Source organism: Arvicola amphibius, chromosome 3 (genome assembly GCF_903992535.2).
Source record: "Arvicola amphibius chromosome 3, mArvAmp1.2, whole genome shotgun sequence".
Taxonomy (NCBI): domain Eukaryota; kingdom Metazoa; phylum Chordata; class Mammalia; order Rodentia; family Cricetidae; genus Arvicola; species Arvicola amphibius.
In genome coordinates this window covers 7,112,624-7,250,542 of record NC_052049.1, presented here as the reverse complement: position 1 = coordinate 7,250,542, position 137,919 = coordinate 7,112,624, and the positions used below count along the sequence as shown (strand labels likewise).

At 44.6% G+C, this 137,919-nt stretch overlaps 2 protein-coding genes across 4 annotated transcripts; both read right to left on the bottom strand.

The window, feature by feature from the left end:
* Positions 1 to 34,061: 34,061 nt before the first annotated feature.
* Ropn1l (rhophilin associated tail protein 1 like) lies at positions 34,062 to 43,784 on the bottom strand. Its single transcript, XM_038323917.1, has 5 exons — positions 43,533 to 43,784; positions 41,417 to 41,540; positions 40,226 to 40,387; positions 34,692 to 34,867; positions 34,062 to 34,234 (listed from the first exon to the last, which is right to left on the bottom strand). Exons 1-5 carry the CDS (start codon positions 43,661 to 43,663, stop codon positions 34,171 to 34,173), a joined length of 657 nt encoding a protein of 218 aa, XP_038179845.1. The 5' UTR covers positions 43,664 to 43,784; the 3' UTR covers positions 34,062 to 34,170.
* Positions 43,785 to 48,647: 4,863 nt separating this feature from the next.
* Marchf6 (membrane associated ring-CH-type finger 6) lies at positions 48,648 to 112,530 on the bottom strand. 3 transcript variants are annotated; one of them, XM_038324241.1, is made up of 26 exons: positions 112,306 to 112,530; positions 95,698 to 95,794; positions 94,851 to 94,924; positions 91,732 to 91,875; positions 89,117 to 89,189; positions 86,755 to 86,923; positions 83,213 to 83,402; positions 81,319 to 81,380; positions 80,558 to 80,590; positions 78,787 to 78,838; positions 77,347 to 77,405; positions 75,253 to 75,333; positions 74,960 to 75,028; positions 74,803 to 74,877; positions 73,684 to 73,818; positions 72,591 to 72,710; positions 72,305 to 72,405; positions 70,376 to 70,513; positions 68,202 to 68,403; positions 65,238 to 65,307; positions 60,232 to 60,428; positions 57,865 to 57,999; positions 56,557 to 56,646; positions 53,838 to 53,970; positions 51,840 to 51,975; positions 48,648 to 49,054 (listed from the first exon to the last, which is right to left on the bottom strand). In XM_038324241.1, the coding sequence occupies exons 1-26, from the start codon at positions 112,322 to 112,324 to the stop codon at positions 48,964 to 48,966; spliced, it is 2,745 nt and encodes a 914-aa protein (XP_038180169.1). In that variant the 5' UTR covers positions 112,325 to 112,530; the 3' UTR covers positions 48,648 to 48,963. The 3 variants fall into 3 exon arrangements, with proteins under 3 accessions (XP_038180169.1, XP_038180170.1, XP_038180171.1); XM_038324242.1 differs by having other exon boundaries at positions 60,232 to 60,413; XM_038324243.1 differs by lacking the exon at positions 112,306 to 112,530 and adding an exon at positions 111,336 to 111,546.
* Positions 112,531 to 137,919: the final 25,389 nt, after the last annotated feature.

The window sequence follows — 137,919 nt, the reverse complement described above, 5'->3', positions numbered from 1 at the left end:
AATGCTAAGGAGGAGGAGGGGTGAGAGTAAAGGCGTCTGCTGCTAAGCCCCACAGCCCAGGTTCAACCCCCAGGACCCACACTATGGAAAGGAACAAACCCCTACAAATCATCCTCTGATTCTCACCCTGATTCTGTGGCGTGCTATCCACACACATGAACACCGAAGGAAACTGTAACACATAAGGAAACTGGGGTCCTCCTCAGCAGCATAAAGAAAATGGTGCGGGTTCTCTTAGCTGGGGCCTGAGTTCCTTTGCGGTGAGCGGCAGGCGCTGTGTGAAGACACAGCTGGTTGTGCACACAGCAGTCTCACAAGGTCAAGAGTCAAGAACCAAGGGCGGTCCTCCAAGGACAGCTGGCAGGCAGCTGGTCCCCAGAGGGGAAGGAAGGAGTCTCCCTGCTCCAAGGCTCCCTTCTCCTCACAGTGCTCAAGCAGTGTGGGAAAGGTTCACATCTCTAGTGCTGCTTCCTTCGTCCTCAGGAGTGTGTGTCCTCCTGAAGGCTGTGCATCCTCCCAAATTTTAGTCTGGTGGCCGCCTTCCCACAGAAATGCACGAACTTGAACAAGTAGTGTTTTACAGACTAATTTATTTCGTTGTAAAATATTTATTTATTTATTTGTTTATTTATTTATTATGTATATAACATTCAGTCTGTGTGTATGCCTGAAGGCCAGAAGAGGGCACAAGACCTCATTACAGATGGTTGTGAGCCACCATATGGTTGCTGGGAATTGAACTCAGGACCTTTGGAGGAGCAGGCAATGCTCTTAACCACTGAGCCATCTAATCTATTTCTATTTAATGTGTATGAGTGATTTATCTGCATGTATGTCCGTAAATCACTTAGGTGCCTGAAGCCCACAAATACCAGAAGAGGACATAGGATCCCCAGGAGCCAGAGCTACGGAGGCTCATGAGCCACAATACGGGTGCAAAGAATCAACTGACTGGGCCATATTCTTTCTTTAAATATGGAAGAAAACTCACAAATAAGTTTTTTAAAAAGTTTACATGAGTCCTTTGCCCACATTTCCTGATTTCCCTTCCTTTTTCTTTTCTCTTTTATTCTCTCCTCCTCTTTCTCTTCTTCTCTGATTCCCCTTCTTGAGACAGAGTGTGGCCCATTGAGTCTTACGGCATCTATGTACAAGTGCTGAGATTTTAGGCACAATACCCGCCCACACTCCAGTTTTTTCCCTTTGCCCATTTCTTTCTTTTTCTTGATATTCGTTTATTGATTTTATTGAGCTCTACGTTTTTCTTTGTTCCCCTCCCTGCCTCTCCCCTCCCTTTCAACCCTCTCCCATGGTCCCCATGGTCCCAATTTACTCAGATCTTGTCTTTTTCTATTTTCCATGTAGATTAGGTCTATGTATGTCTCTCTTAGGGTCCTCATTGTTGTCTAGGTTCTCTGGGATTGTGATTTGTAGGCTGGTTTTCTTTGCTTTATGTTTACAAACCACTTATGAGTGAGTACATATGATAATTGTCTTTCTGGGTCTGTGTTACCTCACTCAATAAGATGTTTTCTAGCTCCATTCATTTGCCTGCAAATTTCAAGATGTCTTTACTTTTTTTCTGCTGTGTAGTACTCCCTTGTGTAAATGTACCACATTTTCCTTATCCATTCTTCAGTCAAGGGGCATTTAGGTTGTTTCCAGGTTCTGGCTATGACAAACAATTCTGCTATGAACATAACTGAGCACATGTGCTTGTGGCATGATTGAGCATTCTTTGGATATATACCCAAAAGTGGTATTGCTGGGTCTTGAGGAAGTTTTTTTTTCCTGATTTTTCTGAGAAATTGCCACACTGACATCCAAAGGGGCTGTACCAGCTTGCATTCCCACCAGCAATGCAGAAGTGCTTCCTTTTCCCCACCACCTCTCCAGCATAAGTTGTCAGTAGTGTTTTTGATCTTGGCCATTCTTACAGGTATAAGATGGAATCTCAGAGTTGTTTTGATTTGCATTTCTCTGATGACGCCCTTTGCCCATTTCTACATTGAGTTCTGATTATTGCTGAGTTGAGCAAGTCCAGCATATATATTTTTTTTCCAGGCATCAGACTCTTCCGTGATAAATGATTTACGAATCTTCCCTCCCATTCTGTGGGTTGCTGAAGATTAAGTTTTAATTGTAGTTTTATCAAGGCTTCCTGTCTTGTATTTGGAATTTTGGTGTCTTATCTTAGAAGCCAAATGTAGCATCATGAATTTTGCATTTAGATCTTGATCCAGTTCAGTGGAACAGAAACTCCCGTATTTGTTGAAAAGCTGTTCTTTCCCCATGACTGCTCCTGGTACTGTAGCTAACTCACCGGACCGCAGGCCTGCAAGCCCTCTTGGAGGCCCTCAGCTCTGGTCCCTGGACTGCACGGCTACCTGATGCCCATCCCACACTGCTTTGATTCCATCGCCATGGAATGTGGTCAGAATCCAGACGCGAGGACTGCCCTACCCTGTCTGTCTTCTGGATCATTTTAGCCTACCAGATAATCCATTTGTTTTCTGAGGGGAGGAGTGGCATTTGTACGTGTTGTATGCCATGTGTGACTGTGCGCATGTGGAGTGTGTGTGCAAACTCCTGTGTGAACACATGTGGAGGCCAGATGAAGACCTTCTGGGTGTCCTGCTCTACTGTCTTATGCCCTCGGGAGAGGGTTTCACTGAGCCTAAAGCTTTCAGTTTTCATGCTAGGCCAGGGAGTCCCAGCAATGCTCTCATCTCTGCTCTCCCTCCTGTGTTCGAGCCAGTGCTTCCCAACACTCGGATTACAGCTGTGCTCTGCCACACTCAGCTGTTTACATGGGTGCTGGGGATTTGAACTCAGGAACTCAAGCTTACATACAAACACGCCTACACACTGAGCCATCTTCCTGGCTCCCACCAGCTTTCTATGTGATGTAGGTGCTGGTGGTCTGAGCTGCAATGTGTTAAATTCACTAGTGAGTCCATCTATTGAAACAGATACCTTTTTTAATTATTTTGTTTTATTTTATTTGGTTTTAGAGACAGGATTTCTCTGTAGCTTTGGAGCCTGGAACCCGTCCTGGAGCTAGCTGTAGACCAGGCTGGCCTTGAACTCTGAGGGACCCACCTGCCTCTCTTGAGAGCTGGGATTAAAGGTTTACACCACCACCGCCTGGTTAACCTTTTTTTTAAAAAAAATTGCTTTTGTAAATTTCCAGCAAGTTGGGATTTCTTCAGACCTACTTCGTGACCATTTTATTGACATTTCTGCCCATGATTATACTCATCCACTTATACATATAAAAATACTAACGCTAGTGCAAAAGAGGTATTTATTATGCGCCTTTGTGACTGTGGAACAAACTCTGGTCACCTATGAGAGACTGCGGGGCTGCAGGGACTCTGGGCCAGGCAGCTGGTTGGCCAACCATCCACTTTGTAACAGAAGCCCAGGGGGGGCCTGGGGTCTTGACTCCTCACATAAGCAGTTTGAGTGCACTCATCCCGGACATTCCTGAGAGCGGTCAGCCCTGAGATCTGCTCTCCTCCATCTCCATTGCCTTAGGCGCCATGCTTTCTGCCACATTCTCCAGGAGAGCTAGCCTGGAATCAGTGATAAGGTGTTTAAGAGCAGAGAGGGCTGGGTCTTGGGGCGTGCGTGCATGCGTGCGTGCGTGCGTGCGTGCGTGTGGTGTCCAGGAGCAGCAAGCATCTCCACGCGCTTCTACAGACTGTGTGTTGGAGTCCTAGGCTTGGTGAGTCTCTGGGAGGACTGAGAGGACAGACTTTGGGTTACGCGCCCGGCTAAGACTTGTTCCGAGAAAAAGATGTGCAGTGACTATTGAGCGAAGCAGAGTCTTTGTTCCAAAGGAAACAAGAAATGTCTTATTATGAAGCTGAGTATGAGTGACCACAGGAACATGGATCCAAATACCCCCAGAATGGCACACCCCCTCTGGGAGCCGTTGCAGGAGCCTTTTTACTTACAGGACCAAAGAAAGCTACACCTGAGCAGATTTACCTGGTACATCAGTGGCAGCGCCAGGTAGGCAAGGAGAGCAGAGAGAGCAGAGTCCCTGCTGCAAGGCTCTCATGGCGTCCTAGGCTTCATTGATAGTCACAGGAACGGCAGCTCAGACACAGAAGTGGCCGCTAAGAGACTGAGGGCTAAAGACCAAGGTAACTTGGCTCTGGCCTTGCAATATTCCAACTCTACGATCCTAGAGTTCTCGGTAATCCATCTGCCTGTCAGCTCTTCAGCGCCAATGTGACAACGTTCCCGGGAAGCTTCCATTCACATCTGGGGAATGGCGCATCTGCAGGAGCCCGGGACAGGCTCCTTAGAGTCTCTCATTGTGGAGAGCTTGCTTTCTGCCAGATAATTCCAGAGGCATATGCAGAGGACCTCTGCCCAGGGAAACCCAGGTGGCCACCAAGGCTTCCATGAGGGTTAGCCAGGTGAATACATCCTGCTGTTAGCCATGGCTCCTGTAACTCGGGGCTCGGCAATGAGACCATGAGTACATGACGGACCCAGACACTTGTGCAGACTCTCTGAGGCAAGCAGGACACGCTGCAGGCACTCTGCTTGATGACTTGGCTCAGTATACTAGCGCGAAACTTCTGTCACGCCTTGAACCAAGCTGCGAGTCCAATCTGTCCTATGTATTGGTAACACTGATAATATTAGCAGCAATTGTTCACCTCTGATGAGGGCCATTCACTCAGCAAACACCTGTTGGCTGTATATCCTCAACGAGGCACTAAATCTGAACAAGCAAACAGGAGCCAAAGCAGATTAGGCAGACACAGCTCTTGTCCACCTGTCCTCCATGCGAGGGCTTCACTACAGAAACTAGTCTTGGGTGAACTAAACAAGTTGGTTGCCCTTTTCTGGAACCTTCGGAGAACAAGCCCCTGCAAAAGCCTAAGCTTTGAACTCCTGGCCTCCAAAATGGAAAGAATTTGTTTCTGCTACCTCAAGCCACTCTTGGTCTCAGTCTTTTGTCACAATAGCCCCAGGAAAGGTTTACATCTCTAAGAAACTAGTCCACAGGTCCAGATCTGACAGGCTGTGGAGGACCCAGATCCAGGTCCATTCCACAGAGCCTAGCTGCTAGCCCGTGTCTCACACGGACCCGATGGGTGTTAGCACTGACTGGCCCATGGCTTCCACACAGGCGTTTGCTCTCTGCTGCAACAGCTCTCCTTACTCTGAGATGTTTCCATGGAAGGCTGTGTGGGTTTTCAGATTGGAAGAAAAGGTTTAAATGAGCAGAGTATCTTTTAGGAAAATACACACCTGCTGCCTAGTTCTCTCCCAGCATACGACAGACACAGAGCACACGGCCTCATACTGTTGCCCGGCAACTCATTCCGTCTCGTTTAGATGCTGGCAAGTAAACCTTGTCTTTTCCTCCCTTCCCCTTCTCTTCCCCCTTCCTCTTACCGTCCCCCTTCTCTTTCTCTTCCCTCTTCCCCCTTCCTCTCCTCTTCCCCTTCCTCTTCTCCCCCTTCCTTCTGTCTTCCCCCTTCCTCTCCTCTTCCCCTTCCTCTTCTCCCCCCTCCCTTTCTTCCTTCCTCTTCCCTCTTCCATCTCACCTTTCCTCCCTTCTCTTCCTGCCCTCCTTTCCTTCCTCCTCCATCCCTCCATCCTCCCTCTCCCTTCCCCCTCACTCCTGTCCTCTTCTCTGCCTCTTCTCCTTCCCTCCCTTCCTTCCTGTAACTTGGACTGTGTCCTCCAATTCCTCCCAACTGCAGAGAGTTCGGCTGAGCCCAGGGCTCCACTCCCCAATGGCCTCCACAAGCTCTGCTAACCTGTGTCCTGCTGACCCAGATTCCCCGCACCCCTCCCCCGCCCAGCGCCATAATCTCAGAGTCGAGGATATAGTCTGGCTGTTCTGATGCCATGAAGCTGATTTCATCAGACAGATGGCTTTTGCTAAGCACATCAAGTCTCTTAAGATGTCCATTAGAATAAATGTCACTCAACTGATTTGAAATGGCCAGCAAACACTGTCCAGGTCCAGCTGTAGAGACAGGAAGTCAGGGGCAGCCCAGGGGAAAGTGCTGATGCTCAGCAAGTACGACATGGCGTAGAGGTTTCTTATTTCGCTTACTCCATAATCCCACGCCCATGGTGAGCACCTAGCCGGCTGTCAGTCATCAGGCACACCAAGGAATGGAATGCCGTTGCTTTAGTTTGCCTTCTACTGCTGTGATTGACACTAGGACCCGAAGCAGCGGCACGGGGAGGAAGGGTTTATCTGCCTTACAGGCCACAGTCTATCATGATGCAGGCAGGAACCTAAACAAAGGCCACGGAAGAACATTGCTCACCAGCCTGTTCCTTCTGGCTTGCTCAGCCTTTCTTACACACCTCACCCCTGCCCACAGTGGAACGGGTCCTCCCATAGGCTTGCCTACAGGCCAATTCAATGGAGGCAATTTCTCAACCGATGGACGTTCCTTCTTCTCAGGTGATCCTGGCTGTGTCCCTTTGACAAAACCCTGCCCAGCATCTTGGTCTTTATAGCAGTGAGCAGTTTGGGATGAAGTAACTGATGAAGTAGATGAAACTCCATGGAAGACTACAAAAGTATTTAACGTTAGACAACTATGGATTTGGGGGGGGGGGGGTAGGAAATCATGGAGTTCACTTGACAGCCTTGAGAACAGGAGCTTCCCAGATCCTGAGAGACCCATGCATCCCCTCAGGCAGTGACGCGTTCAGGTCACTTTGTATTTCTCTGTGTATTCTCTTGATAGTCAAGGAAGCACGAAGGTTTGACAGGACAATGGGTCTCCGACATTAAAATGGTGGCCCTGGATAGCTTGCAAGCAGCATTGTTTCCTGGGGCTACCACTGTTTGATCCTGGAGATGGCCATTATGTTCTGTTTCTGATAAAAAAAAAAATCTGATAGTTCTCAATAAAATCGTCACAGTCTCCTTTGTGCTGTGGCCCCTCCAACCTGGGCTGACTTCATTCCTCACAGCCCTATCAGGTGACCTTGGCCTGCTAATTGAGAGTGGGTGCTTACAATGTTTAAAATTTGTTTTTATTGGAGGGTATGTATGTGCCCATGTGTGTGTGCGCGCATGTGTATGTGTGTGTGTTGTGAGGTCCAGTCTGCCAACGCAGATGCCTGTAATCAGCCTAGGCCCTCGCGACAGTAGGCTGGCCGCCACCAGCCAGCTTTCCACCGACCTCGGAGTCATCTGTTAACCTTCTCTGGAAGCGTTTAGAAATATGACAAATGGTGCAGGACATAGGAGATGGCTCCGGAAGGAGATCCAAAAGGAAAACCTCCCAAAAACACAATATCTAACCGGGCTCCCCCAGGCCTGTTGGGGGTCTAGTCAGCAGACATCTATCTTTCTGCAGGAATTGCCACCCTGAGCCCTGCTCACGGGGCTGCCCTCACTGAGCCCCAGGGGTCTGCTCCAGGCCTCTCTGCTGGCTGCAGGTGGCTTGGAGGGGATGTTTGGCATTTCTTCGCTTGTAGAGGAACGGCATGAGTTCCACTTTGTGTAGCTGTCTGCCCCTTCCTTCAGGGAGGGGTACCTTCTCCAGTCTGGCCTTTTCCCAACTTAAAGAACTGGTACCCCCGTTCAGTAACCCTATTTCCAAATAAAGTAGCTCTAAGGTCTCTGAGCCTGGGGTGTCAACACATAAGCTTGGAGGAGACACAACTCAACCCATAAACTCTGTGGTGGCACAAATATCAGCACTTAGAGGTAAAGGCAGGGGGATCACGAGTTCAAGGCGAGCCTGGATTACATCATTTTAAAACATCACCACCAACAAAACAACACCAACCAAAAAAATCCTTTAAAAAAGCAACAAAAGTTGCATCTTAATGTATTCATGCGGCCTTCAGTGGGTTTTATATGTGTAACAATAAGGGCTGTGGAAATCTTTGGTAGATATAATTACCTTGAAACTCTGCAAGTTTTCCAAAAGCTATGCACACCCACACTGCACACCGCCTCATATCCACCTCAGGACTGCCAGTGAGAAGTGTGTGTGTGTGTGAGAGAGAGAGAGAGAGAGAGAGAGAGAGAGAGAGAGAGAGAGAGAGAGAGAGAGAGTGTAAATGAGGTCAAGGGGTGGTTTCTGGCATACATCGGATAAGAGTACCAGCTGATTGGATAAAGAAGAGGTCAAAGGGCCAAGGGCACCCTCACTACATGTAGTACACAAGGAAGTGAAGCCATGCTCAGATCAGAAACAAGACGCTAGCTAGTCTTGGTGAGATTCTCAGATTTAGAGCTGGGAAGGAACGAGGTTAAACTCACTCATCTTGTGTGCTGAGTCTTAAGCATGTTTGCTGCTGTTTTAACATCCTTATTAAAGTGTCTCTGTGTGAAGAGTCTTGATTGCCCCAAAGCAGGCGATTATCACAGAGCATTCGTTGGGCCAATACTCTCGACTCTCAGCTGGCAAAAGGGTTTGATGAGAGTCTCATGTGCCCTTAATTTTCCCTGATTCCATCCTTGCTTCGCCCTTTCCTGGTCTAGATCCTGCTGCCCAGGTATAGGGGCATCCTTAGGAAGACCATCTCTGCTGCGCCTGCCCTACCCCTTCCTCACTGGCCACGCCGCTCGCCTTGCGGCCTGCACTTTGCTGCCAGTGGCATCCCCTCCCAGGCCCTCCAGGGAGGATGCCTCCTGAAGGAGAGTGTGCAGACGTGTGGGGGAGGCCCGTGGGGGAGGCAAGAGTTTGGGTCTCGGTCCAGCGATTATTAACTGCTGGCGGGGTCTCTTCTCTCCCACCTGGGCAGGTACAGACAGGAAAAGGAAGTGAGGACTGTGCTTCCTAACACTGCCCTGTATCTGCTACCAACCAGGTCCAGCTTGAGGGTTCTGGCATAATTCAAGAGCCACTTCCCAGCTGTCCTGGTGTCTTTCCCGATGGTGGTGGCCTTCTGAATGAGATTGGCTCCCACAGGCCCATGTGTTTGAATGTGTGGTCCCCATTTAGTGGACCGTTGAAGAGAGAAATGTGGTCTTATTGGAAGAGATGTGTCACCAGGGCAGGCTTTGAGGTTTCAAAGGCCCACATCCTGCCCAGTTAGCTCTCTTTCCCCCTTTCCTCCCTCCCTCTGCCTCCTGTGTATGGATCAGATGTGAGCTCTCAGCTACTGCTCTAGCACCGTGCCTGCCAGCTGCCGTGCTCCTGGCCATGATGCTCATGGACTCACCCTCTGAAACTGGGAGCCCCAATAAACTCTTTCTTCTTGAAGTTGCCTTGATTGTGGTATTTTATCATGGCAATAAAAAAGTAACTAAGACTCTAGCCTAAAGTGGCTGTGAGAATCACCCCCAAGAAAGTCCATTGTGCCAGGTTAGGACCTGGGGCTCTAGGAGTCCAGTCTTGCTGTCATTGGAACAGCCTGGGGCACTGAGACAATTTCCAGAGTCTAGGTCGCTCTTCACTCAGTCAGGATCTCGAGCATGTCTCAGGCTCTGGTCATTGAGGTAACATAGGGGGTGTCTGGATGCAGCTGGACCCCGCTGAGGTCCCCACATAGATAAGTCTCCCACATTCCAGTACACTATAATGACCCAAAAGGTCCTTGAAAATACAGGTTCTGGGCTGCTCTGAGGTTCTTGAGACTGGGCAAAGCAGGACCCTTGGGTGCTTGTCACCTGGGAACTTGTGAGATCCCCAGAATCTCACTTCCCACCCAGGATCTGTGGGATGGACACACAGGCAAGCTTGAGCAACTTGCTCCAGCCCAAAGCCTCTGCGGTGACTTAATTCAAATGCTCTGGGAAATGTGCTCGCCACCCACGCAAAAGCTGTCTTGCTCCTGCTCGCTCATGCTCCTGAAAGACTCCTATTTCTCTGAAAATTGATGACCTCAGGCTGTGTACAAAGGTTCCTCACCCTGGCACATGTAAACCAGGCACAAAGTTCAGAACAACAGGGAGAGGAAAGAGCAGACACAGGGATTAAAAAAAAAAATTACAAAATACAACCAAATGATGCTCTCTTTTTACCTCTTAGGTTAAAAAATACCTAGATGGGGGAGGGGAATGCTGGCTTAGTTTGCAAAGTTCCTGGGTTTAATCCTAACATGAGAGAAAGAAAGAGAGAGAAAGAGAGAGAGAGAGAGAGAGAGAGAGAGAGAGAGAGAGAGAGAGAACAAAGGGCAGCAGGAACAGCGGCTGAAGAAGCCCAGAGACCTGGGTGTAGCTAAGTGATCACTGGCCAACCATATGCAAGGCTCTGTGTTCAACCCCCAGCGCTTGGGAGCTGGTGTAGAGAAGTATGGAAAAAAGAACAGGGTACTCTCTGGGAAGATGTGGACGGCTTGCCCTCAGAAGCATCAACCACATTCCGCCCAGCGTGGGGAGAAAGATGGACATCCTTCGGCTCTCAGTGCAGGCATATAGTGAGACGACAAAAATCGGAGGGAAAGGCCAGGGCCCAAAGCCGCGCCTCTTCCTGTTTCAGAGCCTGCGGGAATGGAATGATTTGGGTTAGCCGGAAGCTGGTGGCCCTGAGGGCACAACAGGGAGCCTTTACTTCCCTAGTCTGGATCCCAGTTTTTGGAAATGGCCAGAAATTGTTTAGAATCACATCAGCAGATTGAGGTGATTAAGCTCCGCGCTCAGAGATAAGTTTGAAATGTGTCAATAATGTGGCATCTCCGTGCCTTCCTGCAGGTTGTCACCTTGAGTGAGGAGTGGGTCCCTAACTGTCGCATCCCCGCTGTCTCCCATCTCCATCTCGGTTCCTACCCAGTGGTCTGCTGTTGTCTATGACACCGCTTTGCCTTGTGATAAAGCCCTGTCCAGTTGCTATGCTGCAGTCCGGGGATCTCATCTGAATTCCCTCCGTGGAGATCATAAAGACCACAAAGCTCTAGGGAGTCCAGAGCAAAAGCTCAGTGACGATGTCTGTGGAGTCTTGGTCATCTAAGGACCAGCTACAGTACCCAGGAAGTAAAGCCTGCGTATCAGGAGAGCCTTGTGTGGCTTAGGGAAGAGGGGGTAGGGACCAGTGTCCATCATTGCCAGATCAAGCTGGCATGTGGCCCCAGAAGGAAACCTGTACCCCTTCACCTTCTCAGGCTCCCCAAGGAGGACCCCCGCGGAGATCATTGGGCGCTGATCCCAGAACCAATTGAGAGAAGATCTGCCCTCATTTCCTTTGAATGTTAATACAAGCTCTCTTGTGTGTCCAGGGGGTTGGAAGCAGATTCAAAGGCTGCTCCAGACGTGCAGAAGCAGTCTCCATTTCCCTCTAAGACCCCCGGGCCCACCCCAGGGAGAGGAGCTTACAGAAACAGCTGCAGGGTCTGCCCCTCCCCTCCTCCACACACTCTGCTCTTTTCTCTCCCAACAGGCGAGCGCAGGCTGCCTAGGAACCAGCATGTCGTTTGGAAGCCAAGCGGTGTTCATTTGGTTTATTTATCTTCTTGGAGCTTCGTCTATTTTGGGTCTCAGCCATTCTGAAAAGGCTTGGGCTGTTGTACTTGCTCAGGATGGGGTAAGAGTGCCGGAGTTAAAGTTGAGGAACATTTCTGTGCCTACTCATGGAGCTTGTGGGCTTGCCCAGCATCGGGCGGGCCCAGCATGTCCACCTGGCTGCCTGCCCAGTAATCGACGCAGACCATCAGGGTCAGGCCCTTCCCACACCCATATCTGTTGTTCTCAAAAAAGAAAGAGAGCTCTGCCCTTTCCTCTAGAAACGTTCTCTTCTGGGTGGGGCAGGGCCTCTTCCTCACCGCACGCCACGCCTCCCTCCATCGCTCACACGGCGGTCACGTGATTCAGGCATGCCTCTGTAGTGGAATTTGTGTGGTGATTGACCCAGTGCTGCTAGGTGGCTGAAGCTAGCCCATTCACGGTGTGTGGAGCTGCTCACACTGAGCTTGAATGGGTCTGTTTGAGGGACTTGTATACTGTAATGACGTCGATAAGCACGCCCCGTCTCAAGGTGGGCCACCCCGGTTTTCTCCTGTTCAGCAGTTTCCTGTACACCCCCAGGAGCTGTGCCCATCTCAGACAAGCCACATATCAAAGTCGGTGCCTGAGGAAGTCTTCACTTCCTCCCCGATGAGTGTTCCAGTCCTGAAGGCCCCGGAGCTTGCCAGAATCCGAAAGCATTGCCCTTTCAGTCTGAACCGCTTTGAACCTGATTTGTCATTTGCCCACTAAAAAAGTTCCAGCGCCTTCCCATCGTGGAAGTCTTTCAGTGACTGCCGTGGTGGAGACAGGACCTTAAGCTCCCAACGTGGCTCATGCCCTGTGTTTCCTCCCGTGGAAACACAGCACCAATCCTTGATCTTCGAAGGCGAGAGTGCCTACAGCGTGCCCCTGGTCCTGGGTTCCCTCTGGATGCCACAGCATCTGCACCTGGAGAGCTGCACTGCGCTGTCGCACAGCAATCAACTACATCTGTGTTTCCTCTGCTTCTCTGTGCACCTGAGAGCCTGTAGCCACAGCAGTTTTGGAATCCCATAATGTCTCTAACACAATACACACGGAGCATCCAAACTCTCCTTGAGGCTTTCGAACCCAGTGTCTGTGAACAAACTGTGTTGTAGTAGATGCTTGCAGACGCGCACTTCAAGAAAAGCCATGCTCTACTACATGATTTATCTTTTTTATATACTTTCATAAAGTGGTGGCTGGAGATTGCTCAGTGGTTAAGAACACCTGCTCCTCTTGCAGACGACCAGAGTTTAGTGCCTGCACCCACAGTAGGCAGCTCACAACCGCCTGTTAACTCCAGCTCCAAGGTTATGACGCCCTCTTCTGGACTCCACGGGCAACTGCACACATGCAAGCCCACACGTGCACACACACAGTTAAAAAGTAAGATCTGAAAGAGACAGTTTCATAAACGGAAGGATAGCGGGCTGCTTCATCTGTAAAGGAGGCAGCCCTGAATTTCAAGGTCCCCACGGCTGCTCACTTGCTTCTTTACATCAAGCATATGCTAGTATTACTAAGACTTTAGTATAATCTGGCAATAAAATAAAATAAAATAAACAACTTTTAAGTCACATTTTCAAAATTTTCTTCAGTATATTTACTACTTAAAAGCTTAATTTTCATAAAATGTAAGTGAGCTACTGTGAAGTAGGTTATACCAGTTTGGGAGAACAAAATAAAATTATTCATTCCACTGCTTGTTTTAAAGAAAACCCCGAATAGTCAAAGCAATCCTAAAGAGAAAGCTCACCGCTGGAGGTGGCACAATGCCTGACTTCACATTATAGTGCAGTGCTCTGGGGACAATGCTAGCCTGGCACTGACATTAAAAACAGGTTGACCAATGGAATGGAAGAGTGGGGATGAGAAGGCCAGGGCCATCTAACTTTTCACAAGTGGTAACAAAAACATATAGTGGGAAAAGATACAAGTCAAGCTGGCAAAAGTGGAAATCCCCATGTAAGAAGAATGAAATCAGATCCTCATCTTTTATCTTATACAAAAATCAACTCAGAAGCCACCTGTGGTGTGGCATGTGCCATTAGTAACAGAACTCGGGAGATGGAAGCAGGCTGATCACTGGGTTCAAGGGCTAGCCTGGTCTACATAGCAAGGTCTAGACCACTTAGAGATACATAGTGAGACCTGGTCTCAAAAACGGAGAAAGAAAAGGGGGGGGGTTGTGCTAAATCTGAACTGGAACAAGGACCTCAATTTAAAGTCTGAGGATACTAGAAGAAAACAAGGGTAAGCTTCAGTGTCAGCCAGAACCTGACAGGACCCCCCCCACACACACACACACATACACACACACAGCTTGGGGACTGCCGCCAAGAAGCGGTAGATGAGTGTCCTGACCTTTGAAGGTTTCTGTAGAGCAGGAGAAACAGCCCACAGAGCCTGCAGCCCGCAGGACAGCAGAGTCCTGAGCAGCTATGCTTCAGACAGAGGGTTAACATGCAGAACTTACAACCCTAGCCTGAACACCAAGGAAACAAAACTGCCAATAACAAATGGGCTAATTCAAGAAATGAAGAAGTGCAAATAGCCCAGAAGTATTTTCAAAAGTGATCAACCTTCTTAGTTGTCAGGGCAGTGTAAATTAAAGCTATTTTGAGAGACCACTTAACCTAAGCCCAGCCCAAAGTGGTTATCATTAAGACATCTAACAGCAAACAACAGCAAAGCTATGGAGAGGGGAAGAACCTCTTTTCACTCTTGGTGGGAGTGCATATTAATACAGCCAACACGGAAGCCAGTTTGGAGATTGCTCAAAAGATTAAAAATAGAACTACCATATGACCCAGCCGTTCCACTCCTGGGCGCGTACCCAGAGATTTCCATCCCCTACTGTGGAGATATTTGTACATCCATGATTATTGCTACTCTAGTCATGAGAGCAAGGAAATGGAACCAACCAAGCTGTCCATCAACAGAAAAATAGATAATGAAAATGTGGTCTATATACGCATGGGATATCATTCAACTATACAATTTGGCTGTAAAGAACAATGAAATCATAAAACTTCTAGGAAAGATGAACGCACCTAGAAGGTGATGAGGCTGGAGAGATGACTCATTGATTAAGAGCAGAAGATCCTCCAGAAGATCTGGGTTCAGTTCCCAGAACCCATTAAAAAAAAAAAAAAAAAAAAAAAACAAAGCACGGTGACCTAAACTCAGAAAGACAAGAATCCCGTGTTTCCCCCATATACAGGTCCTAGCCTATAATATGTGTCTGTGGCTGTGAAAACAGGAATGAGTGGAGATAAAGTTTAAGCACTTAGAAAGGAGGTCAAGAGTGGCATGGTTAGATCATGAGTGGGGTTGCACTGTAGGATACACAGCTCCCGAATGAGGATAGAAAGTTAATGCTTTCTGGTTCTACTCCGTCACACTTTGTGTCCCCTCCATAGTGAACACGTGAGGTCCCACCACTTGAACTGCTAGCGAGATCAGAACAAACTGGGAAAGACACAAATCTCTGAAGCTGCAAAGTCTGCCCCCAGGGATATGTTTCCTCCAGCAAGCCCACACCTCCTACACCTGTCCAAATAGTGCTATCCACCCAGGACCCAGCATTCAAAAGTCCAAGACTACAGGGGACATCTTCTCTGCCAGTCGCCTGGGCGTTCATAGGTCCTGTTACTGCCCCCTGAGCTTCCGAGACAGGCTACTGAGAAGAAACCATTCAGCCATACAAGGGACTTCTGATGAACCCCCCACTGTGATTTAAACAATTTTTGAATGTTCTATTTATTTATTCACGGTACGTACGTGTGCTCCATACCACAGTATGTGTGTGGAGGTCAGGAGTTTGTGCTCTCCATCTACCATGTGGGGGCCAGGGCTCAAACGCAGACTGTCAGGCTTGGTGGCAGGTGGGTTGACCCACTGAGCCAGCTCCTGGGTGACAGAGCTATCCACAGACACAGAGAAAAGACTACGTCACTGGGCATACACTTCTTCCTTCTGACTGTCCTTTACCCTGTGACAGCACCTAGTTTTCCCTGAAGATCCCATAGTCCCCACAGAATCAAAAAAAAAAAAAAATAGTGATCAGAATCCAAGAGGGACCTGTCATACTGCAAAGGCCACTAATGATGGGAGCTGAGTCCTCCAGCCCAGTGCTATGGTTCTGACATGATTCGTGGCCCCAAAGGCACTGGTGTAGACAGTCGGAGAAAGTAGGTCCTTGGGGGCCTACTCTGTAGAATATTTGGGGACTCTGGATCTTTCTGTACCCCACCCCAAGCCCCCACCCACTACCTTTCACCCCCATTTCTCCTCTGCTCTCTGCAAGTCTTTCCTGTCCACTATGACCCCCTGTCATGGAGGTGTGAATGACCCCTGAAGTCATAAATCTCGGTCCTAGTGTGTTAACTACTTTGTTTCAGTAGCCAAAGAGTAGAAGGAGACTGTCCTCTGGCTTCAGTGCATACATGACTCATGTAGGTATCCTCAGACAGGCAAAGGCTACCTTTCTAATGAGTTGGGGTCAGGGGTGGTGGTTTGAAATCAAGACAACCGCCCCCCTCCACAGAAAATCCCACAGACTAACCTGATTTAGAGAATCCTTCCTCAGAACTCTTTCAAGGTGATTCTGGATTGTGTCAAGTCAGTGAAAACTAGCCATCACCAGCTGTGCCCTCTGCAGAGTCTAGGGATTTTTCTAGAGCAGAAAGGTTTGCCCTGGGTGATTTTATCAGAAGCTACCTCCAGCCTCTATAATGGTCCCATATCGATTACTTCACACACAGTTGGGGGTCGAGAAACTGATTTTTTTTAATTAATGAAAGAGTCTACCAGGATACATGTTTGTGTACACTGTAGCTCTGGGGACAGTCTCAGCAGAAGTGGCTCTATTTGTTTACAGTCAATTACATTTATTCATTTATTTCCTCTTGGAGGTATTTGGGAAGCTCTATTTTTAGCATCTCCCCTACTCGGGCTAGGATGTCTTTCTCTAGATGATAATTCCTAGCCTCTCCTGCAGGACGAGTCATACAGCCACCAGGAGGAATTAGTGAGGCAGGAGCTTCCTCTCCCCAAGTCAAGAGAGGCAGACACGGTGGCCGTGGAGTCAGTAGGGCTGTCCCCTCTTTCCACCTTGGACACCTCCGTTCTGCTCTCCATGAGGTTCCCCAGAGGCAGCTATGCCACCTTGGACACCTCCGTTCTACTCTCCATGAGGTTCCCCGGAGGCAGCTATGCCTCCCTGAATATTCTTCTGCTGGCAAAGAGAAGCCTGTGGGTATCGACACCACAGTCCCTTCCTCCACCTCCATTTATAGCTCTGCCAAGGCATCTTGTGCAAGCAGCAGTTGATAAGGCTCCCTGGAAACTGCGGGACTATCCAAATGGAGCACAAACCCCATCTTAATCCTGGAGACATATTTGACGAAGGAGAGTCACGACAGATATGACCAGGGCCCAGCACTAGGGTTTTCCGACTCCGAGAAGATGGCTAGACTCTGAAGTGTCTACATGGCAGGGTCTTCACTTCTACAAGCCGGCCCCACCTTGGCTTGTATTCCCAGAAGCGGAAGGGGCTATTATTACACACTCCGAAACGACTGGTTCACGCCTCAGACATTCATAAAGCCCATCTAGTTGTTCAGTTAGTTGTTTTAGTTTTGTTTTGAATTTGCCGTTTGGTAGGTTTTTTTTTTAATACTTATTTTAAAAACTTTTGACTAATTAAATTTTTTTACTGATTTTTAAAAAAGTTTTGGTGTTTAATAATTGAGACAACTGACCAAGATGTGAAGATGCCAAGTTTGAGAAACTGGGGGATGAGGGGGTACTCTATAGACTACACAGGCTGTAGAAGAATACAGGTTTCATACACCTATCAACACATAGTAGTTCGTTGCAGAAAGCCCACATGGTAGCAGGAAAGAACCATCTCCCAAAACATGGCCTCTCACCTTTGTAATATATTAATTAACATTAATTAAAAATTGTTAATTAGCCGGGCAGTGGTGGCGCACGCCTTTAATCCCAGCACTCGGGAGGCAGAGGCAGGCGGATCTCTGAGTTCGAGGCCAGCCTGGTCTACAAGAGCTAGTTCCAGGACAGGCTCTAGAAACTACAGGGAAACCCTGTCTTGAAAAAAAAATTTGTTAATTAAAAAATTAAAAGAAAATCAACAACCTAATGGGGCATGGTGGTGCATGCCTTTAATCCCAGTTCTCGAGAGGTTGAGGCATGTGGAGTTCAGGAGCTCTGTGAGTTCATGGCCATCCTGGTCTACATGGTGAGTTCCAGGCCAGCCAAGGCTATACAGTGAGACTCTGTGAAAAATGGGGGCGGGGAGAGCAGTCCAACATATATGCAGAGGTGAGCACTGGATTACACCGCGTCCCTTTGGCTGCTGCAGCCTTAAACCCTGCCAGGATCTCTGCACAAGGCCCCGCTTGCAAACAGAGTCTTTGCTGGTGCGGCTCAGATGGTGCTCTATGGTAAGGTGAGCATCTTATGAGAGCTGCAGGATGAAGATGAAGAGGGAGGCGGGGATGTCAGTGATGCATCCATAAGCCCAGGACTACTAAGGATTGCCAGAGGCCAGCAGAACCTAGAAGAAGCAGGGAAGGACTCATCCTTGGGACCCTGGGAGAAAGACGACCCAGCCAGCACCTACTCTGGCTTTCTATCACCAGCCCAAGGTAGTCAGGTGCTGTAGCCCCTGGAGTCTGGTACGGGACGGGGGCTGAGGTCAAAGTGCTCAGAGGCAGCTCCGGAGGCTGTGACCGAGCGGTCGCACTGTCTTCCTGTCCATCTTCCCAGCGCTGGCAGCTGCTTTCCCTCTGCAGGAGCAGATGCAGTCACGGCAACGTCCGCAAGACCCGAAAATACTCACGTACGGTACAGAGAATGCAGCCTGCTGGAAGCAGCCAGGTCCCCTCCCTCGCTACCACCTGTCCCATCCCAGGAAATACGGATGCCAGGGCCCAGCACGGCACCGTCATGACGCCAGCAAAACCCAGGCCTCATGTTCATCCCCGTCCCGGATGGCCAGGCAGCCACACACTGCTCTGGAAGGTGGATCACCTGAGCAGGATAACGGAAGGCCTCAGCAAGGCAACACCATGAGCAGCTCCTGTCTGACCAGGGCTCCCTCTGCAGTGGGCTCTATGCTCTCAGGCTGGGTACCAAGAGTACCAGGATAAACACCCTCTTGCCAAGGCAGAGTGGTGGATGCCCTCTGTCCTTCACTTCTAGGAGACCAATCATTTGAGCATTATCCCACATCGTCAGGCCCTGTGAGTGCCCAGCTAAGCCCAAACCTACCTTCCCTTCCTGATGACCGCATGACATTGTCCCATGTTATGCTGTGCACAGTCGTGTTATTTAGCAGGAATGACAGGAGCAGAACCTACCTCCCAGGGGAAGGTGCAGAGTCCCAGCATGGCGCCTGGGACCGTCAGTGCTCAGATGTTATTATGTCGGGAGATGACTCTAAAAAAATTAAAGAGCATCCGGGTCAGTTGCCTAAAGTTCACAGGGTGGGAGTTAAGTATAAACAGTGAGTTAAGATACTAGATATATTTAAATAGCTGAAAGGGTGGGGCATAACGCTTAATGCTGCAAACTTATATGAACTTGTAACTGGTGTTGGACAATAAAGGGTTTCTTAGGTTTATTTTTATAGTATGTGTCTAAGTGTTTTGCTTGCATTGTGTAAGTGCACCACTTGGGTACCGGGTGACCCTGGAGGCCAGAAGACCTTCGGTCGTCTGGAACTGAAGTTATAGATGGTGGTGGGTCACCATGTAGGTAGTGGGGACTGAATCCTGGTCCTCTGCAAGAGCAGCGTCTACTTCTAGCCACTCATCTCTCCAGCCCCAGCAATAAAGTTCCATTGGACACAGGTGTGCTCTTCATTGCCACAGAGTTGATGGGGACAAGCGACCTGCAAATCCTAAACTATTTTCTGATTATTGTTCTACTGAGAACACTTGCTGGACTCCAGCAACCAAATTGTCTGACTTGGAGCTTTAAATCCACTCTGACTGGCTTTGTAGCATTAGGTCAGTTATCCCTCACATTCTGCCTCCAGTTCTCCAGCTCTGGTGGCCATGACAGTCTCATGTCAAGACATTTTTATGAAGTTTAGGGAGATCAGTATTTTCAAAGTCTTTCCGTGGTGCCTGAAACACTGACTTGCTGTAGATAGTGTATCTGTCGGCTCCCTGTGACTATGAAGAAACCGATGTGGGACGTCCTTCTGTACGCTGCAAATGCATGTTTTATTGGCTGTTTCAGCCAATGGACAGGGAAAAATATAGCTAGGTGGGAAGTCCAAACAAAGATTCAGGGAGAGAAAGGGCAGAGTCAGAGAGATGCCATGTAGCTGGCCGGGAAGCAAGATGTGAGGCAACAAACCACAAGCCTCACAGTAAATATAAACTAATAGAAATGGGTTAATTTATAGTTAGAGCTAGCCAATAATAGCCTAATCCACTGGCCCAACAATTGTAACTGATAATAAGCCTCAGTGTGGTTATTCGGAAACAGGCAGGCAGAGAGAAACCAATCCAGGGGGACCAGCAGGACGGAAAATATTTCTAGCTACACAAAACACCTGAAATCACAAACTTACAAAGTGAGGTTTGTTTCAGCTCATGATTTGGGGGGTTCTACTCAATGACTGAGCAAACCTTTAGCTTTGAAACTTCTGCTGGGGGCAGAGGACATTATCCAAGAGCGTGAAGTTAAAGCTGCTTAATTCATAGCTAGCCAGTAAACGCTATCAAGGATGGGGCTTCAACCCGGTGACCTAAGGACCGCCCTCCCCACAGGCCCCACCTCCTCCAGGTTTCACCTTTTCCCAGCGGCACGGGTGGATAGACATTAACACAGATCCAGAGTATAGCCGATGTACTGTGTGACTCCCTAGGCATTATTTGGGTCGTTATTCTCCTGAAATTCTTACACCCCCCGTTGGTCTTTCACATAAGCACTGAAAACCTCCAGCCGCCTCCCCACTTCGTGCCCAAAAGTTCTTCAAAACTGACTCATCGTTTTCTGAACTTTCTACCATTGCTCCATATGCAAACAGACTCAGGAAACCTGAGCTCGGATTTCTCAAGTCTCAGATGGTTTCTAATTTGTTACGTGGGAGGAAAACTCTGTATTCCCTAGCAGATGTACAAGGACTGTTTTCTTCATCTCTTCACCACTTCCGACTTTGCAGCACGGAAAGTTGGTTTGTTTTTCTCAAGCTCTATTGGTCTTAATTCTAAAAATGTTAAAACCAGATGATGGGGTATGGGTTTCCCACCAAGCCAAGGCTGTTACCGGACTGTCTGTGGGCTGTGCACCTGGACCCTTGCTCTGTGATTCAGGGAGGAAGAGATGGAATGGGGTGGAGGATGTTGACAGCTGTCAGCCATGTGATACAGCCAGGCGGGCACGGGGCTGCTCTGCTGGAGATCCCAGCAGGCTGGGCATGTCAGCATGGGCACATGACTCAGTCTGCCTAGCCCCTCCCAGAAGGCCAATGGAAGAGACAAACAGCACCTCTGAATCTGGGTCTTAAGACATGACCGTGTGCTCTGATTCTTTGAGCTGCCCCCTCTTCCTGTGTCTTCCTCTTCAAACAACTTCCTCCTCCTGTGGACTGTAACCGCGTAGAGAGGAGACAGTCTCAGGATGGCAAAGCAAGAGTGTTGTGGAATATTAGTTTAAGGTGTGTTGCATTTGTTTATGCTGTGGAAAATTTGTTTAATGAAGCAAAGATGTGTTGCATTCTTTGATGTTGCATTTGTTTAACTCCGTGAAGCTGTGTTACTTTGCCTGTCTAAAACACCTGATTGGTCTAATAAAGAGCTGAATGGCCAATACCTGGGCCAGAGAGAGAAATAGTCAGGGCTGGCAGGCAGAGAATACACAGGAGAAATCTAGGCTTGGAAGAAGAGAAGAGGGAGGAGCAAGAAAAGGAGAAGGAGAGGAGGATGCCAGGGGCCAGCCACCCAATCACACAACCAGCCGTGGAGCAAGAAAGAGAGGAAGACATTTAGAATGAAGAATGGTAAAAAGCTCAGAGACAAAACATAAAGAGAAACGGGATAATTTAAGTTAGAGAAGCTGGCTAGAAACAAGCCAAGCTAAGGCTGGTCATCATAAGTAAGAGTAAGTCTCCATGTATTAATTTGGGAGCTTGGTGGCAGGCCACCAAAGAGTAAAAGAAAAACAAGCTACGGAGGAGGATGAAGGCACCCACTTCCCTGAAGGACCCATGGCACACAGCAGCTTCACCATCAAGAAGCCCTCGTCCTAGGGTCCCTAGAGAGAGAGAGCCAGCTATGTGCTTTAAGGCACAACGTGATTATGTGACTTTGATACAGCCTAGACGTCTACATGGAGACCATGTGTTCCATTATCTTCTGCAGACTACAAATGATGGCAAACATTGAGTGGCTCCCCTTCCTAAGCCCCAAACTTAGTTGTGAAGCCAGTATCCCACCTTCAATATTGTCTGCCGGTTAGAGATGGAGGGTGTCTCTGAAGCTGCCTGTGGTGTGCTGGTGGGCATCAGGAGAGGAGAAAGAGGCCACGCCAGCATGCTGTTTCTGCAGGCATCTCAAACCAACAATCCACTTTTGTTCCTCTGCCTGAATTTTCTTTAGCTGCTTTCAAACTCTTTTTTAGACTGATGTGTGATTCTATTTGAAGCACAAACCCGTACATAACATGGATCATGAGAACAAGACAAGAAAAAGGCAGGGTCAAGGGCTGAGCTCAGTGGCTGCTGGGGAAGCTGGTGGGCATCGTGCGGGTTGTTTGAGGCTCTTTGCTAGACGAAGCTCTTGTGCAGCCTTGGGACCCTGGGAGGTCTCCCTCAGTAAGGCAGGCACCACCTTGGATCCCAGAACCATGAGAGGTAGAAATCTACATGCTTTGTAAGCAATCTGGTCTGTGGAATTGTTATAGCAATGAAAATGAACCAAGACAACTCCCCCACACTTGGTGAATAATTTTCCATGAAACCTTCCTCTCAAATTCTATTCAAGGGTTCCTCACAAGCAGCCTGTTCTACACACGATTCTGACTAGAAATCAAGAAATAACTCCTACCCCACCCTGCCATCGCCCCCTTCCTAGGAGTCACCTTTCTCTTCTTTGATTTCAAAAGCAGGCTGCCCAGGTTTATAGTCTTACCACCCCATCCCCATTTTAACTAACCTCGGACAAGGAGCTGGGAATTTATCCATAAAATGTGGGTGGCAGGAGCCTCTTTCTGAGCGTGAGAACTCAGTGGGATGCAAGGCTCTTACTTGACACAGGATCCAGCCCATAACAGGTGCTAGGGAAATGTATTTTCGCCCAAGCCCAGGTGCTATCCCAGCACAAGTGTCTTTCCGGTCTCCAGGCTTCCCTTGGGAACATCTGCCAGGCCCCTCCCTGCCACTTCTGTGTTGCTCTGAACGTGAGGTTAGCGCTGGGGTGGTGGCTGACTGGGACAGCAGCCCAGAAGAAGCTCTTCTCCCTCTGAGGTCAGCTGGCTCCAAGTTGACTCCCTCCTGGTGGGCTGGGCACAGCCACCCTCTTGAGATCCCTAGGAAGACTGGCATCAACGTGTCACATTGCTCAATGTATTTTACCTGTTGGGTCTTCTGATTTCACGGCAGGTCAGAGAGAGGGCAGATGCCAGAAATGCTGGCTCGTGTAGAAACTAGAGTAGGACGGACGTGTGGGCTAGGAGGGTGCGTCTGAATCTGGGGCAGGAAGCCCGAGTGTCCCTCTTCTTCCCTGGAAAGACGGTAAGCTCTTTGGTGGCTTGCCCCTGGGAGATCTATGGGGAATCCCTTCCCGACTGAGGAGAGCCCGCTGTGCAGAGCAGGTGAGAAAGTTCGGGTTCTGCTTCAAGGGCTCTGAGCCCAGCTCAGTTCCCAGATGCTGGGGCAGAGATTCAGACCTGCAAGTGTCTCAAGGGCCTGTGGAAATGATGAGACTCTGGAAAAGAATGACTGGCTGCAAATTACTGAAGAAGCAGACTCATTCTGCTTGAATGATTAATTTATATATTCATCCCCATTAATTGCTAAATTGAGATAAAAAAAAAATCTGAGTACATTTGAAAACCATTTGTAAGCAAGATTTTCCCACTTTACCAGAAATCCCAAGTATGCTACCAAGTGACAGGAAATAACAGCTGATCAGGAACTAAATGAGGGGTTGCAGTAGCAGATGCTTGGGCCTGCCCCTCCTCAGCACCCCTCACACCAGGTTATATTCACACCACCACGCCTTCACACCGGGTGATCGCATATTTCCAGTCATCCCTTCTTCATCCCTTCTGCTTTTTTTTACATGCCATAAACACCTATAGGAAAGAAAAAAATGATGCTCAATATTTCCTCAGAGAGCAGATAGATTGATAGATATCAATAGATGTTCACAGAGAGACAGACAGGCAGACTGAGAGGCTTCAGAGGCATAAGGCTGAAACCTTAAGAAATTTTGCATCCGATGTATAGTGTGCATGCCTGCAGTCCAGCACCCACGCACTCAGGAGGACGACTGAACTTAAAGTGCGGCTTGAGCTAAAACCCTGTCTCAAAACCACAAAAAGTGGGCTTGGCGAGAGCTCACGTTTACTGTGCAAACATGAGAACCTCAATTTGGATCCTCAGCACCTACATGAAAACAGCTGAGCATGCCCAAGCTCATGCGCATGCCTGTAGCCTTGACATTAGAGGAAAAGGGCGTGGAGACAGAGATCCCAGGAGCTAGGTTCCCAGACTAGCCAAAATAGTGAGCTTTGGGTGTTTGGAAGAAACCCTGGAAAATAAGGTGGAGATGAAATTTAGGAAGACACCTGATATCAACTTCTGTCCTCTACACGTGTTTGAAGGGGCAAGAATATACATACGTGCACAGGCATACCAACCCCCACAATCCCCCACATGTAACTTCTGGTTTTCCAATTCCTCATCCCCATCTCCATCCCAGAGATATTAGCCAGATATTTTTTCAAAGCCATGTGTATTTGCTCATTTTTGTCGTTGTTGTTGCTACAGTAAACTATCTGAAGTGGGGTAACTTTTATAAAGGAAGGGGGCTTCTTTAGCTCACAAGCTTGGAAGTTCAAGGGCATGGTGACCCTGGCAGAGGTCTGACTCTGGCAAGGATGTAGAGGTAGGAGCACATGGGAGACAGAGAGATCACATCACCAGATGAGCCAGAGCATAGGAGATGCAGAGGTCCTCGTGATCACGGATAAGCACTAGGGGAACCAGGGATGTCAAACACAAAGGCTGTCTCTTCAAAGAAAGAGATGTATAGCCCTTATTTTCTACATCAGACTAGGGACTGACCTAGTTGATAGCCTGGTGACCTTTGCACTATCTATGTGACTGAGAGCACACCAGATTTCCTCCTAAGCCCTTATCATGATCTTGTCAATCTATAGAACCCATTTTTATGGAAGATGTCATGTGTACTTTATGAAGAGTTTCTATGTAGTCATGTCTAAGCTTTATCTAACTTGGGATTGAGTTAATTGTCACCAGGAAAGGTTTTTTTCCACAGTGCACTGTGCTTAAACATGTCTAAAATAAACTACCCAATGTCAGACTCTCAAAGTTTGAACATCCACAGTGAGCCATGTTGAATCAGACTTCCTTCTTGCCTCTCATGGATCAACACTCTGTTGGCTATGGTGTTGCCCCCCCTTTAGGCAAACTTTTCTGTCCCAGCAGCCATTTCCCTAATAACCACACTGAGATTTATTATTAACTATAAATAATGCTTAGCCAATAGTTTAGGCTTATTACCAACTAGCTCTTACATTTTAAATTAACCCATTTTTATTTGATTTCTATTCTTTTACTTGCCTCCATGTGGCTCATGGCTTGTTACCTCAGTTTTGTACACGTCCTACTTCCTCTATATCTGGCTTGTGACTCCCAAGACTCCACCCTTTTTCTTCCCAACATCCTCCTAATCTGGCTTTCCCACCCAGTCTCTTCCTGCCCAACTATAGACCAGTCAGCTCTTTAGTAACCAATGAGAGTAATACATCTTTATGGTGTACAAAAACTGATCCACAGCACCCCCCAATACACGAACACACACAAGAGACTCTGGGGATCAGGCCTGTTCTTACTGCTCACTCTTGTGAAAACTAACACAGGGCCTCCAAATCTCTACCATAATCCCTTCTGAGAGGGGAAGCCCCAGTTAGGCTCTGACTTGTTTTAGAAAATTAAAATTATAGTTAATTATGTGTATATATGAGGGAGGGAGGTACATGCATGCATCAGCACAGGTGCCCTCAGAGTCCAGAAGAGGACGTCTCGTCCCCTGGAGCTGGAATGACAGGAAGCTGGCAGCTTCTTGGTACAGGTACTGGGACCTGAATTTGGGTTTCTGCAAAAGCTCCAAGTGTCCTTAACCCCCAAGCCATCTCCCCAACACCCCGTTGGCACCACCTCTTAAACACTAACCTCTCCTGACACTAGGACTCTGAGGACCCAGCTTCCAACACGCGACCCTCAGGGAGCAAACACAAGCAATGAATAAGCCTTGGCTCCATGTCTTTCAGACACCAGGGCTGGATTATCCTGGTGGAGAGGTTCATCATCATCATCATCATCAGGTTTTAACTGAAAAAAAATCTTCTTTGCCTCCTGAGTTGCTAAACCCCAAGGGGCGGCTGCCTCCTTTCCCATGTGTGGAGACCCGGACTCCTCTCCTCAGAGCAGAACATCTATGGAACCGTCAGGGTCCTCACAGATCCCAGTCTCCTGCAGCAAAGGTGTGACTCTGGCTTTTTCCAAACACACCAGTCGCTTGGCCAGTTCTGTCTGACTGTTGAGCACACTGTGACGGTTACAGCACAGCGGCCGGCCATCAAACCCCTTTGCACAGGCACACACTTCCCCGGGGGTGGGGGGTGGGGGTTACTAATCTGACTGAAGGCCCAGCTTCTTCGGTTGTTTAACAAGAAGTCACTGCAGGGGGTACAGATGCCTCTGCTTGTCCTGGGTGAGGTGAAGCTGCGTTCGAAGGGAAAGCGGTCTCTGTAATGAGGGGAAGCTGTGCATTATGGAACTGGGAGCCAGGTACACTGTGAGGAAGCCATCTGGTTTTGCCTTAGACAAGCATGGGGCCTGAATTGGGTTCTAGAAGAAGGTACTTGAAGATCCTGGACAAAAATGGGTTAGAAAATGATTTGCTTTATGTGTTACTAAACACTACTGCTTACTTTGCACCTTTGGGGGAGCTTAGCCTCTCTGGCAGGACACGGTGGGGGTGGGGGGTGGAGTGGCTGGATCTGAGCTGAGCAGCCAGGGCCAGAGGGGGATAACAGACTCCTGAGGGAGAGATGGAGACAGAATATGGAGGTGACCCTGGTGTGTGATGACCCAAAGGGGAGTCGCCACTGTATCCCTTGCTTGGTTAGCCAGTGACCCCCATTAGGAGGACAGGAATGCAGTAGACAGACACCCCCAAATCCTCTTTAGACCTAGAGTCCACTGCAAAGTACATTCTTGAAACCTAACTAAGAACTGGCTGATGAGATTTACTCTCAGAAATAGAGCTTGAGGGTTGGTCACCATTCTGAGACGATGCATGTGTTCAGGTGGTGTGAACTAGACAAAGGCCAGTTGTGGTGGTTTGGACATAATTGGCCCCATAAGCTCATAGGGAGTGACACTAATAGGAGGTGTGGCTTTGTTGGAGTAGGTGTGGCCTTCTTAGAGTTAGTGTGTTACTGTAGGGGTGGGCTTTGAGGTCTCATTCAATGCTCAAGTCATAGTCAGTGTCTCAGACCACTTCCTCTCAGCTCCTTCTCCAGCACCATCTCTGCCTGCACGACACCATGTGTAAAGCCAGCCCACACTGTGCTGCTGTTACAGAACGTGAGCCTCAGGCAGGAGCCTGGAGATTTAAAAACACACAGACAGATGGGGACATGGGTCATCCTTGATACAAGAATGCCAACTTTATTGTGCTCCAGGGAAGCTTATATAGAGATCCTTAACTGATAGCCACGCCCCAGCTCTCAAGATCTTTCAGCTGCAGGCCTCACCAGAAGCCACTCCCCTGCCATCAGGGTCTCTCAGAGCAGCTGCAGGCACAGGTAAACATTCACTCCATCAGGCAAAGGGTCTGAGGCAGGCAAAGAAAGTCAAGGGGCCAGGAGTCTGCAGCCCCTAACAACCATTCCCCACCATGATCACAATGGGCTAAACCTCTGAAACTGGAAGCCACTCCAGTTAAATCTTTTCCTTTATAAGAGCTGCCAACGTCATGGTGTCTCTTCACAGCAACAGAAACCCTAAGACACCAGGATTATGTCTTTCTTTTTGTTAGCAGTTCATGACCTAACTTTTTAGGTCAAAACAATTTGGGAGAGTTAAACACAAAGGAATGTGATATTGGTTCATTTGTGTTCCTTTCCAAATTCATGTGCTGAAAGTCCCAACCCCCATTTCCTTAGAAAGTGACCATATGTGCACAGAAGGGCTTTAAAGGTTGTGACATTCAAAAGAAGTCATCGGGACAGATCCTTGATCCAGCATGACTCTTGCTAAGAGGAAAGCAGGGCAGAGTGTGCAGAGGAAACACAGAGAAGCCAAGATGGCAGAGTCAAAACATGAGAGAGACTCCTGAGACTCCTAGGAAGTAAGAGAGACTTACAAGGCACAGAGTTCCTGAAACTTATAGGACTCAGGAGGCTCCTTCTCAGGGTTATATAAAGTAATAGTAATTGCTGGGGATAGGAGACTCCAATTGGCCAAGCTGCCTGGAAGTCAGGCAGGGAGCTCATGGGATACAGCTTCTGCTTCCCACGCTCCTGAAAGTAATCCAGCAAACTCACTGGTACTCCAAGCTGAGCTCGGGGGGGGGGGGGACTCGGGTGGAATCACACTTCAGTCTGCTGACAGTTCACATCCCAGCTGGGCGTCGGGAGGCGAATTTTTGTTCCAATATCCCCAGAAAAAGTTTCAGCGTCATGAAAACTAGTCCTTCTCAACTTTAGGGGCTTCCTGGCCTCTAGAAATGAGGAACCGGTTTCTGTTGTCTGTACCACCCAGGCTGTAGTACTTTTCTATAACTGCCCAAGCAAATGGTCCCAGAATGTGACTTCCAGCTCTAAGGATACCATTGCTATAATCCATCCTCGCAGGCAAAAGCCTTTAGGACGCACAACTACCAGGTGCTGACTTAACCATACCACAACAAGTCCCAACAAGTCCTAGTATGGATGGATATGTCTTATTACTCAATACCTCTCTCTCTCTCTCTCTCTCTCTCTCTCTCTCTCTCTCTCTCTCTCTCTCTCTCTCTCTTTTACTCCTTTATTTTTGAGACAGGGTCTTAATATATAGATCAGGCTAGCCTCAAAATTTACTGAGATCTGCTGGGATTAAATGCATGTACCACTGTGCCCTGTCATAGTTTTTGGGTTTTTTGTTTGTTTTATTTTTCTTTAAATAGATGAAAGTCTCTCCTTGTCCAGACTTTCATCCTGGAGGCTATTGGCTGGTTTGCACTCAGATCTACAAAGCTGATATCCAAATCTGCCTCCCCAGCCCAGAGATACTGTGCTACAAGTGGACCTGAGCCTGGCAGGCTAGCAGTTCTGGGACCCATGGGCAGCCTCAGTGAGGAGAGGAAGTGGGTTTCTGTTGCCCACACTGTCAGCTCTGGACAAGACAGACAGAATTAAGTATCATCCCAAACTCCGCCAATCAGACTGTATTTACAAGCAGGTCCTGTGGGCACTATGCAACCCGTGCCCCTGGTTCAGGAAGTGTCTATTTGGTCCTCAGGCCCCTGACAGCCAATGAATGAGGTCACCTCTGCTGACTTCTCATGACCAGAATAGCAGCCCTCTCATGGGCCAGGTTACAGAATCTCACAGGCCTGGTCAGAGGCCCGCAAGAAGGAAACCCAGGCTCATAGGAATCCATTACACAGGAAGACTATCTCCTTCTTGCACGGACTCTGCTTTCTCATATTTTGATACCTCCTTCTCCCCACCCGAGTCTCAGTATATAGGCCAGCAGGCCTGGAACTCACAGTCCGCCAGCCTCCGACTCCAAGTGCTGTGATCACAGGTATGTACCGCACTCCATCTCTCTTCTTTGCCGATCAGGCCTTTGGAGACCAGCCCATGTTCTCTGCCTTCCACCACCTCAGCTCCATGGGCCATGCTTGAATCCTAGTGCCCACTGAAATCACTCAAACACCCCACCGCTAAGCTGCCTTAGTGTCCCTATCTTGCCCCTCTCCTTCCTTGAAGACTGGACGTGGCTCACCCTGTTGAGGGCTAGGGCAGTCTGGGGCTTTTCCTGAAGCCATGATGCATGGAGAAGGAATTTAGCTCCTTGTCTACATCCAGGAATATGGTAAGGCCTGTAATGGCCTGGGGCCAGGGTCCTGGGGGAGCTATAGCTCTGGACCCTGAGCACCCAACATTTCCCACCCTAAAGTCCTATGGCTACCAGTTCCAAGGCTGCTGTGTGCTTGGTCTCTACACCCTTAAGGGATCCTGTGTTCTCTTTGTGCAGCACTGTTTGATTAGCTTCTTGCTGACTGTGTCCCATTGAATAATAGCTTTTGCTGACACTGTCCCGTTTCTTCCAGGAAAACTGTATGTAAGATGCTGCATTTCTTAATAAATTTGCTTGCATGGGCCATCAACTTATGCAAGACCTCCCAACCCCAAACTTGCTAGTCTTCTCCATCCTTCTCTTCCCCTGGCCCTCCCCTCTGCTCTCAGGAACCTGTCACTAAGGAATGATCTACTACTGGTCCAGATCACAGCTCTTTCCTCTCTTCCTCTTCCTCCAGATCCATGTGGACCCGTGTGGGTGATGTATTCCCCCATATCTAGAAACATGTCTCTTCAGACAATTATTTCTTTTGCTATCTTACCATACATGACTCTGCCTGGCTGTATTTTTAGCACATTCCCTGAAGCAGAGTCCTTCAGAAAGGGGCCCATTTTAGAAGGGAAGGGAGAAGATGGAATGGGCTGATGCACCCAGACACCATGTCTATTGGCATGCTGTCCAAGGGATCTCCAATAGGCAGTCCGCTGCTTCAGGGCTGGAGGAAAAGAGGAAGTCAGTTATTCTAAAGGTTAAAGTACAGTTAAGGAGGAGAGTAGTGTATTGAAGAGTATTCCCCCAAAGGGATGTGCATATATCCTGACCCCCAGATCCCATGACTGTTGTCTTTAGAAAAGGGGTAATCAAGAGATGAGGTTCAGAGAGATGGATCAGTGGGTCATGGCGCCTGCCACCAAACCTGATGACTTGAGTTCCATCTCCAGGACCTACATGGCAGAAGAAGAGAACTGACTTATGCTGTTTATCCTGTGATGTCCACAGATGCATGCACACATGCACGTGTGCACACACACATGTAATAAAAATGTCTTTAAAATAGTGACAGGACCATTCTGTCATTCAGAGAGGTCCTAACCGCTGTGGCAAGAGAAATAGAAGAAATGGAGGCTGAGGTGGGAAGCCCCAGGACACCTGGAGCTGCCGGCAGCTGAGGACGCAAACATCCTCGCCTCCTTCACAGGAAACAGTGGCCCACAGCTTGACCTTGAACATGGGGCTCAAATTGTGTGAGGATAAATCCCTCTATTTCCAACTGAAGTGTTGAAGCGCTCCCTTGTCACAGCAGCCACAGGAAACCACAAAAGAGGAGCCCTGAAGGAAGAGATAGCCAGGCGCGCAGCCTTTCCGTCGTGCCCCCACCAGTAGACGCTTTCCTGTAACTCCGGGCTGAGGTGCAGCTTCTGCTCAATTGCTAACTCCAGGTTTACCACCTGATGCTGTAACAAATGCCCCAAGCTAGTCCTTTACTAGAGAAAAGGTTTGTTCGGTTTCCGGCTCTGGGCCAAGGGTCTCCTGGCTGCCACCCAGCATGGAGGAGGAGCAGGAGAGAAGCATATATTGTAGCTTCATTTTATGACAAATCTCTCAGCGCACCTGCTGTCCCAGTGCCTGGGGAGCCAACCGAAAAGGAGGAAGAGCTTGTGAGCAGTCTATGCTGTGATGTACCTAGACCCTCTGACCAAAACAATACAGGAAATGACAGTTACAGTTGCCCCAGTATTCTGAGGACTAACTCTGTGAAGTCATCTGTGATGGTTAGCTCATTCTCTCAACTTGACATAACCAAGCATCACCTGGAAAGTCTCCACAAGGGATGATCTAGTTCAAGCTTGTCTTTAGGAATGTCTGTGGGGGGATGTCTTAATTATATTAGCTGATGTGAGAAAATCCAATATCCTGTGGAGAAGCCCAGGTGTCCTGTGAGGGAGTTCAGGTGTCCTGTGGGGGAGCCCAGGTGTCCTGTGTCCTGTGGGGGAGCCCAGGTGTCCTGTGTCCTGTGGGGGAGCCTAGATGTCTTGTGTTCCATGGGGGAGCCCAGGTGTCCTGTGTCCCATGGGGGAGCCCAGGTGTCCTGTGGGGGAGCCCAGGTGTCCTGTGTCCTGTGGGGGAGCCCAGCTGTCTTGTGTCCTCTGGGGGAGCCTAGATGTCTTGTGTTCCATGGGGGAGCCCAGGTGTCCTGTGTCCCATGGGGGAGCCCAGGTGTTCCTGTGTTCCGTGGGGGAGCCCCAGGTGTCCTGTGGGGGAGCCCAGGTGTCCTGTGGTGGAGCCCAGGTGTCCTGTGGCGGAGCCCAGGTGTCTTGTGTCCCGTGGGGGAGCCCAAGTGTCCCATGGGGGAGCCCAGGTGTCCTGTGGGGGAGCCCAGGTGTCCTGTGAGGTGCGGCACAGTCTCTGGGTTTGAGTCCTGGAGAGGTATCCGAGTAAGCATGCGTACATCCATCCCATCTGTGTTTGCTGTGGACATGACCAGCTGCTTCAGATTCCTGTCACCCTAATGTTCTCCCTCTTACATGTGCCACCAACTCACCACCACCACCACCACAAGGAACCCAGCTCCAGCACCTGAGCCTTCCAGAAACCACACTCTAGAACCTTCTAGAGAGCCAAACAAAGCCCAGTTCTGGAAAAACAAACTTTTTAACTGAACTCGCCAGGTATGGTGTGATGTGCATGGGAGGCAAAGGCAGGAGAATAAAAGTAAGTTCAAGGCTAGCCTGGTCTACATATAAGTTAGTTCAAGGCTAGCCTGGTCTCCAGTTCCACACCATTCAAAGATACAGATCCTGTGTCAAAACGGGGGGGGGGGCGGGGCAATAGCTCTCAGGGCCCCACTTTCTCAGCTTAAAAACAGATACGCATTGCCTTATGCTGGCTTCCATTAAGGTCATCCTGTTTCCGCCTCATGTGGGCACTGCCAAGGCTTAGCTTTCCTGCAGTTATGGCTCACTATACAGTATGAATAAAAGCAGGCCTGGACGTTGTGCTCTGAGGGACCCGCCCAGACCCCGTGGATTTCTCTCTGGTTTTCTCTCGGAGTTGTCCAGTCTCGGGTCTCTCAGCCTGAGAGGGGCACAGCATGGGTCAGGGAAGTGGCATCTGGGAAAGAGGCCGAAGGGACTATAGTACAGACACTGAAAATAACCCACTGCTTGCATCCTGTCCCACCTCTGAAGAGGGGTGTCTCAATAGAAAGGGGGCAGACAGGAGGGCATTTGTGAGGGAGGGGCTCAGCCACCATGGCAGGGTCAGAACAACAACTGACAGGGCCCGCATTACTCAGGGAGAGGCTCATCTGTCCCATCAAGGATTTCACCTCACATTTAGTGTTACGTTGTTATTTATAAAGTGGGGATAGGAGGATCCAAAGTTCAAGGTCATCCTTGGTTACGTAGTGAGTTTGAGGATTTGACTCTGACTCAAACAAACAAATTCTGTTGATTGCACAGAACGAGCAGGGAAGGGTGACTATCACGGAGAGCTCCATAAAAACCATATCAGGCTGGGGACGTGGCTCAGAGGTGAAAGGCAACCACCGCTCTTGCAGAGACCCGGAGGATGATTCCCAGCACCCACAGCGGGCAGCTCACAGTCACCTGTAACTCCAGTGCCGAGGGTCTGATGCCCTCTTCTGGCCCCAGAGAACACGCTCACACATGCACAGACACACAGGTGTGCATTTTTGAGACAATCTTATATCAGCTGAGGAGACTTGCTTTTAGACTGTTGGCTAGTGTTCTCTGTGTGACGTTCAACAGCAGAGGAGACACTTCCAGTGTTTGCCTTCTCAGCAAGGGTGGGGCGGGGTGGGGCGGGGTGGGGCGGGGCGGGGGACCTGGGCCTTTGTGCTTTAGCATGCTACCATAGAGTTACTTCCCCCAAACAGAACTATTGTCTCTCTTTTCTTCTACCCCAACCCTGCTCCAACTCTGTTATTTCTTGAGCCAGCTCTTCAGGGTTATAGCTTTTAAAATGTACACATCTCATCCAGATTAGAAAACGTTTCCCAGCTATGAATGCACTTGTCACAGAAGGCCCAACTTCCAGGGGAGTCTCGGCATCGGGGAGCAAGTGTCTGTGCATTCCAGAAGGGCTGGACACTTAAAAGTTCCCACTCCACTTCCTTCCCTGCACTCCTGTGCCACTCTGAGGCTGTCACCTGTATGGCCTTCCCAAGACACAGTGAGAAGCAGTCACTAGCGGTCCCATGAGCACCTGCCACACTACAGCTCCACTGAGAAAGAGTCACACATCACACAGACGTGGTTAATGGCAGGCTGTATTTGGCGCCCAGGTTTTCAAAGGCGCTGCATTAACTGTGCTCTTCTCTGTACTAGTGGTCTATTCTTCAGAGCTTTCTCTTCAAGCCTTCCTATATTGTCTTTTTTGCAACAAAGAAGTCCGAAAGTCCTATCATGCCATTCTTCCTAGATTCTCTGGAAAACAGATGGAGATGTCATTAGAAATGTCACTTAACAGGGTACCATGTAACCGACAAGGTTATCTCAAGCACTGGGCACTTGAGATGCCTCACCACAGACTCCTGCCAACAAGCAACAGTTCCGAGCAGAACAGCTCTATTTACTTGTACAAGAGTGGGTATTTTTTTCCTAGGTAAAACATTAAATGCTAGGAAGCCACCCTTACGTTAGCAAGTGGGCAAAAGTTGCTCAGAACACACTGTGGCTCTCATGACAGGCAGTGACCACTGTGACCGTCCCATGCCTCCCACAGTAACTCTCTGTTGCCGATAATCTCTGAGAGGCTGTTCCCCTTCGACACTGTTGGAACCAAGGCGAGCATCCCTGCCTTCCTTCCACCAGGGGCACGTTCTCAGTAAAGAGGTGGATTCTCCAATTCAGCCCACCTGAACCCACAAAGAACTGTACTTACGACTTCTCTTTTAAAGTGGCAAGATAGGTCTCCGTCTCCGAGGCCGGGAGTTCTGGGTCCAGTGAGGTCAAGTACTGGTAGATGTAGGCAAAAGTATCAAATGGAATCTGAGCAGGCCCACCCTCTGGGTCAGCAGTGAGGATCTCACAGACATTCTTCATGGCGGTGTTCAGTGTCTAGGCAGGAAATGCGACAAGGACAGGACACAGTCACTCTTGGGGTCACAGAGTCTTAAAGGCAATAACGGCAACAGAAACCCAAGTGTGCTCTCCATCTTGGGGAAGAGATCTAGGTGGATGCATAGCTTCCACAGCATAAAGCAAGAAGGCAGGCTTGACCAGGATGCAACTGACCAGACACGGTGAATTCGTGGATTTTATACCTGTTGTAATCTGCTGACCTAGCCTGTCACCTGGGTATCCTGTCCCACCCACTCCCAGCACCCCCCCCCCCACTTCCTGGGAGGAAAGCCATCTCCCATACCCTCTCCAGCCTGTGCTCTCTCTCTTTGCCCTTCTTCTGGAGAGGCAGCTTCCACCTACCTCTCGTCTCCTTCTCCCTCCCCTGCTTCATAACTCCTTACTCTTAGGCCATTCCCATTACTCACTAAATAAACTCAGTACCCAAGCTCTCTCTGCATGGCATATCTGTGTGTCTCTTGCCCGCCAAGGGAACCCACGCCTGCCTTGGGTCACCTGCTGCCACCCCTCCTGGCACAGACCTCGGGTCACCCACGTTATGGATAACAATATCAAATGGAAATGACTGCCATAGACAAGACAAGTGTACTGGCTGGTTTTGTGTGTCAGCTTGACACAAGCCAGAGTCATCAGAGAGGAAGGAGCCTCCGTTGAGGACATTCTTCCATGAGATCCAGCTGTAAGGCATTTCTCAATGGGGGAGGGCCCAGCCCTCAGTGGGTGGTGCCCTCTCTGAGCTGCTGGTCCTGGGTTCTATAAGAAAGGAGGCTGGGTAAGTCACAGGAAACAAGCCAGTAAGCAGCACCCCTCTCCATGACCTCCGCTTCAGCCCCTGTCTCCAGGTTTCTGTTCCTATCTTGACCTCCATCAATAATGAACAGCAACTGTGGAAGTGTAGGCTAAATAAAGCCTTTCCTCTCCATCTTGCTTTTTAGTCATGGTGTTTGCTCGTAGCAATAGAAACCCTAAGACAATAAACATACCACTTTTAACCATGGACCTCGTCCATATCGTTCTGGGTTGGGAGTCCAGCGCCATTTAAACACAAATTTTAGTCACTGCGACCCCACTGGATCCAGAAAAACACTCTGCACGACGCCTAGGGACCCTGAGAACCAGTGCTCACCAGAAGAGGGCACGGCTAGCAGAGCAGAGGTCACGCAGAGCAGGGGCACATGCCAGGGCAGAGGTCATGCAGAACAGGGGCACATGCCAGGGCAGAGGTCACGCAGAGCAGGGGCACATGCCAGGCCCCGTGTGTCTCAACGCCCCTGCTGCTCAGTTCCCACCTCACTCTCACAGAGGCTTCAGGTCTCTGTTCCTTCAAGAACCTTAATTAGTTGGACTATAATGGCTCCTAAGAGAAGCTAAGGGCACAGAGGGTATGCTGCACAAAACCCAGCCAGTGCAGAACTTAGAAGGGTCTCCGTGACACTAACACAGCATCCAAAGGGACCCCGTGAGCAGGCAGGAAGCCGCTACTATTCACTTCTTGTGTGGTACTGGATCCCCAGCTGGTGCTGCCATTTCGGGAGCCTGTGGGACCCTTAGGAGGTGGGACTGAGCTCGAGGAAGTGGGCTTCCAAGAGGGCTCAATTGGAGCCTCAAGTCTCAGCTTCCTGATCCGAGGATGTGAGAACACTCACCTCTGCCTTCCCTCCACCACTGGAGCCTTGCCGACCACGACGAACAGCATCTCAAGCCGGAGCCAGCATCTGCCTGCTCCCTTTCACTGCCTCCTGACGGGCTCTGGGATAGAAGTGATAGCACCCAGCACGCCCACCAGCTCCTTTTGGAAGGTAGTGTTCGCAAAGCAGACAATGAGATGATCTCTCTTGAGAACCTTAAAGTGTTCTTAGTGTACGTCCAGGCCACAGAGGCAACACAGGCTGCACACGTGGAGCCTGCACGGGCAGCCGTGGTACTGTCAGCGTGCTAGTGACCATATGGGGCTTGGGTACCTCCCTGCAAGCACAGCCCACACTGAGACAGAGCTCACTCTCCACAGTGTGGGGTGGGGCGGGGCAGGGCGGAGCCGACCCCTCTGTACACAGAGGCGATGGTAGGAAAGGCTCTGCGCTCTCAGCGGCACTTGGCCCAAGCCACACTCTAGCACCTCCATGGTATCTGTTACCCAAGAGAATTAAGGCAAGCAGCAAGGTCAGTGCCAAAAAGTCACCTAGGTTAGGGGGCAGGAAGACACGTACGGTGACGTAAACTGATTTCCTAAGAACTAAGTAGTATAGAAAACAGGAACTTGGGTTTTGACGTAGTCATGGTGGAAGATGAAGCTCCATTCTTTACAAAATGGTGCCACCTAGCGTCACTAACTGAATACATCTCGGATTTATTTTCATGACTGAAGAGGTGGGACAGAATAATTCATAAATCATGAATTATCCTGTTGTTTCTCATTGTTAATTCTCATGTTAATATCAATTTTTCATGCCATTTTTAGAGGCATATGCCATCAAAATTAACTCCAAATGTTAGATATTAATTCCATGCTCTGAAAATGCTAATTTCGGAGTTCCTGATGAGCCAGGTGACAGTTTCTCTAATAATCAATCACATCTGACTTTGTCTTTCCAGGGAATTCCCACTGGGCAGCACATCCCTTGTGAGGACTCTTGGTTTGGCAGAGCCCATGCCTCAGCACAATGAGGCCAGGGGCTGACCAGAAACCACATACCCAACCATTGCTGGACCTGCAGCCACCAGCCCGACACCTGCCTTCTCTCAAGGGACAGACATGCGGGAGCTACAGTGGACAAAGGGACACAGCAAGGCCACTGGGGATGAAGGGGAGTTTTAGCAGATGCCTGCAGACGATCCCATCAGAAAGGGAACACCAGCTCGGGTGGTATACTTCCTGGGACATGGGTGAAAGCATGTATCTAATGCAAAGGAGCAGAAAGTGTGACGTTGGCAGGCAGGAAGGGCAGCAGGAGAGGGCACACACTACAAGTTCAAATTATATTTGCTAAATATGCTCCTATTTTGTCATATTGTACGCATGCATGTTTCTACCTCTGCTTAAGACATTTTGTATATTGCTACAATTTATGATATATTTATCATATTGCATTATACACTTCTTCCTCTGATCAAGATACTTATACATTGTTTACATTTTGAGGACATTGTCCTTATTTGATGCATAATTTTTTAAAGATTGTCTAATATAAAGTTTTAGTCTTTACGTTATATAGGTATTAAAAATTATAGGTTAATAGTCATCCATGTTTGTCTCACTTATAGTTAAATTAATCAGGCTCTTTAGACACATAGAGATTGTATTCTGCATAGAAAGGTAATCTTCAACCACTTCAAAGAGTTGTAGAACATGGCATTTAAATAACGTAGGGTAAAATAAATAAATAAATAAATAAATAAATAAATAAATAAATAACGTAGGGTTCTATGGACGTGAGACACAATTGCTCCTGGCAGCACCGATCTATTCCCGGGAGAATGATGAGCAACAAAAACAGTCCACTTGGAGCTTGTTTTCTTCTTGGCAAAACTGGCCTTTGGACAAGGAACTGCCCATGCCTTGACCACTGACAAAATGCACAATGTCCAAACAGGACAAGCAGGATACAAGAAAAAAGACTGTCAAACCTTGCCAAAACATGGTAAGACAGTTTTAAATTTTTTCCTGCCTCTCAAAATGGTCTGTCAGTCACTCTAGGCCTTAGTCAAAGTTGGTTGCTCCAACATTGCAAATGAGACTTTGGGTGATTGCCCAGGTAGCCAGTTGTCTGTCATTTACTGTACATTTTAAAAGCTGCTTGATTGTACTTCCTGCCTACTCCAATAATATTATCTCCCTTCCCAGGTCTTTAATGGGGTTAAAGACTAGACAGTCATAGTTACCTTCTTCTTATGACTTAGCCAAGCCATTTCTAATACAAGATTTAGACTCCTTAAAATAAAATAATTATTAAAAAAGTTAACATATGTTTCTTGCTTAGTATTGTTTATGCTGGTTGTAATTCTAATTTTTATACTTGATATCTGTTCTTATTGTATATAGTTTTGTATTGGGTTTAAAACTCTCTTATTTAGACAAAAGGGGGAGCTGATGGGAAACCTCCTTCAGCCAGTGGCCTGAGAGGCTGGACCAGGTTGGGCGTGGCCTTCGGTACCAAAAAAGTGCAGTGCCACCCCCCCACCCTGCTTTCACACCTGATGTTGGATTCAGTTCCTGTTCCCCGCTGTGATCTGTGAGTTCCCCTTTAAATAAAGAACCCTTTATTATACCCAATTCGGAGCTATTGTGAGATTACTTGCCTTCCCCTTCAAGTTCATGCTTGGCAATTCTATGCAGAGAAACTTTTTACAAAGTAAAACTGAATAAGAAACTTGCACGTGGAGCAAAGCTGGGGAAGAAGGGAACAGAAGCAATGGCAGGTTAAGTGCCCTTCCAGAAGGCCTGAGCTCAGTTCCCAGCACCCATGTCAGGAGGCTAACAAGGGATCCAGCACCCTATTCTGGCCTCCAGAGGCATTCATTCATGTTTACAACCCCCAACCCCCACACATACAAATTTAAAAATTATTAAAAAATTAAATAAAGACCCTTTTTAAAAGATGAGTGGACATTAAACAAGGATTATGAAGTACTGAAGTACGTACAGTTATCTAACGAGGAGTGTAGAGACTGAAGGAGCAATACAACATGCTTATCCAGCCAGCAGAAGGCTGCTTCCCCTCCTGTAGTCCCTTTCTTGGCAAACACCAAATTACCGTTCACTTCACCACACGCTGATCACACTGGGGCCTCCACAGCCTTCCACACCAGCCTGGGACCACCCACCTCATGCCCAAGTCCCCAGGTTCACAAATGCCAGTGATCCTCAACCATCCTGCTGTCTTAGTCCTAAACTGCTGGAGTTACATTGTAACTGCAGGACAGTTACACTGTATCTACTACTTATCAGTACTCGATAATAAGTCAAATGCAATGGAATTTAATGTCTCTTCCCACAGATGAAGACATCTGTTACCAGATTTCAAAATCATCCTGTTTAATAAGAACTCATTGGTCCCCATTTGAAAGCCTAGATGGATCCAAGAGCATCCATGTGTTTGCTTCATTCTTAACATCTTTTGACTTGAGGTCTTCATCACATAACTAAGCCTGGAAAAACATCGTTTCCAGAAAAATTTGATTTTTTTCCTGAGAACGTTAATAAAGTAATCAAAGTGTTTTCTGTAGCTAGTTAAACCCAAAGTATTTTTTGACCCAAATTATTTTTAAGCCAGGCACATAATTAATTACACAGATTATGAGATAATTATAATATCAGATGCTATTTAAGGTACGTACGCCGCCTAGGGAGCTGCAGCCAAGTGCTAGAAACTTTATCCACTCGATCTTGTCGTCACCCGGGTCCAGCTCCAGGAGTGCTCTCAGCTTTTCCACCGGCAGGCACAAATTCTTCCACTTCTTCTCGAGATCGCTTAATTCCACGTACTGTTTGTGGCTGCACTGTTTAGGAGACACAATATGACACGCTCAGTGTAAGCGGGGAAAGCACGAGAAACTAAAATGATGCTTCTGAAGGCTGGGCGGAGTAATCAAAGTGTTTTCCCATGTGCACGCGGAGGGGGATGGGCTGTAGATGGGGGACTGCATCCACCTGGTGATGAAAGGGGGGAAGGGGGCAGCTAGAGGACGGCTCAGTGGAAAGTGCTTGCCACTCAAACACCCACCGAAAAGCTGGGTGTGGTGGCATATACTTTAAAATCTGGTGTCACATCCTCAGGGTTTGCGAACCTGAAACATTGTGCTCTAGGTTTAGTGAGAGACCCTGTCTCAAAAAATAAGGTGGAGAATATACAGGAAGATATGTGAGTTGACTTCTGGCAAACACACTGCAGACTTGTGCACACTCATGGACAGACAATCAAGTATGCATGCATACACATGCACATACATACACATAAGGAAGGAGGCGGGAATTAAGGAGAGGAGAGGAGAGGTGAGGAGAGGGAAGGGAAGGAGAGGGGAAGGGAGGGGAGGAGAGGGACAATTAAGAAAACAGCTCTGCCCAAATGAACATGCAGACATCCAGCACATCTTTCCTACTGTCCAGATTATTTCCCAGTAAAAAAAAAGGAGCTTCAAAACCAGAGAGGAATGCACATCTGTAGTCCTCGCACTCGGGAAGCTGAGACAGGAGGGTCACCTCAAGTTTGAGGATTTCCTGGACTATATGGCAAGTTCCTGTCTCAAAAAACTAAATTATGAAACAAATGTGTGGGTGTGTTGATCTCTGGTACACGCACAGCACACATACTTGCACACACACAAACATATCCATACACACGCTCAACACACATTCACCAAATGAAAGGAAAATCTATACATGAAAAGCTAGCTACTGGGGTTCTTTCCAAGAAACAAAGTCATCTTCAAATGTGGCAGGACAGGCCTCGGGACAAGGGGTAGCTGTCCCAATGTTGCAAGGGGCACAGTATGGTATCCGAAGCACGGGCAGTTAAGGGGGTCACCCACCTGCTTGTGCAGGACTTTCAGGAGCCCCTGGGTCAGGCCTGTGTCGGTCTTCTGAGTGGCCACAGGCATTTCAATTCTGTCCTTTACAGGAAGTGGGTCTCCTCTGGACAGGGCTGAAAAATACCTGGAAAGAGAGACATCGCTGAAGAGCATCAGTACGCAGGCAGCGCCCGAGCACGCAGAGACACCCAGCAGAAGTGGCCAGAGCTCCCAAGGCCAGCTGCAAACACCCAAGTCCTGGTACCTGTAGTGCCATCTCTAATTGGTCTTAATGATAAAAACCCCGAGTCTAATAGAGGAGTAAATGCTGAGAGACTGAGAAGCAGAGCAGCCAGCTGCTAGGTCCTCCCTTTACTCAATCCTCAGACCGAACGGGCAATCTTGTCTCTGGGACTCCTCAGACTGAATGCCTTGAGCTCCCATCTCCTCCTTCCTGTATATATTCCCCTCTGCTATGCTTCCCGTCTCTACCGCCCTAGTGCTGGGATTAAAGGCATGTGACTCCGAAGTACTGGGATTAAAGGTGTGAGCCACCACCGCCTGGTCTGTGAGGCTGACCAGTGCGGCTGTTTTACTCTCTGATCTTCAGGCGATCTTTATTTGTTAAAATACAAATGAAATGCTGCTCCAGCCACTGCCTGCCTCTATGGCTAACTAGTGGCCCGCTCCACGCTCTGATCCTCAAGCAAGTTTTGTTAGAGCACAAAATACCACCGCAGGTACCTCCGCTGAGAAATCCTTTACTGTGTGCCCTGGCTTCCCTATCAGCAAAGCAAACGTGACGATTGATATCTGAGGCTCCCGGAAGCACCAAGTGACAGAGAACTCGGGTGGGAGCCAGGGGACCTCACTGTACCATCTCATTGTCCCACTTCCTCCGAGAGCTTTGAAAACGTGGACACAGGGACCACAACCCAATGCTGTGCTACTCCACTTTTTAAAACAAGACCTTTATTTTTAGCATAGATAGTCTACATGTGGGTAGGGGCACAGGAGTGCAGATGTCCTTGGAGTCAGATGTCCTGGGAAATACAGACCACTGTGAGCTGTGTGACAAGGTGCTAGGGGTTTAATTCAGGTCCTTAGGAAAAAGCAAGCAACTACTCTTAAGGCTGGCTCATCTCTCTGGGCGCCCCGTGCCTAAGGCTATTCATTTTTTGATAGCTGCTTTCTGAAGTATTTGACATTAAACACCTGGGCATACAAAGGTCACCTACTTTCCATTTTTCCTTCAGTTGCCAGGTACTTTCCCCTCAATTGTTTCTTTCAAGGACACTGGAAATGCCCTGGCTAAAGGCAAACACAGAAATGGCTTAGGGCAACCATTCAAGAGTGAACTCACACCAGGTTTGGCCAGACGAGGGAGGTGTACCCTACAGGGTCTTGGGCTACAGTTGTTAACCAAAGAACTTGTAGCCAGCAAAACAAAACAACAGCAAAATGAACTTAAAACACCAGGGCAACAGGTATGTATGAGCCGCCAAACACTGTCTAAATCTGTCACATAGGCGGATGTGGACAGTGGAGACAGTAGACCAGAAGAAACCCTCTCTGCTGGCCCCTTAGTGTCCACTCTGCCTACACGGCTAAGACTTTTGTTATTCTAAGGAGTGGTTTTAGAAGTGGCAAAAAGCTCTCTTGTAAAAACCAAAAGTAGTAAGATAATAATGGTCTGGTCCCAGCTAAGGTTTATGCTTCTGTTACGAGGGTGTTAATGTTTTGCTCGCTGTGAGCTGTGTTGTCCAATTTTCGTGGATGACAGCCTTTGCACACCTCATCCTGGGGAGGAGGCGGCTAAGCACACTGCTCTAGGCGGTTTCATTTATAAACGCCCCTGTAGCTGATTTTTTTTTGGGGGGGGGTGTTGATTTTTTTTCGAGACAGGGTTTCCCTGTAGTTTCTAGAGTCTGTCCTGGAACTAGCTCTTGTAGACCAGGCTGGCCTCGAACTCAGAGATCCGCCTGCCTCTGCCTCCCGAGTGCTGGGATTAAAGGCATGCGCCACCACCGCCTGTCCCTGTAGCTGATTTTTTAACTGAGTCTGTAAGCTTTAGTCTACACTCACAACTGAGGCGTCTGTACTCGGTAACCGAGTGAGGTTCTCAGCCAGCGCTTACCCCGCTGACCACTGCAGAACGTCCACCGGCTGCGTGCGGATGGCAGCCTTGGTGAACTGCTTCAGGATGTCGGGCAGCTCCGGGGGAATGTGGATCTGCTGTGCGCAGAACATGGTGTCGGGCAGCGGCATCGCTCTGAGCAGACCGCACCGGCGGCCAGGGACGACCCGGTGTGCTGCGGAGAGGAGAGGCCGGAGTCAGCGCAGCGGCCGGGCTCCGCTTCTCACAGGCTCCTCCGCCTGCTCCTGGGGAACTGAGGCCCAACCGCTCTCCGCCCAAGAGCGCGCGCGCGCGATTGTGGCGTGAGGTATCCAGGCAACCCGAGCTGCGCAAGCGCACAGTCATGGCGAGCTAAGGGAGGATACCAGCCCTGGTTTAAGTGACCACCCCTGCATTGGGGAGAGCGGTGTTTTCCTAAAACACTAGGTTGAGCTAATTTGAATCCCAGGAGGTCATCTACTGTTTTCTGAAACCAGGGCCTTGGCTTGGCACCTCTTGCTGTGGACTAGGCTCCATCTGGTCCACATGCACCCTGTCCCCCATATGAACTTTTCCAAAATAAAACAGCTTTGGTAAAAACCATTTACGTTGATAGAATGATTAAGAACTCTCAGACAGTGTTGACAGAAATGCTCACATATCTGGGGACTACAGAATTTCCTGATGCCTTAGTACACTGCTAGTATAGATAATAATATATTTATCCTACAAAAGAACCTAAGCCTGAGTATGAGGAATAAATAAAAATGTCCAAGGGAACTGGCACACAGCATGGTTTCAGTGACTCAGGCTGGGGTAGGGCTGAGTTGGGAGACCAGCCTGGGCAACCAGTCTGTCCCCAGCCCACACCACCAACACCAACACCACCACTACAAAAAAATTAGGCACATGACCCATAAAGCTGGAAATACCGTAGAACAATTTGGACACCAAGGCACTTGTTCTTTTTATTCTTAGTGAAGTCTCTCAGATGTTTAAATTTTGACAATTTTTTTCCTTAAATGAATATATCTTTTTTATGAATATCTTTTTAAAAAACTGTGTGCCTAGCTCACGACTGACATTCAAAAAATCATTTTCCTCCAGGAGTTGCCGTTTTGGGCCTTACTTGGGGCTACCTCACTTTGCCCTTAATTAGCACTTACCTGTGGTGTCAATTGGTTTATCAGCTTGCTTTTCCTTCTGTAACCAACATCCAATTACTCCAGTTTTCTCAGCATCTATGCACTGCTGTGAAGAATTCACTGTCTACCTATGGGAGTGTGTTCTTTACCAGACCCACAGACAGCTGCAAGGAACTTGCCACCTAAGCTAAAAACTTGTTCCTTAGCAAGAAGCTCCTAGCTCCTCCTCCAAGGGTGTCCTAAACAAATGAATATAGGTACTCTTATATAGGCAAAGAAAAGGATTCATAAATGAACTGTAAACTGATGCAAAGAGCTACGGATTCTCTGAAGGAAGCGGTGAGGTCCCAGCAGTCTGCCTGTGTGCTGGCCCGGGCATCTGACGTGCCCCTCCCATCTTTTAGTCACTAGTCTTCACTGGTCCTTGAAGGCAGACATCTTCCGTAAGAGACTAATTTCTTGGTCTCTTGACACACTCTGTTTGAAATGAGTGGGTAAGAATTAACGGCCAATTTTCTGAGTACTGATTGCTTTGATGAACTTACAGCTTCACAGATTAAAAGATGTCTGTGAGTCAGAGCATTTTTTCACCACTCCCACATTAAGTAACAATGTATCTAATTGGGTGGAAATAAGAAAAATGTTCAATGTTTTTGGGAAAAAAAATTGAACTTAGAAATAAAAAAAAAATCAAAAATGGCCCCTAAAATCAAAAGAGCTTTTTACCGTAAAGGAGAAAAAAGTCGTGTAACCCTTTCATTCTCTGGTACATGGTCTCTGACACGTCCTTAGCACATCTCCATCATCATGGCATGAAGATGAAGGAAGGGGGCAGTTCAGCCTGGGGCACAAGTGGAGGGGCATCACTCATCCCAGTAGAATGCTCTGCACTCGGGTTCAGAGTAAAAACACACAACCAAAAAGAAAACGAGGCTACAACTAACATTCACTTTATTCAATTCTGTTCTCCTTAACTCAGAAGGCAACAAATGACCACATAAAAAAGGGAGCATTTTTGAATATATATACATAAAATTGGTCTGGGAAGAGGTGTTTGCGGCAATAGAAAACTGACATCCCACATCACTGAGTGTTCTATCTCACTCCTACAACAGACACTCCTAGGTCTTAGTCGTTCATTTCCATCTAAGGTACAAGGGACTGTCATGATTAAAAATGAGGCACTCATACAAACAGACAGGAATGGAAACACACGTATCTTGTATACAGCCTATCTTTATACTAATGCCAAAGCTATTGTTGGAGAGTATTTCAAAGAAGCCCTTACTCATGACAGCTGTTTGAAGATTTGACACAGCAATACGCTGAAAACAAAACAAAACATCTGACTGACAGGGCAAACAGTGTGTGGATGGGGCAGCTCCAGCCCCGTCATAAATGAGGTCTTCACAATACTTCAGTGGTACTTTGCTTTCATCTTTTCCCTTGATAATGATTGAACTGTTAAGATTCTAGGACTGTTTTAGACAAGAACTTTGAATGTCACAATGTAAAAGTGAGGCATCCCAGGAACTAGCCTAATACTCTCCATCCTGGAGAGGAAAGGAAGAAGCTACTTTGCAGCACCGTGACAAGGGCCAGAGTTCTTGCATAAGGGCACCAGCTCCTGTGTCTGCAAACACAATAGTGTAGAAGCAGCCAAATGCATCTTTTGTGTTTGTCTTAAAAATTCAACAGTCCAACCTAAATTTAAGACTAAGACTTTGACTACTAGATAAACTCATCAGAGAAAAGTTACTTTGTTACTTATGTGAGGAGAAGGACAATCAAAGATTTCATAGTAGTACTAATCAAACCAAATGTTGAAATAAAAATTACTTGTTCACATCTGGAATAGAGATGTCCTAGCTCCTTCTTTCCTCTAGAGCATGGGAGTCGGGGGTGGGGGCCACGACCATAAACACAACTTTAAGGTTGGCTACATACAAAGTTTACATTGGCATTTTCTTCTGCTTTCACCTAGACTATTAGGACATTGTCATTTAAAAATCAACCCATAATTTGCTAATAATGAACAACTACATATTTCAAACTGACCATCTAATAACTGGTCATGTAAAACTAATCCCAAATGGTGATTTGTCTTCAAATTACAATAGAGCACAAAGGTCTTTTCTAGTAAACTTTCTTGAAGACTGGGTTAGCCCAATTCAAAATGAAGCAGAACTCTTTAAATTCCCTGTAAAAACAGGCAGCAAATAGAAACCCAGTTTCTGAACTGAGGGTTTTAATGTTGGTGATATATGCATGCCACCCTAGCAAACGTTATTCACGTTAATCCTTGAGAATATATTTAACTCAAAGCCACAGGACACAAACAACACAACCGAAACCTTGGAGAAGTTCCTCAGGAAGAGAGCAGTCTCCTGCCACTAATATGGGGCAAACTTTGGTAACCTGTACTGTTTGTGTTTGTTTCTCAACAAAACAAGGTTCATTTAAAATTTTGGAGGATTAATAATTTTTAACTTTTTGTGGTAGATCCATATTCTTTAAAATTAAAAATGAAACATAAATAATATTATATGCCCAATTCAGTGACATCTTTCTCCCCAAAAGATTCGGTTTTATAGTCCTATCCCATGACAGGTGGCACCACATCTTAAAATGCTAATTCTTTTTTTTTTTTTTTTTCTTATTTCTTTTTTTGGTTTTTCGAGACAGGGTTTCTCTGCAGCTTTAGAGCCTGTCCTGGAACTAGCTCTTGTAGACCAGGCTGGCCTCGAACTCACAGAGATCCGCCTGCCTCTGCCTCCCGAGTGCTGGGATTAAAGGCGTGCGCCACCACCGCCCGGCTTGCTAATTCTTTATAACAGGACTGAGTCTGTAAGCAAAGGTGGGTTTGCTAGAGGGACCCTACTTTACACACCAGAGAAAGAACTGCTACAAAGTGACAGACAGTGTTAACACTGGATCCCATGGCTTCTTGTTTTAAATATACTGTGTTTTAAAACAAAGTATCTGCTTATCACTTGGTGAATAAAAAAAACAACAAAAGCAGAACACATTGCTCTTAATTTTGGTAGCTTATGTTTGGCTTTTGTACTTAAAAAGAGAGGGGAAAAAACAAAAAACTCTACCTGCGGGTTTTAATACTCTGTGGAATCCCTTTACAGCCTAGGAAAGCTACCACTACCCTTACAGTACACCTTCACCATTAAACACTTGGATGTAGGGGAGGTAGGCTGAGCATTCTCTTCTCTACGATTCACAGCACGTCTCCAATGCGATCCTTCCTATGGGAAACACCAGCTCAGCTTGCTTCCTTTCCACAAATAAAACATAGTTTTATCTGCAGTTTACCACAAACAAACGGCTTTGGAAACTGAGATTTCCCGATGCATTCACTAAGCCTCAGCGGCAGCTCACTAGCACCATGGTGGGTGTTCCAAGTCCCACAACACGGCCCACCGTGAGCCTCCCATGCATACTGATGTATGACGGTATCCCCTAAGACTGCCCACCTGGCGTGACACTTTTGGCCACTGCTGACAGAAAGAGAGCTGTATGAAGGGGAAGAAACTAATGAAAATCTTCACTGATAGTTTATCTTTCTACGCACAAACATGCCCCTAACAAGCAAAAACCCCAACTCCCAATGCTAATCATTAGGAATGGTAAATTATCAAAATTAAAAATAATTTCCTCATCTAGCACAACATACTATACAATATTACAAACACAGACACATGAAAACAATTGGGCAGTAGAAAACGTACAACAGCTTTGGTGTTACAGGGAATGACTTCCACACACGGCTGTCTGTGAGGCACTCTGTCCATGCCCCTTACCAGACTCCACCGCTATGCAGCTCCTGGTAAGGAAGTACTGACCAGACAAGGCCAGGATGCAGTGACCTGGTGAGAATTGCCGGCAACACCGTGAACTGTGCTCCACGGACGTCACTCAGTCTCGCCTATGCACTACTGCTCTGTGGCACATTTTCCTGTCGATCACAGCAGGTCCAAAATAAAGTGACAACTAGATTTAATAAATTAATATACATTTGTTAAAGATGTACAATGCACATTCTGTTTAATCCAAGGTTTAGGGCATCGAGGAACTCCTATTTACACATGTACAGATCTCAGACAGCAGTGATGTCGCAGATGCAGGGAGGAGTAGCAGTGCCAGATGCGCCGCTCTCCGAGCGCTGAGGACACAAGTCAAGTACGTTTAACTTAAAGACGATGCTGAGAGATCATGGGGAGAATCTCCAAAGTGAGAAGTCCACAAAAAAGGACACGGGAAGGCAAGGAGAAGGTCAAGGAGCTGAGATAAGTACTTTATTCTTGGGACGACTGTGGAGGTGGCGTGGATGGGCCTTGCTTGCCAGATTTGCGTTCATAGTTAACCAGGCGCTGCCCCACAAGGTACCTAGAATGCAAAAACAGGTTGGTTACTTTCCTGTACAACTCACACATACACCATTCTTCCAGGGAGCAGCCAGGGACACCTTACTGGGAGCAAGGCTTGCTGTAAGGAGTGGTCTGTGGGAGCGTGCTCATGGTATGCAGGGGTGAAGCCTTTCTTGCACTTGGGGAGGTTAGAGGTTCCCCTAACTGCAGACACTTGTTCCAGAGAGGGTACGGCAAACACATGAAGGCATTTCCCTTTTTCAGTCTGTTAGAGTTCACACTATATAAGCCACCTTAGCATTCTAGACTTTAGGAAGCAGACTACGAATATGATGGGTAAAGGGCTGGGAAGTGGAAAAAGCAGGACCTGAAAAACTCTGGTTCTAGAGCAAGGGGGCAATGAAGGGCCGATTTCAGAAGGGTCAAAGGTGCTGGTGAGACCGAGTCATGGGAATGAACACAAGAGTGCTGCTGACTTAAGTGCTGTGAAGAGGGAAGGGGCGATGGCAAATAGGGGGGCTCTAATAGTGAGGTACATGGTACTGAGGCTGGAGAACCTCCACAAGGAGACTGACAGCCCCTACTCCCCAGCAGGCCAGAGAAGCTGCAAAGAAGGCTCACTGAGAAAACAGATGTCCTGGGCACCCACACCTGGGACGGCAGGTGACAAAGTCCAACAGCAGCAAGTTGTCAGAGAAGGGAACACACACTGGAGGCTCCAGCACTGACAGACGTGCGCGCTGAGACTAGTGGAAAATGGAGCCTGCATGTGATAAGCTGTCAGAAGAGGGGGCTGGGACCCCAGTTTACTTGTCAGTGACAAAAGAATGGTAATACCACGCCACGTGATTATTTTGAAGCTAGGAAAACATACAAAGCCATGACAAAGACTTGGCACATGGTTAGAGGCAGCTCCATGCGGCTACCTCTGGTTCTAACCACTTCATGTATCACTTTTCTGTCAATGCACATGAGCCTAAGACATCGCTCAACTCCTGCCTACATCACCAGTTATAATGCCCACAAGTCTTACTGCTTGGTGTTCATGATCTCAGAATCTTAATTCCTTTCCTCACAGCTAGTTCTTTTCTGACATTAACCATTCCTTAGCCGACTGATGCCCAACAAAGCAGTGGTTTTTGAAACTGAGGATTTTATAAATGTCCTAAATGCTGGTGCTATCTGACAGAATCCATGGAACTGTACCCAACACACATCATCACATGTATCATGATATGTCAAGAATGGGGGCAGTACCACAGCAACAAAAAGGCAAAGAAATACAAGTACGTACAGATGAAGTGATGGTAATTTGCCTAAAACCCAAGCTGATTCAGTGGCAGAAACAAAGTTCTGAGCTGTGCTCTACTCTTCAGCCCAAGTCCCCCCCCCCCCCTCTCTCTCTCTGTGCTCCCACAGCACATCACGCTATGCTGAGCAGCACATACACAGACAAACAACACATGCTGAAGAGGGCACTGGGCCACGCAATGGAAAATAAAGCGTGGGAACTTTTCCTCTGTGACACAAAACCAGAAAGTGGTTACAGGAGGGAAAAGGGAAAGAAACAAAAACGATGCCTGGAAATGCTATGATGAAACAGTATTCTGTCTGCTAATTAAAACTAACAACAACCTAAGAGACAGGTGGGCACAGAGCTGGGAAGACTGAAAAGGGTTGGCATGAGGATGGGAGGACGATCCCAGAATGAAGAGGGAGTAGGAAAATTCTGCAGTACTCCTCTACCAAAGCAGTGATTAAAAACTGACCACACTAACACCATCCTCCTCGACTGTCCTTTATACTCCGCCTGCCAGTACATGTATCTTTACTGTCACTACATTTTCAGAGAAGCCTTATCCTCCATGGAAACATTTCTTTTAGGTAACCTCAGAATAAGGAAGGTGCTATGGAATCTGTCTGTCTCAAGCAGGGCATGCACAAATGAAGGGCAGCACTATTAATACTGCTGTGATGGCTCCAGACACACAGGCACAGGCAGTTATGAACTTGCTGTCTTTGTAAGACACATGACAGGGCACTCAGACTTCTCTCAAGCCAGGGAAGTTTGATGTGGGACGTCCTTCTGTATATCTGATGCTTTTTTATTGGTTGATAAATAAATCTGCTTTGGCTAATGGCTTAGCAGAGTAAAGCCAGATGGGAAATCCGAACAGAGACAGAGAGAGAGCAGAAGGAGTCAAAGAGACACCATGCAGCCACTGATGGAGAAAGATGACAGAACATTACCGGTAAGTCAAAGCCTCGTGGTGATACTAAATTAAGAGAAATGGGTTAATTTAAGATATAAGGGCTAGCTAGGAATATGCCTAAGTCATTGACCACAATGTTGTAATTAATAGTTTCGGTGTGATTACTCGGATCTGAGCGGCTGGGAAATGAAAGTGCAGTCTCTGTTTACAGAAGTTCCCCAGTTTTACCCTCCCCAGGATGCCCTTATTTCCAGCCATAAAAACTCCACACGCTCAATCTGTTAGCAAACCCTGCTACAAAGTAGCACTTCATTTTTCTCATATGATTTATCATGCCACAAAATGACACCACCTTAAGAGAGTAGCTAGATGGGGGCTGGAGAGATGGCTCAGAGGTTAACAGTACTGGCTGCTCTTCCAGAGGTCCTGAGTTCAATTCCCAGCAACCACATGGTGGCTCACAACCATCTGCAGAAAGATCTGGTGCCCTCTTCTGGCCTGCAGGCATACATGCAGATGGAATACTCCATACATAATAACTAAATCTTTTTAAAAAAAAGAGTGGCTAGAGGAACAGAATTCTTGACTTACTTGTCATTTTTAATGTGTTCATAAAGGCGCTTAAACTGGCGGACCTGGAAGGACAGGATCCCCATCAACACAACGACCATCAGTAAAAACGGATAAATCCGCCGGTGGACTAAGTTCTGCATTTCCGCAGTAACACCTGGTAAACCAAACAAAGACAATTTTATTAAAGAGCCTGTGGAGTAAGAAGAGGTCAGGCCTTTCCCAAGGAAGAGGAATCTGGGTACAGCACAGAGACTTCACAAATGCTGACTGACTTGCAGACTGCACACAGGCAGTGAGCCATACACTAACATCTGTGAGATAACTTGAGAGCAGGTAGGTGTTGCACAGGTTCATCAAATGCAGACATCCTGGATTCCACAAGCAGTTGGTAGTGTCATCTATACATTTCAGCTATGTCACCATTTAAACGGCATTGGTACAGTGTTGGGACTAATGAGTTCTGGCCTTCAGCTGCTCTTCCCTCCTAGAACCTTCTGATTTAAGTTACTAGAAGCTGTGCCTATCTTAGAGGATCAAAGGATGGGATTTTCACCTGTTGGCCATTGACTGCAGTGTATTCAAGCCTACATGGTGCTATTAAAGATGGGCTTTGGTATCAGCGTTGGAAAGTCTGTGTGTCAGTCTGTCTCTGCGTATGTATTCTCAACCTCCAGCCCCTTGCCCGAAGCTCGCGAACTGAGGTCTAGCGTATAGAGCGCAGCCCGGGGCCGCGATGCGCAGCAGTACCATGGTTGACCAGCTGGGTCCCATAGCAGCACTCCACAAACCAGGCATAGTGGGACACACATAGAATCCCATTTTATATCATTTAAATACTTCCTTTTCAAATTCCAGCTAAAGAGTTTTAACTTTCCTTTGGAATAAGGGAAACTATAAAACCAGAGGAAGTATTCTGAAGGAAGTCTCACAGCTGGCTTACCCATGCGCTCTAGAGCCCAGTGTAGCTTGAATGTCCTTCTACTCCATTCCTTAAAATCCACAATTTAGGGAAGATGCTCAATCTCTATGACCTTCAATTTCCTCATCTCTAAATTGAAGTAGATAAAACCTTCAAGAGGTCTTCTAAGAACAAGAGCCAGGGGTGGAGAGATGGACTAGACAGAGGAGAACCTGGGTCTGACTCCTGAACCCACACGGGAAATTTGTAGTAACGCTGCTGCAGAGGTAGAAACAGACAGATCCTGGGTTCAGTGGCTAGCTACCTTGCCTAGTAAGTGAGCTCTAGAACATGAAAGCGCCCGTTTCAAAACAGCTCTTTATTGTTATCTAAGTAACAATATCCAGAGCTGTTCTCTAGCTTCCCCTAACACACACACACACTGAAAAATAATATAACAGTAACAATGTAAAGCACCAAGACAGTGCCAATAAGTGCTTTACTATTCATTTACTACTGTTCCTCCTTTTATTGAGAGTTTCCCAAGAGGTATAATAAAATTCACTTTTCCCCCTTTCATTCAGACAGGATCTTGATGTTAGTACAAACTGGTTTCAAACTTAAAATATTCAAGCTTTAGCCTCCCAAGCGCTTGGGTTATTTGGCACCCATCCTACATTTCCAATGAAATTTCTAATCCATTTATGAAAAGGTTAGGTATGGAAATCAAACAGTAATACTGTGTGTGTGTGTGTGTGTGTGTGTGTGTGTGTGTGTCTGTGTGTCTGTGTGTGTTTTCAGAAAGGGTTTCTCTGTTTAGCCTTGGCTGTGCTGGAGCTCACTCTGTAGAACAGGCTGGCCTCAAACTTACAGAGATCCGCCAGTCTCTGCCTCCCGAGTGCTGAGATTAAAGGTGTGTGCCGTCATGGCCCAGCTTCAAATAGTAATTCTCAAGTCTACATACTATCAATGGGGAAACTATAATGTACCTCAATAAACATAAACATAAAACAATAGCAAGTAGCCAAAATGGCAACAAGCTAACTTTTGTTTAACATTAGTATTTTAGTGTTCTAATAAAAGGACCCTTTGAAAGCTTCACAAGGAGCATTACCCACCTAGAAGAGGAACCACACCAGAAGCTATGACATATGGTACACACAGGGAAAGTAGGAGCACAGAGATCACTGGAGCTGCCAGCTTACGAACGATATAATGAAGGTCGATGTTCCGAATGCCATTTGCATAAACCTGAAATGTGGAAAAGTAATGGTCAGGGTGTGGGACACTGAAATGTTCAGAAGACAACGGTGGTTGCCAACAAGCCAAAAATCCTGAGTTTGATCCCCCGGACCCACATGACATCAGGAGAGAACTGCCTCTCCCAGCTTGTCTTCTGGCCTTCACATGAGTGCTGTGGCCCCCAGGAAACACTAATTATCTTCAGAAATGCTACTATGTTCTGCAGGGATTAAAAAAATGGATGAAAGTGGGAAGCCATGAAAATGAAAACACTGCTGTAGACAGAGGGATAAGACAGAACTGTCTTTATTTTCCTCTCTTGGCTTCATAGCTTCTTAGAAGCTAGGGTGTGGCCCAACTCAAGTCCTTACTCCAAGATCTGAAGAACAAGCAGGCTTAAACCTCTAAAGACACGGCCCACCTCCCAGTAAAGCAACCCACATGTACCATCACTACGGAGCAGGCATCCCAGTGCTTCTCAGTCAGCCTGCACTACTGCTTCTCATCTGTGTCCCCTTGTCCCACCCCCCAACTCTAAAGTACAACAGACAAAGGGATCCCACAAACAAGGTTTCATAGCTCCCAACTACAAATAAACCTTATTTGTGGGCATCTGTGCAGAAGTCAGAGAGTTTCAACTGGGAGACATTGTAGTGGACAGGCTCCTGTTTCTCCTGGAAGGGATATGCTGCCACAGGCACACACAGAGTGGCCTTCTGATGTACTATTTTCTGGCCCCACTCTTGATATGAGAATCAAGAGCTTGAGGGTCCAGGATTTATCTCAATGATTTTCTCATGTATGCTGGCCAGAGAGAACTACTGTCTTCAATGTCTATACGTCAGGAAGAGGTGTGTCTTTAAACTGCTGCAGAGCTGTAAGACTATCTGCCTAGCAATCTCCTAAGAATAAAAAAGTTGAGTTATCCTTGAGTACATTTTCCAGATAACTCAAGTTTAAAGAAGCAAGTACTAAAATCTCTAATTAGGCTATTCAGATGGAAGACATCTTTCTGATATGGATTACTGTGCTTCCTACTGATCAGTGTTCAAAAACACCACCTACTTTTCTCAGGTTAGCACCATGATAGCCAAGTTTCCTGACAGCGCCCCAGTACAGCGGCAGTCGTAGATGCTATGCAATCAGAGTACTCCTAAGCAGCCCGGCCCTATCTGTTACTGAGTAGTACCTTACTTTTGTCAGGACAGGCTAAGAAGTACGAATACCAAGCTGCATCATAACGTCTGTAGTAAAAACGACTAGGAGCAGCTTTGCCTCTGCTTTAGACAAAGTTATAGGTATCTTAGTTTACTGGCTAACCTTCAGGTGGGCTATGGGGGACTGACAAATCCCGCCATAATGAGTGAAAGCGGAGTAAATGCCTTGACATTTTTGGCATAAGGATGGTGTTAAGCAAGAGGCAACTGGAAGGCAAGTGGAATGAAAGCACCCAATCCTTCCCCTCTTTACATAAAAGCCAGGTCACCCTACTAACCCGACACTATTGAGGGCAAATGTCAGCTAGAGACATCCCGAACCTGAAAGCCTAGAAAGGACCACAGCAAAGAACCCTGATAAACCTCATTATACACTCTCCCCGGCTTTTTGAAATAGAGCCTCATGTGGCCCAGGCTGTTCCTAAACTTGCTATATAATTGAGGATGACCTTGAACATGATCCTCCTGCCTTTGACATCTCAAGTGCAGGAATACAACAGCAGACATGGCTATTAACCAGCTTTTTTTTTAATCATTTTTTTCTCTTTTCCCAAAAGGCTGCTTGCAGTCTCAAAATCCCTTTTTTTTTGGCTTATCAGTTCTCTAAAATTGATGGAGGAGGGTCGTCTGTCTATGTGCTACTTTCATTGGTTAATAAACAAACTGCCTTGGCCCTTTGATAGGACAGAAAATTAGGTAGGTGGAGTAAACAGAACAGGAAGCTGGGTAGAAGGCAGTTGCCATGATTCTTTGACCAGAGACGGATTATAGGCTAGAATCTTCCCAGTAAGCCACCACTTTATTAATCTGTGGTGCTACACAGATTAATAGAAATGGGTTAATCAAGATGTGAGAGTTAGCCAGTAAGAGGCTAGAGCTAATGGGCCAAGCAGTGTTTAAAAGAATACAATTTGTGTGTTGTTATTTCGGGGCATAAGCTAGCCAGGCAGCTGGGAGCTGGGTGGTGGGACGCAGCCCACTGCTCCTTCTAAAGTCTTTCTTAAAAAAAAAATAAATAAATAAAACTACATTAGCTAGAATTCAAAGCTACTTCCTTAAAAATTACTCATTCTCAAGGCATATTTTATTTTAACAACTATACATCAGAAAACAAAACCCTTTTTAAAAAAAAGGAAAAAGAGGCTGGCAAGTTGGCATAGTGGGTAAAAGCAATTGCTATGCAACCCTTGAAAGCCCAAAAGTTGTTCTACATAGGTACACACACACACACACACACACTTAAAAAAAGAAAGAAAAAACTATAGGTGCACATTAATGAAAACAGAGAGCTCAGAAAAGCAGAATCATGGAAACTACAACTCCACTAGCTAAGTACAACCACAGTCTACTTCAAATACATTTCTCTGAACTGGCTTACCTGTTCAATGACAGTTTTCAGCCACCACTGAGGACCCATCAGAGTTATAGCTGCGATAATTTTGGCATGTAGCACTCCTAGTGCCCAATCCTACAGTTAGAAGAAACCAAGAACATTTAACACATCTTCACTGACTTTGACATAAGCCTACACAATGCTGTTCAGTTTCAAAATGGAACTGCACAGAATCAGGAACATGTAGTTAAGCAACTGACAGCTGACAGCTTCTGGGAAGAAAGAGTTTTCTTTAAGAGTTCTAGTTGACCAAAAGGGAGGCAGAGGCAGGCGGATCTCTGTGAGTTCAAGGCCAGCCTTGACTGAGTTTGAGGACATCCAGGACTGTTACACACAAACACACACACAAAAGAAATTCTTTGCTGGTGGGTAAAAGTCACACTCCCATGAGTATATATGGGCAGCACATATTTGATGGATTAAAAATACTTTTCTTCCCAAAGGAACCAAGTTGAGAGCCAGTAAAGAAAAGGGAAATGAATTTGGGAAGGGATGAATATGATCAAATGATCAAATACATTGTACAAAACTCTCAAAACAAGGGATGGGGAATAATATATAAAAGCTCCTTTAGAAACCTAACACTTTTTTTGAGAGAATATAGAAGTTTGAGCAAGTAAAACAAATGCTATTATTTTAACAACCATTATTCTTGTTGCTTTTCCTGTGTTACTGGTATGGACTGAGCTAACTTACGCCATAATAAAACATTTTAGACCTAAGAAATTACTCCAAAGGCAGTTTCAAAGGCAAGCTCAGGCATTTGTGGTTTCCTGAACTATTACCAGAACAGGATATCTTCCATTCCCAGTACCACTGAAACCAGGGTCCTCATGGTATCCTGCCTCCAGCCTCTCCCCTTCAGCTGGCCAGTGACTACCCATGCCTCCCATCCCATCGAGGCATTTTAAACAAAGTACAGCAGACCCTACAAGCACTCGTCCCCACTTAGCACCATAAATCCTTACCACGATACTCCCTTAAATTTTTTTCTTTATTTCATTATTTATTTTAGGGAGACAGGAACAAGGGCATCCCATGGCATAGGCACAGACTAGTTCTTCATATATGTGAGTCCTAGACAGCAAGCTCAATGAAGAGCAACATTTTAATCCCCAAAGTATTCTGAGGGAACGACTTATGAGGCCTTCACATTTTATTTTAACAACTTTACAAGGGTTCCTAGAATAGGAAAACAATCTTCCTAAACAAACTGCATAAACTAAAATAACCAAGATTTTTTTTTTTTTGATACCAAACCATTGGCAACAATCACAAGGATAACACACATACCTGCCAAGGGTAGAAAAGGGGAGTCTGATCAAGAGGGACCCTCAGAGGAGCAACAATAACCAGCTCAAACAGGAGCCCCAGGAGCAGTGGGACGACCCCAGCCAGCAGCACAGCAACTATCAAAGTCTTCATTATCTAGTAGGAAACAGGACACCTAATTATTACAAAGGAGACTCTGTTCTAACAAACTTCAGTCACTGTAAGGCTTGTTCCCTCTTTGGCCTGATGTCCAAAGGGGCAAATTATACTATTTTATAAAATTATACTATTTTAAACAACATATACACACATTTTTATGTTATATATTTCAGTGGGGTTTATTTTCTAATGCATATATGTACATGTGCTGGATGCAACTGTACCCCAACTGTACAACCATAATTGAAATCAGAGGAAAATCTCAAATGTCACCCCCCTCCTTTGTGAAAAGTGTCTCACTGGCACAGAACTCATCGATTAAGTCAGGTTGGTCAGTCAGCGAACTCAACCAGCAAGTCCCCCTGTTTCTGCCTCTTCATCACTGAGATTACAAGAACAAGTCACCACACTCAGCATGTTATCTGGGTTCTCCAGCTTGCCAGGCAAGAGTTTTATCAGCCTCGTCATCCCCAAACCCATTAAGTGACCTTGCTAGAGTGCACGAATGCAGAGCTCTAGCTGCAACGAAACCTATTACTATTATGGATTGTTGCTATAAAACATACTTTTCCCCAAAATTTCATCTAGTGTTATATTCAATAAACAAGATGACTTTGATGTTTTCTTCAAAATATCCTTCTCTGTACTTGCCTTTCATTTATTTATTTGTTTGTTTGTTTGTTTATTTTGGTTTTCCGAGACAGGCTTTCTCTGTAGCTTTGGGGCCTCGAACTCAGAGATCCGCCTGCCTCTGCCTCCCGAGTGCTGGGATTAAAGGCATGCACAACCACCATCCGGCTCTGTACCTGGCTTTTATTTGTCTGCAAAAGCCTACTGATTTGCCAAAACCCTGATCCAACAGCTACCTAACTCATTAGCTGATCTGTGAGTCCTCGGGTGAACTGGTGGTTTAACCTGACTCTAGTTAAACTTATTCATCAAACCAATTAGACTGACCCCACTAAAATAGTCTGGCTTTCTGGTGAAGAAATGATGCCTATCTTGTCAATACATTAACAACTATAGCTAGTGCATTCACAATAGAGCTTTAGATTTGGGTTAAGTAGCAAAATAAGAAAATATTGATAAAAGGAACTAGAAAATACTTGCAATAAAATCAGTCTTAAAGTGACTTTGGGTTTTGGTGACCTTTTCATAAGGTGGTTTCAGTGAATACAACTATTCTAATATATGACCAAGCACAGTATTTGTGGAATGCATACTACCTCTTTATATGGCGTTTATGATGATAGACTACCAAATGAAACTACAGTTAGCTGGAAAGAAGCAGGATGTGACCTGCCAGCTGAAAAAGGTACGGAGCCATATGGCTAAAATAGATCATAATAATGGGTTAATATAAGCTACAAGAGCTAATAAGTAGCCTGGCCTAATGGGCCAATCAGCTTTATAACTTATAGAGATCTCTGTGTGATTTTCTTTGGGGCTTGCTGGCTGTGGGGTACCAGATGGGACAGAAACCCCAACAAGCAGGCCCCCTTCATGTTACAAGCTGAGTTCTGTATTAAATATTGATAAGTTGCAGATTACCCTCAGGACTAAGGAGCAATTAACTCCCTCCACTCATAACCTACAATAATCAACAATATCTTACTACACACAAGGATTTTATCAACACACAGTAATTGTACAATGATGGAAAAGTGAAATGTTACAGTCTGATTAGAATATACTCATATACACATAGTATGTGCAAATAACAAGTAAAACTATAAAATATTAAAAATGATTTCAGCATAAATATAAATGCATAAATTCTAAGAGAAAGCAAAATAAACTCAGGTCAGAAATCAGAGCTAATTACCCAGATGACTAGGCAAAGAAGTGCCCTACCGTATTTGCCAGCCCAGCCAACAGTGTGTACAAGTATTATTCCCCACACTCAGAAAAGGATCTGTCTGTATCTGTGTGCAATCAGGGTTTTGAGAATGACTTCCATTACTTGTGCATTCACATCTCCAAAAGCATATTCTGAAATTCTTAATTATCTCACAAGATCACTGAGCAGCGGTCGTCTGTTAACTCAAGTGCATCTGGGTAAAGAACTGTGGTTTGGGGAAACGGAAGGCTGCTATCGTAAAGGAATATTCCTTCTGATGAAAAGATAAACTCTCCTGCAAACCAGTGACACAAGAGAAGACAATGGGAAGCAACTGTTAAGTACTCATTACCACCAGATAGGATCAGTATCTTATTACAGAAACCTACCATGAGGGACCACTCCTTAACCTTCTGGAAAATCACTCTGCGTCCCTGGGGCATCCAGGCTACCAGCACCGTCACTGCCCTTATGGTCAGCCAACATACATAGAGACCACAAGCAGCCGTGTACAGCTCATGGATTTTGGCAGTCCCCGTCCAAAATGACATTAACCAACGACCAGCAAATACTGAAAATAGAAAGGCTGACAAATGAGACACATGGCTAGGTAAAGAGAACTGTAATCTTGACATTCTACAAATATTTTCACATCAGAATAAACAAAAACAATTCTCTAGAAAACAGAATGACTTGACTAAGAAATACCCCAAATACAGTCAATGAGCTGATTCCCCCAGAATATAAACCCTGATGTGCCATGCCATTTACTAATTTCTCCTAGCCTGGGAAGTTATGAGCATTGGTGCTTACATTATTTTTATTACCAACTGTAATTATTATGCTAATAAATTAAAGACAGAAATTTTCTATTATTTGTGCTGTAAACACTTTATCTAGGAACCTTACAAATAATTTAGGTTTTCTTCCAAATGATCCATTCATTTGCACAGAAAACTCAGCTTGTTAAAAGAATGCGGTAGGCACAGTAACATTTCAAGACACAGTATCAAAGAAAACTGTATAAACTTTCTTTAAAAATCAATACCAAAATAGAACAAGACACAGAACTGAGATCTTTCTAAAGGTTGTTAGTTTTGTGCTTTTTCCTTTGTTTTGAGACAGGGTTTGACACTATAGTCAAAGGTGGTCTCAAACTCAAAAGCAATTTTCCTGCCTCAACTTCCTGAGTGCTGAGATCTCAAGTGTGAGGCACAGATGCAGTGAAGAGAGGTTAGGAATAAACTCCAAGGTATAGTCATATAGTTAACTGCTCAAGTATATCTTATAGAATTCCTTAACTATATGTACATAACTTGTTCTCAATAAAGCTTGAGAGAGGAACAAGATCTCTGGTGTTTTATTATGTACTGCCTTCCTAATACTAAGTCTCAATACTTAAGCAGAGCTGGTCAGTATGCTGACCATTTCCCGCCTATCATCTCATCCATTCCCCAACGGTTAACCCTTCATCCAACACAGACATGACCTATACCTGAAAGATAGAGACAAGGCTCTGCCACAGGCCTTGACCCATTGGTTACATAGTAGAAAATTTATCTGAATGCATGTCCACATGATAAAGCTCGTATTTTTCCTGATGGTACTGTGTACTATCTCTTGGTCAAACTAAGCTAGCTCAACAGTCAAACCTTACAAGCCATAACCATAATAAATATAGACTTCATATCCACTAACAAAATAGTCTGAACATGGAAATGGCTCTTTTAAAGATGGAGAACAGTCAAGCATTCCGTAAGCCCGAGGTTCAGCCCACAACAACAACAACAGAGGATGACTATATCTGTTTCATGAAAGAGCAATGTGCATATTAGTCCTAAGCCACCAAAATCACCACCGACACCCTGTCAGTGTTCAGTGCACTATAAGTGTCCATTCTAGGGTCTGTCTCTGAAATTTTTCTATTAGTTTTATATTTAATAGCCAATTTCTACTCCCTCTAACTTCCTTCTGTTCTCCCTCTCTGTTCCCTCTGCTTCTGAGAAGACAGTGGTAGCTTTCAGCCTATCAGTTGAGTTGTAGCTAAGGGTTATTAACCAATGGGAAGAAGCAAGGCCCCATTAGCCTCCAAAGTGCACCTTGTTGAAGGTTTTCTGTAATCAACCGCAACTATTCTATCATGTGGAACCAGACTAAAGGGAAATGTTCAAATAACAGTATTCAATGACACTGAATTACTTTCATATTACTAAGCTCAAACATAAAAATTAGTTTCCTTTATTAATTTTTTAAATACTGGCAAAAACATGGGACTGGAACATAAAAACTATGAGTATGTTCACAATGTAGCTAGGTAGTTAGCCAGCTGTGATAGCTAAGGACATCTAAGGACAGGGATGTCAGAAGTCTTCAAGTAGAGTGTTAGCCAAGAGGACATTTGTATCACTCATGCATTCCCATGCCATTCCCCACGGGTCAGAGTTCATTGAGGAAGAGGGAACAGAAAATGTCAACACAGCACAACAGGACCACTGCACTCACCAACTAACTAACTGCACATGATCTCAACAAGATCAAGCCAATCAACTTCTAGCATGGAGTAGAAAGAAGGGCATGAGCCCTACCCCTAACTAAGGAACAGCTGAGGCTACTAGGGAAGAATCTGTTTTCTTTAAGGGTAGTGGTACCTGGCAAGATGACCACTGTGTGGTGTTGGGCAGTGGTGGCACACGCCTTTAATCCCAGAACTTGGGAGGCAGGGGCAGTCTGGTCTACAAAGCAAGTTTCAGAATAGCTAGAGCTACAGAGAAACCCTATCTCGAAAAACCAAAACAAAGTTCTCAAAGAATCAATAAAATCTTTTTAAAATCTCCATGTATAAATAGTAAAATGTTTCTTTTAACCAAATGAAGGTAAAAATCGTAATTTCTTCAAATTAAAAAAATGTTTATTTTTTTAGAAACTTTGCTTTAAAGTAATTTTAATGTCCCTAGTTGTTCTTTCCCAGCCTTTTAACAACTCAAGGAACAAATTTTAAAGCAAATTTGATGTATAAATTATTAAGTATGTATTACAATCAAGACTTATTCAATATACCAGTTAGTGGATAACAACTATCAGCACGATTTGGAATGTCCTGAGGGGGCATAAACAACAGGACAAGCTCTTCTATGATTTGTCACTGGCTTTGTACACTCCATCCCACTGAAGGCTGATCCTCTGGAGAGGACGACAAGCTACTGTATTCAACCAGAGCAGCTCACTAGTTAAATGAAGAAATACTGTTTTGTTGAAATTTCTAACAATTAATTAATGCCAGAGAAAATCAACATTTATGAATCCCAGAGTAGAGGAAACAGTCTAACTTTTAAAGTTCTTTACATACTGACTGGGAAAATGTCTTAAATCTTACAAATGACTTTGAAAACCCACAGTGTGGGGACCATAAAAACTGAAAGGCTGTAATGCCATCCTCTGGAATAAACCCAAAACATGATGAGGGATTCCCCTCTGTATATTGTGAATACCATTGGTTAATAAACAATCTGTCTTGGGCCTGGCAGGGCAGAATAGAGGTAGGTGGGGAAAACTAAACTGAATGCTGAGAGAAAGAAGGCAGAGTCAAGGAGACTTCATGGAGTCCAAGGAGCCATGGAGCCACCAGAGGAGAAAAACACAAGACACCAGCTGGAACCTTGCCAGTAGACCACAAGCCTCATGGTAAAATATAAAATAATAGAAATGGGTTAATTCTACATGTAAGAGCTAGCTAGCAATATGCTTAAGTGATTGGTCAAGTAGTGATTTAAATAATATAGTTTATGAGTGATTATTTCAGGGGTCTGGGCAGCTGGGAATAAACAAGTGGCCTCCAACAACAACATGGTGTGCTAGCTAAATCCACATAAAACCTGAAAGGGTTTGGAAAGAAATTCTAGACACTACAAAACAAAGTTTAGCCACGTTTTTTTTTTTTTTTTTTTTTTTTTTTTTTTTTTCCCCCCCAGATGGGCTCTGTTTGCTGGCCATAGCTCCTTTAAGAGAAGTCTTCCTGACTCAGCAGTAGCAGAAAAAAAATCTTGCATGGTTTAAAACAGCAGCTTCCTGGGCCATGCTGCTTAGAACAAACTCTTGCTCTTTCGGGAGGCCAAGCATTTAAATGGAAATCTATGATTATAATTATTTTTCAACTCCACCAAAGACTCCAGAAGGATATAATATTACCTAAGTAAACAGGAAGTGCATTGTAAGTAACTTCCAGAATATGGCATTTAAAATGTTTTAATAACTTAGGACTTTTCGTGACAATGAGACACATATGCTCCTGGCAGCACCAATTAATTTAAGAGGAAGATGAGCATCGAAGAGGCTCCTTATGGAGTTTGCTAGCCATGTGGGCAAGAAACTGCTCTTGCCTGGACTACTTGAAAACTGGACATGCAGGACCCACAGAGAAATGACTGAAGTTGTCTAAAGAAGGTGAGACAGTCCTTCAAGGTTCCTGCTTCATGAAAGAGTCTTGTCAGACATTCTGCAGAACACAGAAGACAAACTGCATAACTGCCTTTGAAATTTCCTGCTTCATGGGAAAGTATGCTAGATATTGTGGGCCTGTAGGCTAAAGATGGATGCCCCAATGGTACAGAAAAAACTTTGGGTGACTGTCCAGGTAGCAAGATGTCTCTGTCAATTCTAGAGTATTGGAAGATACTTACAATGTACTTCCTGTTTACTTACGTAATATTATATCCTGATGGAGTTGAAAAATAGTTATAATCATAGATTTTCTTAGTTATGATAAAAGATAAAGTAGATAATTATTGTAACTGTAATTCTTGTTTGATACCTGTTTTGTTATATGTAATTTTACTATGTTAAAACCTTTTTATTTAGACAGAAAGGGGGAGGTGATGTGGAATTCCCCTCTGTATGTTGTGAATACTATTGGTTAATAAAGAATCTGTATTGGGCCAGCCTGGCACGGCAGAACAGAGGTAGGTGGAGAAAACTGAATGTTGGGAGAAAGAAGGCAGAGTCAAGAAGAAGCCATGGAGTCACCAGCTGGAACCTTGCAGGTAGGCCACAAGTCTCATGGTAAAATATAAAATAATGGAAATGTATTAATTCTAGATGCAAGAGCTAGCTAGCGATGCCCTAAAGTGATTGGCCAAGCAGTGATTTAATTGAGTCTGGGCAGCTAGGAACGAAAAAGAGGCTTCCTACTACACTAACTGTTTCTGGAACTCGTGGACCTATGCTCTATGCTCTATGGAGTCCAACAGGATGAAGTACCCCTAAGGATCAAACATTAGGTCTGTAAACCAAACATTAGGTCCAGTTTCTATTTGATGATAAATCTCTTCTCTATAAGATACAACCTGTTTTGAGAAAAGAATCTTAACATTTAATAGCTGAGTCTAGGATAATCTCATACCTGGTAAAGTAAGGCAAATGAGGCTGGCAATTAGTAGTGTTATGCACATGAAGACAATCAGAAGAAATATCTGTAAGAAAAAACAAAGTCCATAAGTGGTTCACATGTCCTCACTGGATTCTGATACTCTTTAAAGCATTCACATAACACTTCCTCTATAAAAGCATGCTGCTGGGCACAGGGACACATTGCCTATAATCACAGAACTGAGGAGAGAAAGAAAGAAGGGAGGAGACAGCCTGCACCTGTGCTTTCAGGGGAAGAGGCAGCCTGCACCTGTGCTTTCAGGGGAGGAGGCAGCCTGCACCTGTGCTTTCAGGGGAGGAGGCAGCCTGCACCTGTGCTTTCAGGGGAGGAGGCAGCCTGCACCTGTGCTTTCAGGGGAGGAGGCAGCCTGCACTTGTGCTTTCAGGGGAGGGAGGCAGTCTACACCTGTGCTTTCGGGGGGAATAGGCAGCCTGCACCTGTGCTTTCGGGGGAGGGAGGCAGCCTGCACCTGTGCTTTCAGGGGAGGGAGGCAGCCTGCACCTGTGCTTTCAGGTGCTTTCGGGGGAGTAGGCAGTCTGCACCTGTGCTTTCAGGGAAGGGAAATAGCCTATGTAAAATAAGTGTGTGTTTTCACACAATCAGATATACCCACAAGAAAGAAGCAAACATTTGTACTCAGCCAAACAAACTCACCCAAAATTTAGTATAACAAATTGAAAATACCTATCCTTCTAAACTCAGTAACAGTGCTATTCAATCAGCTGTTCTGTGTGGTGATAGGAACATTTAGTTCTGCCTGTCCAGCAAACAGCAGTCACTGGCCACGTGCAGCTTTTGAACTCCTGACATGTGAATAGCATACTGTAATAACAGAATTTCAAATTTTATTTTCATTATTCTATTTATTTATTTATTTATTTGTTTATTTATTTAGTCATTTATTTGTTTGTTTGTTTGTTTATTTATTATGTATGCAATATTCTGTCTGCGTGCATGCCTGAAGAGGGCACCAGATCTCATTACAGATGGTTGTGAGCCACCATGTGGTTGCTGGGAATTGAACTCAGGACCTTTGGAAGAGCAGACAATGCTCTTAACCACTGAGCCATCTCTCCAGCCCCTATTTTCATTATTCTTAACTATAAATAAATGCACGTAGCCAGTGGCTACTGTCCTGGAACGTGACGATGGAACAGCAGCACACAGGGAAGAGGAGACCCTTTGCTGGTGGACTGAAAGGCAGCACTGCAGTTCATTTCTTACCTTACCATGAACATGAGCCCTAAGATCAGAGGGCAGAGTTCTTGATGAGAAAAAACTCATAACACTCCAGCTTTGCTTGCCTAAAAAGCCTTAGCAATTCTGCGATTCTGTATTGATGGCTTTTTTTTTTTTTTTTTTTTTTTTTGGTTTTTTAACAGTTTCTCTGTAGCTTAGCAGTCTGTCCTGGAATTCACTCTGAGACCAGGCTGGCCTCAAACTCACAGATCCACCTGTCTCTGCTTCCCCAGTGCTGGGATTATAGGCATGTGCTACCACTCAACAAGAGGATTGAGTGAAGAACAGGGAAAAGTGAAACAGGTGTTCTCTATGAGGCCTGCTTTTAGGATTCACAGACAAAGGTACTAAAGACCTTGTTTCCTCCACTATTATAAGCAACATTTTCTAGGATAAGTTGTTGCATCTAAATAGATGTGTTTCTCAGTGGGGCAAGAAGTGTAAAATCATGAGTGACAACTGTACACATGACATTCAAGAATCTCCACTTGGGTGCTGCCCAGTCCAGAGTCCTGTCTGTCAGTTTCTTTTTCTCTCATCTCTCCTCTGCATACGCCCCCACCCTCTAAATCACAACCAGTTACCAGCAGTTCCAAGCTTGACATGCCCCATGTGCCCTTTCCTCGCATATGGCTGGAATGTCCTTCCTACTTTTCATTTCTTGATCTACTTGTCCTCTTAGCATTAAAGACAGCTTAGGTACCACCTCCTACATGAAGATTTCTGCACACTTGTACTACAAACCAACGGCCCCTGCCCAACAGTGCCCTCAGGAAACATCTATGCTGAGAACTCAAATTTGCTACTCTTTGGTTTTGCTTTGTAATCTCCCAAAGTGGTCTGAAAGTGGTTTCAGGGCAAAGACAGCATGCATGATCTCTATAACCCTAACACAGATCAAAAATATCAGACAAGGTGTGCTTAGGCAATGGCTACATATGACCCACAGGTAACTGAAAAATAAGAACAGGGATTTGAAATATAACAAACTGCATGTAAATGGCACTAATCATCAGGATAAATTTCTGTCAAGACTTTGAATCACAGAATGACTGCTAGCTTCAAGACCATGAAACAGGCATATTTTTAGCCAAGCTGATCTTTACTTTCATTATCTATCAACATGCGATGACTGCCCACATCTGACATACGGCAGGTCCTTAAGCATACACTGAACATGGTAACCTGGAACTGCAGGCAACTGTATTTAGGAGACAGAATATACAGAGGAGAGGTGAGGGACCAGGGAAGCTGTGACATACAACCGTCTGGGATGGGCAGGAGTCAGAATGAAGAGCCTTGAAGGCCACACATGCTTGCTTCATGCTCACTGTACTGTGCTTTGCACTCAGGAACACAGTTCTGGTTCTGATCCAATAGCTGTGAGTGGTGATTAAATCAGAGACAAGCGCTAACACATCATTACATTTCTAACACACAGACCTGAAATGCTATCCATCATGCTAGCTTCTTCTAACTTACAGTCTTTTTCTCAAACAGTAAGAGCTAAAGTCCATGGGATTCTAATTCCACAGCGTCCATCTCCAAAATCTGATGAATCTATTTTGAACATTTAAGCTATATAATGAATAATAAAACAGGTTTGTTTTTAATAACCATGATTTTAACAGTATTAATTCTCAGTAGAAAATTGAAAGAAAAAAATTAATTTACAGAAGTCAGGCTGTATAGACTCACCCTGAGTGGGAAATTGAAAGGCCGGCGGTAAGGCTGAAAGCCGACAGGTCCTCCCTGCTGGAGTATGGCTTGGTGGGCCGCATGCAGACCCTCCCCAGCTGGGACAGCATTGTTGTTTCGAGCAGGCTGGTTATTGTTGACCTGCTGATTTGCACTGTTCTCGTTTTCTTCCTGGTCTCCCAGTAAGTAGGAATGTAGGTCCCTATACAAGTTACACCAGTGAGCCTCATTTCAGGTCAGAGTGAAAATGACAAGCATAATGTATTTTCTTAAAGAATAGAAAACATGTATGTGGATTCAACATAGAGCATTACTCCTGCTATCTAGACTAAATGCTAGTGTTTGCTTCAAATTAAACCCTAAACTATTAGCTAGCTTGTGGGACACTCCACAAATTCAACCTATTTTGTTTCTTCACTCAACACCTGGGAAGAAACCAGTTATTTAGAGGAAAACACTGACAGTTGGCATTAGGCTCCACAGAGTGAAAAATCTCCTGTATAAGCTACAAATCAATTCAGACAAAGAGTAGCACTGGGGGGAAGGGTGGTGTTTAATCATATATAACCAAATCTACACCACACAGTAATTTTACCACAGTATGTCAAATATTTCACAGAAACTCCCCTATCTTATAAGTTCAATAAATAAATGCAGAAGAATAAATACAAATGGCTGTGGGAGGTTAACCCTGATCATCAACCTGACAAGATCTAGAGTCAATAGTGTTGGCCAGTTTTATGCCAACTTGACACAGGCTACAGTCATCTGGAAAGAGGGAACATAATAAATTAAGAATATGCCCCCACCAGACTGGTCTGTGCATAAGCCTATAGTGCATATACTTGATTCATGATTGATGTGGGAGGGAGTAGGTGCCATCCATGAGCAGGTGGTTTGAGAGAGAGAGGAATATAAGGAACAGGATGATAAAGCCATAAGAATCAAGACAATAAACACCATTCCTTTACGGACTCTGCATCCTTGTTGCCTACAGATTCCTGTCGAGTTCTCACCCTGACTTTCCTCAGTGATGGACTGCTACCTGGAAGTGTAAGATGAAATAAACCCCTCTTTCCAAAGTTGCTTTTGGTCATGGTGCTTTATCACAGCAATGGGAACCCTAACTAAAGACAGAACCTAGGAGACAGGCTTCTGGAATGCCAGTGAGAGAATGTCTATACGAGGCTAAGGGGGAAAAAACCTAAAAGTGGATGATACCATCCACTGGGCAGGCCAAGGATCCTGAACAGAATAAATTAGGAAAGCTAGCCGTAGACTAGCATTTCTTTCTCTCTGCTTCCTGAATGCAAACACAAGAGCAAATGCCTCAAGCTCCTGCTGCCAAGACTACCCCACCACAATGGATTCTACCCTCAAAATGTACGCCAAAACAAACACAATCCCTTAAACTGCTTCTGTTGAGTATTTTATCACAGCAGCATAAAAAGTAACAAACAAACAAAAAAATCAAACCTTAGAAAACCTTACCTGGTTAGAATCCCTAAAAGAAAGTAAGCCAGTTTGTCTTTAAATACACTGCATTTTTTTTAACTTTTAGGTTAATGTGTGTGAATGGAACTGTCGCATTCCTACATAAGTACACCATGTAGTCTAACTGTGCTGGCCTGGCCCCAATACCCTTTGTTTGCCACATCTACAGCACAAAAGGTACAGCAGTGAGCCTGCATAGAGGGGACAGTATGCACACACCCTCCTTGAAAGGGCAACCTGCAGACAGCACTCAACTGCTTCTTGTTAAACCTAGAGTTTTCTAAGAGTTTATATGTACATATGTGTATGTATGCCACGTGTGTGTAGGTGCCCACAGGGCCAGAAAAGGTACCAGATTCCCAGATGTGGACTCACTGACAGTTATGAGTAGCCTAATACTAGTTCTGGGGAATGAATTGGGTTCTCTGGAAGAACAGCAAGAATTCTTACTGCTGAGTCATCTCTCTGGCCTCTAAAACTACTTTTTATTGATTGGAACATAGAACACACTTCTTTCAGAAAGGTTATAAAACAAGATAGGCCATGGTGGCAAATGTGCTCTCAGCACTAGGGAGACTAGGGCATGGGGACGCTAGGGTTATAGCTTGAGTAAGAATGTCTCAAGATGGAAAAAGAAAAGTTATGGGCACAGACAACACATATGGAGCTGCCATACTCACAGCAAGTATCCAGCAGTAACGGTCCATGCACGCACAAGCCCCTTCAGCCACTGCCTCGTGTGTCCCTGTTCCAGCAACGCTGGCAAGACGACCTGCAGCAGGAGCAGCTCCAGGGACAGCTCACTCACCGGAGCATCACTACAACAGTGACAGGTTTACGACATGAGTCCTATTTCCATTTTAACTTATAAAACATCTAATTAAACAGGTCTCCAAGCCAAATGAACCCATTGTTTTTATTGCCTTTCTCCCACTCTCTCTTCAAGTCAGTGAGACTGTCCTCTCAAACTCCACCAAAGCTGCTCCTGGCCCCTTGGTGTCCACCAATGGTCATGCCACAATGCTCACTTGCATTATGAGAGTAACATGTTACAGAGCTGCTCACCCTTCTTCCTGACATCTTCCTCAACAGCTTCCAAACCAGCTGCTTCTCCAGTCTAGAAATATGAGGGCCCAGTTCTGTCCTCTTTCTCAGCCAAGCTTACTCCTTGTGCAACTGTGACTCATCTGGCTTGAATGCCACCGTCACCTACTCCTGACATTTCTCCCGACTGCTAACTTGTATACCCAGAGTGGAACTCGGTGCTCCACGCTGATGTGCATTATCACGCTGAGAACAAGCATCCAACCAAACCGTTGCTAACCTCTTCCCACTCTCACCTCCACCTCACTTTCTCATGCTAACAACAGAACTTCTGATTTCTGACTTCCTTCTTTACACCTCACAGGTACACTGCTAGACTCCTTTGACTTGGCAATATCATGAATCCCAACTGCTTCTTAGCTTCCATCGCTACCTCCTTCACCCATCCCTTCCCAATTCCACTGGGATCATCACATTATACTCCGGCTACCCTCCTGCTTCTAACCTGATCATCCCCACTCTATGTCTTAACACTGAGAAGCCAGAGTGAGCCTCATAGCCAAACTGCTTATTACAGCCCCCAAAGAAGCTCAAAGAGCTGGCTTTCAAGGACTTCTCTGACTTCACAGCCAGCTACTTTGATTTCTTTTTCTTAGCCAAACTAGGCTATCAAATAGGCCTGCGTGCTACTGTGCCCACCTGAATCCGTATCAAGGGATCCATATGGTTCAACAGCCCTTCCTCACCTCCCATCAGGGCTTTCCTCAACTGTCACCTCAGACTTATCAGTTACTCCTTCTAAATTAAAGCCCCATCCTGGACATTTGCTATTCTTTTCTCTCCTTTTCTCTAGAGCAGCAATGATTTTAAGCATACTATATATTTTATCTGTTTTAAAGCCTTTCTTCCCTGCCCATAAATGTAACCTCTACTATGGAGAAACTACTGACAACTTTTTAACAGGGGAATAATATAACCAAACTTTCAGAAAATCTAGGGACAGCAGGGATAAGGGTGGGCTATAAATGGAGAACAAAGGGAGACAGAAACGAAGCTAATGAGTGGTAAATGAGTTGGTTTAGTGCAAGGTCTTAAGGGCCTAGAACTGACAAGACTTAAAAAGACAGAAGTAAATTTGAGGAAGCAATCTCATTCCCATAGCTCGAGGTCATGGGGTAATGAAGTCACTGGAACGTTTAAACCCAAAAGGATGAAAGCCTTGAGTCTTAGTTCATAGTTAAAGGTGCACACAAAGAAAAACAATGCTACTAATTCTCATTAAGTGTGGTAAAATGTTTTAAATAAATGCAAAAACAAGTCTTCCTTTGAAAAATGTAACTTCTAACACGCATGTGACTATGACTATGGTAAAATGGAATTCTCACATAAAAAGCTCAATGTAATCTGAATATTAAATTTCCAACAGTGATATATCATTACAGCTTTTCTAAGTCTTAAAAATTTATCTATAGGGTTTGGGGATACCACTCAGTGGTATGGTACTTGGTTAACATACTAGCACTGAGTTCAATCCCTCAAATAATCACAAAAACAACAATCCTTACCTGTAGAGCATGACATTGTAGGGAAGAAAATTAGGCAAGAGACTCTTAATAATACGTATAGGAAGCCAGAGCATCAGAAGCACAATGGAGCCAAAGACAATCTGCAGTAAGAAAGAGGCATAGCCTTACTCTGAGTCCAGCACACTACGTGGTGAGCATATCCCATGCATGGGCTTAGGCAAGTATAGTCAGTATGCTTCCCAGCCCTCCTAATCTAAAAGAATACAAACAACAAAAACACTGTATAAAAAAAAGGTAGTATGCTTAGATAAAAAGACCTGCTCACCACTGACAAGATAAATCTTCGGAGATGCCTGTAAATGGGCAAGTGGATCATTTCCTGTACTGGATTAAAATCTGGATCATTCAAATTCCTCAGAAACCATAAGACACCAGGTCGAAGTACCTGCAGACATATTTAAAGTGTGACAGATACTCAATAACATCATTATGTTAGCTATGCACATGAACACTAACAGAAGAATAATATCCTAAAGAATTTACAACTGTCATGAAAAAAAGTTCCTCAGCCAGAAATTCTATCAAATTACTGTGCTTTTGATGCTTTTAGTCGTAAACTAGAAAACACTCACTGAGAACAATTTATCAAAAAATCTAGATCACTGAGGTAAAATATGAACATTATCACACTACTATGATTTAGGGGAAGGATGCAGACCCATCCCCATCCTCCTCAAACTTTTCACAGAGTAAAGTACAAATGACATGTAGCCTCTACGACTTCATTCCCACTGGCTCTGTAGGCTTTCTCCTAAGTCACCATCTGAGCAGAGTAAGCTAATCTGTTCAAAGGATTTACTCATTTCCAAGACAGAGGAGAAGAGGAATTGTGCCTTTGTTTCTCATTATTACAGCATAGAATCTGTAGCTTGAGATGTATATTAAGGAAACACTAATCTCCCCTCATTTTTAAACCAATTAGAAGAGGATCTGTGAAGGTCCTGGGATCATAAAGAATCCTCACTATAATTCTGTACTTCAAATGTCATTTTCCAAATATTTTGGTATTTTAAATCTTATAAAACCTCTCTTGGGGATGAAATCTAAAATCAATTTATTATCATAACCACTTTTAGGAGTTTACAAAAGAGGGTAAGAATGATGCATATCAAGTAAGAACTTGGGTTTTAAACTAGCCTTGATCATTTTTAAAATTCTGGGTTTTTTTAAAGATAAATGTCAATTTAAAGTAATCAAACCAAACTCTACTATTAGTTATTCCCTCTTAGAATAGTAGAGAATATGGTTTAGTTTAGTTTAGGAAACGTCCTAACTAAACCAAGAAAACATCCTTTGACTGGTGGTCAAAGCCCGTCTAAAAAACACAGAACATCACAACACATCCCTACAGGACCTACCTCTCTCAGTAACAGGATGAAGGAGGCAAAGTAGAACACGTACACCATTCCCACCAGCCAATGCAGAAACATCGTAGTTCCTGGAGCCGACTGAAAGCTCAGTTCTCTGTCTTTCAGAGTAGCATCAAACATTTCCTGAGTCAAAACACAACAGGTTAGAGATCTGTGCCACCTACATTTGCAATGCTTACTACTTCCACCACTAAGAGTAAGTTCACCAGATGTACATAATGTCAGTGTTTTGGTTTTCGGTTCTCTTGATGCCACTTCACAGTGGCACAGAACTATGTAGAGTGCATCATACTTTAAAATCTTGGAGCATGGGCAGTGGGTGAAGGCACTTGAGTTCAAGCCCTGAGACTCACATGGTAGGAAAGTGGACTACTTCAAATTGTGCTCTCACCATCCTATGAGCAAATACTCAAAATAAATAATGCAATTAAAAACCATGAAGCATAAATAATTAGTTTCACTAGTTCATTTTTTTGTCTATGACAGGGTCTCACGTATCTTAGGCTGGCCTAGAACTTGCTATAAAGCAGAAGGAAACCTGGAAGTTCTGACCCTCCTGGCTCTTCCTCCTCAGTGCTACGATTACAGACACCGCCATCACACTTAGTTTATGTGGTGCTGGGGATTGAACCCAGAACTTCATGTATCCTAGGCAAGCATTCTAACAACTGACCTAGGCTTTCAGCCCTTTACTAGTAAAAACTATTCTCTTCATATAAAATATTGATTTCTTAGTTATAGGTCTGCATTCACAAGATGTTTTAAATAGTAAAGAATAAGAAATAAACGTCAATCTCAAAGCAGCTTTTCTACATATATTTTTTTAAAAATCAAAACTAGGAATCATTAACATCTAGCATCATAGTTTTAAAAACTGGGCAACATTAGTATAAAATTTAGGAGGGAAAATTATTAACAAAATTCTCCAACAGTTATTATAAAAGCTCTAATTAAAATACCCTGACATTCAAATACATATAAAACATTAAACAATAAAAGACAAACTAATGATATTTAGACTCAATATTGTCACATTCCAAGAATAAGTAAATCACCAAATATTTTCTTTAAAAGGAATGTCTTCTATGACAGTGGAACTCAACTCACCAGAGAACAAATATCCAGCCACCAGCCACAAATGAGAGGGAAGACTCCAATTTCTACCACAACTAACAAAGAAACCTTAATTAAACAGAAATAAAGTCATCAGTATCAACCAAATGGAGGACAAACTACTTTGGGCTCTAATTTACAACTGCATTACCTTAACCACAATATAGCAGACTCCCAGCAAGCGTCGAGACCTATGAAACTTGACAAGAGTTGCCAAGGCCTGCAGCATCTAGTCAAGGAGTCTGAACACTTGAGAGTGGGAGACAGAAACTCTTCAGGTTATATGGATGTAATAACAAGTTTCATTTGTTTCAAATTCTTCCTACACTCATCCCTTCACAAACACTAACCTTTATGAAGACATAGTGGAAAGCGGCTTTATTGTTAATGAGAACTCCTTGGTATGAACAGCACTGTACTCCAAGCTGACTCATTAAAGGATACATGACAAATTATCAGTGTTATTGCTAAAAGTATATATCCAACAATCGTTGTGATTAGACCTTCAAAATGAGATGCTTGGACCTGAAAATAAAACAAATAAATAAAATAAAGCTTTCCCTCATGGTTGTTAACCCAGTTTTTAAGCATACTAAGTGATCTGAATGATAAAAAGTAAACTGTTAATTCAAGATATTTATAATTTAAAAATTGAAATCTCCTTTATAAAGTATCTGTAAACCAGAGTCTCATATACAGACCTAAACACTACTGAAGACTATAGAAATAGTAACGAATAACATTTTATTTAGAGTCAAAATAAGAGAGCGAATGAAATCTCCCAATAAGACCTTAATCTCAGCAGCCAGTCCTCATTCTCACAAAGATGCACTTGGTAAGGGCTGACCTCAAACATGCTGCTCAAGTTGACCACTTGCCTGGTAACATCCTGACCACACCTTCCCATACCCCCAGAAGTAACTGTTTAAGTTTCTCTAACTCTCCATAACTGTTCTAGAGACATGCAGAAAGCTAATATTTGGAGAATGACAAAGATTTCGCATTGCTATCTTTTCATTTCCTGAGTTACGAGAAATAAGTAGAAACAGTTCAGAAAGTCAGTATCTGCTGAAACTATTTATCTCAGTCTTCTAGGTTCTTATCAGCAACCAGTAAGAGGTATCGGAGCAGTAGCAGATAACAGAACATTTCCAAAAAAAGTCATCTCTGAACTCACACACACAGAGAACACTAGACCCTACTCAGGTCCTCCTTATAAGAGAAATCCTCAGAGCCCATAAAAACAGCCATTCTCCATGGATCTTTTGGACCTCTAGCTGTGGCAGCCCCTTAGTAGAGAATTGTTCATGGGCAATGCCATTATCATCTAATTACTATCAGAGTCAGACTAACATCCTTTACAGCTAAGGAGCTGGTGGACGCCAGGTTACTGGAGTGTTTGTCTAAACTATTAAAATGTTTTAGAAAAAAAGGAAAGCAAGAATCTATCCAAATATTTATCCATCATTAGGGAATGACAAAATGTAAAAGATCAGCAAACTCTTGAGAAAATACTATAGTTCATTACCCCAAGAGAGTCTTCTATTCCCTTTCTGAAAATTGATAAATATACTGATACCTTTCAAAATCTACTTTGGACCACCTGAGCAAAGGGATAGAACGGACACACAGGTTCATCAAGAGAGGGAAAAGCAATCTATGAGAAACGCCTTGCAGTGTGCCTCAGGACCACCACACAGGACTCACAGCCTACCTGTAATGGCTAGCGTATTGGCATGCTACTTCCTGTTCAGTTTTTAACAGAAAGAACAAGACTGTGCTGGCTAACTGTTCCTGTGCACAAAATACACTGAGAAGTGAACTCTTGAAAATAGTCCTTATTGGGCTGGAGACATGGCTCAGCAATATTAAGAGCACTTGTTGCTCTTGCAGAAAACCTGGGTCCACTTCTCAGCATCAGTACAATGGCTCACGAGCTTCCATAACCGCAGTTCCACGGGATCCAACAAGACACACGTGTGAAGCGTTACTCTAATTACTCTTTATCAATAAAAATGCAGGGGTCGGATATTGAGGTAAAAGTCTGAAAGATCAGAGAAGTAGAGAAGCCCCAGTCCTCCCTACCTGTTCTTTTCCTTCCTCCAAACAGCGAGCCAGATCCTTCTCCGCCCTGCCTTACTACTTCCTCTCCTATCTGTCCTCAGTCTTCCAAAACCTCTGTGGTCAATTCTGGTCGACTAGTGGCTACCTCCTCCAACTCCAAGCAAGCTTTGTCAGAACACAATCAAAATATCACACAAAACATGTGATGTACATACATGCCAGCAAAGCATGTATACACATAAAATATTCCTAGCTGGGCAATGGTGGTGCACACCTTTAATCCCAGCACTTGGGAGGCAGAAGCAGGCAGATCTCTGAGTTGAGGCCAGCCTGGTCTACAAAGTGAGTTCTAAGACAGCCAGGGCTACCCAAAGAAACCCTAACGCAAAAAAACAAAAATAAAATATTCTTTAGAAAATAACAAACTTGGGGATAATTAGTAGAAGTAAAATTCTCTGAAAGTATTATACTCACATGTTCCTCAAATCCCAAACCAACAAGGGAGAAATGACCGATGTGGTAAGGACAAAATGCTAAGAGAGAGGAGAAAACTTATCATTAAAACAATGAGCACTTTTAACATAATCTCCACTAAAAGAACAAGGGACTTCTTTGAGAACAGAAAATTCTCAGAGGAAAAACCAAAACTATACCTGGCACAATAAAACATAAAGGTCTAATAGGACCCTATCATAAAGACACAAAACCACTCTGAAGAGGATGTCACTGGCATTTTAAAAGGGCTGATATGAGCACTAAAAATTAAAAACCACCACCCAAATGACCAAAATTGATGGGAACAATAGAAACCAAACCTGTGAGCTCTTCTTAATATTCAAAGCTCCAAATACCAAAGACAAAGGAAAAAAAAAAAAAAAAAACAGTTCGTGTCTGAGAAGGGACTCGTGCACAAGCTCCTTCCTCTGGACTAACTACTCAGAGGATACCTGCCTGGCATCTCCTGGGAACCAACTGCACACTAACTGAATTGTTCCTGCTGATGAAAATGAACTCTTCTTTATAGAAAAGCTAGACAAGAAAGATCTTGAAAATGCCAGAATTTGAATCAGGTGGCATTTTTGCAACACCTGAAGAGGACTGACGTAGTCACTGGGTGATAGGATAAGAACCCACTAGCCCCATGACACTAAAGTATCATCCCACAGATTTCTTTCTTGATGTGAACAGAAAATGAAAAATTCCAGGGGGCAGAAATGGATAAAGTCACATACCTCTTCCTATCTCACACTCTAAGTCAAAATATGTGCCCAACAGCCTTGTGAAAGACGACTGAGCCTGATCTGATCAAGCTTTTTAATTTGACTTCCAGTTTAGAAAACATGGTAGGCAGAGAATGAGGGTTGAGAACATCAAAAAAGTCATCACATGTGCACAATACACAATATCACAGCAGAGTGAAGCAGGAAGCAAAAGGAGTGTTCCAGCTCCCCAGTAATGTGTGCACATTATTTGGGATTTTATTCAACAAACCAACTATAAAATGGCATTTAAGTGAACAACTTAAAGATTACAAATATGATGGATTATTGATAAACAATGAATTCTAGTAAGTTTTAGACGACACTATAGTTAAATTACAAAGTACACTTAAATTCTTATTGAAGATTGTTATGCTTCTCTTTTCCTGAATCCTTTCTAGTCAAATTTCAGTTTGTTCTGAATAAATTCTCATTTCTCCATGGTAATAATAAACACCCTAATAGATAAACAGGGCAGAGGATGATTCAATCACTGAATAAAAGTCTGGGAATGTAGTAGGGATCTGGGGTCTAAGTCCACATTGTATGTTTCTTAATATTCCTAAAGCACAAAACAAAAACCTGCAACAAGACTCCCAGAAAGCCAAACTTCTATCATGATACCACAAACACTAAACGCATAGGCACAACTTACCAAAGACAAGAATGAACAATGTGTTTAAAGACACCACCCAGAACACGTGCTCCTACAGGAGAAAGCATTAGTAAGATCAATTAATGATATCTCATGCTCAACTGAACAATTTCACTTAGTCATAGCTAATATGAAAATAACACTATTTTTTTTTTTTTAATTTTCGAGACAGGGATTTTCAATGTAGCCCTGGCTGTCCTGGAACTCGCACTGTGGACCAGCCTTGCTTTGAACTCACAGAGATCTGCTTGCTTCTATCTCCCAAGTGCTGGGACTACAGACTCACACCACTATACCCTGAACATTTTGAAAACTTGATCAACTTTAAAACGTTGTTGAAAGCAGAATCCTATTTCATTCACCTCTACTTCTGATTCCCCTGAAACTGTATAAGGAATGAAGTCAGGCTGCAAATGACTTTCCTATTTGACCTTAACAACTTCTGCCATTCTTATGAAATACAAAAGAGGTAAAGGATGTTACCTGAGTAAATAGCAACAGACAGATATTATCTGGGTTTTTATAACATTGCTGGGCCATTGGATCATGCAACCCTCAAGTCTATGCTTCCTCTGGGCTTCCTGTTATTGCCATGTCTCCACCTGTGGCGGTTCTGCTGCTGCACATAAGCCCTAATCCCAAATAACAAACAATTGTGCCTTACATGACCTAAAAACACCATGTTTCTTTTAAAGAATAAACTTCTTGAAAGAACTACCCCTCCTTTAAAGACATGCCTTTATTATCCTGTAGTGTGTGTGTGCGTGTCTGTCTTGTCTGTACAGGAGTAGGTGCATGTTACTACAGGTACCAAGGAGCCCCAAACTGTTAGTGTCAGATCCTCTAGAGCTGGAGTTAAAGGAAGTTAACTGACACTGGAGCTAAGAACCACACTCGGGTCCTCGGGAAGAGCAGTGCGTGTTCTCAATTGATGAGCCTCATCTCCAGCCATCTACTTTTTTTGGTTTTTCGAGGCAGGGTTTCTCTGCGGCTTTGGAGCCTGTCCTGGAACTAGCTCTTGTAGACCAGGCTGGTCTCCAGCCATCTACTTTTATGTTGTTGCTTTTGCACCAAGCAGAGCAGTGCTTTAAGCCCAGCACTTAGGAGGTAGAAACCTGTAAGTTCATGGTTTACAGTGCGAGTTCCAGGACAGGCTCTGGAGCTACACAGAGAAACCCTGTCTCAAAAACAAAACAAAACAAAACAAAACAAAAAAAAACGGGGGGGGGGATTTGTGGCCTTTTGGGGTACAGTGCTTACTGGAAACCTGATGATCTGAGTTTGTCCCCAGCTCTCACAGTGGAAGGAGATAACACATAAAAGACTCTGGCCTTCACATACCATACACTAGTAAATAAAGAACCTAAAAATTAAAAACCATAAAATAAAACAAGAAAATGTAAGCCCTACTCCTATGGCAGACTTCCAGATAAGAGTGTGCCTCTCGCCTGTGGAACAGACAAGGCTGCTTTTTGTTCCCAATGGTGCAGGTATTAAACATTTAAGATCCAACTTCAAACATCAAGTTCTTTTAACTGCTATTAACTCTGGAATTTTTTTCAAATATTTAGCAAATTTGTTTTTAAATAACATTTTAAATATTTAAATATTTCTAGTATTGTCAACATACAAAATATGCTTTCAAATATCAAATAATCAAAAGCTAAAGGGTTGTTTTGACATTTAGCTTAAAAAGCATACTCCAAGATTTTAAGAGTCAATGGATAACAAAAATGACTCTTAATTCTATCAAAGCAATACTTCCACTTACCAGAAAAACTAGTGATCCATCAAGTCCAAGCATCTAAAATAAAAGATAATGAGCATCAATTTAAGATGCAGTAGGACCTTCTTTTCTTACAGGAAGACGGCTTTCCTATCAGGGTCACTAAACAGTTTTCTAAACCTACCAGTCATAGGTTAAAAACAAAACAAAACAAACCCTGTGTATTTAGGTATTAGACTTTGGGCCCCTTTTACCCTAGGTCATACAGCAAATATCCTCTAGAAATTTCCATCAAGAGCAGACAGAGGAAGACCTGTGTTCCTAACACTAGGGAAGCTAATGCAGCTATTGAAACAGAGCCTGAATCTGTGTCAAAGAGCTAGTAGGTGAAGTCCAATGACAGAGTGCTGGCCTAGCATCTCCAAGGCCATGGGTTTATATGTCCAACACTACAAAAAGAAAAAAACACCCATTCTGAGTTTCTTACACTAGGGAGAACCAACCACAACTTTATTATAGAATTAATTTTATTTTCCTAATTCATTTTACTGAATTTTCACCAACTCCACAATTTGAGGTCAAAATGGCTCTGTAGAGCAAGGTCTGTACTCAAGGCAGAAAACAGACTTCACTGCCACTGTCTTCATCCCAGCTGTACATCACTTGATTTTTGTAGAAATTAAATTCCCATTAACCTGTTTTCATCAAATTTAACTATGAAATTCGTGTTTATAGCTAAATATGCCAAACTTCAAAATACACCTTAGGATTACAATACAAGAACATGTAACAGAGAAAGTTCTTACTCTTTCCCAAGTAAGCTCTTCTGCAGCCCGGTCCCACTCCAGAGCATTCCAGTTCATGTCATCTGGAAATGCAATTGCAAAGTCAAGACTACTGACAGATATAAAAGCTACTTTTAATTACAATCAGTTGAGAACTTGAGCCATGTTTAAAATTTTATCAAACAAATTTACTTACTAGTTTATAAGTTCTACAAATAAATACATACGTATAAATAAGTAGTAACATAAAATAAGACAATCCCAGACTGTGGTAGAAAATTAATAAATAGAAGTATATGAAAGACAAATCTAAATGCTGTGGGTTAGAAATGAATCTAGTAGATTTAAGGAAAAAGAAGGAAGTCAAGGGATAACTTTCTAATGAATTAGCAAATTAGCAGAAGATAAAGTACAAAACTCAGGCCTGTCAGTGGTTAAGAATTCAGACTGTTCTTCTAATAGACCTGATTTATTTCCTAGTACTACTCATGTCAGGTGCCTTGCAACTCCCTGGAACTCCAGTTCTAGAGAAGCACCTTCATCTGGCCTCCATGGGCACAAAACACACAAACACAAACCCACACAGACATACATGTAGACACATAATTAGAAATAAATATATAAATTTAAAATGTAAGAGCTAAATCAGGTGGTACAAAGCCTGCAATCCTACCACTCCGGAGGTTGAAGCAGACGATCTGCAAGTTCTGGGCCAGCCTGGACTACACAGTGAGCTCCTGTCTCGAGAGGAGGGGAGGGGAGGGGAGAGGAGGGGGGGGAAGAGGGGAGAGGAGAGGGGAAGGGAGGGGAGGGGAAGGGGAGAGGAGAGGGGAGGGGAGAGAGAAGGAGGAGGAGGAGGAGGAGGAGGAGGAGGAGGAGGAGGAGAGGAGAAGAGAAAGAGGAAGGGGAAGGGGAAGGGGAAGGAGGAGAAGAAAAAGCAGCAGCAGCAGTATCAGTAGTAGTAGCAGCAGTATGCAAAACAGCCAGGAATTAAATCAGGCAGGTGACCGCCAAGCCCTTGGGCAGCAGTACCAAAAGAGGTTGTCTCAGAGCCTCGGATCTTTCCCTTGGAAAGTCGACTGCTCCCATTATGAATTTTGTTTCTTCTTATCTTTCAGTTCTCAGCCCCAAAGTCACTTACTCTGAGCTTCCTGGTAAACCTTATTTAGGACACATATAACTTCAGAGCAACCCATACACACTCAACAGATCTCCTACCTCCTCTCTAGCCCAGAACCTCCCAGAATGCAGGCAGGCATTTTGTTCACAACTGGATACTTTGTCTCAAATGTCTGTTACTATGAACACAGACATAAGCAAGGTGGATTCAATGAAAACACAAGAAGACAGGCAATGAGCTAACAATGGAACACAGATCTGGATCTCATTTCACATTCCAAAGTTCCCACTGACAGAAAATGAAAAGATGATTTCCAAAGGTGGCACCTGGCCTGCAGTATACACTTCAGGGTTTTCTTCATTTGAAAAGTACAGTAACCCCATGCAGGCGGAAGAAAACACACACAGAGACATACAACAAACAAACACCCCAGGGAATTCTAGACCAAGTTCCTTCTTCAAAACATATACCTGGTGACATATGACTATTTTCCCCTATCCATCTAATGGACAGAGAGGGAGAGAGAGAGAGAAAGGGAAAGATGGAGAGGGAGGAAAGAAGGGAGAGAGGAGAATGGTCCTGTGTAAAGGGCTGTAATATACAAAATGTTCCCTGTTTCACAGAAAGCACACTTATGTACATGTCTACCCTTAACTGCTAGCTTGTCAAAACAGGAATCGGTCATAACAGAGCTCTGGCACATCATAAAACATGAAACACCACTGTCTCTGTCTCCAGTGCAAGTTAGGAATGATGAGTCCTGAAGAGTGAGTGAGGGCATGGAGCAGCCCCTACCTTGGGCTCCATTGTTGGCATCCGCAGCATCTTCCACACCCGCATCATCTTCCTCCTCATTGTCCTCCTCCTCCTCTTCTGCTTGACCGTCCTGGGCATCGGGGTTCTCACCCAGCACCGCATTCTCACCTGCTGCGTTAGCTGGCTGATCAGCAGCAGCGTTTTCAGCACCATTTCCCCCTACAGGAGCCTAAAATGAGAGAAAAGTCTGGGAATTCACCTACTTGGCTCAGTTTTACTCTAGTTCCAAATCATACTTTACCCTGCAAGAAAAAGAAAACCAGTAAACAAGACAATCCCACTAAAGTTAAAAATAGAAGTACCTTTCAGAGTCATCTCTTTAAAAATGCATCTAATTTAGGACCAACGTGGTCCCTAAGAATGTGAACTCACTTTTCAGAGGACACACTTCAGAAAGCACTACAGGAGCTGGGCGGTGGTGGCGCACGCCTTTAATCCCAGCACGCGGGAGGCAGAGGCAGGCGGATCTCTGTGAGTTCGAGGCCAGCCTGGTCTACAAGAGCTAGGTCCAGGACAGGGTCTAAAAAAAGCTGCAGAGAAACCCTGTCTCAAAAAACCAAAAAAAAAAAAAAAAAAAAAAAGAAAGCACTACAGGGCTGGGGAGGTGGCTTCTGTGGGAAAGGCACTTGCCACACCAATGTGAGGATCTGACTGGATTCCCAGAACTCATGTAAAGCTGGGCACAGCTGAGCATCTACAATCCTATGCTCCAACATGAAAGTTAATGGACCAGCTAGCAAAGAATCTAAGACCCTGTCTATCTCCAATAAGGTAGAGGACAAGAACTTACACCAAAGATTGTCTTCTGACCTTCACATGCACAACAAGGACACATGCACAAATACACTTGTACACATGAGCACATACTTGTAAACGTGGGTACACACATACACACACACACACACACACACAAGAAAAAAAGCATTATAAAATATGGGCTTATAAATCTGGCTATCTTAAACACATCATCCATAATTTTTTATAAATATGACTAGTGTGTCTAACTCCCTTAGGGATGAAAACACATTTTTAAAAAAATATTTATTTATTTATTATGTATACAATATTCTGTCTGTGTGTATGCCTGCAAGCCAGAAGAGAGCATCAGACCCCATTACAGATGGTTGTGAGCCACCATGTGGTTGCTGGGAATTGAACTCAGGACCTTTGGAAGAGCAGGCAATGCTCTTAACCGCTGAGCCATCTCTCCAGCCCATGAAAACACATTTTTAAATAAATGTATGTACATGTATACATACATATACACCTTAATTTGCTGCTATTAACACTTGAGTAACTGATTTTGAGCTAAAGACAAGGATTTTCCATATATGGCCTCATCACTTCCTAAATGAATTTTCTTCTGGCTCTTCTGGGACACCAAGCCAAACACGGTGGTCCAGTGTGGTGATTCCAGCGACTGTAAGGAAAGGTGGATTTGAAGCAGGAGAATCATTAAGCTTGAGGCCTGCTGTTGGACTTGCTCAGATTCTTGTCTCAAAATAAATAAATAAATAAATAAATAAATAAATAAATAAATAAATAAATAGGCAGGCTTGAAGATGTGGCTCAATGGCATATGTGTGAGGCCTTGGACTCAATTCTCAATTCCAGAAAATTTTTTTAAAAAAATCAAAATTCTGTTACCAATCAAATGCAAAGACATTAATTATATTTAATTCTTAAGTTAAAACACAATTCCTGGAGCTGGATAGATGGCTTGGTGATTAAGAACACTGTCTATTCTTCCAGAGGACCTGGGTTTAATTCCCAGCACCCACATGGCAGCTCACAACTGTCTGTAACTCCAGTTCCAGAGAATCTGATACCTTCACATCAATACACATAAATTTAAATAAACTATTTAAAAAACAATTCCCTTGGATTTAATGAAAGTTCTAAAGCAAAACTACATTAAATGCTTTCAATTATGAGGCAGACTGACAGCAGTACTGACTCTAACCTTCTCTCACAGCACCTCATGGGCATGATGGTACCCACTACTCTGGGGAAGGAGGGGAATAGGAGTTTGAAACCAGTTTGGGTTACATATCAAGAGCCAATCTAAAAATGAACAAAAGACCAGGATATTTGCCCAGTATGTTCAAGGCCCTGGGTTCCCTCCCCAGAACAGAGGGTGTATGCTAGGGCTTGTGATGCTGCGTTCATCTACGTATAATTTTCCAAGGAAAAGGTGCACTCCATAGTAAATAGGATTATAGGCTTGATAAACTCAATCTACATATTAAAAAACATATCATAGGAACAAAGATTAGTTACCAATGAATAGTTTGTGACCAACTATTTCACTAAAAAGGATATGAAGTGTCAACCTGTCACTTCCCAGAGCAGTAACTGTGTGACACTCTTGGCCCTACAGTTCCCACCAGGCACGACACTAAAGACCTCCTGCTATGCCCGATACGTGTGTGTGTGTGTGTGTGTGTGTGTGTGTACACGTCAGCTCACGCATAAGAAAACTGCACACGTACACATATACACATCTGCACATGCCACAGAACATGTATGGAAGTGACGAGACAGCTTGTCTCTGTGCACATCTTCCTACTGTACCATGTGACTGGCCAAGTTTCCTACTTTTGATAAAAATTCTTCTAACATAGCAGAAAAGATAAGGTGCTTCACATAAAAAGCTGGGATAGGTGTAGAACACTCCTCAATGTTGTGCAGTATGTCAGAAACCGATCTAAGAAGTTGTATCTCACGCATGGGCGCATGCTTTTGTGTTTAAAGACAGGGCCTCTCTACTGTGTAGCCCTGGCTATCTTGGAGCCCACCGAGCTCCATCTGCCTCCTGCGCTCGATTACAGGTGTAGCCACCACTCAGTTATATACAGGAAGATTCTTACCTTCCAGGCCCAAGCTAAGCTGCTGACCCAAGCAAAGAGAATGGAAGAGTGTTTTAGTATTCTCTCTAGCACTGTGCCCAATCTAGCAAGAACATTAAGAGGCAATCAGAGAAACATTCTTTTACTTCCACAGCCCTCCTAAACCCCCAAACTTCCTGGTGTGGGAAGTCCTTCTGTATACGCGTTGCTTTTATTGGTTAATGAATAAAAAAACTGCTTTGGCCTGTGATAAGGGTAGAAGAGAGCTAGGCAGGGAAGACTGACTGAATGCTGGGAGGAAGAAGGCGGAGTCAGTGAGCCGCCATAGAGCCACCAGAGGAGAAAGACATAAGAACCTTGTTGAGAGGCCACGAGCCTCATGGTAAAATATAAAATAATAGAAATGGGTTAATCCTAGATGTAAGAGCTAGCTAGCAATATGCTTAAGTGATTGGCCAAGCAGTGATTTAATAAATACAGTCTCTGAGTGATTATTTTGGTTCTGGGCAGCTGGGAACGAACAAGCAGCCCTCCTACAACACGTTCCCACTGTCTTCTTCTGTGGCATGAACACAGTTATGAGGCACAGGAAAGTCAAGGGTTTGGATCATAGAGGGTAGAATGACTTTCAGATCCTGCCCAAATTAGATATATTTCAGGTGAAGGGCTTACCTCATTTTGGTGGTGTCCAGCAGCATTGAAGGGTGGAGCAGCATGCTCCAGCCAAATTGGTGCTCCCCCATGGACTATCTGCTCTCGTAACCACACCAGGCTGATGAATGCACAAAGTGTGCATGTCACCACAAAACATCCCTGCAAGCAATCTGCCAACAAATTTTCCCTGTTAAAAAAAAAAAAATTAGACACAATTCACTCCAAAGAACACTTGTAAAAACAACTAGAAAAATCTTTAATTTTTCAGTAAAATTCAGTTGCTTCTCCAGGACTATTCATAATGATATTGAAATTTTATCTTGTAAGCTAGCTAATATGTTCATTTATATACTTTTGTTACTCTATACTTACATTAAGTAGATATAAAATAACATCAGAATATACAGTTATTAACATACAGCCTATCCTTTTAGCATAGCAAAAAAAAAAAAAAAAAAAAAACAGGAGTGTAAGAAAAAAAATCCAGCAAAACACTCAACAAATTGCATTTATATAATTTACTAAATTAGGTGAACAATTCTGCTTCTGCTCAATCCTTTTAACAGAATCTTAACACTTAACTGACAGGGGTGACTAACACAGAAGTACATAAATAAAAACACTCAATAAAAAAGAGGAGGGAAGCTCCCTCAGTGATTGGAAACATGGAAATGTAAAGAAAAGAAGGCTGAGCCAGGCGTGGTAGTGCACACCTTTTATCCCAGCACTCAGGAGGCAGGGGCAGGTGGATCTCTGTGAGTTCAAGGGCAGCCTGGTCTGCAGAGTAAGTTCCAGGGCAGTCAAAGTACACAGAGAAACCTTGTCTCGAGAAAAAGAAAAGACACTCAGTACACCGTGGACCAGATGTAGGAACTCACACTACATGACAAACCTAGTTTTAATGGTAGCTGCAAAAATACCAAAATAAATCCAAAGAAGCAGAGTGTGGTTCTTTAGTAACCAAACATGGAAATGTGAGATTTGTAACACTTGGGAGCCTTTGTTCCTTCTTTTCTGAAGAATCTTATCATTCACTATTAATGTCTGTGATTTCAGAATACTAACAGATGTTAGAAAGTTGACTACTTTTTTTGTCCCTGGTGAACAGAAGGAAAGGTGAGTCTGAGAGACCTCAGCTTAGTGGCCCCACACTGTAATATCTCTCTCTCTCTGCAGTATCTCCAAACCTTACTAAAGGACTTCTATACCATCAAAATAAGGATAAGGTGGGGCTGAAATAATCCTTCTCCATTTCTTCCTTGCCAAACAACTGACTGCTTTTTGTAGTTTTAAATGGAGTCAAACTTGAGAGCCCTTTTCTCTAATGCTTTCGTTCTGAAGTAGCTTCATGCTTGCCTAGAGCTGAGGTGAAGATGCCTACGTTCTAGAGCCTAGAAAAGGGCTGATGGGCTCCCGCTATTCCAGTTTCAGAACGCTGCCCCAAGTCCCTCTTGGGAGAGGCATCCACTAGCCTTCTGAAGAGGAAAGGCCATGTGAATAAGTACGGCACATCAGACAGACCTTTCCAGCTCCAGAAAGACACGTGTGACTCAGGAAAGATCAGAGATGACCTTCCCAACTAAGCCCACAAAAAGTTTGACCTCCAGAATTATGGTAAGCAAAATGGCAGCTGTCTGACACCATGATGTCTCAGAACTGTTTTGTACATTTGTGTAAATGAGATGGTTTGTCTTGAGATGACCCAACTCAAGTATACACAACACTGCTGCTACATCGGGGACATCAGCAAAATTTTGTCAGGAACAAGTTGCAACCTATAGAGACTATGTAGAACTCTCCTTCAGCCCTAGCCTTTTTCTGTGAGTAGTCTGACCTTTGAGGGAAGCAGCCCATAAGCTAGTCAATGGACATGCCAACACAGGCCCAGCAAGGTGCTAATGTCACGGGAAGAGAAAAGCTATAGCAAACAAGTTCTATGCTCAGCACACAAATTCAGCAGCATGCAATTCAAACTGCATACAATGTCTTCTTTTTACATGTCCTGCCAACATTACAAAAAGTTTCCTTAAATTCTTGTTTTCAAGAAATAGAACTTACACATACCAATTTCGACTGTAGCTACAACTGTTAGAAAAGAAAAAAATGAATTGCTGTTCTTAGGTGAATTTTCAAGTAATAAGAATACACAGGCTAGGTGTGGTGACACATGCCTTTAAACCTAGCGCTTGGGAGGCAGAAGCAAGTGGATCTCGGTGGGTTCAAGGCCAGACAGGTCTAAAGAGTAAGTTTCAGGACAACCAGGGCTGTTATACCACAAAGAAACCCTGTCTCAAAAAAATAAAACAAACAAAACAGAATAAATACAAGAGGAAAAACATCATTACATTGCCCAAACTTCACTCTCAGAACCAATACTCACGTTGACAGCATGTCTAGCGGCAGTGTCAGTAGTGAGCTCACGGAGCCAGTAAACAAGCACTTGTAGATGCGGCCTGCAAACAAAGGCATAGTCACAACTAGCATCACACACTCACACAAGTGTGTGGCTCGAGGAAGCAGAGGTAAAGTGGAACATTACCGACACCAAGAAAACAAGCATTCTTATTCTTTGTATGTCTGAGTCATATTGGATTTAGTTTTTTATTTTCATGTGTATGTGTGTGTGCATGGTTGTCTGAGTATGAGCACCCACATACCATGGTGTGTATGGAGGTCAGAAGACAACTTTCTGGAGTTGGTTTTCACACTCTGTATACCAGTAAAGAGGGAGCAACCTCTGTTCAACTCTAGGAACCCATATAAATCTGAAGGAGACACGCATTCCACCAAGTTGTTCTGACTTTTACACACACCATGGTAAAACAACACACACATAGAAAATTGTTTTTAAAACACTTTTAAAATGCATGCATACATACATACACACATACATACAGAAAGACAGTTTCAAAAGATCTCAAAAAATATCTTAAATTATAAACATGGAGGGTAAACACAAGGATATAAGAATTCACTGCCATCCCTTGCCCTCTTATTCAGAAAAGATAGAATGGTTTTTAGTGAGAGAGGCAGAATTCTAGAGAGAATGTGCTAACAAGACTACAGCTTTTCAAAGACTAAGGAGACACTGAGGTTTTCCTTCAGAACACTTCTGGCACATTTGTTTAAGTACTGTCCTTAGTCTTATATCAGACATTTTCATGAGTTCAATGGCTTCTTTTACAGGTCAAGTCAAAAGGACAGACTAGTAAAGAGTACCCATAATGGAAATTACTCAGGGTCCTATATAAAGGAAACAAGCACGATCCCAGTAAGACTCACAAACCATCGTCAGTAGGTAAATGGGCTGAGCAGCATTAAGACTCCATAAACCTCTGACATGTACTAAGAAAGAGAGACGGGGAACAGAATCATAGAGTCTGGAGGCTGGAGAGATGGCTAGCGGTTAAGAGGTCCTGAGTTCAATTACCAGCAATCACATGGTGGCTCACAGCCATCTGTAGTGGGATCTGATGCCCTCTTCTGGCATAAAGTCGTGCATGCAGATAAAGCACTCATACATTAAATAAAAAATTAAAAAAAGAAGAGTCTGTAAGAGTATATATTATAATGATGCATATGTGTATATGCAAAGTCAGGACAGAAACCAAGCTTGTTAAAATGAACTCAAGCGTTCACTTGTGCGCAACTATGCGGTCTGTTGGTTTTGAGAAAGGCATGCTGTCTTCCACTTTAACTGAAAATTTCCTTCTGTTTCATTTCCTATGCTCCTTGTAGACCAACCTGGCCTCCCACTGGGGATCCTCCTGCTTCAGCCTCCAGAGTGATAGAATTAAGGTGTGCATTACTTAAAAGTTTAAGGTGGCACACATTCTGAACACTTAAGTCTAAGGAAGTGTCTGTATTCTGTTCTTCCAACTGAGTATATTTGGAGGGGTTGAGGAACTTAAAACTGTCATATCTGGAACTTGACACTGTCTTCTAGCATTCAACAAGCTGATTTTATATCTGATTTTCTCCACTTTGTAGGACAATCTGGGAGTATAATATCACCATACACCATCACCACCCTACCTAGTTCTGGAAAACTTGAGGCTATTTAGGCGTGTAGTCTCCTTGCTAACAGAAATGAGGAACTCCTCATCTCCAATAATCTTACCCTGTAGAACAACAAGCTATGCAGTTACTAAAGTGCCAGCTCCAGCTCTCCCATAGCTCCTCATTTGTCTCACACTAGAACTGCGTTGTCTCTGAGTTATAGCACAGGAGAGCTCACTGGCCTAAGTCACTCTCCATCAGTGCTTATGGTCTTCATCTTCATAGGCAGTCAAGCTAGTTTTAGTTAAGGAGAGAAGAGGATGTAAATTACATGTACTTAAAACCCTTGCTTGTTTTATTTTTATTTATTATTTTTTTTTTTTTGGTATTTTTTCAAGACAGTGTTTCTCTGTAGCTTTGGTGCCTGTCCTGGAACTAGCTCTTGTAGACCAGGCTGGCCTCAAACTCAGAGATCCGCCTGCCTCTGCCTCCCGAGTGCTGGGATTAAAGGCATGCGCCACCACCGCCCGGCTCCCTTGCTTGTTTTAAAGTCCACAGAATCGTATCTATAACTCTGCCACTCATGAATTATCAATACTGCTCTATGTCTTTAAGAAAAACACCTAGGCCGGGCGGCGGTGGCGCACGCCTTTAATCCCAGCACTCAGGAGGCAGAGGCAGGCGGATCTCTGTGAGTTCGAGACCAGCCTGGTCTACAAGAGCTAGTTCCAGGACAGGCTCCAAAGCCACAGAGAAACCCTGTCTCGAAAAACCAAAAAAAAAAAAAAAACCAAAAAAAAAAAAACCCAAGAAAAACACCTTTCCCTCCTCCAGAAACAACTCAGTGAGGACATTTCCTAAACAAGGTCTTCCAAATATATGATAATATAAATCAAATAAATAATTAAACATCATTCACAGTATTAGGAAACATAACTAAAATAGCAAATAGTTATAGAATGTTTAAATGACTCCAGAAAAGTTATGACTACTCACATGCTGTAAGAGGAACAACTCCCAACCATGCAAAGGCCACAAGTGTATAATGAAACCAGTATCGTATTGCAGTGCCAATACTTGTAACCAGTCCAGCAAATATGTCTTGGATTGGTAGCCGTGATGGCATATCTGGAGAATAAACTGTAAGAAGAAAAAAATATGCAGGATTTCATGAGAACTTTTAAATGACATAATTCAGAAATACAAAGTAGAGATATTGCGCTTAAGTGTTTTTCTATAAGGCACTGAAAATCAAATCATTACAATAATACTACATTTATACAAGACATCTATTTATACAAATCACAACTAAAATATGGAAATGAACAAAAAAAGGCCACTGAGCAGAGGAAAAAGCAGCAGGAGGAAGAAATCTAACCTCCCCTGCTCACACAGCCTTGAATTTCAAGCAGAGTCAGTTTACACATATGTAACATGTAAGCCATACAATGATCTGGCTTCTCAAACTATAAAGGATTAAGAAAAGGTAAGAAGTGCAAAAGCAATCTGAAGTATGTTATCTCAGAACCCCCCAAATGCAGGCTTAGACACAGCATCCCGACAATCCTGGGACAGTCATTTCATGAGGTGTCAGCCAACCCTCATCCAATTCTAACATCTTACTTTAATTTTCAAACAATAAATTCAGACATCTTTGTGAAATGTAATTCATTCGAGAATAGTCCCACGTTTTAGAAAATATCTTCACAATTGTTTCAGTAAAAACTGCTATTTACTAAAACTACTCAGGATAATATGCATTGTCTTTCAAACACCTCTTTTCTCCAATGGAGCAAAAACGGACAAAAACAGGGCAAAAACAGGAATTGTTATATAAAACCAATGGTCTAAAATTTATAAAACAGAGCTCGGGGAGGGGAAAAAAAAAAACTAAAACTAGACTAACCAAAAAGACAAGGCTGGGGTGTATCTCAGACAGAAAGTACTTGCTTAGGTTTAATCCTAAGCAGTCAAAAGATAATACAAACAAAACATTCAAAAGCAGTGCCACAAAACTATTCCTCTACAAACATAAGGAGTAAGACTTAAATGGCAAGTCTGTCCATGCCGCAGATCCCCCAGCCGACAGTATACTTGGTGTAAAGAACAGCAGAGTTTCCTGGGGAAGGACTACAGAAAACAGCCCACAAATGTCAGAAGAGTATGCAAACAAAGGGTGTTTTTATTGGTCTCAAAGTAAAAGTCCACAGGGTATTTTCTACCAGTCAAACTTCATAAAGAATTTAATCATGCAGTCTTAGTTTGCTATAAATCTTCACAATTAATAATAAGATTATACATCAGAGAAAATAAGGACTATGAACAAATACAAGTGACATTTTTTACTAGCAACGAATAAAGAAAACACAGTAACTTTAATTATCCATGCTTGTCAGATATCAAGTAAAACTAGTGATTAAGTTACAGTATTTGCGCTGAGAAGGACAAGAGTCTTATAAAAAATCAGGTGCAATGTACAAGGATCCCAGCCAGCATGAAAAATTGTGCTTTAGATTTTTAGTAATTTGCCAATACAGTGCTGTTTATTCAATAGACACAAGTATTACAACTAAAATTTTAGACATCTGAAAAATAGTTATTGAAGCCTTACAACACGTGAGCTTAAAAGTTAGTTTACCAAGGCTGGGGAAATAGCTTGCAAGCATGAAGATAGCATTAGGCTCTCCAACATCCACAGTATGCATGCTGGGTGGGCATGGAAGCCTTGTTCTGCCTGTATCCAGTGCTCAAAAGGTGGGGACAGGAGATCTAGCTGGCTAGACTTGTTGAGGTGAGGAGTTCAGGACTTAAAATGATAATATATAAAATAGAGGGGGGAAAAAAAAACAAGGACATGCCAGCCAGCCATAATGCCACATGCCTTTAATCCTAGCACTCGGGAGTTAGAAGCAGGTCTCCGGGAGTTTGAGCCTGGCACGTACTACATAGTGAGTTCAAGGACAGCCAGGGCTGTCCCTGTCTAAAAAAAAGGAAACCCCACATCTATCTCTGGCAACTCAAGTGCACTCGATACACATGCGTGCACCCACACACAAACACATACACCCCTCCTACACACACGTGCACCCGCACAAACACACATACATAGATATTTTAAAAAGTTGGTTTCAGAAAGAAAAACTGCTCTAAGACTCGCTCTTCACCACTGTGTTTATTCTCACAGCTCCAAATCAGAGGAGTTGAAGCTGAACAGCTGAACGGCATTAGATTCTGATGAACTCAAGGCATCACTGTTTCTGCAGAGATAATAATGTTTCTTAAAAGGAAGAAATGTTGACACATACTGAGAATGTATAGATGAAATTAAAACTCAGAATTTTTTTTTAAAAAGGACAGCCTAAAAAAATTAAAGACTATAATAAGAAATGAGAGCACAGATAAAAAGAGACAGGCCATGTGAGTTGAGAAGTAAGTACAATTGCCAGGCGGTGGCAGCACACACCTTTAATCCCAGCTCTCAGGAGGCAGAGATTGGCGAATGTTCAAGGTGTGTTCGAGGCCAGCCTGGTCTATGGAATGAGTTCCAGGACACACTGCATAGCTACTAAGAAACCCTATCTTGAAACAGCAAAAAAAGAAAAGAAAAAGAAAAAGAAAAAAAGAAAAAGAGAAAGAAAAAAAAGCAATAGAACTAAGTGATGGGTTTTCACAAGCACGCACAATACCTCTGTGTATGTTTACACTTGTCTGTAACTAAGCAAAAACATAAAGAAAAATGAAAACGGCCCACAAAACAAGCATGAGTATATGAAATTGAAAGATGACTGCTTTTAAATATCCTAAGTGCAACAGTTTTTTTCTATTACTATCAAAGACAATGAAGTTGAAGATTTTTGTTTTCAAATTCTTTAAACAAGCTGGGCGGTGGTGGCGCACGCCTTTAATCCCAGCACTCGGGAGGCAGAGGCAGGTGGATCTCTGAGTTCGAGACCAGCCTGGTCTACAAGAGCTAGTTCCAGGACAGGCTCCAAAGCCACAGAGAAACCCTGTCTCGAAAAACCAAAAAAATAAAAATAAGAAATAAATTCTTTAAACACCTTTTGTTGCCAGAAATAACAAAAGAAAACTGTAGTGAAAATGTCAAACAAACTTACTTGGTGTGAAAGCAAATCTGTGCTTGCATAATTCACAGTATTCTTTTCGACTGTGTTTCAACCATTGAACTAAGCTGTAATTACAAATACATTCATGAATACAATATTAAAAACAAAACTTTAAGGTTTCATTGAAAACTAGTGCTTTTATTAAAATTTTTGTATCATAGACCTTTTATAGTTTTCAGTATTTCAAATATGAAACATTTTAACTTTTTATCTGTGCCTTCTAAGAGTATAAAACTTAAAAACAGATAATACAAATTAGTATACAATATATTAATAAAAATATTTAATTAGCCAAAATTCTAACCTCTTCAGAGCTAAACGAATACCGAATTAACAATTAGTTTAGCATTAGTTTTGATACTGGTCTCACAAGGCTCACAGCTGGTAACCAGGTCTGAATTCCCATTCTCCCCTTAGCAAGGATATGTGCTTAGGACAAATCACTCAACCTGTCAGTGCACCATTTCTTCACCCATATAATAATGTTCCAGAAAAGGAGTTTAAGATATGTAAAGTACAGAAGACAGTTCTTGGCATAGAATGGTGAATAAGCTATAATTATGCCACTCGAAATCAGAGAAGCATAATTCTTTCCATGAACAAAACAAGTTCTCATGCTAGAAATAAACAATAAGCTGTCATTACCATATCCATAATATACCAAAATTGTTTGGTAGTAACTATGGGTAAATACTTAGTCAAACTATAAATTGTTATAGATTTTTATAGTAAAAGTTTTAAATATAATGAATTACAGGTCAACTTCACTGAAATGATCACTTTTATTAGAGATGACAAAATTGAATTTAAGAGTTATACAATTTTCCAAATGACTTACCATTCTTGATGAATAAACTTAATACTGCCAGTACATACACAAGGATGATAAAGAGGTTTCTCGGGTGTTCCTTCTGACCGACACACTCGACATATATCTAATAACAGAAGAAAAATGGAATTACCTCTGGTTATGATTTTTATATAAGAAGACCAACAAAACAAGAATATTTTGTGCTAAAGATGAAATCTATCACATCAGTCAACAGGATGAAGATCTAAAAACTGTGATGGAACTTTTATTAAGGACATATCAGACCCTAAGAACATTCCTTCAAAATGCATAAAGACAAGCTGTTCCTTAGAAAGTGCTGTATATAAAGCTGAAAATAACAAAAAACAGTTTCATTTATCTATACTTACATTATCATGTAACAAACACTCAATGAAATAAGAAGAATCAGGTCACCTAGCCACAAATATTAGTGTTCCTACAGTGTACCTTTTTAAAGTCTAAATCCAGTCCTAAGGGCTTAAGCACCACAAAAACATCTGAGAGGAAAGGGGAAAATGAACCCAAAATACACTGACATACATGAAAATGCATCAATGAAGCCTGCTGCTTTGTATGCCAACCTCAAAATTATTTTTTAAATATTTATTTGTTTGTTTGTTTGTTTATTATGTATACAATATTCTGTCTGTGTGTATGTCTGCAGGCCAGAAGCGGGCACCAGACCTCATTACAGATGGTTGTGAGCCACCATGTGGTTGCTGGGAATTGAACTCAGGACCTTTGGAAGAGCAGGCAATGCTCTTAACTGCTGAGCCATCTCTCCAGCCCTCAAAATTATTTTTAAAATAAAATTATTTCTAAAATTAAATTTCAGCGAGGAGAGACGGCTTGATGGTGAAGGGCACACTGGCTGCTCTTCCAAAGGACTCGGGTTTGTTTTCTAGCATCCACTTGGTAGCTCACAACTGTCTGTAACTCCAGTCTCAGGGGACCTGACACCTTCTTTTCTCTGCCAGCACTAGTGGCATGAGCATAGTACATGCAGTCAAAATACCCATACACATTAAAGGAAAAATAATTTTTAAAATAATTATATTTTTTAAAAAACCATGTCTGAGGTCTTAGGACAGCAACAGCAGAGGAACACACAGTACATTCTCTTTTCTTGCTTCACATACAAGGAATGAAAGTAGAAACAGATAAGCACACACACTTGTGTGCACACACATCACTAGGACCCAAGGAAGGTACCTCAGGACTAGCAGACTCCTACCAGGGAAAAGGGAACCAGGAGCTTCTTTAAGTAGGAGCTATAGGAGCCCAGGACGTGCATCCCAAAGGGCTCTAGGCACACACACATGTCCTGCCCTCCCATAGCTGTAGCCTGCAAGCCGCATGGAGGAGACTCTTGGGAGATCTTTGTGCTCTCTTGTTCATTTCCTAAAGCTCCTCTGCGTTCCACACACTGAAATTTCACTACTGCTATTACTAGTTTTCTCAGCCATCCCTCACCACCAAGTGCCAATTAATCCCAAGAGCAAGTATCAATGTTCAAAGGGGCAAAGACTTTTTGTTTCTGGCTGCCTGTCTTAAGGGGAATTCCTCACTCAAAGGAAAAGAGCTATGACTCTGATCCCTGCTTCACTGAGAGAGGCTGTGGTAGCCTTTGGATTAGAAGACACACAAGAAGAGCATTACGGTGCACCAATTCTAGCCACCTGCGAACATTATAGACTTGCTGGCTGTTCATTCTTGAGTGACAAAATGCTGCTTATCCAAGCCAAGAGACACCAAACACTCAGGAAAACCTAACTGGTCACTACACTACTCTCTCTGGTTACCAAGCAACCAGACAAGTCTCTTCACCAATATGGAAAAGTCACACTTCCTTGCCCACAGAAGAGCTATCTCATAGCTCAGTCTCTGGCAGAGTTCAGTGAGGCAGCACTCACTGCCCTTTCCTGCTTGGAGTTAGTAATATGCATGCCCCTGCCTTTTTTTGAGAGAGTTAGTTTAGCAAGGGCTCCACTGTGAAAACGAACCAAGATTCCCCATCACCTCCATTCCAGTCACTGCCACAGCACAAAGTGCAACCAACACAAAAAGGTGACAAGGTCATGCATGGGTGTTTACAGCTGAACAAGGTTATCTACAAGTACCAGAGCCACTAGTGTTGTGGACGCAGATTAACTTTAAAGTTACCAGTTTTCCAGGCAGGAGATGAATGCTGCCCAATGTCCTACACACCACCACCAAACTGAATACTGACAGAGGCATTCATCACTATAGATCAACCAAGGGGACTGGATGGTGTGAATTGATACAGGTGGATCAGTACCAGATATGGATCCTGTATCAATGGCTCCTTTGAGAATGCTCCATGGGAACAAGATGTAAAGAAAAGAGCAGTAACAAAGCTAGGCTCATATAAATATAAATATGGATTGCCACATCACCCACCCTCCAGGGAGAAACATGGTGACAGGTCGGCTACCAAGTATGGTTTTGGTAAAGCGAGGATGCAACTCACTGGTACGCTGTGGTTGGCAAGAGACAAGGACTAGCGTGAGTGATAAAGCATATGGACATGGTTGATCAGTTCAAGGCAACACAATTCTGTGTGCTGAGAAAGCTGTGCTGGAGACAAGACGATGGTAAACCCCAGGGGTGCTCCTGTGCAGGAGAAGGACTGAGGTGGGGAGATCTTAGGAGGCCCAATACACACCTGGCGAGGACACTGATTTTTCAGAAGGTCTCCATCCTTCTCAGAGACAGACCAACAAACACAACGCCATACACAGACAACCTACTCAAACTCAAACCAGTGCTAATGTGTAGCAGAGAAGCTGGATCCTTGGAGTTCTGTAGTCCCTTTCTTATTTAGAGAACAAAAAGTCAGAACTAATTTTTAGAAATCCTGAATATTCTCTTTTAGTCACTGGTGAGCCCATTCTTTCTTTTTTCTTTTAAGACAGGATCTTAATCTGTAGCCCAGACTGAGCCCAGACTCAGTGCTCTCCTGTGACAGTCTCCAAATGCTTGGATTATAGACATAAAACACCACATCCAGCTTACAGTGGTGTTTGTAGAGGGCACATGATATGATATATTGGATGATACCACAGATATTTTAAATCCAGCTGTTGTTCTATTATTTATTACACTTAAAGACAATTGTAAATATAAACTGGAAATGGTGGTACCTTCCTTTAATTCTAGCACTTAGGAGGCAGAGGCAGGCAGATCTCACTTGAAGACAATCAGGGCTACATAAAGGGACATCTCAAAAAAATTGTAATATAAAATATACCCACTCTTCTCAATTTGGGGGATTTGGAAGATAGAGTTTTATGAAAAATAGTATTGCATTATCATAATGAATATGGTATTTAAGTAAAATTAAAAATGGTTCCATTTTATTTTCTTTTTAAAAATATTTATTTATTATGTATACAATATTCTGCCTGAAGGCCAGAAGAGGGCACCAGACCTCATTACAAATGGTTGTGAGCCACGATGTGGTTGCTGGGAATTGAACTCAGGACCTTTGGAAGAGCAGGCAATGCTCTTAACTGCTGAGCCATCTCTCCAGCCCCCACTTTATTTTCTTATGTAACAAAGTTCTTCCAAGGCCTTTAAGAGTATAAACATTGTGTTAAAACCTTAAAAGTTTGAGAGCCAGGCAGGGCCACGGTGACAGCTCAGCAGGTAACAGCATGACTCACACAAGTCTGACAACTGATTGTGACCTCTGGAACTCAGTAAAAGCTGCATGCAGTCACCTGCATCTGCAATCCCAGCACCTGTATAGCAAGATGGACGGTGTAGGCGAAAACTGCCTGAAAGCTCACAGACTACCTAGCCTGGAGTACACAGCACAACAGCAGAAATTAGTTTCAATACAGTTGAGTGGAGGAAAAATCAACTCCTGAGCGCTATCCCCTGACCTCAGTACAGGCACCGCAGCACTTGTGTGTGTGTGAACAACACGCACCTTTGTTTTTAAGAGCCACTGTTCATTAGCAATTGCTCTGATACATTTTTTAGCTCTTTGAAGAAGGTGGGAGGGGTCAGATAATGGTAATGATCCTTTCCAAACAAACATACGTGAAATTATTAAGGCCTCCTATAGTTAGACTAATTCTATGGGAGAAAAAGTAAGGTAATTGTAGACTGCTCATCCATTTTGTTTCAAAACCATGGAAATCACTTTATAATTATAAAACAAAATTATATCAAAATGGGAAATAAGCAATTCCTAAATGAAAACACAAATTAATAAACTCAAGCATATATCATAACTAATCACAAAAAAATTAAGACACTTTAAGATAGCAGTATGGAGCCAGTGAGATGGTTCAGCAAGTTAAAGTACTTGCTATGCAAGCCAGATGTACCCATGTACATGTAAAAAAGAACAGACTCCACAAAGTTATCCTTTGACCTCCACTGAGTCACATCCATGCCCACAGATACACACACAATAATAAACAGATACAGCACTAAAAAAAATAAATAAATAAGAAAGGAAGGGAGGGAGGGAGGGAGGGAAATACAGACAGACAGACCAACCAGAAACGGCTGGAGAGAACGCAAAGGCTTAAAGCATTTGCTACTCTTGTAAAGACAACTCACAACTCTTAACTCCAGTTCAAAAGCATCTGACACTTCTGTGGGTACTGGCACACACAGGTACACAATTATTCAAGCACACACACGCGCACGCGCACGCGCACGCGCGCGCGCACACACACACACACACACCAAATAAAATGAATAAATCTTAATTAAAAAATTAAAGCCAGCAATATATTCATACATCCCTCATAGACTATACTCTAAGACAGAGGAAATGCAAAGAAATCCTACACATATTAACTGTTTATAGAAACAAAAAAGCAGAATATAAATAATATTTGTGGTCATAGGACACTGTAAGAAAGCTCTAGTATGTGGTTAAACTTAATGCATACAAGAAAATAGGAAAATTCATGCTAATAATTTTCTCATTTCACTGACCCATCTTTTTATCTTTTTAGCATAATAAGCACTGCACTGGATAAATTGTATTCGCAATAGTTCCATCAGGGGAAGAAAGAGAAAACTTAAATAGTATTTGCCTCAACATTCCCAAAAGTCAACAATCTAATTCAGCTTCTACCACTGCACCCAAAACAATGCCACATGAAAAAGAATGTGATCCTAGCCATCCCTCTGCCAATGAAAGTCCACAAAACATCAACCACCTAACAAGTATACAACCCACCAAGATTTTTAAAAAACAAAAACAAACAAACAAAAAACTTATTGTGACTACAGCTTTCACAAATAAGGAACCATTTTTCTCGCCCTGTGGTATCGGGAGGGGCCTGCCAGGGATCCGGAAATCCTAAAAGAGCAACAACAAAATCAAAGCACCATGACTAACATCAAAAGGGATCAAAGGGGGAGGAAGGAACTTTCACTTCCAGCTGGTGGTAATGACAGTGCCTCTTCTACCTGCACATCATAAAAAAAGACCTGTTTAAAGCAAACCCCCAAACATTTTAGTAAGAATGAGAGGCTACACACAACCAAAAATATCCACAATCCAACTCAAAAATCACTCATGCTAAGCATAAGTAAAACCCCAGCCTAAATGAAAAAAACACAACCAATAGATGTTAACATGGCAGCCATCATAAAAATGATTCTGGCTGGGTACTTTAATACCAGCACTTGGGAGACTGAGGCAGGCAGATTTCTATGAGTTTGAAGCCAGCCTAGTCTACAGAGAGAGTGCCAGGACAGGCTCCAAAGTTACACAGAGAAACTGTCTCAGAGAAAAAAAAAAAAAAAAAGAGAAGAAAAAAGGAAAAAAAATGATTCCATCAGCAATAACAAACATATTTAAAAGACATAAAAGATCAAGTTTTGAGAGACATAGAAGATAAAAAACCCAGTGTAAATTTTGAATAAAATAAGCAAAACCCAAAAACATTTACTGGAAAAAAATATAAATGTAAGATTTGACAATAGAAGCTTCTCAATTTCAATAGCGAGAATACTTGAAAGACCTTAGTGACTATAACAAAGTATATAACATTTCTGTCAACAGAGCATTAGGAGAGAAAGGAGGTGGAGTAAACAAAACTTTCTCTTTACCCACAGCAAACAAGCACCAAGACCAGTGAGTGCCCCACATATACTAGCCTTTCTTACATGCACAAATCAATGGAGGTGCACTCACACACACAGGGTAACAGGAAAGGCTAAGCAACAATAATAAGGGAACAGGCAATCATCGTAATAACTGGTAACAGACTCACAAGCATCAATAATGATTAAGTAAAGTGAGAGATTTTTGCATGTGACAGCATCACAGCTGACTGTTAACTTGGGTGATAATGAGGAATGGGTGGTCAGCATAAACAGTGCAGAAGCACTAGGTGGAGGGTGCCTCAGCCTAGACACAAGTTCATTAACCTGACACTGACACACCAGAGCTGAATCTACCCATTTGTTTCCTTAAGTCACTCTTATTGTATAAAAACAAGGACAGGCAAGGTCTCAAGTAGGAAAAACACTAAAGGGATTCTAAAGTATCAGTTTCCCACCAACAATTAAGGATTCTTTACCAGTTATATAATGCAAGAGTTGACCATCACTCTTTATTGCTAAAAATATAAAATTTTAGCCAAGTGTCTTTTCCACTAGCTCCATTTATCCTCACAGTTACATATTAAGTACTTTACCTACTGAGTGAGCCATTTCTCCAGTCCTGTTTTTTTCTTATAATTATTTTATGTAAGATGATCTGAAGAGCTCTCAGTTCTTCTGTTAATGATAAATGTGATGATTTCAGAATTTACTATTATTACTAATAGACTTTTATAGAATAGTCAGACTTACAAAAATTATAAGAGACTGTTAGAAAATTCAGCACGTAGTGTCTCTTATTATTAATTTCTTATTAGGATTTGTTACACCTTCTTTAATTTAATAACCCAATACTGATACATTATCATTGAGGTCCATCGTTGATTCAGAATCCCTTAGTCTTTACCTGATGCTCTTTTCCTGTACACTCACTCCATACACACGCCATATACACTTAGTAGTCATGTCTCCTTGGGTTTCCTCAGATCTGGGAGTTTCTCACTTTTCCTGATTTTGATGACCATGACTTGAAAAGCTACTGTTCACCACCCTACACTGGAAACGGTCTCGTTCCTCACTGGTTTGGAGCAGGGAATGAAGGCATACACACTATCACTCTCACATGCTACCCTGAGCAGACAGCAGCAATATGATCCACACAGTGTTACCGAAATATATTGTTCTTATTTGTCAGAAAAATGTTCACAATTTGTAGCTTCAACATAATAGACAAATATTAAAAATGTATAACTGAAAACATTATGCTGGATATTTTTAGTTAGTCTATACACAACGATATAAATTGTATACTTTTACCTTATGGATTTTTTACTATATATATAGTTCATTTAAAACTATATGTGCACATAGAAAAATGCAGATTAACTAAACAAAGCAGAAATAAAAAATTAAAAAAATAAATAAGGTCACAGCCTAAAAAATAAAATGTAAAAATTGGTGCCATTATAATTGGTTAGAAGAGAATTTGCTAAGATCCAGAGGATGGAGGACACCAGGGAAACAAGGCCTTCTACACACAGCATGATAGATATACATACACAAGCACTCACCGAGACTGGGGCAGTGTGCACATGGCCTGCACAGGTCTGAAACAGATGGGGTCCTAGAGCTGAGAGAAGCAGACAAACACGCCATCCCTAACCCAGAAGCTAGCAGCAACTGATAACCACTTGCAACTAAAAAATTAAGTTTTCCCCAAGGGGGTCTCCCTGGGGAAACAAATCACCCTTAAGGGTAGGTAGGCCCATGGCACCAGTACCAACACAAAATGAACTCGACAACTTTGGAGGGCCATTGTCTCATAATGCTGTGTTGGGACTTTTTTCTTTTCTCTTTTTTTCACCTTACAAGTCCTTTGCTTGTTTTCATGGGATACCTGTGTGTGCAAACAAGTCTGTCTCTGCGTCTATACGTGTTTCCATCCTTTTTCTTTAGCTATTTTTCTACCGTTGGTTTGTGTTTTATCTCATTATTATCCCTTAGATACCCACTGTTTTCCTAAGTAGAGACAGAAAGGGTATGGATCTGGATGGGAAGAGAGATGGAGAGGAACGGGGAGGATCTGGGGGAAGGGGAAACTGTAATCAGAATATATTATATTTTTAAAAATCTATTTTCAATAAAAAAGAAACAAAAGTTTCTCAAAGTAGCTAGTGTTTTTGCTGCTACTTTACAATTATAACAGAATAAAATATTTTAGCCGCTCAAATTCTATTTTTAAAAATTTATTTTTGCTAAGTATGATAGCACAAAAATCCTAGTGCTTAGAAAGTGGATATCCACAATCGGTCTCATCCCCATAGAAACTTTAAGGACAACCTACCTAAGCCTATGATACCCTGTCTCAACCTTGGCTATGATCCTCAAATTCTTTGCCTATGAAAATGTTATTTATTACTTAATTTGGGAAGCAGGCCTTACACATTGTTGAAAATTCCAATCCCCAGGCTTACAAGGAGCTCAGCTGGTAATAGCATTGCATTTGAAGCATAAGCCTGGCCAGCCCCCAAAGCCATATAAAACTGGAGGACAAGAAATGACTCTACAACCCTGTCCTCTGATTCCACATTCCCATGCATTTAGATCACATACAGTAATAAACATTAAAATTCTGATTCCTTGTGTATGTATTACCTTTCCAGATTACTATCATTAGAAACCAATACATACATTCACCTCACTTAAAATAATAAACATTAAGATTCTGATTCCCTATGTATTACCTTTTCAGATTACTATAATTACAAAACAATAACCTTTACTGTTATTCTTGGAAGTCTGGAAACTACACTTTCTGGCCTCCTTAAAGACTAAAACTGTGTTAAGGTTCTGTCTATAAGAAGCACTTCAGAAAGCAGGATGAAGGAAAGAAACTTTGTACAAGTCCAGTCTGAACAACTGGCAGAGACAGCTAATTTACAGGTACAGGGCTCCAACCTGTTAAAGAGGTTAGGAGGGGATTCTGCCAGTAGCTTGGGGGGGGAAGAGTCAGCAGCAGAAGCAATAGCTACTCTCAGCCTAAGTTACCTGAACAACACTGAAGCTCCTTCAGCACCCCTTTCTCAGTCCAGTTCTGTAGGTAAGGGGTGCTGGTGGGCATTTAAGAGGAAAAGGGTGCTTTCCGCCTCCTGCTGCACGGCGGGTGGTTTAAGGATCACTTTCCCACAGTCCCACTTCGGACCTTACACAGCAACAGAGGGAACACTTGTTTGGTCAAGTTATCAGATCATTTTAGCCACCCTATTTAGAATGTCAGAAATACAATTTAACTTTTTAAAGTATAATATACTTTATATACCATGAAGTTAAATGTAACTGTGCAAGACAACAATCAAGTTCTTAACAGTTGTACACCATGACCACCTTTACACAACACACCATGTGGCAGAAGTAAAGGAAGGTCAGAAAAATAAAAAAGGCTGCAATACTGGGGTTAAGCAATAATAAATAAAAGTAGAGGAAATGTGGCCAGATGGTGGTGGTGCACACCTTTAATCCCAGCACTTGGAAGGAAGATGCAGGTGGATCTTTTTGAGTGAGGCCAGCCTGGTCTACAGAGTTCCAGGACAGCCAGGCCTACATAGAGAAACCGGGGGGGGGGGGGGGGGAAGGAGTGTGTGTGTGTGTGTGTGTGTGTGTGTGTGTGTGTGTGAGAGAGAGAGAATGACAACAAAAAAGCAAACAAACAAACAAAAAGGTAGAGAAAACGCTTCACTGATGTCTGAGCCTTCAAGAACTGAGTATGCCTGCTTTATCCCTCCCACCAGAAACCTCTCAGATATGACTAGATTTGAAGAGGTGGTTATGTCACCGTGTAGTTGTTAGTGTGGGACTGAGACATAGATCTGTGCAGGTGGAGACCACATTAACACACATAGGAGAGGACACCACCTGTCAACACCTCCATGCAAAGCTTCTGTCCGGCAGGACAGTGCTCAGTTAGCACACAGCCTATGGCACTGTCGTGGTATTTGACAAGTGGAAAACTAAAGCCATTATCAACTACTGAGTCAAGGGTTATACTGACCTGCTTTATGTACATTCCATTCCCACTATCTGAATTCAAACTTCCACGGTCCACTAAAATACAATAGACATTTACAAGAAGCTTCCCTGGTGAATGACTTCTTATTCCCTTCTAAGACCTCATTCTCCATCACACTATGAGTGCTCTTCATGTCCTTAGGGAAGAATGGGATAAAGGAAACTGAGAAACAGCCTCTGGGTAGCACAGCATTCACAGCAGCATTCCAATCAGCTCAGCCAGGCAGCAGGCATCCTTTGGAACATCTGGCCAGCTGAAGACAATGCAATCAGTTTTGCTTTTTTTATTACCTTTCCCACCAACACCTTGCTTCTTGGATCAAAATGAGTTAGTCATATTCTAGCTCCCAGAAATTCGGAGTGAGCTCCTAGTACCAAACAAGTCTACACAGGGAAAGTAACCAGTGACAAAGTGCCAAGAAAGTTTGTATGTTACCTCTGTTCTAGCTAAAGGGAACTTTTCTAGAGGCCCTATCTCCTAAGAGGGCTACAGACAGTCCCTCACTGGTGCCCCCTAGACAACCACCACAAATGTCTTCATGATGTACCTGTTATCCCAAAGCTCATTCACCCCCCCAGAGACATGCCTTCCTAGTGGTTTCCTGACATTCTGAGCATGCTTGTACCTTAGAAGCTACTCCTGCTCTACCCACAAAGCATTTGCAGGGACAACTCCTCCTATGCCCTATCTATTGTGTCTTCTGCTGTCAAAACTGTAGGCTCTTCATGCTTGCTATTCTAAACAACACATGGCACCTTCTATTTATACATGCCACATAGTTTATTTGATACTTGTTTTCCCTTCCTCACCTACTAAATTAATTGGATTTAAGCTCTATGAAAAAAAAGAACCTTCTTCGTTTGTTTCCTTCCTAATTCAAGTACACCAACTGTCTGGACTCAAAGATATGCCAGACGAATGCATGCATGCTTGGTTCACAGGTTGTGGACAGGATGAAGCAGGCGTGTCTGGAAACAGGTGAAACATTCTAAAAAAGGAAGCTACCTGTCTGACTCTGACATCAGTCCATCTTTTTTAATGCCTTTCTCCTAAACTTAAACCACTCCAAGTTTTTGCCATAATGTTAAACAGTGTGATCAGTCACAATACAGGTCACCTTCATACTTTTAAAAATGAGGATTTTCCAGGGCCAGACATGCTGGTGAACGCCACCGATCTCAGGCAGCACTTGGGACCTCTCAGCCAGCCTTGTAGTGATATTTCATTCGCATTTTAATAAATAAAGCTTGCCTGAAGATCAGAGAGTAAAATAGTTCCATTAGTCAGCCTTACAGACCAGGCAGTGGTGACACACACCTTTAATCCCAGTAGCCATACTAGTTTGCCGTAGAAACCAGGTGGTAGCGGTGCTTGCTTTTAACCCCAGCCCTAGAGAGGAATATAAGAGGGTAGGAGACAATCTCATTCTGAGGATTCTTGGAGGCAGAATCACCATTTCAGACTGAGGTAGAGGTAAGAGTCAGTGGCAGGCTGTTTTGTTTTTCTGACCTTCAGATGGAACCCCAATATCTGTCTCTGAGTTTGTATTAATTATGCTACACAGCCTGATTTACATAGTGAGTTCTAGGGCAGCTAGAGCTATAGAGATCCAAATAAATACACACATTTAAAAAACGAATATTTTTCATCATAAAGCACAAAACAGAACTTTTAGTTTCCCACAAAAATATGAATAAATGTGTGTTATGTCCACTAGTAGTTATTTAGCAAAATGGAAAACAAAATGCATCATCGGGCTGAAATATAGCATTCATCTGTAGCAAAATATTTAATATTTTTATGAGAGCTTCAGACATAAGTTCTTAATTGCAACATCTATTCCAACACTGTAGCACTTTTCCTTTAAGAAAAACAATGTATCTTTGAGCACAGTATAGAAATGGTTTTCTGAAATTTAAAAATCTCAGTGCATTGCAGGATTAGACTCCTGACCCATAAAAGGAAGAGGACAGATGGCTAAGTTCTCCTCTAGCTTGAAGTTTAAAGAAGTGATGCCAGTAGTTTACGTAACACACCTGTACTCCTGCAAACTATATACAGATGAGTCACCTGCCAAATACACAAGTGAACTGAAAACTTGCTGATTTGACAAACATATAATTCAATATACTTAGTACTTTAGCAATCTTTAAAATCTGGTAATTATGCTGGGCGGTGGTGGCATGGGCCTTTAATCTGAGCTCTTGGAAGGCAGAGGCAGGCATAACTCTGAGTTCGAGACCAGCCTGATCAACACAGCTAGTCAGGACAGCCAGGGCTACACAGAGAAACCCTGTCTCAAAAAACCAAAAAATATTAAAAAAAAAAAAAAAAAGGAAATCATTTACTATGAACAGAAAATTATAAAATAAACAATTTACTGCAAATACAAATATTCCGGGCATTACAGCATTGTAGATGGTCTATCGGAAGAACACAACATGCTATTGTTAAGAGTAACATTCAGTTTCTGTGGTGGATCATTTACCCACCACAATCATTTTTCATAGAATGGTTTTTAAAAATTAGCATTTCCTTAAATAGGAGATAGTATTAACAGATTTTTTTAAGAGTTATTCTTTTCTTCATGTGTATGTGTATCTGTTATGTATGTTGGTATACAAGGGGCAAGGGGGTTGGGAGGTTTGCCCTAAGAGGCCAGGAGAGTATGTTGGCTCCCTTGAAACTGGCATTAGAGGCACTTGTGAGACACCTGACAAGGGGGCTGGGAAGTAAACTAGGGTCCTCTAGAAGAACATGAAAAAATAAAAATGAACGAACTTTAGTTTTTTTTCTTAATTTGTGTAGATATTTTGCCTGGATATATGTCTGTTCACCAAATGCATACCTGGTGCCCTTAGAGGTCAGAAAAGAGCAATGAATTCTCTGGAACTGAAGTTACAAACAGTTGTGAGCTGACATGTGGGTGCTAGGACTAGATCTCAAGTCCTCAGGAAGAGCAGCTAGTGACCTTAACTACTGAGCCCTCTCTCCAGCCCTGTATGCACTCTTCATGACTGAGCCCTCTCTCCATCCATATAGTATGCACTCTTACTAACGGATATTTAGATAATCAATTGGTGCAGGGCGGTGGTGGTGCACACATTTAATCCCAGCACTCAGGAGGCGGAGGCAGGCGGATCTCTTTGAGTTCAAAGCCAGCTTGGTCTACAAGTACTAGTTCCAGGACAGGCCCCAAAGTTACAGATAAACCCTGCCTCGAAAATAAATAAATAAATAATAAACTATCAATTTGTGAAGTCATGGAGCTGGCTCACCAGGTAAAGGTGCCTGTTACTAAAGCTAACAACCTGAGTTCGGTACACAGGACACACATGGTTGAAGGAGAGAATCAACTCCCACAAATTGTCCTCTGACCACCATTAATTGCACCATGAAATGGGCTTACACACACACACACACACACACACACACACACACACACATGCTCTAAATAAGTAAATGAATAAATAAAAGTAGTAAAGAATTTAATTTGCTCTCTGTTAAGTCATACTTTCCAAACACAAAAAACCAATAAACTGCCTCTTCGCAGAGGACCTGGGTTCAGTTCTCATTACCCACAGGGAAGCTTACAGATATTCAAAACTCCAGTTCCAGGGGATCCAATGCCCTCTGGCCTCTATGGCACAGCATACATGTGGGGTACACACATATACATGCATGCAGTCAAAATACCCGTAATAATAAACCTTTAATCAAAAATAAATCTTTTAAAATAAATCCCCTGCAGTAACTAAGCAGGGAAACTGCTGTCCACAAGCTTCTGCCACCTTCACTTTATGTCATAAAGTACCCTCCAGCTATTTCAAGTCAATTTAAATGTGAACATTTCAAAAAGACTTCCAACTTGAAACTTTACAAAAGTGGACATGAGAACTATTAATTTCACTTTCTTGTGCCTAGAGACATGGCTCATCAGCTGAAGTGACCTGATGTTCAACTCCTGGAACCCACTTGGTGGAAGGAGAAAATCGACTCCCATTGGTTGTCCTTTGACTGCCACATACATACAAATAAATAAATAAAATATCAAAATTAACTTTCACAAATAGTAGTTACACAGAACAGCTGAAAAGTAAGGTCTTGCTAACTTATACTACTGATTCATCCTATATAAACGAAATCTCACTGCAGAACAGGTGATAAATGTCTAAGTATGAGATCTCACGTGAGTGTGAATCTTTCTCTTGCCAGTTTCTACCTGAGTGAACCTGGCAAAGTTAGTCAAGCTAAACCTTAGTTCCTTCTTCACCAGAATAATAGCAGGTTTCTGCCTTCCTGAACATGTGGACAGAATTGAGAAGCAAGATACAGTGTTTACTAAGGGGAAGTACAGAGTGACTCCTTGGTAAGTATTAGTTACTTTGAGTACGATATCAAAAATCAACTTTAAGCTGGGCAGTGGTGGCACACGCCTTTAATTCCAGCACTCAGGAGGCAGAGGCAGGCGGATCTCTGAGTTCGAGGCCAGCCTGGTCTACAAGAGCTAGTTCCAGGACAGGCTCTAGAAAGAAACTACAGGGAAACCCTGTCTCAAAAAACAAAACAAAACAAAAAAAATCAACTTTAAAAATCACTTCTATCTTATCCTTAAGCACTACATGACACCAGAGACCCTCAATTTCTCAATCCCTGAGTAATAATAACTATGGTCATACCATAAGTCTATGCAAGTACTAAGTGCCCAGGTGAGAAGAATCAGGATTTCGTATAACATGCTGGTACAAAGCAAGTAACATACTCATGGCTTACTAGATTAATTAAAATTTAAGGAGCAAGAGAGGTGGAGCAGCAGTTAAGAGCACTTGCTCTCACAGGGCAGGGGTCTGTGCCCCGGCACCCACACAGCAGCTTACGGCCGTCCGTACACGTGAATAAAACACTCGGGTAGGTAAATGGACGAATAGGGAGAATTCTTTCTTAGAAGACAAACACCGAATATTCACTAAAAGGATGTGAAATCTACGGAGATGTACGCTTACAGGATAAACCTGGGTGACTGTCAATCTTCAGGAGTTTCATTTACAGTCTTTCCAAAAGTGGTCTCCAATGGCAACCAGCTTCACTCGCTGCACCTAAGAGCCACACTGTAGCCTAACGAACTGACAGCGACAAGCAATGACAACAGGGGCAACTGTCCCCTACTACCTGGTGAACCTTAAACAAGCTATTAAAATAAGCCGCAATTCCCACAGCCGTGAAAGGTTAACACACGCATTCTCTCCCGGGCCGTAGGAACTTCAAAGTGAAGGCTCCTGAGCAGGTTCTGTAAACTAGACAATTTTATTAAGGAAAGACAATTTAAAAAAAAAAAATCAAGTTTTACCAACTCATCACATTAACATAAAACTTTTTATTACTCTAATGACTTCAATACAGTGCTTGATTCAACCGCATTGAAAGTTGCCCAAATAAACCATTAGGCAGGAAAAAGACACTCGTTCTAACAAAAACATACCCGAAGTGTTAAGTATCCGCACTGGTAAGTAAGTATACGATCAATAATTTCCTCTACAGACCCGCTGATCAATCAGCGACTCTACAAACGTGAAAGCGCTTTGAAAACACCCCGCCACCGTCTGGGCGGCATCTACTTTCTACACTCACGTCCCTCCGTGTTCTGCGCTCATTCCCAACAACCACATCCACGAGACACGCTCACAAACCAACCGCCCCTGGCTCGCTGGTGTCAAGCGGTAAAAGAGAAACGTAAACATTAGCAGCCGTCCCTCCCATGGCCTCTCAGGGCCCTTGCCTCCCGGGTCAGGGCGATGCACTTTGGGGTAAGGTGAGCCGAGGGCAAGGTGTTACAACATGGGTGGGGAGGGGGGGGGTCAGGCCAGTTCAGTCCCCTCGGCCGTCATCACCTGACCGTGGATTTTCCGCGAACTTTCAAAGTCAACAAAGAAGTTCTGTGGCACAGAGGTAGGGCCTCCAGGACAATCGGCAAACACCAGAACACAGAAGAAGGGAAAAAAACAGTGGGGGATGGGGAGTGGAAAACGCCCCCGGCCTCCGCACCGCCGCCCCCTCCTCTACGGACGGCGGGGATGGCGGAGGCTGAGGCCCTGGTGCCCGGCACCGTCAGATCCCGGCACCCCAACGTCTCGGGCACCCCACTTCCCGGCACCTCCGTGTCTCAGGCACCCCACTTCCCGGCACCTCCGTGTCTCAGGCACCCCACTTCCCGGCACCTCCGTGTCTCGGACACCCAAGTCCAGGCACTCCCGCGTCGTCGGCCGAGGGAACCGGCGGGGGGCGCGCAGAGGGTCACCTTCGGACCCGAGCCCGGGGGACGACCGGCTCGACCCGCGCGCCCGCCGAGCCGCCGAGCAAACCGCCCCCCGGGGGACGCCGGCCGCCGCGAGCGCCCCGGCCCCGACTGGAGCGCGGGCGCCGCTGCAAGGGCGCGGGCGCCGCCGCCTCACCTTCCTCGGCGGTGTCCATCTTGTCTGGGGGGCGGCGGTGACGCAGCCGCGGAGGCGCCCGCGACCCGGCAGAGCCTTCGGGCCGAGGTGGGGGGGAAGGCGGGAGGGGGGTCGGACAGGGGAGGAGGAAGAGGACGCGGGCCGGGCAGGTGCGTGCGCTCAGGTGCGAGACGAAGCCGGACGGCGGGCGACGGGGAACAGGACAGCGGCTGACAGAGAGCGAGCGCCGCGGAGGGGGAGGGGCGCGCAGCCGAGAGACGGGCCTGGGCGGGGCGCGCGGCGGAAAAGGCGGGGCGCCGGGGCTCCAGGCGTCACTTCCGGCGCGCGCACTCGGCTCGCTCGCGGCGGGCGGCAGCGGCGGTGGCGGCGGGAGAGGAAGAGGTGAGCGGTCGTGCTGGCGAGAGCTGCGCGGCACTGGGGCTTGGAAGCCGAGGCAGCGTCCCGTGGACGTGCGGCGTGTGTCCCGGGACAAAGGAGCGCGGGAGCCCCGGGGGCGAGCGCGGCAACCGGGCGCGCCCCCGAGCGGGCGTCCCGGACAAAGATCCCCGGCGTGGGGTACTCGACCGTGACTCCCAGGATGGGCTGCATGGGCCCCGGAACAAGCATTTTGGTTCCTCACCAGCGTGGCTCCGGCGCTCCGTTTAAAAGGCGCACGAAAGCGTCCCTGAAAACGATGAGCACCCAGATTATTAAAATCTCTCCTGGGGAGGCTTATGCAACTGATGGGAAAGGACGCTTCACAGCCGAATGCCGAAATGGAATTCGCCGCGAAGGGGAATTGGTCTAGGTGGCGATACAATTAGGAACGCTTAGTTGGCCAGAGCTAAGTTGCTGATGAAAGGATGATGAAAAATTGGGCTCTGCTCGCATCAGATGGCCAGCGTTCCTCACGTTATCCTTAGAGTGTTCTCTAAGTAAGCAAGCTAGTACAGACCAGAAGCAAAGAAGGCTCTCCAACCTCAACGCTTAATAGTCTGTGTGAGTAGGAATTGGGAAGACCCTTCTTTCGATCCTCACCTAAGGCTTAAAATGATGAAAATGAGCCCTTCAAAAAGACAGCAACGCTCGAATAAGGTCATTGATTTGTCTTCTGTATTACTGTAGTGTGGTAACTTACTGCCACAATAATGGAGATACACTGTTTGTAGAGGCTGACCTTGAGAACTGGGGTGCCATTGAGAAAAGACTCAAAAAAAAAAACACAATTATATTCAAAGGCAGCTCTTTCCCAACCATACCCTTCCCACGTGATCGCAGTTAAACTTCAGTTAATGTAAGGCCTATCACAGCACACTTTGAGCCAGCGGAGACCAGGGACACAAAACCAGAACTCAAGCCTTTCAGCCTGGGAAGAAGGATTCTGGAGAAAATGTTTTACTGAAGGAGTGCTATTAATAGTATTCAGGGCTGTGTAAATGTCTTGGCCGTGGATGGTGTTAGGTCGTAGAGTGGAGGGCTTTCTTTCGATTTCCTGTTTTCTCTTGGGAACTCAAGGGAAAGAACTTTTCACCAGGTTTCTCTTCCACATAGCAATACAATGCACAGTTATGTTCCTTTTCTGTGAATAAAATAGTAGTTAGGGCTGGAGAGATGGCTCAGCTTCCAAAGGTCCTGAGTTCAATTCCCAGCAACCCATATGGTGTCTCACAACCGTCTGTAATGAGATCTGGTGCCCTCTACTGGCTTGCAAGTATACACGCAGGCAGAATACTATACATAATAAATTTTTTAAAAAGGAATAATTAGACAGTATTTGTTTAACTCCTACTATGTGCTGTTAAATTGTGTAAATCAGTCAGACCTAGCCAGACATGATAGAAGTTTAACTGTGTTTGAGCTAAAAGGAGGAAAGCATTCTCAACGTGAACTTCAAGGATAGGAAGTTTCCTGGGCCCCAGGGCTGCTAGGCTCAGTCTTTCTTCCTCATCCTCAGCTTGACCTTTTTGGGCACAGCCTCTTCCATATGGCTGAATACAATACATTGAGAGTCCTCAGCTTTAAAGCTTCAGCCTTACCATTAAACAGTGAGCTGTGAGGCTCTACTCCCAAGGTAGAAGATGACTCAGAGAGGACATGTGGGAAGATACACTGTAATTTTTTGAGCAAGAACTATGACAATAGCAAACGAATAATAACAGTAATTAACCAAAGTCCCTATTACGGCCAATGAATATCAATAGCGATTCCTCAAAGTAAATACACCCGTTTCCCAGATGAGCCATCAGATCCACAGCAGGTCGCTGACGCAGGGAAAGAGGAAGCAGCATTAAGGCACAGCTCTGCCTGACTCCAGGGACTGGTTTAGCACTAGCAACTTCTCACTGTCATGACATCCTCAGCTCTATTTTTTGCCGTCAACTTGAGTGTGTCTCCAAGCTGTGACCTTGCAACAGTGGCACAGAACTCTCCTGAAGAAGCAGAGGTCCAGCAAGATCCAAGAGCTGTACCACGGCTGTGATGTTATGAAAGTTAACATGACTGAGGGCAATAATGGGGCTACCTTAAACTCTTCCTTTCCCACTTCACTTCCCCTCCTTTCTTCACCTTCATTCCTGTCTACTTTTCCATTCCTCTTCCTTGAAGTGAGACCCAGAAGCAAGGAGGGCAAGAAGAGTGTGCAGGTGAAAGAGAGAAACCTGGTGTGGCTAGACAATCTGTCGTACTGTGCAACTAAAGACGTGGAGAGCGAAGTGGCCAGATTTCCCAGCAACAGAAAATAGAGGTGTAGAAAGAGGGAAGGCTAGAAATATGCCTGAAATGAAGTTCATGAGTCAGTCTTGGCATGAACCAAAGCTCAGACTCGGCTGTTGGAGATCAAATAATCTCAGGCAATGAGTTTGGTAAAACAAGTTTGGGCCCAAGCCTGGTGGCACACACATTGGGATACAGGCAAGCAGATCTCTGAGTCTAAGGCCAGCCTGGTCTATACAATGAGTTCTAGACCATTCAGGACTAATAATGAAACCCTGTCTTAAAAAAAAAAAAAAAAAAAAAAAAAAAAAAAGCTTGGGTTATGAGGTCCTTAAGCTCCTGACAAGAGTAAACATGAATTCTGGATGTGATAGTAGAAATCACCCCCATGGAATTCCTCCTCATCCCTGGGTCTCACCCAGCCTGAATATACAAGCCTCCCTGCATACAGTGTTAGGTATCTGCTGTGGTCACCTCGGTCACCCACCACCTGGTACAGTCACTATGCCCTGAGTCCAAACCTCCGATGAATGCCTTCGTTCATAATCTTCACAGTAGGTGCTGTTTCAAATTCTTTAACTTGCAATTGAGAGTCTCAAAAGTCTCCCAAGTGTTACCTCTCTCAGGGTTGCTGTGATAAATCACTCTGGCCAGGTGCCGGATGGAAGTGTCTGAGTGCTCATGAAGCACATGGTTGTGGGAGGAGTGTGGCAGCAGGCTGGCAGCCACCACACTCTAGCAACAGTCGAGCTCTCATCCCAAACTACAAACAGGAAGCAGAGAGAGCTTACTTGAAATGGCAGCAGTTCTTTGAAACCTCAAAGCCTGCCCTCAGTGACATACTTTCTCTAGCAAGGCCACACTTGCTAATCGTCCCCAGATAGCCACCAACTGGGGACCAAGTACTCAAATGCCTGAGGCTTCTGGGGACATCTCATTCAAACCACGATTTTTAGCATCCAGGCACACTTGGCCCCACCCCTTGGGAACCTGGCAGTGTGTCAACCCTGCACATGGCAGGCAGTACCCTGGAATGCTGTGTGATCTCACCCTGTCCCTTTAAAAGGCAAAACTCCACCTACTCCTACCTCTTCCTCTCTGCATCTCTCTGTGTCTCCCCCCTCCCCACACTCTCTTCCCTCCCTTCCCTTCTCCCAGGAAGCTCTGTCTGCACGTTTGTCCATCACCCACCGTGGTTTGAACCTACTCGCCAAGGTCCAATCTTGCACCGAATCATAACAATATCCAAAACTTTTCTCACTCTTACAGAGTCATACCTCTGTCAGACATGTTGGGGCAGAAAAGGAAGGAGCTTGAGACAGAGCCATGAGCACCCATGCCCTGTAAGTCCTGCCCAACTGGCCACATTTGTTTCATGTTGGTCCTGTTTTGTCAGAGGATTAGCGACCTCGCCTTTAACATCAGAAGAGCCTTCCTCCCTAGCTCACCCCTTCCATCGCTTTCCTGAGTCTCCAAATAGGAAAGCCCTCAAGCTTTCTCTCCACCTTCCCACGTGCCCCGCTTTTTTGTTTTTTTTTTTTTTTTGTTTGTTTGTTTTTTTTTTTTTTTTTTTTGGTTTTTCGAGACAGGGTTTCTCTGTAGCTTTGAAGCCTATCCTGGAACTAGCTCTTGTAGACCAGGCTGGTCTCGAACTCACAGAGATCCGCCTGCCTCTGCCTCCCGAGTGCTGGGATTAAAGGCGTGCGCCACCACCGCCCGGCTTGCCCCGCTTCTTTGTTAACTGGATTTTGAGCACCCGCCTCTGGAGCTCTCTAACTCTGGGTATTCCCTGAGAACCTGCTTATGTAAGAAGTAGATGCTGGCCAGACCATTTGTGACAATAGAACTCTGTCCCACAATCTGCCGCAGCCTAGTTCAGAAAGCATGTTCCGTTCTCTGCATAAGGGAACTGACACAGCCAGGTCAGGATTTAATCTATAGCTCTTACTCCGTATGTGTCTGCTGCTGCTCCTGCTCCAGGACCAGCCAGAGAAAGGCAAATGCGCTCCCAGTCCTGCCACATAGATGCCCTGACTCTTAGCCCCCTGTACCTCATTCACACCGCCCCCGTCTTGCCAAGTCCCATCTGTACCCACCCCAGCTTTCCTTTTTTTCTTTACAAAGATTTTTCACTTTTCTGCTTGCCTTTAGTCTCTGCCAAACACAAATGGAAATGGTGGACCCCTTTTCCACAGAATAGTTTTTGCTTGCTCTCGTTTGGGTGACCTTTGTTTATTTTTATCTAATTTTAGTCACTAATTTTGAGGTCTTATAGCTGGAATCTTACCCACCCCGACCTTCTGACTCTCGGAGTGCTCTTCCCCAGCCTTCGGTCTGTCTCATTTCAGCAGGAATGACGGTGCCGGAGAATTAGCCCTTACTTTCAGTGACTCATCAGTTTTTTCGTTGTGTCAGTGGAGAATCCAATCACTGTTGGACACCCACAGAGCCTCATTTTAGCCCCAGTGCTAGGGAGGCAGTTGCCATGGTGATAGATGCAGCACACAGGCTCTCTGCAGAGTGACTGGCTACAAGCAGCCCATGCCAGTAGAGGCCAAGCCTTCTGCGTGTTCTGTGTTACTCAAAGGGCCCAACCAATCCCCAACCCCTGAGAGTACAAGGAGGCAGAGAATCTCCCGTGCCTGTCATTCTTAGAGCCTTTCTTTAGCATACCCCCCACGTTGGTTCTTAATGGTTATCCTCACTGGGTTGTGCAGCTCAAACTGTGTTGCTCAGCATCGAAATAAGATAAATGCAACCTCCACTGAATGTGTAAGAATACCTCAGTTTTTTCAAGAGGGCGTGGATCTAAGTGCTCCATGCTAGGGTGAGGGTAGAGCCATCTAAGCCTTCTCAAAGGAAGGTTAAGAATGAGCAGAGCAAGAGCACAATGTCAGTGCACGTGAGCGCACACACGCACATGCATGTGTGCTCACTGCTGAGCCCAGATCCCTTCATCTCAGCAACAAGACGATCCCATTCAGTCGTTGATCCTCTTCTACATTTGAAATAATTCCCAGCTTAACAAGAACATCGAAACCTGTAGTACAAATTCTTACAGATAACTTCACCCACAGTAGCCAAAAATTACTATTTTGCACATTTTCTTTACTGTTTCTCTCAGTGTCTGTATAATGTGTCAATTTATTTTAAAAACCATTTGAGAGATTATAAATATACATTCTTACCCCTAAATACTTCAATGTATATATGCATATTTTAAGGATTACTTTGTTTTTAATTATGTAGTGGTGGGGGTTTGTATATGAGAGTGCAGATGCGCTCAGAGGCCAGACATGTTTGCTCTCTGGCAGCTTGAGTTACAGGTGGCTGTGATGCCCATTGTGGGTACTGGAAACCGAACTTGGATCCTCTGCAACAGCAATACTTAACTGCTGAGCCAGCCCCCGATGTGTGTGTATATAATTTTTATTATGTTTTTGTTGATTTAGTTTGAATGTGGGGTCGGGGAGGAGCATACCACCGTTCACAGGTGGAGGTCAGAGAATGGCTGTAGGAGTTGTCAGTCTTCGTCCACCATGTAGGCCCCAGAGGTCAAACTCTAGTTGCCAGCCTTGGCAGCAAGTGTCTGCACCTGCTAAGCCATTTCACCAGCCTCCTTGCTTTTTTTTTAGAGCAGAGTCTCACTGTGTAGCCCTCGCTAGCTTAGAATGCACTATGTGGAACAAGATTGACAGTGATGGAATCCAGGTGCCAGAGTCTGATTTGCTGGCACCAAGAATTTGAAAACAGTTCCTTAAATGTTGGAAACCATGGGCCTGGGAACATGGCAGAGTTGCAGGTCCTTTGCCCCCGCCCAAGGACCTTCAGTGGCCTCAGGAGCCTTCTCTAATCTCCCTGCTGCCTCACCACGGAGGAGAGAGAGGAGGAAGCATGGAATAAAGGGGAGGTGATGGAGGGAGAGCCTGGAGCTGTCTCTCTGTGCTCTCCTGACTTAGACAATAAGTTACAAACACTTGTAGGCTCCCTTGGGCCTGACTAACTGTTCTGCAAGGATACAGTTTGGTGGCTTTGTTTGTTAAAGCAGTTGAGGAACCCTGACACAATCCATCTTATCCATTTTCCTGGAAGAAAGCCATCCCCACTGCAATCACACACTCCTCCGGTCACTGACAGCTGCTGATCCGCTTTCCGACGGCAGAGTGGACTGTTTCGGATACTGCGTTGACTTGAATGAGAAGGCCCCCATGGGCTCCTATATTTGAATCCACAGTTTGGAACTGTTAGAGAAGGATTAAGAGGTGTGGCCTTGTTGCAGGAGGTGTGTCTCTGAAGGTGGGCTTGGTTTCTCAGCTATCGCTGCCTTGTGGTTATAGCTCCATGATGTAAGTTCTCTGTTATGGCTCCAGTTCCATGCCTGCCTGTCTATTGCTGTTCTGCCTGCCACAATGGTCAAGGACTCACTATCTGAAACCATAAATCCCAATAAACTCTTTCTTCTACAAGTTTGTTGTTGTTCACGGTGTCTTCACAGCAATAGAAAAGTAACTAAGACAGAGCATGTGATCTTTCATATCTAGCCTTTTTTATGTAACATGCTTCCAAGGCCCACTTGTGGTATCGCATGAATAAGCTTTCATTCCTTTCTATTGCCACATAATAGCCCATTGTATTAATTCACCCCATTTTGTACATATCGTCCTCGGGTATTGAATGCTCAGATTGTTTCTGCGTTTTTGCTCTTGTGAAAAGTCATAACAATCATGTGGAATGGTGTGGTTGTATGATTTTAGTTCCTTTGACTTTTCCCTTCGAAGCAAAACTGATGAGGTCAAGTGGTAAGTGACTTTGAGGGACTGTGGGGAAGAGCGAGCAATTTCAAAAGCAAACGGGTGGTGAGATGACCCAACAGGTAAGAGTGCTTGCTGCCAAATCTGATGACCCGTGTTTGACCCCCAGGATCTAGGAGGTGAAAGGGAACTCCAACTTCCACAATTTCCTCCATGCTTTGGCCACAACATGCACACGCGCGCGCGCACACACACACACACACACACACACACACACACTGAATAAAATTAATTGTAGCCTAAGAGGAGACTACAGACCTGCACAGCACTGAAAACTTCCCTCCTGGGGATTTAAGGAGAGCTTTTCTACAGATATCCCAGAATGCAAGAAAGAGGAGATGGAACAGAAGAACACCAGGGGAATAAGCATCCCATCCTCCTCCGGGGTGGGAGGGAGGGAGACACCCCAACTGGTAGCCACAACCCATCCCAGATGTTTCAGCTAGAAGTGAAAAATTCACAGGGGTGCCTGAGAGAGGCCAGCTCTGCTAAAGGATCTGCCAGGTCTGGGGAGGAACTCAGCAGCTGAGATAATATTTGCTTTGACCTCCCAAAGAGTCTGTGTGTTGGCAGCAACTCAGAAAAGAGGCTTCTGGGAAGGAAGACCAGACTGCATTAAAACTTAGTCATGTCTGAGTATTTGATACATATAGCAGTAGTGAGAAGAGAGGGTAAACCGAGGCACAAAGTCAATGTTGCACCAAGAAGTTTGGAGGGTAACCTGGAGGTCTTGGGTACTACTTACTTTCCCTGGGCAGGTGGTCCCCTCATATCCAGGTGATCTTGGAGGTAGAGAACTAGGGAGCCCGGTGTGTGTGTGGGGGGGGGGGTTCTCACCTGGCTGCTGTCTGGGAGACAATGAAGGGGAGGAGGTAAATGCCTAACAGTGGACCGTGGTGAGTGAGGAGAGTCACATTGCTTTGCTGAGGTTTCGTTTACATTTTCCAGAGAAAGAACAACAAGACTGACAATCTCAGCTCTTGCAGCATGCGTTGTCCCTAACTGCTTCTTATGTTTGCAGTGTAAACAAGTCGCCAGAACTTGTGTGTTTGAAACTTGGTCTCTAGCTGATGGCACTACTTGGGGAGGAAGTTACACCCCTCGCCTTGGGAGGTGTGACCGCGACCATGTCCTGCTTCTGCCTGCTCCTCTCTTCCTGCCACCAAGCAGGTTGCTGCTATACCTTCCCCTCCAGGAGGAACTCTGGTCTCAAACTGTGAACCAAAATAAACGCTTCCGTCTTCAGGTTGCTCTCTGGAGTCATTGGATGCTCAGGAGGCGGAGTCAGAAATGCAGAGCTTTAAGAGCACCAGAGAGAGAAGTTAGCTTCAGGAGGAGACTTGGAGTTTGGAAGGAGGTCACATCTGCCTTGCTGGGAGCTGCCCAAGACGGCTCTTTCTACAACATACCCCTCACCCCTACCCCATGCCCAGCAAGGACAGCCAGTGTCACCTCAACGTCACCTGCCATGGGGACAGAAGCCCCGTGCCTCCTGTCTCTTTTTCTTCCTCCTTTCCTCTTTTCTCTTTCATGTTCCTTTGCTCTGTTTGCCTGCTCATCAGTAAGTACCAGTCACTCTCCACTGGCCCAAGAGACTGGCATCTCAGCGTGGCCTCATGTCTCCGCTAACATTCAGGGTGTGGGTTTAGTCTAAGGATCAGGGTCCTAGTGAGGGTCCTAACTCAAAGTCAGAGGGGAAAAAAATCCATGGATGGATATTGCTAAAATTTGGGCTTAAACTATAGAATGGCAGGCCAGAAAGTACAAAATTCCAAAACCTTGATCATGTTCTTGATTTCCATTAAATGTTTTTGAGGGCCAAGTTCATGGCCAAAGAGGACTGTTAGTGCAAAGACTTTGAAATAAAGAGGTTAGCAAGGGTGAATCATTGCACAGGCTGGCCTTTGGTTTCCTAACTGTGGTGTTTCTGCACAGTACCATCTTCCAGGGATTTCTTGGAATGAGCCCAGGCTGCAGAGGTGATTGGGTGTTACTGTGGAGCTGGTCTCCATCCAAGCATGCCTTCTTATTGCTAGAGCTCTGGTTTGGTGTGGCTTGGCAGGGCATAGGGGTGTGTGAGAGACTAGTCTGAACATGATGTGGAAAGATCATCCAGGTCTTTCTCTGCGCTGCCCACCAGGGCCACCGTAGCTGAGCTCCTAGTACTGTAGCTAAGCTCCGGTGCATCACAAAGTTCAAGTTTGACCTCAACCTTCTTGGAATCGGATCCTTTGCTTGTTCTACAATATTGGGCAATGTTTAGACGTCAGGAAACCAAAGAGATTACATAATTACGTCATAACAGTACATTTTAAAATAGTGAATGGAGCCGGTGGTGTTTTTTATTAGTTCATAATGAAAAACCTCATTTAAAATAGGGAATCCTTGATGTCCATCAATCCATGAAAATGGGGTGCACAGTCACCATGGAATTTTATGCAGCTGTAAAGAAACATGTAATTTGCAGGGAAGTGAATATAACTGGAAAATACTATGTCAAGTAGGGTAACTTGGGAAGACATCCATGTACTCTCATATATGGCTCTGGTTACATGTGTGTATTTATGTGGAGTAGGTGTGGGCAGAGGTCAGGAAAGCAGGAAGGGACCGGAGAGGAGGAAAGAAAAGAGCTTTAAGGGAGCTGGGAGGGAGGGTAACAGAACATGTGACAGGAAGGTGGAAAGAGAAGTACTGGGGACAAAAGGGACAGAATGGGGGTACAGAGATAGGGAATGGAGGGAGGGGTCAGCAAAACCCAACTAAACAAGTATGAAATGTATGAGGAAATGTGTTGTTTTCCATGCTAATCTAAAACAACGACAAAGCAAAAATAGAGGTGGGGCTGAGGAGAGGACTCAGGCCGAGTCTGTCCCCAGAAACAACGTAAGAAGCCAGACATTGCTGCACCCATAACCCCAGCAGGGGGCAGCTAGCTGGGAGAAGGTCTGGGCTGCAGAAATAAGAGGAGCCTCAACTTGGTGGGAGGCGAGTCTTGGCTTCATAAAGCTGCCTTCTGCTCTCTTCATGCGTGTTGTGCCATCCCTGGATACATATACATGCACACACATGCACACATATGCACACAAGCAAACCTATGTACACCCATGCGCACACACAAAGTATGTAAGTAGTTAAAAACAAATAAAACCACAGGAAATAATATTTCTCACCTTCATCTACAACTAATTTGTGATGTTTCTTAAATGATTAATTCCATTAAAATTTCACTGAATGTAAATTTTCCATTCAAAATATAGACATTTTAGCCTAATTTCACCCAGTTCACAGTTTTAGAGCTAAGGGCTTAATGGCGCACACCTTTAGTCTCAGCACTGGGGAGACAGAGGCAGTGAATCTCTGCGGGTTGGAGAGCAGCCTGATGTTCTACATAGTAAGCTTCAGGACAGCCAGAACTATATGATAGAGAAACCCTGTCTGAAAAAAATAATAAAACAAGCTGCGCAGTGGTGGCGCACCTTTAATTCCAGCAGTTTGAGGGCAGAGGCAGGTTTATCTCTGTGAGGTCAAGGACAGCCTGGTCTATAGAGGAGTTCCAGGACAGGCTCCAAAGCTACAGAGAAACCCTGTCTCAAAAAACCAAAACAAACAAACACAAAGAGCGAATTGAGCTCACTGTTTCTAAAGTGTTAGATGTTCCTGGGAAAGGTAGTTGAAGGTTACAGTTAGGGCCCAGCAAATGGTGTGCCTGTATCTTCTACTCCTTTGCAGTATTACCATCTGCCATGGCTCTGTAAGTCACTTTAAATAAAATGTTACAGAAACAGTGTCTTGCAAGCTCTGAGTCCAGGCCTCCAGAGAGACGATGTGAACAAGATCTCATGTAGCCCAGACTGACCTCAAACTCATGATGGAGGGTGACCTTAAACTTCTGACCCTTCTGCACCCACCACCTCTTGAAGGCTGGGATTACAAGTGTGTGCACTCATACTTACTTAAGCAGTTCTGGGACTCAAACCCAGGGCCTCATCGATGTATTATGTTGTAGAAACTGTCACATCTCATCAGCTCTGCCTACAGTTTCAGCTTCCAGAACACTGAATGGGTCAGGCCAGCTAAAGCCTTTCGAGGCCCGTGTCTGTCATTCATGTCTACTTGCCATGTTGTAGGCTATGGGGGTAATTTGTTTCCTTCTATGTTGGAGGAGTATTCCATTGTGCAGATGTACAACAGCTTGTTGAATCATCCGTTAGGTGTTAAGGTTGGCTCTGATTCAGCATGATTATTTATAGAGCTATTATAAACCTTTCGTCGTTTTAATTCATAAAAACTGCAATGTTTTCAAAACTACTTTTATCAGCAGAAATTAACAGCCATTTCTAATGTCTGACTTTATATGTCAAGGCTTTACCTTAGTAGTTTGGGGAGTGTTAAATAAGGATACCCTTTTTATTATGCTTTTTAAATGTACACGAATTACAAAAGATTGATGATTTTCATTATCACATTTATTGGAGACATGTTGTCACACAACCCAGGCTGGCCTCCAATTCGTTATGTAGCTAAGGATGACTGTGTACTTGTAATTCTCCTGCCTACACCTCCCATGTGCTGGGATTGCAGGTACGTGCCACTGTGCCTGGTTTTCCTGCCGGCACTCTCATACAAACATGCTTTCCTCACACTCACCCGCACACTGTACAGTTTGCCTCCAACCTTCGGGCCCTCTCCCTGCCTGGCCTCAATAGTTCCCTTTCTGTTGCATAGTCTGTTTTTCTAGAGTCTACATATGAAAGATGCTGTCCTTATCTTTGTCATTTGAAAAATAGCTACATGTGGCCATTTGTACTAAGCAGGCTGTGGTGACAACAGACTGAAAAGCTTAGCACTGGGATCAGCTGAACAACTGTGTGTGACAAAGTGTCGATTCTGTTCTGTCTGTCACTTAGGGGTTTTCCAGAAAAACAGAACTGTCTTAGTCACTGTTTCTGTTGCTGCAACAAAACACCATGACAAAAAAAAGCAAGCTGGGAAGGGAAGGGAAGGGAAGGGAAGGGAAGGGAAGGGAAGGGAAGGGAAGGGAAGGGAAGGGAAGGGAAGGGAAGGGTGTATTCAGGTCACACTTCCACATCACTGTTCATCACAGAAGGAAGTCAGGACAGGAACTAACGCAGCAGGAGCCAGGAGGCAGGAGCTGACGCAGAGGCCATGGTGAGGGGTGATGCTTACTGGTGTGCTTCCCCTGGCTTGCTCAGTCTGATTTCTTTTAGAATCTAGGACCATCAGCCCAGAGTTGGCACTATACGCTGTGAGCTCCCCTATTGATCACAGATTAAGAAAATGCCTTACAACCAGATCTTATGGTGGCATTTTCTCAATTAAGATTCACTCCTTTCAGATAACTCCAGTTTGTGGGTCTACCCTGTGGCGATATTTTGCTCCTGATGTAACAAATAAAGCTTGCCTGAAGATCAGAGTGTGGAGCTAAGCCACTGGTTACCATAGTGACCGCACGCCTTTAATCCCAGCACTCTGGGAAGCAGAGGCAGGCGGACCTCTGAGAGTTCAAGGTCACCCTGGGCTACTCGAGGTTGAACCAGTTTCAAAAGAGAAACAGAACCGTGTGGTGACAGCCCACACCTTTAATCTCAGCATTCAGAAGAAGGGGGCAGACGAGATGTGACTGAGCAGAAAGAGGAATCTAAGAAGGGAATAGACAGGAGTTCAGGCAGTTAGTCTGAGGATTCGGAGGAACAGGAGCTCCCCTTTGGTTTGAGGAACCAGTGGAGGTAAGTAGTCTCTTTAGTGGCTGCTGCTCTGCTTCTCTATCTTTCAGCCTTCACTCTCGATGTCTGACTCCGGGTTTTTATTTTTATTTATTTATTTATTTTTTTTTTTTGGTTTTTCGAGACAGAGTTTTCCGGGTTTTTATTATTAAGATCAATTCCAGTCGCACCACACTACCCAGTACAACTGACCCCTTGTCAACTTGACACACAAACACATCACCGTTAAGCCACACCTTTTCTTTCTTAATTCATCCCCAAGATCTCACATTAAAAAATAAAAATAAGCCGGGTGGTGGTGGCGCACGCCTTTAATCCCAGCACTCGGGAGGCAGAGGCAGGCGGATCTCTGAGTTCGAGGCCAGCCTGGTCTACAAGAGCTAGTTCCAGGACAGGCTCTAGAAACTACAGGGAAACCCTGTCTCGAAAAGCCAAATAATAATAATAATAATAAAATAAAAATAAAAATAAAAATAAATAAAAATAACGCAATCCTTACAAATTCAAACATTAAAATTTCAGTCTCTTTAAAATATCCAATCTCTCTAAAAATTCAAAATCTCTTTTAAAAGATCAAAGTCTTTCCATTGTGGGCCTCTATAAAAATCATAAGTAAATTAGATATCTTCTCCAAGACGAAAGAACCAGGGCACAGTTACAACCTGAGCCAAGCAAAACCAAACTCCAATAGTGTAAATAAGTCCATGTCCACTATCTGGGATCCACTCAGGATCTTCTGGGCTCCTCCAAGGAGCTTGAGTGACTTCTCCAGCTCTGCCCTCTGAAGCAGGCACAGCTTGTCTTCTGGGTTCTGGCTGACTTCACCTACTGATGCTGCTTGGTGGTCATCCCTTGGTACTGGCATCTCCAAAATGCTGAGGACCCTTGCTGCAGCTGGGCTGCGCTTTTACCAATGGCCTCTCCTGGATGCTCACAGTGCTAAGCCTCAACTTTTCTCCGTGACCCCGTCATGCCTTCAAAACCAGGACCACCTGGGTGACTTGCACTACCAAGTTCTGCTGCCGGCACAAAGTACAGCTTCAGCTGCTTCTGGAACACAGCTTGTGTGTGCCAACCCTGAGGAAACACTTCCCAGAAGATTTCACCTCAGTGATGCTGGTCTCTTACAATCACGGCTAATTTCTTAGCTCCAGCTGAGCAGCATCCATTATTGCCAGTGATGCAAAGGTTTCACTTCAGCGTTGCCAATCTTTTGTTAATGGTGCTGAATCTTCAGCCCTAGCTGACCAGAACAACAGAATCTTTTTTTATTCTTTTATTATTATTATTATTTTATTTTATTACTTAAAAAAATACCAACCCAAATTCCCACTCCCTCCCCTCCTCCCACTCCCTCTACACACCCTCCCACCCCACGCTCCTCCAGTCCTAAGAGAGGGCAAGGCATCCTGCCCTGAGGAAAGTCCAAGGCCCTCGTTACTACACCTAGATTGACCAAAGAGAATAGGATCCCAAAAAGCCAGTATATGCAGTAGAGACAAATCCCAGTGCCCCTCAGTCTGCCCCAGCTGTCAACCACATTCAGAGGAACCAGTTTGAACCCATGCTCGTTCACTCCTAGTCCAGTTGGAGTTGGTGAGCTCCCATTAGCTCAGGCAAACTGTCTCAGTGGATGACCCCTTCATGGTCTTGACTTCCTTGCTCATATTCTCACTCCTTCCACTCTTCAACTGGACCTTGGGAGCTCAGTCCAGAGCTCCAATGTGGGTCTCTGCCTTTGTTTCCACCAGAACAACAGAATCTTAGTTCAAAATAGCAAACCACCCATCGAGTCTTTAAACTTCCCTCTGAAGCATCACGAGCCAGGCCTCCATCCTCTGCACTGCTCTCGACCTTTGTATCTTCCAAGCGCATACAGAACCGCTCACTGAGCTCTCAACAAAGTACCAAAGTCCTTCCACCTAAAACACACTTAGGTCTGCCACAGCAATATACCACAATCTTGGTACCAGCTTGTCTTAATTAGGGTTTCTATTGCTGCTATAAAACACCATGACCAAAAGCAAGTTGTGGGGGAAACGGTTCATTTGGTTTACACATTTTTGTTTGATAGGACGGGTCTATAGAGTTCTGTTTGGATTATGCCTGTCCCTGAACTCAAATGTTGAAGAAGTTCCCCTCACTGAGACTGAGTTTGAAGGTAGAGCCTTGAGGGAAGTAATGAAGGCAAAATGAGGTCGTGGGCTGAGGCCTGGGGACAAAAGGATGACTGTCTTTCTAGGAGAGAAAGAGACAAACGGTGTCTCTCTTTTTCCACGGGTGTGCTGATGAAAAGTCACGTGAGGACGTGCAGAAGGCAGCTGTGTGAGAGGCAGGAAGGAAACCTCCCCAGACACAAACTATGACAGCACTTTGATCTTGAACTTCTGTCCTCCGTAACTGTAAGAAAATAAATGTCCGTTGTTGGAGTCACCCAATCTGTAGTGCTTAGTTATGATAATCCTGGTAGAAAAGGGTGGGTAGATGGGTGGATTTGAATGTATTTTAGGGAACTGGTGTGTGCAGTTGTCCAGCCTGGTGTGTGCAGTTGTGTAGTCCAGCATGATGGAATTCTTTTTTTTTTTTTTTTTTTTTGGTTTTTCGAGACAGGGTTTCTCTGTGGCTTTGGAGCCTGTCCTGGAACTAGCTCTTGTAGACCAGGCTGGTCTCGAACTCACAGAGATCCGCCTGCCTCTGCCTCCTGAGTGCTGGGATTAAAGGCGTGCGCCACCACCGCCCGGCCAATGATGGAATTCTTCAAGGCAACTTGTCACACTCACAATTTAATGGGGCAGGGACTGTTCTCACAGCCCGTTCACCAAAGCTGTTGTTTGAACAAGCGTGGAGCCCAGTCCATTGCTTGGCCCTGAGCAGCCTTGTCAAAGGGAGTGACAAGTTCTGTTTCTGTTCAGCCCAGTGTGGGTGAGCCTGTGCACTGTGAGCTTGCCGTCTCGTGAGGGCAGCACAGAGACCCTGAGGTTCTCAAACGACTGTGGAGTTTTATCAAGAACCAGGCAATGCTCTGGGCACTTTGTGTCACGTTATTTAGTCCTCAGAAGGTCCTCATGAGACCATGAGTTAAACACAGGAGCAGAGCTGGGATGCACTCAGTCTGGCGCCAGAGCTCAGAGTTCTGCCATTTGGTTCTTTTGATTTAACACAGCTCTATGGCCCACACAGGCCATGTATGCCCATACCACAGACATGAACAAAATCAGGCAGTGATTTGGAGCACGCAGTTATGCATAGATCATGCGTGATACAAAACTTGTTTGTTTTTCCTTTGTGTTCTCGTTATCAATGAAGTTGACAGAAACAACTTCAAGGTCTATTTGGGGTCACTTTCTGGAAGTTTCAGACCATCATGGCAGGGTGGTGGGCACGGTGCTCCCCACGATGGCCAAATGTGAGGCAGTGGCTGGTCACATTGTGATGGACTAGGAGGCAGGTTAGACCCGGAGTGGGCATAACCAACTGCCAAAGAATTACCCTGCTGGCCAAACTCTACAGCTGCACAGTAGTGCCCCAAACTGAGGACCAAGCTCTCAACATGTGGGTCCATAGAAAAACATGCAGACTCAAGAGAATGTTAACTTGATGCATTTCAGCTGGACACTAGAATGTTTTCCACATCTTAAAGATTATTGGTTAACAAGGCTTTCCCCATCACAGCATGGTCTACAGAGCCAGTTCCACTGATTATTAACATCTTTGTTACTGGTATACAGAAAGACTACTGATTTATTTTTGTATCCTTTGCTGAAAGTGTTAGCCAGATCTAAGGGTTGTCTAGTGGAGTCTTTAGGGTCTCTCATGTATCATCTACCCATAAAGACTTCTGCTTTTTCGTTTCCTATTTGTCTCCCTCCTGTTCCCCTTTAGTATTGTTGCTCTAGCTAAGAACTCAAGTACTGTATTGCATATGAGAAAGTGGACACCATTGTCTGTTCCTGATTTGGGTGGAATTGCTTTGATTTTTACCATTTAGTATAATTGGGATATAAGTTCATTCTTATAAGCCATTATCATGTGAGGCACAGTCCTTCTATTTCTAGTTTTTTTGAGAACTTTTGGTGAAGAAATTTGGGCTTTTGTCAGAAGTTTGTTTTGCATCTTTGAGATGATAGTGAGATTTCTGTCTTGAGTTTATTTATGGGACATACACCATTATTGATATACACACATTAAACCATCTTTGTATCATCTTTGAGATGATAGTGAGATTTCTGTCTTGAGTTTATTTATGGGATGTATACCACTATTGATATACATGTGTTAAACCATCTCTGTATCATCTTTGAGAAGATAATGGAATTTCTGTCTGGAGTTTATTTATGGGATGTATAACATTATTAATATACATATGTTAAACCATCTCTGTATCACTGGGGAGAAGCCATGTTGAACATGATGAATGATCTTTTTGATGTGTACTTGAATTCAGCTTGCAAGTATTTTACTGAGAATGTTTGCATCTGTGTTCACCAGGGAGACTTGCCTGTAATTGTGTGTGTGTGTGTGTGTGTGTGTGTGTGTGTGTGTGTTGTTTTAGGGTTAGGGTAAATCTGGCCCTATGTGGAGAATGGTAGCCTTCTTCCTGGGTCTATTTTATGGAGTGGTTTGATAAAAATTTGGTATTAGTTCTTTAAAAGTCTGGTAGAGTTGAGCAGTCAGTCCTCCAAAGTCTGAGCTTTGTTTAGCAGAGATAATGTTTATTACTGCTCTGCAAAATGAAGTTGTTTTCTCAAGTGGTTTGATTTAGGTAGACTCTGTGAATCTAGAAATTTGTGCAGTTTTAAAGATTTTTTGCAGTTTGGTGGAAGATCACTGATTTTCTGACATAATGTCTCCGTAAAGAACACCTTTCTTGTTTCCATGGGAAGAAGCAGGCAAGGCAGGGTGAGGCTGGCCAATCTGAGTGAGGTTGGAAAGTTCCAGACGTAAGGGCTATCTCTGGGTGTCTAGCATCTGACCTTGGTGTTAAGAGCTGGTGGTCAGTGTTCTGAGTAGGAGAGCCCAGCAGCACCTGATAAAGGAGCCCTGAGATCTGATTCGACATTGGTTAGTTGGCCCATGAAAGGTACCCTAGCTCCAGGAATCAGCCAGCCCTGGAGGGACACGCTGAAGTTGGCCCTTGCCAACCCAACTGCCAACGCATCAGAAACACGCAATTTAACACAAATACCGCCAGGCGGGATAGTAGATGACTGTGGTCAGCCCACAGGAGGGTGAGGCAGGAAGATTGCAAGTTCAAAGTCAGCATGGGCTGCATTGAGACAGAGCTTGTTCTCAACAAATGAATGCTACCCACCAACACTTAGTAGTTCATATACCTTCTAAGTGTCAGGAATCTGAACGCCCTAGCTCAGTGGCTCTTACTCAGAGTTTCTCAGGAAGTTAGCTTCAGTACGTATCCAGGGGTGCAATCTTCTGGTGCTTTACTAGGGTCCAAGAATCTGTTTCCCAAATGGATAGCTGTAGGAGGGGGCTGCTTGTTCATCCAGGCCGCCCAGAACCAAAATAACCACACAGAAACTATATTAATTAAAACACTGCTTGGCCCATTAGCTCTAGCTTTTTATTGGCTAACTCTTATATATTAATTTAACCCATTTCTATTAATATGTATAGCACCACGTGGCAGTGGCTTACCAGCAGAGATTCGGCATGTCTGATTCTGGCGGCTCCATGGTTTCTCTCTCTCCACCTTCCTTCTCCCCAGCATTCCATTTACTTTTCCCTGTCTATCTCTGTTCCCCTACAGCTATGCTATAGGCCCAAAGCAGTTCCTTTATTAACCAATGAAAGCAACACATAGACAGAAGGACTTCCTACACCAGAAAGCCACGTGACCAATTGGAGAGAATCTTCAGCTCTGTGCTGACCTTTGCCTTGGTTCTTCATCATGAGGCCTCTTGGTACTGGCCTCTTCTAGAGCAAAAGGATTAACAAGAGGGAGAGCAAGATGGAGGGAGGGGGAATGGGCCTGAGCATGAAGGTGAAAGTCACATTTACAAAAAAATAAATGACTGTCAGGAGTAATGCCTACCTGCCTCCCTTAGTGGGGCTCCAATTCTGGAAACAGTGTGTGCTGAGCAGGGCATCAGCCCTGAGGGCATTGTGGAGGAGTTCCCCACCAAGGCACTGACTGCTTGGTCTGGGAGGTGTGCTCTTAATCTCAGTGAAGGACCATTTGATTGAATAAGGTTGTCTGAGGTGATGCCTTTTATATTTCTGATGTTTGTGTGTATATGTATGTGTGCTGTGCACATGTATGTTCAGGTGTTCATGTATCTATGTGCACCGACATGTGGGAGCCCAGTGCCAATGTCGTGTGTCTTTCCTTGATCGTTCTCCACCTTGATTTTTTGATAGAGTCTTTCACAGAACCGGAAACTCCTCAGTTCAGCTCTGCTGGATCTGCTCCCCTTCTCACAAGGCTGGAGTTACAGGCTGGTGCTTGGCAAACCCAGATCTATCTATACCTGGGTTTTTCAGACCTGAAGTCAAGTCTTTAGATTGCAGGGCAAGCATTTTACTTTCTGAGCTATCTCCCCTGCTCCTGAAATCATATATATATCTCTCTCTCTCTCTCTCTCTCTCTCTCTCTCTCTCTCTCTCTCTCTCTCTCTCTCTCTCACACACACACACACACACACATACACACACACACATACGCACATATGTTTCATGGTCATGCCTACAAATCTCTGGGTGACAGCTTTCATGGCACACTCCTGTATCTGATCTTTGCTTGGAAGCCATTTCACACTTGGGCATAGTTTGCTTCTTAGAAGGCTGACGATTTCCAAAGACCCAGCTTCTGCTATGTAGCAGTTTCCTCTGTTAAGACCCAATGGCTCACCGGGCAGTGGTGGCGCACGCCTTTAATCCCAGCACTTGGGAGGCAGAGGCAGGCAGATCTCTGTGAGTTCGAGACCAGCCTGGTCTACAAGAGCTAGCTCCAGGACAGGCTCTAAAGCTGCAGAGAAACCCTGTCTCGAAAAACCAAAAAAAAAAAAAAAAAAAAAAAAAGACCCAATGACTTCTAAAGAAGGCTCTTCAGACTCAAGTAAACAACTAAAGACTCCCAGGAAGTCCCTGAAACTGACCGTATCACAGCTCATCAGACCCCACAGTCCGATAAGCAGAAGTGACTCAGACCAGACTGGTTGCCCCAAGAGACACTCTCCAACCCGTTGAGCTGTCTACGAGGTACGGTGAGCTCAGCATTCAGCGTTTATGAGCTGTTACTCACGTTGGGGTGGGCTTCTCATGACACAGCTGCCTGTGAGTTATTTCTCATTCTATAAATGGCCTCTCACCCAATAAACTCATTGGCTTGCCCTTATTTTGGTCTGTCATCTGGGGTGAAGAGACACTTGTCCAGTTCTTCCCAGGTACAGTGCCAACTGCCAACTGCTTTTTCTGCTGAAGTGTCCCCATCAGCATCTTCCTTGAAGCAACTGGAGGAAACAGGCAAACCCCAACATTCCAATTTGAAATTCCCCAGTAAAGCACCCAGTAATCTGCTTCCATCCCTGTGGCGGTGGCAGAGAGCACTGCTCAGTGGTGGCTGCTCTAGAAGAGCCCATTCTTTTTTGGTTTTTTAAATATTTATTTATTTATTTATTTATTTATTTATTTATTTATTTATTTATTATGTATACGATATTCTGTCTGTGTGTATGCCTGAAGGCCAGAAGAGGGCACCAGACTTCATTATAGATGGTTGTGAGCCACCATGTGGTTGCTGGGAATTGAACTCAGGATCTTTGGAAGAGCAGGCAATGCTCCTAACCACTGCACCATCTCTCCAGCCCAGAAGAGCCCATTCTTGCATTTCTTTTCTTTTCTTTTTTCTTTTGTTTGTTTGTTTGAGACAGGTTTCTTTGTGTAGCCCTGGCTATCCTGGAACTCGCTCTGTAGACCGGGCTGGTCTCGAACTCACAGAGATTCGCCTGCCTCTACTTCCTAAGTGCTAGGATTAAAGAAAGGTACCACTACCACCAGGCCCATCCTTGCATTTCTCACAGCCTAGGCCTTGCTTTCCTGCAAGCACGGGAAGCATGCCAAGGTTAACCAAGGCTCTTAGCCACTCTCAGCAAAGTCTCTTGTCCATTTCCAAAGCCACTTCCACTGGGGAGGTTTAGTAAAAGCAGCACCTACTTCAGATACCGATAATCACTAAATTTAGCCCCCATCTTAGTGGGGTGAAACCGTAAACATTGTTGTATATTGTGACTGTCAGGTTTCTGCTTCTGGGAGAGGGAGGCCTGGCTGTGTGATACAGCCTGTGTTTCAGGTGTGAGCAGGAGACCCATGCTATGTCATATAAGCCCACGGGGCCACACCAAGAAAGCATGGCTGCTATTTCCCTAAAATAGAAATGTGACAAGTGAGGTGGAGAGAGAAAGAGAGAGAGAGAGAGAGAGAAAGAGAGAGAGAGAGAGAGAGAGAGAGAGAGAGAGAGAGAGAGAGAGAGAGAGAGAGAAATAAGCAAATAAGCAACCCCCCCATGCCTGTCCTGCACGTGGGGGTGGCACTTCCTAGTCGCCTCTCTTCAGCTGCAGCCTATAAGTGGGAACAGATGAGGTGGGAGTGCTCTCCTCAGGTACTTTCCCCAGATACCCTGAAGGTGTTTCCGATTTGTTTCCATTTTCTTTGGAGAGGTGGTTCAGAAGGAATTCTTTTTCTAACCTTGTGATCAAGGGCAGCGGCCTTCACAGGGGCTGGCGCAGTCAGCAGTTTTGTTTAACTTTGCCCTTGTTTTTTTTTTTTTTTTTTTTTTTTTTTTGTTAACTCAGCTTGGACTCATCGGTCCCTGGAATTTGGTTCCTTATTTTCTAATGAAAAATCAAAACAACATTGCAAGAGTAACTTGCAGCAACTGTGGAGTTCGACCCCGAAGCTTGGTGCTCACTCCACTGGGAGAGCTCATCCGGGAACCCGCACTGGCTTTAATTAACTATTCGCAGTGGGATGGGTTTCCAATGGAGCCAGACAGGAAGCAGCTGATGCCAGAAAGCTGCCACTTCCGGTGTTACAGCCCCTACCCCCACCCCCAGCCGCCCCAGAAAGAATTGGTGACTACGACGGGACTTCAGTCATTCTAGGTGGTAACACCTTGGTGGCTTCTTTTCGTTATTCTGATGTTTAAAAGTAAGACATCAGGTTTGGAGAGTGGTTAAAGAGAGTGGGTTAAAGCCCAGTGGTTAAACGCATTCGCCCCTCCTCCTCCGGAGAACTTCTGTTCTATTCCCAGGACCCACTCCGGTGATTCCCTACTGCCTGTAAGTCCAGCTCCCGGAAATCCAATGCTCTTCTCTGTGGGCATCCACACATATACATGGCACACAAACACTCAGATACGTAAATAGAAATAAGTCTTTTGCCGGGCGGTGGTGGCGCACGCCTTTAATCCCTGCACTCAGGAGGCAGAGACAGGCGGATCTCTGTGAGTTTGAGGCCAGCTTGGTCTACAAAGTGAGTTCCAGGCCAACCTGGGCTACCTAGTGAGACCCTGTCTCAAAAAACGCAAAGAAAACAAAACAAAATGAACAACAAAAACAAAATAACAGCAGCAGCAGCAACAACAACAAAAACCCTAAAATATACCTATTGTCTATTTCAGGCAAGTCTCAAGGCAGTATATAATTCCACTACAGACACATCAGACTAGCTCATGAAGGATTCTGTTTGCAGGTGAACCAGCTGTACGGAAGAGCATTTGAGCGTGCCTGAACTGTCTCCAGGCATAGAGTCAGACAGAACAAAACCGTTCTAAATTGAGTGAGTTACACAACAAACATGCCTCAGGCAGCCGTGAGCCTGAGGTAAGGTAATATAGTAGAAGTAGCATCTTATTTCTGGTTCTGTACTCTGGTCCCTTCTGGGCACTAACACTATTTGGAGCTCCTTCTGGAGACTGCGCCTCCTAATCCCCCACCGGGAGAGTTAAGATCAGCATCTGAACGGGATGTGTAGAGGTCCGCTAAGGCATCCACCATGGTGCGGTGGTTTGGCAATGCGTCCCCTGTCGTAGACTGAGCCGTATTTCCTAGAGTTCCCTTTGCTGTGTTCCCAGGTTGGGTGAGATGGGAGGAATGTGCTCTCTAGAGCGGTGGAGCGAGGAAGGCTGGAGCCTTTCTGTAGCGCTCCCTGTGGCACTGCTCTGCCGCCTGACGCGGCAGCAGGACTAACAATCTAGCATTCGCCTAGTGTGCCGCCTCTCTGCCCAACTGTAAGAGTTAAGTTTTACGAAGAACAGCTCTCCGTTTTTGCAAGGCTCCCTCATCATCCCTGCGAGAAGCAGGCAGGACGAGCACCGGCTCTTTTTCATCATCGGGTGTCGCTGACTCACGATCTTTTCTTACCATCTCTCCGCCTTACGTGTCACCTTTGGCCTTTAACATTAGAAATGGTTACCTAGCAACACTTCACCGCCAGCTTGTGTAAATAAGCCAAACCCTCACAACGACAGAGTGCGGTGTGCGCTTCTGTGTCAGGCTCGAGGGCCTCAGTGTCTGAGACTCATCTGGACGCCCGGATGGGAAGCTCTGTGGTCAGCGTTTAGTCAGCCGCCCCTGGGAAGAGTAGAAGGGCCAAACCCAGTGTAATCCCGACTTTGCAGTTAAGAGGACAGATGCAAAGAGCAGAGGCGGTTCTTTGGGTCGCTGAGAGCAGGGGTGGTTCTTTGGGTCGCTGAGAGCAGGGGTAGGAGAACTGTTAGTGACGACTTATTGCACCAATAACACAAACCCAGAGACAGGTCTTGGGGTTCAAGCTGAAGATCAGAAAAGCAAAGCAGCCGACCACTAGAGAGACCTTTCACCTCTGCCAAATCCAGACAGAAAGGGCAGGATCCTGTCTCCATGAATCCTCAGACTCCTCACTCCAGTGAGTTCCTGTCTCTTTCCCTTTATGCTCTGTTCTCCGCTCAGCCATATCACTCCTGTCTCCACCTCCCTAGTGCTGGGATTTAAAGTGTCTGACTCCCAAACACTGGGATTAAAGATGTGAGCTACTACCACCAGGATTTGTTTCTAGATGGATCCTGTGTAGCCCAGGGTAGCCTTGAACTCACAGAGATCCTTCTACCTGTGTCTCCCGAGTCCTGGGATTTAAGGTTTGTGACACCATTCCCTGGCCTCTAGTGGTTTAGCTTTGCATTCTGATCTTCAGGCAGACTTAAAGCAAAGTATCACTAGAATGACTCTTGTGAAGAGCAGGCTTTCCTCGACCAGAAGATGGTCTCTGAGGCACCAGTCCAGTGACAGGATCCAGCTTCTCTCCATCACCACGCTCCTCCAGCCCCTCGTGCCAGGCTCCTCACAGGCTGGCAAACTGTGGAAAGGCAGAGTCCTTAGAATATAAAATCCCATCTATTAATAACAGTGTTATTAAGTTAGAAACTAGAACTGATGCTGGGGGAGCTAAATTTAGCAAACAGAGAAAAATGATATGTAATTAGTCATATCTATTATTTCAAAGACGTGAAACAACACTTGAAAATGGTTTTTGTTGTGTGTTTTAATGCTCCAGTATCTCATGTAACCCAGGCTGGCCTCAAATCCACCATGTAGCCAAGGAAGACTTGGAACTTTTTCTTGACCTCCACCCCTGAGTGCAGGGATCAAGGCAATATACCAATGCTCCTGATTTTATTATGCAGTACTGGGAAATCCAAGCCAGGCTGTGCCTGTCAGGCAAACGCTCGGCCTACTGAGCTACAGGCTTAGCCCTTGAAAATGCTCTTACAGGTTTTGAGTTCGTTACGGTCCATGAATACTAGTCCACTCCCGTTCGTAGGCGTGCTTTCCTCTTATTTTATATTTATTTACTTACTTACTTAGAGACGGGCACACTATATAGCTAAGTTGCTCTAGCTGTCCTAGAACTTGCTATGTAGACCAGGCTGGCCTCAAACTTACAGAGATCCACCTGCCTCTGCCTCCCGAGTGCTGGGAGTAAAGACCTGCGCCACCCCATCTGGCCTGCTTTCCTTTTCTTCACATACTGTCTCTATTTCTGTTTCTTAAGAAAAAAAAGCGAAGAGCTGGAATGCAGCTCGGTAGGTATATGCTGCTCTTCCGGAGGACCCAGGTTTGGTTCCCCACACCCACAGAGTAGCTCACAGCCGGAGTCTAAGTGAAGTTCCAGGGGATCCGATGTCCTCATTGAGGCTTGAAGACTATCAGGCAACCACATGGTGCACATGCATACACATACATACATACATACATACATACATACATGTGTCAGGTCCCCAAGAAACTAGGGACAAATGGCTAACTGTGGTACCTATTAGCATATCAAATCACACACAGGCCTCCTGGCTCACTCAGTACCAATGGCACCTCTCAGCT

Excerpts from the sequence above, each read along its gene's own strand:
- Ropn1l (XM_038323917.1), bottom strand. The coding sequence starts at position 43,663 with ATGCCGCTGCCCGACACCATGTTCTGCGCACAGCAGATCCACATTCCC. Across the intron at positions 34,868-40,225 it reads GCTGCAGCTCCCTAGGCGGC|ACACTGAACACCGCCATGAA; the intron begins GTACGTACCTTA and ends TTTCCTGCCTAG. Across the intron at positions 34,235-34,691 it reads GCCACTTTAAAAGAGAAGTC|AGAATCTAGGAAGAATGGCA; the intron begins GTAAGTACAGTT and ends TCTGTTTTCCAG.
- Marchf6 (XM_038324241.1), bottom strand. Across the intron at positions 75,029-75,252 it reads TAACACTGATAATTTGTCAT|GCCTTGGCAACTCTTGTCAA; the intron begins GTATCCTTTAAT and ends TAGATGCTGCAG. Across the intron at positions 51,976-53,837 it reads TGGTGTGGTTCCTCTTCTAG|GTGTTACTGCGGAAATGCAG; the intron begins GTGGGTAATGCT and ends TTGGTTTACCAG.